Consider the following 141,729-nt stretch of genomic DNA (forward strand, 5'->3'; position numbering starts at 1 on the left):
CTGCTGTTCCCACCCAGAGCAGCGCCAAGAGGCAGGTGAGGCAGGAGGCCGCCTCCCCTTCCATAGTGTGAGACACAATGCCACCCACAGCAGTTCCTGCCCTCAGAGAGAGGCTGCCAGCTGTCACCTGGCCAGTGCTGTCCAAACAAACATCTTAAGCGACTGAAGAACAGAAGTTATTAAAGTCACCCAGACATTGTTATGTTATTGTGCCTGAAACAGAGATGTAGCCAATTGGCTCAAAATGTTGCCTGACCCCAAACCTGGAGACTGGAGTTCTGCAGGGTTCCCGTGACTCAACACATCCATTCACAGCTCCTAGTGCTTACTTGTTGCTTTGTGTGCAGTATGTCATGCAGAAGGCCAAACAAGCAGCCAAGCATGCACCAACCTGTGCATGCCCCTTCCCTGGAGTGCACAGCCACACTCAAGTATACACACTGTGCCATCACACTCTTGTGAAGTTTAGACTGGGCACAGCTTACTGGTGGGCACAGATACCCATTGAGGAGCTATGAGAGGATGTGCCGGAGTGATGTGAATGTATCTCATGAGCCAGGTCGTGTTTCACATTACAAAGTGATCATACTGAGCCTTACAAAGGATGCTATTTTTCTGTATATAAAATACAGTTCAACAGGCTTACTCTACTCCTCTCCCTGTCTTAGAAGTCACTAAGCAGATAATAGGATTAGACTGTCAAGATGTAGCTGAATAGACCCAAGAAAAAAGTCATCGAACTGGAAGATTGAGAGGAGAAAGTTGATGGTAAAGACTATCTTGATCTAAGTACAGTCAGCCCCCTCCAAGAACTTCCCACTCAAGGTTCCACTTCTATAAAACTAGGGTCCCAGTGTAGTAGCCCTGCTCTGTCTTGGCCTGCCCAGTTAGACCCTAGAAAGTATTCTGCTAAATCATCACCAACTTTATTACTATTATTGAATGGATCATTATTGGTTCAGGACCTTCAAGATCAAGTTCTCAGCACAAAAGAGATTTATTTGCCCCAGAGGGACTGAGGGTGGAAATAAGAGACAAAGACAGGAGACAGGATGGGAGAGAAGGGGAAGGGGGCAGGAGTGTTTGTCCTGGAAGGAGCAAAGGGCCGCCTCTGGATAGAGAGGAGACAGTGGTGGCCCATAGGAAAATGGCGGTTTGTGAGGGTACAAGGGGTAACCCCGTGTTAGGATGAGGTGTTTAATTTTAATTGTGCATGTTAATTAGGTGAGCCAAAGGGAGCTTTTGATTGTTGGACTTCAATATTTTGATAGCTGGACCTTGGTAGTCAGCCTCAGGAGGAGGAAGTGGCCAAATAAGGGAATGGACCTTGGAGGCTAGCTTTAGGAAATGTAATCTAATGGTTTTTAGTAAGGCAGAGGGGATGGGGGAAGGGCAAGGCCTGCCAGAGCCATGTTTGCCATGCTCGGGCCAGCCAGAGTCCCTTCAATTATTTATTTTATATACATGAGTATTTTGTTCGTGCCTGGTGCCCAAGGAGGCCAGAGGAGGGCATCAGGTCCCCTGGACTAGAGATACAGAGTTTTGTGAGCTGCTGTGTGGGTGCTGGGAATTGAACCTGGGTCCTCTGAAAGAGCAGCCAGTGCTCTTAACCACTGAGCCATTGTTCCAGGCCTCCAGCCCCAACTCTTGATATTGGATGCAATTCATCATCTCCCACTTTGATGGGTGAATCCTTGCCTCCCTTTAGTATAGCAAGTTTCCAGGGAAAAGATGAACACATTTTGTTATTTATTAGTGACAGAAGAGCATTTGCAAAGCAGTAAGATGGACTTGCTTGTTTGTGGAACATAATACAGTCTGAAGAAAAACTGATGTGATACTTACATGCTAAGGAATGATGGTAGAAAAAAGTTAAAGCCATTGTTTTCCATAATAAAAACCATCATGTTTCTCTAAGAGAGGAAAGCTTTGTGTGTGCAATAAAAACACCACAGCTCATAACACACGATAATCACAAATATGAACTGGAGGACCCGGATTCAATTTTCAGCACCCACATGGCAGCTCACAATTGTCCATAAATCTAATTCTAGGAAATCTGATGCCCTTTTCTGGCCTCCGTGGGCACCAGGCACAAACAAAAGACTCATACATATGAAACAATTAATTAATTTAAAAATGGTGATGATTTAGCATAATGCTTCCTGGGATTTGGCTGAGCAGGCCAAGGCAGAGTGGAGCCACACATGACAGCATGCACATGTAATCTGAACTGAGGTGTTTCCCCTAACAGTGCATGGTGTGACAGGGTGCACACGGAATGTGCGAGCCATGTGCGCAGTGACGCCGTGTGGCACGGCACTGACGCTGTGTGGCAGGGCACAGGCAGGTGCTGTTGGTAGCACTTCGGATTCCTTATTTACTTCGTATTGAATTCATATTTGTTTGTACCTTCAGAGAGCTTTCACATGAATTTTTCATGACCTCTACATTCAGTAATGTGACCCCACATAGGGTCATGGCCCACAGTTTGAGAAGCTCTGTGCTGGATTATGCAACTCAATGTGAGCAAGAGAGGACAAGAAGTATTTCAGCTCTCTCTTCTCCACCGTCCTTCCTCCAGACACCCATTAGCAATCTAACCACAAAGCGGCTGGCCAGGGAGCTTGGGTTGACACTTTTGTGGTTGGAGCCGGGAAGAGAAGGGTGGAGAATGTGGGAGCAGAGTCAATAGCGGAGTTTATGTACAATCGAGAGACCTCCTACTTGGCTTTAGATGGTGACTTGACTCCGCCCAGAGGGATTAGCTAGAGCAGATTGGCCTGTGGGCACGGCTGTGGGGCGTTTTCTTGATGCTAATTGATGTATAAGGGCCCGCCCACTGTGGGCGGAGCCACCCCGGACAGGTAGCCTCTGGGCTGTACAGGAGAGCTGTGAAGGCCAGCCAGCCAAAGGGACCAAGCCAGCCAGCTGCATCCTCCCTGGCGTCAGTTCCTGCTGAGCTGTAAGATGAAATAATCCTCTCCTCCCTCAAGTCGCTTTCACCATGGTTTTTATCACAGACACAGACACCAGACTAGGACAGGCTTTAAAATGGCGCAGGCACTAGGAGGACACGGGTGCTGAGGGGGAACGGGGAAGGTGGCTAGGGAGGGAGAGGAGGACAGATGACACCGGATGTTTGGAAAAGCCACAGGGAATCCTTGTATGTTTACTTAAAACGAACATGTAATAGGTGTTATACACACATATGAAATTATGCCATTTGGGAGGTAATGGTCCCCTCACCAAGCCCTCTGCCAAGCATGAAGACTTTCTTTTGAGTTGTTGGCCAGGGGAGTCCAAGAGACCCCAAACAAAACAGGATGTTTCCTTCTTGGCCCTTGGTACCCTCCATAAAATGAAGGTAACACCCAATTGCTGAAGATACCATACACTTCAGATGGGAAGCATAAAACAAACAAAAATCCCAAAAACAAACCCACAAAGGATAAAATGAAAAACATTCTTTGCAATCAGCAGGAGCATTGCTTAGTGATAATAAATTTAGCTGGAAATCGTGTGTGTGTGTGTGTGTGTGTGTGTGTGTGTGTGTGTGTGTAAACACCACTGAGGTTACAGGGAGATGATGATAAACACGATCATAATGGCTGCCTACAACATGTTGGATGCTCATTGATTATGAAAATCCATGTGTCCAAAGGTGCATCTGGAGAAATTTTGCTGTCTTAGATAGACATCTATAAGATGGAAATCTCTCTGAAAAACTAAGACACTAACCATTTCACTCATGTTAGAAACCAAATATTTCTTTACCTCTTAAACAAGGGGTTAGACAACAACATTTTTAAAGTGGAAAGAAAGAACCAATATGAACAGAACAAAATTGGCCATGATCATAAAGGGCCCAGGCAGAGAGGACCATTAGCAAAGTGATGTCAGGGTGGTGGTTGGAAGCCAGACAAGAAAACTGTGAAAAGAATGAAGAACTCAGCCTGCTGGGAGAGGTTAAGTCCAGGCCAGTAAGCCTAGAAGTCCAACCAGCACTTCAGGGGTTCAGGTCCCAATTCAGGTGACTAAAAACAGAGAGAGGACAATTAACACAGGCGTTCAGAACCACGGGAACCACTGTGTACAAAGTCAGGGGAAGACACCAGAAGGCTTCGCTGGGCTGTATGTGTCTCCCTGACCCACATTTTAAAAAGGGCTTCACGTGCGCTCATCTGTGACTTTGGTGGACCTTGTTTAGCCAGAGGGTCCTACAACCCCAAGAACTCCTATTCAAATTTAAAAGTGGAAAACAAAAACTATTTGAAAATGTTAATGTGGGGCTGGAGAGATTGCTCAGTGGAGAAGAACACTTGCTGGTTGGGTTCCCAGACTCTCATGAAGGCTCACAACCATCTGTAACCCCACCAAGGTGGAGAGAGGCAGGGGTCAGAGGTCAGCAACTGTGAGTGGTTGGCCTTGGGCAACGGAGGAAGATTATCTGACACTTTCCTCACGTTTCAGGCTTGCTCTCCTAGCTGTGTGTGGGTCTGCCCACTGGGTGCAGGAAAGATGGTGGAGTTGATGGCTCTGTGAGGCAGAGGAAGTGCTCAGTTTGGGACTCCATAGATGTGAGATGCCTGTGGGCACCCAAAGGAAGTCACATCTGCAAGGACAAGGGGAAGCCTGAGAGGGGTCCATGTGAATAGAACTGAAGTGGGGGAGGGGAGGTTCTCTAGGGACAGAACTAGGACCAAAGTACCCAAGTGTCAGGATGGAGCCTTGGAACATTCCCAGGAGGGGAATGTGGGCAGCTCACAGCCTCTGGAGGGTGTGGACACTCCCCCCCCCCCCCCATCACAGCAGGCCTGATGCTCTCCCTACACCTGCTCCAAAGCAATGCCTTGCTCAGCTTCTGGTCATTCATTGTCTCAGGTTGACACACAGTCACTGGTTTTATGACAGGGTCGTGTCATGAACCCTTGTTTTCACTCACTGCTTCCCAGCATCCTCCCCCCACCCCTCACCCCCCAGCTGACTTCCTTTCTTCCTCCTTCTAGTCCCCCACTTCTGCTCACTTTCTCTTTCTTTTTGAGACAAGGTTTCTCTGTGGAGCCCTGGCTATCCTGGAACTCACTCTGTAGACTAGGCTGGCCTGGAACTCAGAGATCTGCCTGCCTGTGCCTCCTGAGTGCTGGAATCAAAAGTGTCCACCACCACACCTGCCACTTCCTGCTTCCATATAACAAATATTCTATTAACCTACTTACCACTTCCCTTAGGGTCTCTTCCTCTCCTCTCCTGGTTCCCCTTCTAGCTTTGAGATTGACACACACATACATATACACATATAATTTTAAATCTAGGTTCTGATATGGAAGAATATATGCAATATTGGTCTTTCTGAGCCTGGCTTGTTTCAGTTAACATAATTTCTTGAAGATGACATAATTCCATTCTGTAGTACATTTACCATATTCCCTTTAACCATTTAGCTTTTGATGGACACCTAACCTGGTTCTGTTTCCTGGCTAGTGAGTGTGTAGCTAGGAGCATAGACATGGAAGTGTCTCTGTTGTGTTGACTGAGAATCCTTCAGACAGGCACCCAAGAGTGCCCTGGCTGAGTCACAGGGTTCTTCAATTGTTAAATTTTTGAGGTACCACCACACTGATTTCCATGGTAACTGGACAAATTTACATTCCCACCAATGGTGTAGTAGAATTCCTGTTTCCTCACTAGTGTGTGTTGTCATTTTTATTTTCTGATTGTTTTTAAGTTTTATCTTTGTGTGTGGCTGTGTGTCCCTGGAACTGGGGTTAGATCCAGTTGTGAGCCGCCGGATCTGGTGCTGAGAACTGAACTTGGGTCCTCTGCAAGAGCAGCAAGTGCTCTTCACTCAGGGTTCTATTTCTTAATAATAGTCCTTGTGACTGGGGTGAGATGGAATCAAGGCCTCCTTACTCTGCATTTTCTTGGTGGCTAAGGAAGTTCGACACTATTTCGAGTATTTATTGGCCATTTGCAATTCTTCTGAGTTCAAGTCCATCCTGACTTATACAGCAAGTTCTAGGCAGCCAGCATTACATAGAGCTCTTAGCTTAAAAAAAAAAAACAAAAACCAAAAAAACAAAAAACCTGAAGCCAGGCAGTGGTGGTGCATGCCTTTAATCCCAACACTGGGGAGGCAGAGGCAGACAGATCTCTGTGAGTTCAAAGCCAGCCTGGTCTACATAATGAGTTCCAGGACAGGCAGGGCTATGTAGAGACCTTGTCTCAACAAACAAGCAAAATAAAAATCAAAACAAACAAAAAAATCTTGTGTGAAGATGTTAAGATTTTAAACTGGATAGGGTGGCTCACACACAAATTCACATTCACACACATTTGTACATTTACTTAGTGTGAATTTCCTTAGTAGATATGGCTTCCATAGACTAGTATGTTTGAATGTGTGGCCCATAGGGAGTGACACTATTAGGAGGTGTGGCCTTGGGATGGGTGTGGCCTTGTTGGAGGAAGTGTGTCACTGTGGAGGTGGGCTTTGAGGTCTCATGCTCAGGCTACGTGCAGTAGTCAGTCTTGCTGGTTGCTTCTTGTGGATCAAGATGTAGGACTCTCAGCTCCTTCTCCAGCACCATGTCTGTCTACACACCACCATGTCCCGCCACGATGATGATGGACTAAACCTCTGAAACCGTAAGCCACCTGATTAAATGTTTTCTTTTATAACAGCTGCTGTGGTCATGGTGCCTCTTCACAGCGATAGAAATCCTAACTAAGACACTTGGCATATGCATATGTGATCACATTTTCATTGGAAACTAGTGGAAACAAGCCTCTTTCCAAGCTTACTGGCCATTTATATTTTTTAAATTGACTGTTGTATGTCATTTACTTTTCTATTTTAGATATTACTATTTTTCTACAGCTTAACATGACTTCACTCTATACTGTAGTGGGAGCTCTTTGCTATGACATTATTTTTTTAGATTTATTTATTTATTTATTTATTTATTTATTTTGTCTGGGGCATGGCAATTGCTCATGATGTAACATATATGTGGAGGGCAGAGGACAACTTGCAAGATTTGTTCTCTCCATCCACCATGTGGGTCCTGGGGATGGAATTCAGGTCGAGAGATGTAGCATCACCTTTACCCCGTGAGCCAGCTTCCCGACTCTCACATTCTTGCACTTCCAAGCACTGTCTTTCCCCAGCTGCCTCTCAGTTTTCCTGCCAATTTGATTGGCTTTATGTTCTTGCTTTGATCATATGCTGGAAGAGGTGGTTCCTCAATGATAAAAATGTTCTGTATTTTCTTAGTACGTTGCATTCTTCATTTATGTTTCAACCTTTAATCCATTTAAGAATCTATTTTTGGACACAATGAGTGCTAAGATCCTTTCCTAATGAGCCAGGAGTTTCAATGTTAGTCCTAGGATAGCACATCGTTCAGCTTCTCCTTTAGGACAGTCTGAACTCCACACCCATTAGTCTGCCATGGCTCAGTCTCTCTTTCTCTTCAGACAGTTTAATAGATTCCTGCATCCAATCCTGTCTAATCACTGTAGCTTTCTAACATGCCTTGATAGCAAGAAAACACCTGTATTATTTTGTGATCAGAACTTTGAAGGCTTGTGTGTGTGTGTGTGTGTGTGTGTGTGTGTGTGTGTGTGTGTGCGCGCGCGCGATTGTGTGTGCTTGTGCATGCTTTCAGAGGATGGGGAAGCACCTTTGAATGACTGGGCCAGTCTTTGAGCTACAGAGATGTTTGTTCGGTCTGAACCTGGAGCAGATCGTCCTGGGAAATCTGGGAAAATAAAAGAAGAGCTGAAGACACTTGGGTTCACAGAGGTTGATGCTCACAAGGCTTGCAGACTGAGGCAAGCAAAAAACAAAGTTGACCCAGTTATTTTTAGATGCATTGCAAGGTCCCTGGGCCCAAGAAGCTTTCACAGCTCCCAGCAACTCACTCAGATCTGGGTACAGTGCCAGCTGGGGTGAGTGGACTCCGGTCCTCCTGGATGCATAGGGACTTGAGGTTCTACCATAGGTGTTATGTTCCAGTGCCCCATAGTGTTCCAAGAAAATAAGTCTTATAATGTAGCCAAGCACTCCAGCCTGGTGCTGATCCTGCATCAGTCCCACAGTGGGGACCCAGTGCCACCCAACACTGCCTCTTGTGAACACACACACACACACACACACACACACACACACACACTCACCACAGGGCTGTGGCTTGGGCTCTCCTCTCTAGGCTCAGAGGTCTTAAAGCAGGGAACTCCTGTCTTAAGGCTCTCTTGTCTCACAGGGACTTCAACCCCACTTGCACAGGAGCAAACTGGTAGATCTTTAGGAGAAGGCAGGGAGGCCAAGGACCTTGCCCTTGGCTCTTCCTTCCGGACATACTGAGCAATAAGGAGAGATGGTCCAAGACCTCTGTCCCAGTTATCTTTGACTGTCACTTTGATATAACCTAGAGTCATTTGAGAAGAAAGCCTCAATCGAGGAATTGCTAAGGTCAGGTTGGCCTGTGGACATGTTTATTGGGGATTGTCTTGATGTAGGAGGGCCAGGCCACTGTGGGTGGCATCATTCCCTGGGCAGGTTGTCCTGGATTGTATATGAAAGCTAGCTGAGCATGAGCCTGAGAGACAGACAGTCAACAATGTTCCTTCATGATTTCTACTGCAAGATTCTGCTTGAGTTCCTGCCCTGGCTTCTCTCACTGATGGCCTGTGACCTGGAAGTACAAACCACATAAATCCTTTCCTCCCTTAAGTTGGTTTTGTGTTTTATCATGGCGACAGAAAGGGCAATAGACAACCTCCCACTCAGACAAACAAGGGGCCCTCGGGGGCACCCAGGGCTGCACCGGAAATGGACGCTGAGGTCCTTTGGATCTCTGCGGTCCCTGAGCTGCACCGTTCTGTCCTCTGTCCTATTTGACTTTTTCCAAGCTGTTCTTGTCCTGAGTGTTGGCTCAGTGACCCTCTGGATGGGGAAGAGCATCTCTCTGTCACCACTGAGGAAGTCCTTGGGTATCAACACCACCTATGAGCTACCATGTGAGAGGGTGTCTGCATCGATCTGTGCTCCCAATGTGTGCCCAGGTGACCCAGGAACCCATCTGCCTGCTCACTATTCTAGGTGCTCTGCTCTAATCCACAACCCCCCCCCCCATATGCAGAAAGATTGGACAGGGCTGCAAGAAATCACGTGTGCTCTCAGAATGGCTTGCCCTGCCCTACTTGGCCCTTGGTCCTATTTTTCCCTCCAAAAAGGTTTGACAGGAAAACTAGAAAACAGAGTTACCTTGTAGCAAGTATGGCGGCCCAAGAGGGACCTAGCACTAGAAGGCAGGAATAAGTAGAATACCAGCCTTGGCTACATAGGGAAGTCTTGTCTCAAAACAACATACAAAAACGCGGCTGTTGGTCAGTGGGAAGGGGCTTGGACCTGCCTAGGCTCAGTGTGCTGGGCTCTGCTGACTCCCCATGGGAGTTCTTGATTTGGGGGATGTGGGGTTACGGGGTGGCTTGGGAGAGAGGACTGGGGGGTGGGAGGAGGGAGGAAGGGGGACCTGTGGGTGGTATGTGGAGTGAGTAGAAATTTTCTTAATAACGAAAAATGGAAAAAAAAAAAAAAAAAAAAACGGGGCTGGAGAGACGATCATCAATTAAGAGCACTGGTTACTCTTCCAGAAGACCTGGGTTCAATCCTCAGCACCCACATGGTAGCTCACAACTGCCTGTGACTCCTGTTTGAGAGGATCTGAAATCCCATGAGTACCCGCACACATGGTACCCATAAACTCATGTAGGCACCCACACGAATAAGCATAATAAAAACCTCTTCTTTAAAAAGGTTATTTGTCTTGACAGTTGGAGGGCTGGCAAAGGGTACTTCACTCCCTCTCAGGGTCCCTTGGGACTGGGGGCAAGGTCACATCACCCCCTCTTCTGTCTTGGGCTCAGGGGACTGCCCAGAGAGTTAGAAGCTAAAGATGTGGAGAGGTATCTGGCTGGGTCCTGGGGGGACACTGTGATAATTAACACTGTCAGCTTAATAGCATCTAGCATCACCTAGGAGACAAACCGAGCATGTCTGAGACTGGTTTTCCAGACTGGGCTAACTGGTGTGGGAAGACCCACCCTGAATGAGGGTGGCACCAATGCCTTAGGCTGGGGTCCTGATCTAAATAAAAAGGGGGAAGTGAGCTGGGCACCAGCATTCATCTCTCTGGAATCTGACTGCAGATGCCATGTGACCAGCTGCCCAAGCTCCTGCCGACGCGCCTTCCCCGCGGTAATGGATGGTACCCTACAGCCCTGAGTCACCTTTTCTTCAAGTTGCTTGTCAGGTATTCTGTCTTAGCAACGCGGGTAGTAACTAATACAGGGGCTGGCAAGGATTGGTTGTCCCCCACGTGGCGCTGACCCCCTCCATCCTCTTCCAGGACAAGCTGGGGTGAAGTGAGAGGGAGGAGCCAGGGAAGGTGAAGAGGTCCTGGCCTCAGCGCAGAGGCGGTCCCCGCAGATTGCGCCACCCACGCCGCCTCGCCCCGCCTCCCGGACTCCCCGTAATTCCCGCACCCTGGAGGCGCCGCCGCCTTTCAGCGACCCGCAGCGAGCGAGCGCAGCGCGCAGGTAAGGTCTGGACCCGCGCGTAGGGGTGGGATGGAGCAGGCTGCGGACGGCAGGGAGCAGGGAGGGAAGGACTGGCCATCGCTTCCCGCAGAGGGCCACAGGCAAGGAGACAAACCCGGGGGCTAGGCACTGTCATCTGGCTGGGAGGGGACACCGCGTCATGGAGCACCCCAAGACCTGCAGATGCCGGGGACCAGCCAACTCCCGGGTCCCCACACTGATTCCCAGGACCTGACAGCTGTCTGCTGGTGTTCCGCTCCGGGAGCTGGAGACACCGCGCAGGTCTTTAAGGGGTGACTGCATGCTGGCAGTCACCAGCACACCCCAATGCGAACCGGCTTTGCTGGTGTGCTTTGAGGTACAGCCCAGCCCGAGTCTGGTGAATGTTCCTAGGAGGAGGGTTTGTGGTGCCCCTGTGCTGTTCACAGGTGGAGCGACCTACAGGAGAAAAGAAAAAGGAAAAAACACACACAGCTTCTTTGTGGTTTTATTTTCAAAATTGCTCTCTAGTTAAAGTTTTAGCATATCCACTCTTCCAGCTTTACATTTGGGGAGAGGATGACGCTGGGGTTGAGGGTCCAGTTTCCATTGGTCCCTGGAGCTCTGGGTTTGAGTGCACTGTTCCCAAAGAGGCTCGATTTAGAGGAGCTGCCGTGCGTTTGATATTAATGCCTGCAAGTTAGTTTTTGAACTTCCGAAGTCAGGAGCTGACCACACTCTTCTGTATTCTTTCCCCCTCAGCCGGGAGAGAAGATGTTTACCGTGATGACCCGCCAGCCTTGTGAACAAGCAGGTAAGTGTCGCTCACAGATGGCCAGCGTGACTTTGTCAGATCCCGGGAGAATCCCAGCTTTGATTCGCAGCTCTTCATCCATGCCTCCTGTGAATGGCTGTTAATCATTGTTCCTAGACGCCGTGGCTCACCTAGGTTTCACCCTTGGCATTCTTCAGATAAAGTCATGCTTTCCACAAAGCCACACGAAACAAGGGCTAACACAAATGTTGGCTTAAATGGTTTTTCCTGTTTGTATAATCCATTATTTTGGCTCTTGCGGTTTCCTTACCTAGCTGTGTAAGGTGTGTGCTATGTATTGTTGACTTGGGGATGAAAACTGATAGAGTTGCATCTGTTCTGGCACAGGGCTTGCTACACCCTCCATTCTTTGGGGTCAGTGTTATGATAGGCTGCACAGGAATCCCTCCCCCTCCCAGTCAGTCTGTCTGTCTGTCCCCCCTCCCCCTCCTTCCCCCTCCCACACACTCCCAAGCCTGCCCAGCCTGGCTCCTTGGCTCCCCAGTACCTCCTCTCCAGGCTCAGGTAGGCACCTGCAATTAACAATGTTTGCCCAGCCCTAACTACTGCACAGCTCTGGGCTGTGTTTCTTCATGAATGAGACCCAGCCTAGTCTGCTCACTTTGTAATAAGCTTTTTTGCTGGGTAAGTGTTCGCTGAAGGTAATCATAGCTTTTCACTTGGAAAGTGCTGAAGCCCCAAGGATTCTGGAGGCCAGCCCATGGTTGTGGTCAGGAGAATGCTTACATTCCACACACCCCTCCCCTGGAAGAGGTTCCCTTAGCTATGCCCTAAACTGCTGATTCTCGACTTCCAAAAGGGTATGACTTGAGGACATAAAGACTAATTTATATGAAATATTTTGGAAAGAGCAGTTGTGCTACAGGAGATGGTTTTTATTGCATCGAACATTTCTCCCCAAATACATTGGAATTTTAACACACATACTGTAACATTCCACATACAAGCTAATTGGTTACATTCTTTCCTACGGAAGATTAAACTTGGCAGATTAACTCTACTAGGTCTTGTTGGGAAAAAAAATCCCTTAAACCCCTGTTACTGACACGGATGAGGTTTGAAAGCAGGAGTGAGTTCATCTCTGTGGATTCACTGGTTTCTGACTGGCTAGGTTTTATCCAGAGCACAGAGGAGTGATTCGGGACCCCTTCTGATGCTCTGAGCTTCAACGCCGCAGAGCTAGGCTCTCCTCCAGATCCATGATGGGTGCCTCCACAATGAGTAACTTACCCATAAGTCATCTCACATTTGTGGATTAAGTGGGGTGGGTTTCCAGAAGTGCAGTTTGGTCAGGTGGTGGGCATGTTTGAGCTTCCATGGATACCATACGGGCTACACTCCCGACAAGGGAGAGGAGGAAGGGATTAGGTGGCCACCTTTGACATCAGGAAGTGTCTATGACTTGTCTATATTGACGAGCAGGAGCTCCCCACCCCCACCCCTGATCTCCAAGCCGCAAGCAAGGTAATGCAATTGGATACGGGCTGCAACTAATTTGATTAAGGTGGTGCATGCAGCCTTTGTTTTCTTCCAGGAAAACTCTAGAAATAAAGAGGAAGTAAATCATAGTCTGGGAACGTTCTGGAATAGGGCAGAATACACCCATGGCTGTTGAGGGGTGGGGTGGGGTGGTGGAATTGAATTGTAGCATCCTCATCCTGCACAGCAACCACGGGGCCACCTGAGGGACCAAACGCTTGAAATATGACTGAGGAATTATTTATTTTAATTAATTTGCACTTAAGCAGCCAATTTCAAGAGAAATATTGATATTGTCTCATCTTCATCTTCTATAATTATATCATATTTCAGCCATTGGGCACTATTTGTATTTATGCCTTAGTATTCTACCAAGACTTTTTTTTTTTTTGCCCTGCCTTGAACCAGGTTGACCTTGAACTCAGAGATTCACCTGCCTCTGCCTCCCAAGTACTAGGACTAAAGGTGTGCACCACCACTGCCCTATTATTTAGTCAAGGTTTGGTTTGTTTGTTTTCCTAAAATGCAGGGTCTCATGCAGCCCAGGCTGACTTTGAACTTTCTACATAGCTAAGGCTGGACTTGAACTACTGATTCTTCTGACTCTGAGCCCTCTGCTTTTGGAGTACTGTGATTGTAGGCCTGTAGTTTCAAGCCCAGCCAACTTCAACATTTTAATTAACTAGCTGTTATATTTTTTTAAACTACATATAGTTGGTATAGAGAGAAATGGTTAGATTTTCATTATACTCCCGAATTGGGTAGTCTCGCCTTCTGAATGCACATGTTTTAGGGTTGTGCATGCAATTCTTTCATCTTTGTTTGAGGCAGTACCTTCCTGTGTAGGCTGTCCTGGAACTCTCTATGTTGACCAAGCAGGCCTTGAACTCACAGAGATCTTGCCTCTGCCTATTGAATGCTGGGTGCTACCAGGCCTGGCATGTATGCAATTATTAAGAATTACAGAATTCTCTGGGAGGCAGTGGCACACGCCTTTCATCCCAGAACTCGGGAGGCAGAGCCAAGGGGATCTCTGTGAGGCCAGCCTGGTCTACAGGGCGAGATCCAGGAGAGGCACCAAAACTACATGGAGAAACCCTGTCTCAAAAAAACAAAACAAGCTGGGCGGTGGTGGTGTACGCCTTTAATCCCAGCACTCTGGAGGCAGAGCCAGGCGGATCTCTATGAGTTCAAGGCCAGCCTGGTCTCCAAAGTGAGTTCCAGGAAAGGCACAAAGCTACATAGAGAAACCCTGTCTCAAAACAAAACGAGAGAGAGAGAGAGAGAGAGAGAGAGAGAGAGAGAGAGAGAGAGAGAGAGAGAGAATAACAGAATTCAAAAGGTGAATTGTACAGAAGAAGCTAGTTGATTGATTTTCAAGTTTTCCCCCAAAGGATTTTGAAGGGCTTGGTGAGTTTTGACAAATACAGGCACCCCACACCCCATAGTCCTGTGCACATGGAGAGCAAGTCCACCCCTGCAGAAGTGCCCACGTTTCCCTCCCATGAGCCCCCTGCCCCAAACCTTCAGGAGACCACTCTTCCCTGTGTGTTCCTGGCTCGCTTTAAAGCTTTGTATAAATGAAATAATTTCCATTTGCTAAGATCCACAGTTCTAATTCCTTTCACTGAGATTAAGCAAAGGATCATATCATGTTTTAGTAGAAAATCCAGATTTTTTTTTTCTGAGACAGGGTTTCTCTGTGTAGCCCCGGGTGTCCTGGAACTAGCTCATTAGACAAGGCTGGTCTTGAACTCACAGAGATCCGCCTACCTCTGCCTCCTGAGTGCTGGGATTAAAGGCATGTGCCACCACTGCCCAACTGAAAACCCAGATTTTCAATCTGCATTTAAAATTTTCATTTTACATATACATATTTATTTACGTGTGTGTGTGTGTGTGTGTGTGTGTGTCCTGTATATAGAGATCAGAGAACAGCCTCTGGGTGTTGGAACTCAGGTCACCATGCTTGGCTTCCCACTGCAGGCTTCAGGGCCCTCTCCCGGACTCCAGCCATCATCACCTTGGTGGTCTTGCTTGTGAGCGTCGTGGTGCTGGTGACACTCACACTCATCCAGATCCATCACCCTCAGGTCCTCCCTCCGGGGCTGAAGGTAAGCCAGAGTGGGCCACAGCATCAACCAGGCAGAACGGGCCACAGCATCAGTCATCCTAAAACCATAACTTAAAGGGGAACTCTCTTTCCCTGCCTCCAGCTGGAGAAAGCAACATGAGACCCACGGAGAAGGTCTGAGGGTACTAGGCTTGTGATGTTCAGGGTGCAGACTGAGGAGTGACACTTTTTCCAGGGACTGGGTGGCCTTGCTTTGACTTCTACTATAGGATAAAAAGATAGAATGTGTACCCAAGAATTGCAGGTGTACAGTGCCTGCTCTTACCAGTCAATCAGTTTCTGGGAAGCATGCAGTCTGATCATGAGTGAACAGCAGGCTCCTGGTTTTAAGGGTGTTGAGAAATCTCTTTGAGCCGTATTTGTGCCATTTCTCTTAGGTCTAAGACATGTGTATGGCCCCTCCAGTCCCATCGGGACTGTATGTAGGTCCAGTGACCTCTCTGAGTTCATCCCCAAATGGCCTGGTGCTTGATTGCTGGCCTTCACTCTGGGGAGATGGATGGTAGGTGGGGGTGGGGGGGGTGGGCCTTGAAATGAAGAGTGATGAGGAGCGATGATTCAGGGAGCCCTGCAGTCATTTTGGGAATCCGTCAGCAAACATTTTATGTAATACCCCAAACAGTAATATTTTAGGCTCTGAAGGCCACTTAGTGTCTCTGCTGCATGCTGTTGTTAGGTTTGGGGATCATTAAAAATGTATGACGTCTTCTTAGCTGGAAAAGGCTCCATCAGGGAGCCAAGTCACTCAGCCGCGTTATCTGACTCTCCTTTAGTAGTTACACTTGCTCTCATTGTTTTCTCCATCATCTGCCACCAGCAACTGCTCGAAGGTTGTATTTGGAGCAGACAGATTCAGAACATAAGGAAGTAATATTACCTGGGGTTCCATGAGCAGCCTTGCCTGGTATTTGGGTGGGTTAGAGTAAGATCTTTTCCTTGTGGTGGTTTTTTGTTGGTTTGTTTGTTGAGACAGGGTCTCTTACATAGCCCTGGCTGTCCTGGAACTTACTATGCAGACCAGGCTGGCCTAGAACTCACAGACATCCACCTGTCTCTGCCTCCCTAGTGCTGGAATTAAAGGTGTGGAATATTTTACTTAAGAATCTCAGTGGTTGCCAGGTGGTGGTGACGCATACCTTTAATCCCAGCACTCGGGAGGCAAAGGCAGGCAAATATCTGTGGGTTCAAGGACAGCCTGGTCTACAAAGTGAGTTCCAGGACAGTCAGAGATGTTAACACAGAGAAACCATGTTTTGAAAAACAAAACAACAACAACAACAACAAAAATCTCGGTGGCTGAAGAGATAGTTCAGTGATAAAAAGGGCTTTGCTGCTCTTGCAGAGGACCTGAGCTCAGTTCCCAGAGCCCATGTTGAGCCACCTACAACCTCCTGTACCTTCAGGAGATCTGATGCCCTCTTCTGGCCTGCAGGGGTACCTGTACTTACACGCACATACCTACACACAGATATACACATATACATGTAATTAAAAATAAAATAAAATGTTTAAAGGAACTCTCAGTCCTTATGAAGAATGTAAAGGGGAAAAAATGTTTAACCTGAGATGAGAGAAAAGCAAATGGTCCTGCCCAAGGCATCAGCTGAGGCAAGAGAAGCTTTTTTTCCATGGTTCGGGCTCTGCCTTTTTCTACAAACTATGAAAAATCAGGACTGCAACAAAGATCATACCTTGTCTTCACACTTCTTATACTGCTGCTTGTTCGAGTGAGCACCACCTCACACAGGGCAATTTGTCTTTCTTAACCTCGTGCCGACCGCGGAGGTGGCAGTGCCAACACTGGCTGACCACCATTTTGCAAAGAGGCAGACATTTGTCTAGTGAGTCGCAAGACCGGAACAGAAATCAGCCCTCGCTTCCCACAGCTAGGCTCTCTTCCCTCCTCCTGCTTCCCCTGCCCTGAATGGAGTCCAGGAGGAGAATCTCTGTGGGAGCTGTCCTGGTTTGCTTTCTGTTGCCATGATAACGAAACCATAACCAAGAGCAGCGTGCGGGGAGGAGTGGTATTTCAGCTTACAGTCTATCCTAAAGGGAAATCAGGGAGGAGCTCAAGGCGGGACCCTGGAGGCAGGAACTGAAGCAGAAGCCGTGGAGGAGTGCTGCCTACTGACTGACTTGCTCCCCAGGGTTTGCTCAGTTTGTTTCCTTACGCCCCAGGACCATCTGCCTAGGCTTAGCACCTCCCACAGTGGGCTGGGCCCTCGGACATCAAGAAAACAACCAAGAATCAAGAAAACGCTCAACACACGTGCCCACAGACTAGTCGGTTCCTTCTTCTCAGATGGCGCCAGCTTGAGTCAAGTTGACAACCAAGCCAACCAGCACAGGAGCATGGGGAGGGGCGCCCTGATGCAGGAAGCCCTGTCCATATGGGGGATGTGGGGGATGGGAGGGAAGACCGGGACCACCTTAGAATGCTGTAACTGTAGCCACATACCTGGGCCCACATTTCAAAAGGACCAGCTCTAACTGGACTTCGTGTTAGGATCTCTCCACAGGACATGCCTACCCTGAGCCTGTGCTCCCTCTTCTAGAATGTGCTATGGTGACTGGATCCTTAAGTCAGGGTCTCTTAACTGCTGGTCTGGGAGGTGGCCTCTAGGTAGCTGCTTGTAGGAGTTAGAGCTAAAACTTCCTGTCAGCTAGTGACAGGGTGCTCTTGTGACATTGTCGGGTGGTTTGACAGAAAATGGCCCCCAGAGGGTGTGACACTATCAGGAGGTGTGGCCTTGTTGGAGGAAGTGTGTCACTGTGGAGGTGGGCTTTGAGGTCTTGTATATGCTCAAACCACGCCCAGTGAGACAGATCACTTCCTGTTGCTTGTAAGCCAAGATATAGGACCACATGCCACCATGTCACACTATGGTGATAATAGACTAAACCTCTGAAAATAGAAGCCACTCCAGTTATAGTTTCTCTGTAAGAGTTGTCGTGGTCATGGTGTCTCTACAGCGATAGAAACCCTAACTGAGACAGACGTCGTGGTACAGTGTTCATTACTGTACACATTACGCATGTGTTTGCGGTGATGCCGGTGCCAGGAAACCCACGGTGCTGCCAGCTGAGTAAAAGGACAGCGTGATGCATGCTGGCACCAACAGAGGTCTGTGGCTGGCTTGCGTAGTGTCACACTGTACTTTATATCCTTATGAAGCGTGTCATTACTATTTACTAAACAGCTGGTAAGATTGCATGTACCTATAATCCCAGCACGAGAGAGAGAAAGAGAGAGAGAGAGAGAGAGAGAGAGAGAGAGAGAGAGAGAGAGAGAGAGAGAGAGAGAGAGAGAGAGAGGAGAGAGAGAGAGAGAGAGCCAGCCTTTCAATTCTTTTGGAATAGCTGCTGGCCCTGGCCACAGTCGCAGGGCACAGGAAGTTGCCTGGTTTGGATGGTCCATTTTGCTTGAGTGGGCGGATGAAATGTGAGAAGAGACAGATGCTCTGGGCAGAAGCAGGGCAGGTGACTGACAGCTGGCAGAGAGAGTCCCACCTGCAGCTTTGCTTAGGTTTGCGAGACCTCTGTGTTTTCCGTGATATGGCAGGGTAGGGCAGAGCGCTGCAGGGGTGTAGCTGAATGACTGTGAGGGCGCTATGGCTTTGCTGGTGTTTTGCGTCTGTGCAGCTAGCTGTGGGCTATGAGGCCCAGCTTCGCCTGTGCCCCAAGTGTTTGCTGCCCCCAGGAAAGGGTATGAATGACACCTGCTCCTAAATGCAGCCTTGACTTGCCTGACCTTGACTGAGGCAAGTTTAAGAGCAGAAGCATTAAAGGAAAACTCAATCTAGGGTCAGAAATGTCCCCAGGTCCTTGTGTGGCTGGTCTGACCTGCTCGGCAAGCTTGAGGAGTAAACATGATGACCTCACTCTCATTTTTCACCCGGGCCCCCACCTGCCTTATCACCACAAAGTCCCAAATCTTCCCTTTGAGGGTTTTCTCACCCTCCCTCTCTCCCATCATGGCCATCCATGTTTGAGGTTTCTCTGTCTGTTCCCAATACCCCAGTGCCACTCTCTGGTTTTAGCCACTGGTTGTCACCGTCGAAGAGGGTCCTGAAGAGTCTTAAGGGTTCAGGGATTGACTTTCCCTCAGAGCTGCTCGGGCCACGGCCTCATTAGCCGAGGAGAAGATCACGGCTTCTTGGTTCTCATGCCCATGTTCTACTGATGTTCTCTGAAGTACAGTCACTGAGCAGGCTGGGTGAAAGTCTCCCCACTAGCCCTCAGGGAGCCTTGCTCAGTCCCCTAGATTTCTGGTACCTTGTGGCCCATGCTATTCTGGTTTTGAGGCAGCAGGAAGTGTCTAAATGGTTCCTCCAGACACACGCTGGTTTTCCTTGCCTGGAGCCAGCTTTGCTCCTGGGGTGTAGGCTGAAGGATCTTCTGTCCAACAAAGGCAGTATATTGATCACAGCACATTAGGCCTGTTGTTATTCCACAGTTGTCTCATCAAACTTGATTTCCTGGGACTCTGAAAGCCTGGGGACTCTGAGTACTGACGGGTCTGAGAGTTGCTGCGGCTTAATCCCCGGTCTGTTCTCATGTCAGAGAAGATGATTAATACTAGCCGTACGAAGGCAATAAGGCTTACTGATACACCAGTTAAAGTTAGTTCTCTGCTCAGAAGTCTGTTACTGTGCCCTCCTCTGAGAGTGCTAGTAACAAATCTAAGACGGCTGACCTCACGACCCGTGACCTATCACCTCTGCTTCTGCTTTCAGCAGAAGATCGCGCAGTATTCAAATGTTGACCTCGGGCTTTAGTGTGGAAGCCTGTTCCAGCTAGGCTGTGGTAGCCCATGCCTTTCATCCTAGCACTTAGCAGGCAGAGGCAGATCTCTGAGTTGAGACTAGCCTAGCCTGGTCTACAGAGCGAGTTACAGGTTGGCCAGGGCTACACAGAGAAACTGTCTTGAAAAAACAAAACAAAACAAACAAACAGAAAAACAAAACAAAAGAAGAAAAAGTAGAAGAAGACTGTTCTCTGTTCTTTGTTTGTATGTTTGTTTGTTTGTTTGTTTGTGAGATAGGGTTTCTCTGTGTAGTCTTGGCTGGTCTGGAACTCACTCTGTAGACCAGGCTGCCTCCAGACTCACAATGATTGGCCTGCCTCCTGTCTCCTGAGTGCTGGAGTGGAGGGCATATATTGCCATGCCTTGAGAAACACACTGGATGTGTCATCAGAACCACATTCAAGCCATGCTTCTCTTTTGACAGCACACTGCCCATAAATAACCCATCACCTCCTAGTTGAGTTGAGAAAATATTTCCCTCCCACCCCCTTATCATCAGAGCATCCACAGTGGGTCCAGTGATTTAAGCAAATAGTCTCTAAATATGAGTTAAAATATTTTTTCACTTTGCGGATGTGGGCACCTGGGGAGATGGCTGGGGGGGGGGGGCGTTGCTTGTACAAGAGTGAAGACGAGGTGCGGTGGCATCTGCCCCAGTTCTGGCCCTGGGAGGTGGAGATGGCCAGCTAGTCTTGGCAGTTGGTGAGTGTCAGGTACAATGAGAAACCTTAGCCCAAAAGACAAGGTGGAGCTGCTGGAGAGAGGGCTCAGCACTTCAGAGCACTGGCTGTTCTTCTTCCAAAGGGTTCTGTTCAGTCCCAGCACCCACATGGCAGCTCACAGCCATCTGTGACTCAGGGAATCTGATGCCCTCTTTTGACTTCCTGTGTGAACCATGTACCAGGCATGCACATGGTACACACAGACATACAGGCAAAACACCCATACACATAAAATAAAAATAAGTAGATCTTAAAAAAATGTATTAGAGTAGACCCCCAATGTCAGCCTCTGGCCACCACATATGTTCACCATCCACACATATGCACAGACACCACATATGCCAATGAGGTGTCGGTGTTAGACGTGGAGCTGGGTCCTGGTCCCCCACCAGCAGGTGCTGGGTGTCCAGGCACTGTTAGAAGCCCAGTACCAGTTGGAGTTACAAAGAGTGGATACTCTACCTTCCTTCCAATCTCATCCTAGGATCAGTCCTGAGGCGTCACACTCTGGGAATGCACGCTTCCTTTTCGAAGGTTTGAAAACGGACTTGGGGAATGGCAGATTCCTCTCAGTCTCTCCCTACTCCCCCCCCACCCCATGGGTTGGCACCAGGCATGGCAGGGGCAATGACAGGGGTGGTGATCAGTTCCTCTGTAGGGGGAGGGGGAGAAATCGGGCTGATCCTCCAGAGGCCTTGGCCTCTTCAGTGCCTGGCTTCAGTTTCTACCTGCCCTTTAATCTCACTGGGAGTCTCTGCCTGGGACAGATCTGAACAAAGCCTGCCTTGTTTGCCCCGGGAATGTCCTGTCAGGATCCCTATCAGATTCATCAGGCTGAAGGGCTGAGATTAAGGAGCTGTCCGAGAGCCAACAGCACTGATTTTCTAGTTCAGTAGAATAGAGAGGTGTGACCCAGGAGCTGGGGCAGTTGCTCATGATAGAAGAGAACTGGAACGCTCCTGCAGGCCTAGACCAGAGAGGTGCTCATGTCAATCATTCTGTAGTTCACAAAGACATGATGGAACTATTCAAAGTGGTTTACTGAAGGGAGGATTCCATGGAGACTTGTTAAGGAAGACCATTAAACACATAAATCCTGTGTACAAATGTACAGTATAATCCCATGCTGGTTTAGAAATGTAACTGGGCTGGAGAGATGGACTGGTTAAGAGCACTGGCTGCTCTTGCAGAGGACTTTGGTTCAGTTCCTAGCACCCACATGCTGGCTCACACTATCTGTAACTCACCTTCAGGGGACCTGACACCCTTTTCTGGTCTCCATGGGCACTAGGAGTGCATGTGGTACACATACATGCAGGCAAATACTCATATAGAAGATAAAAATAATCTTTACACACACACACACACACACACACACACACACACACACACACACACACATAAATAACTGTTGCTAGGTGGCACCCCCGTGCAGTCCTGGCACAGAGGAGGCTGAGGCAAGAGAGTTAAGAGCTTTTCTTTTTTTCTCTTTTGATTTTTCCAGACAGGGTTTCTCTGTGTTGCTTTGGAGCCTGTCCTGGAACTCACTCTGTAGCCTGGGCTGGGCTTGAACTCACAGAGATCCGCCTGCCTCTGCCTCCTGAGTTCTGGGATCAAAGGTGTGTGCCACCAGCTCCCGGGGATGTGCAACAATCTTATCTCAGCCTTCCAGATATTGAGATTACAAGCATTGGCCACTACACTTAGCTGAGAGTAATCTTTTTATTTTTTATGTGTTTATTCTTCAGACACAGGGTCTCATGTAGCCCAGACTGGCCTCATACTTGCTGTGTAGCCAAGGATAACCTTGAACTCCTGACCTTCCTGTCTCAGCTTTCCTAGCTGATGAGATTACCGACAATACTACCATACTCAGCAATTATGGCCTTTTAAAACAAGCAGCCACTTAACACTGGGCATATGGTTTCCTGTTTACCTCTGCAGTAAGTCACCTGAGATGAGGGAACCCCAGGAGGTTAACTACCTCCCAGCATTGTGAGACTGGAGAACCCGGTTAGAGCATCCTGTCTGGGATCCAGCTTCATCTTCTCCCATAGGTCAAGAAAAGCTAGACTAAAAGTCAAGGAATAGGAGGAAGGGTGCCCCCTGAAGCCCCCTGGGTGCCCCCAGCTGACTCTGGCCTTGGGCCAGCATCCCTAGTTCCACACCTAACATGCATTGATAGTCCAGTATGTCTGGGTTGAGTGGCTGGGCTTGCAGGTATAGCTCCCTGGTGCCAGCCCACTTGTTCACACCTGTGTTACCGCAGGGGGAGCAGCTGCCAACATGACATTGCTCTTTTGCCCTTAATCGTGCGTACTTCTCCTTCGGAGGGCTGATGGGAATCCTAACATGGCTCTTCCTTGTGTGAAGTTCCTATGGTGTCTTCCCACAATTTCTTTTGGTTGTTTATCTCCACAGTAAGCCTGGACATTCACTGAGACCCAGTGTTATCCCTGGGTCTGGATGGAGCCGGGATCTGGGTGCTCACTAACTGTTTACCAGCTCCTTCACAATCGCTTCTCAATCATCTACATATTAGAATTACCCGGGGAGGAGTTGCTGTGCCTATTCTTAGAAATTCAGACTTAATTGGTCTGGTGTGGAGCCTCAGCACTGGGCATTTTAAGCTCCCTCCCTCCCCAGGGGAGTCCCAAGCATGACCAAGACTGAGAGCCTACCTACCTCATCTCACCCCTTCCCCAGAGTCCAGGGAGCTGCAGCTGATTTGGAGACAAATAGTTCTCTCGTCTTGATCTGCCCCTACCTAAATGAAAATGTGCATTAATATGGCCAGGGTTCTCTGTAGGTGGAAGTTTCCTGTCCCAACCACCTGCTCCCCATCCTGGCAGCTGCTTCCCAAGTACTTGGCTCAGAGTCTTAATATTACTTATAAATGCTCGACCAGTAGCTCAGGCTTGTTACTATCTAGCTCTTATGCTTAAATTAACACATAATTCTTATGTATGTTTAGCCACGTGACTTGGTACCTTTTCTCAGTGCAACATTCTCATCTTGCTTCCTCTGTGTCTGGCTGGTGACTCCTGACTCCACCCTTCCTCTTCCCAGAATTCTCCTAGTCTGCTCATCCCACCTATACTTACTGCCTGGCTACTGGCCAATCAGCATTTTATTAAACCAATTCTAGTGACAAATCTTTACAGTGTACAGGAGAGTCATTCCACAGCAGCTCCCCTTTCTGTTATTTTGCTAAATGGACATAGTGTCAAGCTGCCTTCAACATACATCTGTGCTCATAGGTGAGCACAGCTCTCAGTCCTTCTCTGGGAAGCTTCTTTCGTGGTGGACAGCTATCAATACAGAGGTCCACAGCTGGTCAGAGTGCAGAGGATGAGTAACCACAGAGTACTCAGCCCTAAATGAGACATCTGTATCAAACCCCTTCCCAACATAGCTCGGGAAACATTGCAGAAGAGGGGGTGGAAGACTGTAAGAGCCAGAGCCGGACGGACTGCTGCAGAGAAATGGTGTCATCTGGGCACATCAGAGCATTGCACTCACGAGCTCACGGTGGCTGCGGCTGCCAGCACATGCCACGTACAAGCCAGTCAGCATCCAACATAGATGAAGGGAAGGTTCCAGGGCTCCACCCTAGCTGAGGAGCTATGGGCAGGTGACCACTGCCGGGAAGAGAGGGTCAGTTTTCTTAGGTGAGTGGCCCCTGGTAGGAAGCCTGTGGTGCAGTAGCTGGCCATACACCTACACACAAGGATGACACTGGACTCGGTGGGCTATGAAAAGACAGAATTACGGGGCAGGGGCATAATGGGAAAGAGCTGGAGAGGGAATTGGGAGTTGATATGACCAAAATAATTTCATGCGTGTATGAAATTCTCCAAGAATAAGTTAATTGACATCTGAGTGCTCATCTCAGTGGTCCACAGTGAGATGAGCACTCGGAAGGGTCCAGCCTGTTTCCAACTCTTTTCCTCTTCCCTTCAGTATGGAATTGTGCTGGATGCTGGATCTTCCAGAACCACTGTCTACGTGTATCAGTGGCCAGCAGAAAAGGAGAACAACACAGGAGTGGTCAGCCAAACCTTCAGATGCAATGTGAAAGGTAAAGGGGGCAGGGAGGCCTGGGCTGGGGTCAGGAGAGCCTGGAGTGCCGCGTGCTGCCCATCTGTGGAGCCAGCTTGGCTTAGTCCCTTCCATCCCCGCCCTCCACCTTGGGGGGATGTGAGGGGCAGTGAATGGGCTGAGATTTCCCCGCTGCAGCATTCTCCTAGGTGATGATGGGAATCATGAAACTTGTGTGTGAGAAATGAAGGGCCTGCTCCATGCAGTGAGAGCAGCAGGCAAGGGTTCAACATTTTCTTGTGCAAATTTCCCAGCTCCCAGTTTGCACGGGATGATGTGAGAAAGCCAGGTGGTACGTGCTTGTAGAGTAGGCAGTGCTGTAGGAGAGGAATACACACAGCACATACACCAAGACAGACAGACAACACACACACACACACACACACACACACACACACACACACACACACACACAAGAATGCTGGGAACCAGGCCATTCAGGGTGGCTTTCCCATAGCAGCCAGAGCTACAGACACTTAAGTGGAGACCACCAACAGAGGCAGGAGTTGATACCCACTGAGGCTGCCCGGAGGGTCTAGACCTCTGGGATGTGCTTGGGTTCACCATCCCTGTGGCTGGCCACCACTCTGAGAAAACAGAAACCCACATTAGTGCTGGAGAAGCCACGTGTCCTCGAGGGTGTGACAGCTACCAAACTTCTAGTATGTCATTTCAGCTGGAGTTTGCGGCCTCTGATCCCTCAAGAGTATATATGGATTCCTGAGGCAACGTCAATCAAAAGAAAGATGGTTCATTTCTGGGTGTTCTGAGGGTTCTGTGAATCCATCTTGGCCCTTAGTCACAGACAGCATCCAGACTGCCAAGAGCTCCTTCCACCAAGGGGCAGCTAGTGTGTGAGTGCAGAGGCGTGCACGTATACATGACTATGGTGGCTGGAGGACCCCCTTGGTTACCAGTCCTCAAGTACCATCCACCTAGGGTTTTTAATTTTTCTTTTTTCTTTTCTTCTCTTCCTCTATCTCTCCTTCCCTTCCTCCCTCTCTCCTTCCCTTCCTCCCTCCCTCCCTCCCTCTCTTTCCAGTCTTTCTTTCTTTTTTTTTTTTGAGGTAGGATCTCTTACGGAGTCCAGTGTCATCCTTGTATGTAGGTATAGGGCCATCTACTGCACCACAAGTATCCTGCCAGGGGCCACTCTCCTAAGTCCCCCCCCCCCCCATCCCCTTCCCCACGCTGGGATTACAAGCACATACCATCACACTCAGTTTTTTACTTGAGTTCTGGAGGACAGAACTCAGGTGCTTGTGTTTACATTGCAAGTACTTTATCACAAACCATCTCCCCATCCCCTGACTTTTTATTTAAAAGTCTTTTTTACTGTTGTTTGTTCTAAGGAAAGCTAGTGAGTTCTGACTGCTTGCTCTTCAGGATCTGGAATCTCCAGCTATGAGAAGAATCCCCAAGATGCCCCCAAGGCCTTTGAGGAATGCATGTTAAAGGTCAAGGAACAGGTCCCGGAGCACCTCCATGGATCCACCCGCATTTACCTGGGAGCCACAGCTGGGATGCGCTTGCTGAGGTAAGACCAAAGGCACAAAGCAGCCCATGTGACCAAAACAGCCAAGCATGTCACTCTGTTTCTGGGAGCAAGTCCAAGAGAAAAAAGCCCATATTCTGCTGTAAGTTTAGGCTTTGATGGCTGGGAAACTTTTAGCCATTATTTTCACAGCAAGAAAGAAACACTTCTAAAATTGGGTTCCTTCTCCGTGGGGATTTTACCAAGAAGTCTAGAAAAGGTCAGATTGGTATGACATCGGATCACTGGGTATCCTGTACTTCCTTGGAGAATAGTTATTGTTTTTGGCATGGGTAAACAGTCAGTTAAATTCTGTGGTAAGCTCAGCCCTTAGCCACGTAGGCTCTGCCTTGTGCAGAATGTTCCAGAGACCTTTGTAAGATAATGCAATGTCTACTCCTCACCCAGGGCAAAGCCTTTGGAGTTTTTATGGAACAAACATCTCATTCCATCCATTCTGTTCCTGTTGAGCCTGTAGAACATGACATTGATCCTAGGGACATATAATATTTGTGTGTGTGTGTGTGTGTGTGTGTGTGTGTGTGTGTGTGTGTGAATATATATAGTCTTTGTTTTGTTAAGATAGAGTTTCACACTGTTGTCCATGTTAGTCTGCAACTTACTATGTAGCCCAGGCTGTCCTTGAACTTACAGCCATCCTCCTGCCTCTGCAAATTATAGGTCACCATGCCAAGTTTAATGTCTTTTTTCTTTTTCTTTTTGTTTTGTTTTGTTTTCTTGTGGTGAGCATTGAACCCAGGACCTCCCACATGCTAGGCAAGTGCTCTACCAGTGAGCTACATCTCCAGCTGTCTCCATTTCTTCATTGTAGTAGTACTTTGACCTTGAAATAGAAATCGAATTTTTAAAATAACTCCAGAAAAAAAAAATTGAAATGTAATCTGTCCAGGGTACAAGCTGCTCAGGGTGTTGGAAGTAAGGTCCCCTGCTCATGATCCCAGCAGGAGAAAGGACCAGGCAAGCCTGGCACTTTAACACCAACTTGTAAAGAGCATCTGCTGCTGGGTAGGACCTTCTGGATGTTTCTTTATCCTTACCATTGCCTAAAGCAACCAGGCCTTTTCTTCCTTCCCTCACTGAGCAACCAAGCACCCAGCTTCCTTTCCCCACTAACAAAGGGAGAGTTGCCTCCATGTGAGCTTTCTCTAGAGCAGCGGTTTTCAACCTTCCTAAAGCTGCGATACAGTTCTTCATGTTGTGGTGACCCCAACCATAAAGTTATTTTCGTTGCTACTTCCTAACTGTAAGTTTCTACTGTTATGAATTGTAATGTAAATATCTGATATGTGACCCATGTGAAAGGGTTATTTGACCCCCACAGGGTCACGACCCACAGATTGAAAACCACTGCTCTGTAGGGTCACATGGCAGAAAGGAACTATGATGACATTGTGCCTGGGTAACCTGGTGGTACTCTGCTGTCAGGCCTCTGAGGGTCACATGCTGGTGTTTTTCTGTCCAGGGACATGAAAACACTCATGTCCCTTCCTGGTGAAACTCTTTCAAGGAATCCAAAGGCTGAGCCTTTCCCTTCCCCTTCCATCCTAAGCTCATGGTTTTTGTTTTGTTTTGTTTTGTTTTTTTGATAAATGAGGCTCCTTTCTATGATGCCCCCAGAGACTGTAGGTCACTGCTGTGTCCTCTCCGGTCTTACATCCTCCACTGACCTGAGCCAGAGCAAAACAGATAAGAAGTCTTTCTAGTTGCCTACCTCCTGGAGGAACCAGCTAGGGGCGGGGGAGGGCAATGACAAACGGGGCTTCCACCAGAAGCTATTCTCCTACCTGGCAGTCCTGCAGGTAACCAAGTGCACCCCACCTCCCAGCCGCCCTGGGAGAGCTATCTACCGAATGGGCTGGGAGTTGACGGGAAACCCACCCTGCCTCGGTGCTCAGTCTCTTGTGTTCTGTGCCTTGCATAGGTTGCAGAATGAGACAGCAGCTCATGAAGTCCTTGAGAGCATCCAAAGCTACTTCAAGTCCCAGCCTTTTGATTTTAGGGGTGCTCAAATCATTTCTGGGCAAGAGGAAGGGGTGTATGGATGGATTACAGCCAACTATATAATGGGAAATTTCCTGGAGGTGTGTGGAAAGAAATGCATGGTTTCTTATCTCACCATTTATCCCATCCCTGTGGGTGATAGCGGAGGTGGAGGTCCTTGTTCAGGGGCATTCCTTCCATGTAATGCAATGGGGAAGCACTCAGGGACAACCGCTCAGGAAGGCATTTACATACCCGACCAAATGCGTGGATGAGGCGAGAAGTCGCATCACTTTGCTGGTTCTTAAGAAATTTGGGAGGGATCTAAATTGAACCCTGGGCTTCGGATGTTTAGAAGGGTAGCTTGAGGATGACCCTTCTAGGAGCCTCATAATCACCTGGAGATTAGAGTCCTCAATCTTTGTCTAGAATCCCCAGGGAGGAGTCTTCATTGTGTCCCTGGCCTCCTTACTGTGCCCTCCCTGCAGAGGACATAGAGACCACATCCCAGACTAGACTTTTGATTCCCCCACAAGTATATTTTGAATTTTCAAATTAATTGGCAAGATTAATCTTTGGGAAATCTCATGAGACTCCACCCTGAAAGGCCATAGATGCAGTAACAGGGAACACATTTCCCTGCAGGTGTGTGGGGCAGCACACAACCAGGCCCTCCATGTGACACACAGCTCGTGAGCTGCATGCATTTGTGTTACCGATTTAGCTTATGATCCTCACATATGAGGAGAGCGCCCGCCCTGAGTGCTGCCACCCTTCCCAGCAGCAGGACTTGGAACTTGGGTGGAGAGCCCCGGCGAGCGGAGATGGTGTCTTCGCCTTTTCTTCTCACTTCTTTCCCACCATGCAGAGGAACCTGTGGCACATGTGGGTTCACCCACACGGAGTAGACACCACAGGAGCCTTGGATTTGGGAGGCGCCTCCACCCAGATATCCTTTGTGTCAGAAGAAAAGATGGAGCCAAATGCCAGTGACACGGTGCAGGTGTCCTTATATGGCTACACGTACACACTCTACACACACAGTTTCCAGTGTTATGGCCGGAACGAAGCAGAGAAGAAGTTCCTGGCGATTCTTCTGCAGGTACTGAGTGGGAGGGTCCGAGCCAGGGGAGGAGGTCTGCCTGGAGTGTCCATCCTCACTCCAGTCTGCAGAGTGGATAGAAATAACTTCATAGTCTCATGTGATCCTGGGTCTCTTCTCCCTCCCTCTCTTCCTGTCTCCCTTTCCTCCTCTGTTGGATTAACCACTTCCAGCAAATGTGAGTGAGAAAAACTAGGGAGGAGTGGACTTCAGTGATAGCTCGGTTGGGGAAATGCCTGGTGTGAAATCGTAAGGACAGGAGTTGGATTCCCTGGACAGGCATGGCCCGGTGTGCTGGTGCACATCTTTAATCCCAGCGCTTATGAAGTAGAGGCAGGAGAATCTCTGTGAGTTCAAGGCTAGTCCAGTCTACATAGTGAGCTCCAGGCCAGCCAAGGCTGCATAATGAGAAAAGGCCAGCATGGTGATGTGTACTGTAATGTGGGTGCTCTCGGGCGGAGGCAGGCAGATCCCTGGGCCTTGCTGCCCAGCCAGTCTGTCCTACTGGGCCAGTTCCAGACCCGTGAGAGAACCTGTTTCAAAAAGGAAGGTGTGGGGTGGAAAGGTGGCTCCACAGTTAGGAGGATCGGCTGCTCTGCCACAAGACAGGAGTTCAGCTCCTACCACCCACATGGTGGTCACAACAACCCACAGTTCCAGTTCCAAGGGGTCTGACACTCTTCTGGCTTCTGTGGGCACCCAGATGCTCACATGTGCATGTGTACATATGCATACAAACCCACACACACACAAAATAAATACTTAAAAAGGCTAGGTGGAGAGGCACATACTTTTGATCCGAGCATTCATGAGGCAGAGGCAGGTGGATCTCTGTGAATTTGAGGCCAGCCTGGTCTACAGAGTGATTCCAAGTAAATCAGGGTCACATAGTGAGATCCTTTCTCAAAATAATAAACAATAATAATAATAAACAACTTACTAAAAGAAATGAAAACCAAGTGGATGGCACTGGAGGAACAACACCTAACATTGACCTCTGGCCTCCACAGGTATGTGCACATATGCACCTGTGAGACTGCACACACACACACACACACACACACACACACACACACACACACACACACACACCAGGTCCTTATGCTTGAGCAGCAAACACTTTAGTGACTGAGCCATCCATCTCCCTGCCCTCCCAAACTGTTTTAAAATAAATCTTTATGATTTTTACTATCAGTCAATGTTTGATTCACCTGCCTGTGTTATACATGTATAGACCAGGTCATCTGAGAAGGTTCTTAGGATTCCCGCTCTCTGGCAGCAGTGTGCACTGTGCGATGGTGGCTCTCAGCCTCTCTTTTGGCATTGCAGGGTAGTGGTGGGGAGAATCTTCCAGAAGGAAACTGTTCCGTCTCACACTTCCCTGTCGTCCCTCCAGAGCTCACCCACTGGAACCAATATCAGCAACCCCTGCTATCCTCGGGGTTACAGCACCACCTTCGACTTGGGCCACGTGTTCGGCAGCCTGTGCACTGAGAAGCAGAGGCCCAAGAGCTACAGCCCCAGTGACACGGTCACCTTCACGGGAACTGGAGACCCACGGCTGTGCAGGGAGAGGGTGGCTTCTGTGTTCGACTTCAAAGCTTGCCAGGAGCAAGACGCTTGTTCCTTTGATGGCGTTTACCAGCCCAAGGTTCAAGGGCCATTTGTGGTGAGACCAAAGACCAGTTGGCAGGTGGGGGGCCTCTGCACCCCCGGGGAGTCCCCCTCCCTCCCCTTCCTTCCTCTGCCCTGCCGTCTTTATTCCCTCCCCGATAGCCCCCTAGCACACTCTGTCCTCTCCCAGGCGTTTGCGGGGTTCTACTACACGGCCAGCGCACTGAACCTCTCTGGAAGCTTCTCCCTTCCCTCCTTCAACAGCAGCAGCTGGGAGTTCTGCAGACGCACTTGGATGGAGGTCAGTGTTAGAAAAGAGAGTGAGTGAGCGTCAGGGCAGACAGTGCAGCAGACCGTGTGTGTGTGTGTGTGTGTGTGTGTGTGTGTGTGTGTGTGTGCGTGCAACCATGTGTGTGTGTGTAACCGTGTGTGTGTGTGAACATGTGTGTGTGCGTGTGTGTGTGTGTGTGTAACCATGTGTTTGTGTGTGTAACCATGTGTGTGTGTGCGTGTGTGTGTGTGTGTGAACATGTGTGTGTGTGTGTGTGTGCGTGTGTGTGTGTACATGTTTGGGTGCATATGTTTGTGGATGTGTTTCTTTATGTATATGCATCTGATTACCCCTCTAGAGGTGGTGGGACCTGAGAGAATGGAGCTGATTAATCAGGTGGACTAGCCAACTTTATTCAGAGCATCAGAATAATTTGTACTCCGAGGCTTAGGAAGAGTCACCTGAGTAAAGTGTACAATCACAAAGACAAGCCACGTGTGGCAAAAACATGTTTTTCCATAGAGGCATGTAAATAAATAACAACAGCCAGTTGTGATGAATAACATGAAGTAAACTCACTCCTATCCCCTACACCTGGGGGGGAGCATGAAAACACGTTCCAAGAACAATTCTGTGTTCTGAAGACACTGAGGCCATAAGACTCTTGTCTGGTTTTCTTGGAGTCTCCTTACGAGCACTCAGAATTCCCTCCACACGACTCCATTCTTGGACCGTGTTCTGAAATGCATCTATGAATGTATGTGTGATACATAGGTGAGCAAGTGTGTACATATGCGTGTATATGTGATACATAAGTGAACATGTGTGTACATATGCGTGTATGTGTATAGATGTGATACATAGGTGAGCATGTGTGTACATATACGTGTATGTGTGTAGATGTGTTACATAGGTGAGCATGTGTGTACATATGCGTGTATGTGTGTAGATGTGATACATAGGTGAGCATGTGTGTACATATGCATGTATGTGTGTAGATGTGTTACATAGGTGAGCATGTGTGTACATATGCGTGTATGTGTGTAGATGTGATACATAGGTGAGCATGTGTGTACATATGCGTGTATGTGTGTAGATGTGATACATAGGTGAGCATGTGTGTACATATGCGTGTATGTGTGTAGATGTGATACATAGGTGAGCATGTGTGTACATATGCGTGTATGTGTGTAGATGTGATACATAGGTGAGCATGTGTGTACATATGCGTGTATGTGTGTAGATGTGATACATAGGTGAGCATGTGTGTACATATGCGTGTATGTGTGTATATGTGCAAATGGAAGAGAACAGCGCGGTAGGTTGAGGCTGCACGTGGTGTAAATAATCTCCGTGACTTTGGATTATGGGCAACACTGGGTCCATATTTCGGTTCTTGTGCAATCCTGTTACTTGTCATTTCCATGGAATTCCCAGCGATGGGTTCCGAAACACTGCTGTCACCCCCCGGTGCTCCCACATGCACACTTTGGGATTCACCTGCCCGCTGCCCTCTCAGGTGTCTCTACCTCCTTTCCAGCTCCCGTCCCTGCTTCCCAGGTTTGACGAGGTGTACGCCCGGTCCTACTGCTTCTCAGCCCACTACATCTACCACCTGCTCGTGAACGGATACAAATTCACAGAGGAGACTTGGCCTCAGATACACTTTGAGAAGGAAGTAAGTCAAAGCACAAACCCTTTTCCCTTTCTCCTTGTCACAGAAAGGTTTATATGCATGGATGTAGAAGAGAGGTCAAAGGTTAAAGGATGACCTAATCTTGCTGGTCACCTGTGAACACCCCAGAAAAAGAAGTGAAAGAACTTAATATGTAGCCCTGGCTGGCCTGGAGCTCACTATGTAGCCCAGGCTGGCCTGGAGCTCACTATGTAGCCCTGGCTGGCCTGGAGCTTACTATGTAAGTACTAGGATTAAAGATGTGCATCTCCACTCCTGGCTTATAATTTGTTTTATAACAGAATAGTTAAGTGCTCTCTGTTATACAAAAGACAATGTAAAATACAGCATTGAGGGCATGAGGGGCTCACATTAGCGCCTTCTCATTAAATAAGAATTTTCTCTTTAAAGGAACCTGAGGTCACTATGTTTACAGACAAAACTTAGGTTTGGGGAGGGCCTTCTTGTCTCAGTAATAGAATGATGGTAATTGGCAGATGATGGATGATAGGTAGATTAGATGGATGATAGGTAGATTAGATGGATGACAGGTAGATTAGATGGATGATAGGTAGATTAGATGGATGATAGGTAGATTAGATGGATGATAGGTAGATTAGATGGATGATAGATTGGATGGTGGGTGGATAGTAAAATGGTAGGTGATAGATGATACAGATAGATGAAAGATAACGGGACAGAGGTGGACAAATACATTAGACACATGGATACATAGATGATAGCTAGATAGCTGGACAGATGTTGCCTAGTGACTAAGATGTTTAGGAAGTGGAAGGACAGCTGTTTCAGGCAGGACTTGCCGTGTGAATCTGTCTGGCCACAGCTGTGTTCCCAGTTCCGATAGGATGTTCTCAATTCAGTAACAGTTAGAGTAAAGCCTGCAGGATGTCTGGAGCCATTCTGTCCAGTTCCAGCTTTGGCAAAATTGGATTAATCCAATCAATATCCCGAATTAAGCCTGGGACTGTCTATTTTCATGTAAGTTAAATTGAGTCATCTAAAAAAAACAAAAAAGTACGAGGATGTCTGGAGGTATGGACTGTTGGTGGCCTGTGTGCTGAGTCCTTTCCCAGCAAGTGCAACCATCTGCCAAGCACATTCTAGAATGGAGATTTCTGCGCTGAGGAGACATTCTCGGTTTAAATTTCCTTCCGGGGACTGGCCAGATGGCTCAGTTGCTAAAGGCACTTCCCAGTGAGCTCTATGACCTGAGTCAGTCCCCCAAACACATATTGGGGAAAACAACTGACTCCTGCAGGTTATTGTCTGACCTTCACACAGGTGCTGTTTCATTGTTTCATGTATGTTCACACACACACACACACACACACACACACACACACACACTGTAAATTCTTAAAATTTTACTTTTCTTTAATAAAAAACTTCACTCCTGGCCAAGTGGTTATCTATTTACAGTTTAGTTTTTTGAGACAGGATCTCCCTATGTAACCTTGGCTAGCCTGGAACTCATATAGACCAGGCTGGCCTTGAACTCCTAGAGATCAGCCAGTCTCTGCCCCCTGAGTGCTGGGATGCTGCCACACAGGGCATGGTGTGTGTGTGTGTGTGTGTGTGTGTGTGTGTGTGTGTGTGTGTGTGTGTGTGTGTATGAGAGAGAGAGAGAGAGAGAGAGAGAGAGAGAGAGAGATGGGTGATAAGAATGTTACATATAAGAATGTAAACAGCCAGGTAGCGTGGCACATGCCTTTAATCCTAGCACTCAGGGAGGCAGAGGCAGATCTCTGTGAGTTCTACAAAGTGAGTTCCAGGACAGCTGTGACTACACAGAGAAATCCTGTCTTGATAAACTGAAAGAAAGAAAGGAAGGAAGGGAGGGAGGGAGGGAGGGAGGGAGGGAGGGAGGGAGGGAGGGAGGAAAGGAAGGAAGGAAGGAAGGAAGGAAGGAAGGAAGGAAGGAAGGAAGGAAGGAAGGAAGGAAGGAAGGAAGGAAGGAAGGAAGAACGAAAGAGGAACATGCCGGATTTTCTACACAGCACTGAATACATTTTAAAGACAACAGTCAAATAAGAATAGAAATAGACCCAAGAGATACTACAAAAATATAGAAAGCAAGAATGAACAATTTTTAGGAAAAAAAAGTAATACTCAAGAAAAAAGAAGAGCCAGGTATTAGTGCCTGTGAGCCTGTGATCCTGTGACCCTGTGACCCTGTGAAACTGTGAGCCTGTGAGTCTGTGACCCTGTGAGCCTGTGATCCTGTGACTCTGTGAGCCTGTGAGCCTGTGAAACTGTGACTCTGTGAGCCTGTGAGCCTGTGAAACTGTGATCCTGTGATCCTGTGACTCTGTGAGCCTGTGAGCCTGTGAAACTGTGACTCTGTGAGCCTGTGACTCTGTGAAACTGTGAGCCTGTGAGCCTGTGACTCTGTGAGCCTGTGACTCTGTGAAACTGTGAGCCTGTGACACTGTGATCCTGTGAAACTGTGAGCCTGTGATCCTGTGAAACTGTGAGCCTGTGAGCCTGTGAAACTGTGAGCCTGTGAGCCTGTGAAACTGTGAGCCTGTGAGCCTGTGATCCTGTGAAACTGTGAGCCTGTGAGCCTGTGAGCCTGTGAGCCTGTGAAACTGTGAGCCTGTGAGCCTGTGAGCCTGTAAGCCTGTGAAACTGTGAGCCTGTGAGCCTGTGAAACTGTGAGCCTGTGAGCCTGTGAGCCTGTGACTCTGTGAAACTGTGATCCTGTGAGCCTGTGATCCTGTGAGCCTGTGAAACTGTGAGCCTGTGACTCTGTGACCCTGTGAAACTGTGAGCCTGTGAGCCTGTGAGCCTGGCACTTGGAAAGTGGAGGAAGGAAGATCTAGAGTTCAAGGCCAGCCTGAACTACATGAGACGCTGTATCAGAAAAAAGATTTAGGAGATGGCTCAGTTTGTTAAGTGCTTGTCTCACACACACACACACACACACACACACACACACACACACACACACACACACACGAGGACCTGAATTTGATCCCCAGAATCCATGTTAGAAAAAGTCAGGCATGGCAGTGTGCCTGTGACCCCAGTTCTGGGGAAGCAGGGCCAGAAGGGTCCCTTGGCTTGCTGGCAGTCCAGCCCAATCCAGCCCATTGAGTCCCAGGGCCCAGTGAGAAACCTTGTCTTAAAAAGTAAGGTACACAACTCCTTAGGAACACCAGAGGTTGACCTCTGGCCTCTATACACACACACACAGCTGTGCACATGCATATCTGTCTCCCCAAAAATTAATTAAAAAAATAAGAAAAATCTATCCACCCAGCCCCAGGATAGGAACACACAACCTGATGGCAGCTGGGGACGGAGCTGGTAGGATACAGTATTTAGCACAGACAGGGGGTCTCATCTTGTCAATAAAACACAGACACGATGTTTAAAAGTGCGTGCGTGCGTGCGTGCGTGTGTGTGTGTGTGTGTGTGTGTGTGTGTGTGTGTGTGTTTACCTGAGTGCAGGTGCTGGAGCACTAAGTTATGGGCTGTTGGAGTCCCACGATGTGGGTCCTGGAACTGAACTTGCATCCCCTGCAATAGCAGTCTGCACTCTACCATTTACCCACTTCTCCACCTATATACCATCTGAGGCAAGAAAGGAGAAAAATGAATTCAGGGAAGTAGCACTAATGGAGATCGTTAAAGCAGGACATTAGAAGGCCAAATCATCAACATGTCACAAGGCCTAGCCTGGGGTATGGCTCAGTTGGTAGAATGTTATCTAACATACATTGTACCCTAGCTTCCTCCGTACCCCACAAAACCAGGCTTGGTTGTACACCCCTATAGCTCCAGCACGCGGGTGCCAGGAGATGAGAGGCGTTCAAGGTCATCCCAGCTACAAAGTGTGTTTGAGGTCAGCCTGGGAAGCTAAAATTACCAGTTCAGTTATGAAGACAAACATGGTCAGATATTTAAAACTCAGCAAGCCAGGCTGCTTCTCTGGCTATTGCTTGGGGTCACTGTAGCAAGAGCGAAGGGGGTGGTTTGGAAAGGGTTCTGACGTGTGCTGAAGGTCTGTAACATCCTGTGCTAGCCAGGCCTGGTGTCAAACACCTATAGCCCAGTACTGGGGAGGTGGGAGTTCAAGGTCATCTCTGCTACACAGTAAATTCAGGAGCAGCCTGTATCGCATGCTAGTATACAAATTAAACGTTTAAAAAATAGGGCTGGAGAGATGGCCCAGGGGTTAAGAGCACTGACTGCTCTTCCAGAGGGCCCAGGTTCAATTTCCCAGCACCCACATGGCAGCTCACAGCTGTCTGTAACTCCAAGATCTGACACCCTCACACAGACACACATGCAGGCAAAACACCAATGCACATAAAATAAAAATAAATAAAGTTGTTAAAAAATAATATACAAATTGAAAGTTTAAAAAAATTTTTAATATCAAGCAAAGGGCCAGTGAAATGGCTCGGTGGATAGAGGCACTTGCCTCCAGGCCTAACTAAGTTGATCCCATTCTAGGATACACATGGCAGGAAGAAAGAATCCATGATCTTTACATGCATGCTGTGGCATGCATATGTCCACATGATGACACACACACACAAAGTAAAAGTATAATATGAATAAATAACAAGCAAATACTACCCACAGAAGAAACCAGTGCTGTCATTTAATATCTAGCTAAACAATTTTGAAGAAGAGCATCATTTGAGATTAAGAGTACAGATGATAAATTTGGTTCACTATAAAGATTGCAAACTCAAAATATGGAGATGCCTAAAAACACAGCCTCAAAATGTTATAGTCAAAAAGCAGGTAGAAGACCAGATGTGGTGGTGTTTACCTTAATGCCAGCACTCGGGAGGCAGACAGGTGGGTCTCTGTGAGTTTGAGGCCAGCCTGGTCTACAGAGTGAGTTCCAGGCTGGGAGGAGTCACCTAATGAGACCCTGTTTTTAAAAAGAGGCAGAGGAAGCGGAGGGGAGGGGAGGGGAAGGAAGAGAAAATGTACCTACCAGAAGAAATGAACACAGTGGGCTTCTCAATTGGGGGACATGCTGTTCCTAGGAATCAATCTTGGGTTGAGTAAAGACCTTCTAACCCTTTCCATCCTTAACCACAAAAAGGCCTGTCTCCCTTCGGTACGGGGATGCTCTGGGCTTGTAGGGAACTCAGTTTTCTGATTGTCTGCAGTACTGAAGGGGGAACCTAAGTTCTTTGTGGCTGTGGTGCAGTATCAGAACATAGGCAAACCCTTGACCTTCTTAGACCATAGTTCTCTTCAGAGTGTCCCATGGGGCTGACAGTAGTGTGGGCTGGAACCAGCCTGAAGCTCTGCCTGAGAACTGAGCCATTGCTCTCCTCAACAGGTGGGGAACAGCAGCATTGCCTGGTCCCTAGGCTACATGCTCAGCTTGACCAACCAGATCCCAGCTGGAAGTACGCTGATCCGCCTACCCATACTGCCACCGGTTTTTATGGGAGTCCTGGCCTTCTTCACGGCCATCGCCTTGCTCTGCCTGGCATTTCTTTTGTATCTGTGTTCAGCATTCAGGACAAAGGGCCGCTCTGAGAATGCCTTCGACCAAGCAGTGGATTCTGATTGAGCCTTCCAAGCAGCAACTGGAGCCCGAGGCTGCCTATAGCCCACCAGAGTGACACCAGGCAGTGTAAGCAAAGTGGCTGCCACCTGGACCTGCTCCATGGTTAAATGCCAAGGTCATGTGCCTCTCAGCTACTGGTTCCTGCCAGAGCACTTCCTAGGAGCCCCTCAACTACTCAGTGAGAGTTGCCCTGGCAACCCCTCCCCACCTGACTGTTGGTCCACTGGGAATCAAGGAGACACAAGCAGTCAAGTTCAGGGTCCTCACTCCAGAGGAAGTTGAAAATATAATAACTTAATGTGGACGAACTGACCACAGGGCTCAGTTTCCAGTTTCTCTCCCTCACTATTCTTCCTAGCAAGGCACCCATGAAGGCTCTGACTGGGACATCTCACCCATGCTGTCCTATAGATCCTTTCTAAGACCTTCTTGTCTGTTAGTTTCGAGTCCAGACCCAGCTCAAGCCACTGATACTTTCTTTTAGCAATCCCATAAGCATTAAGTTCCCTAACTGGTAGGATGTATCATTTGGTGGGGAAGATGATAGTGTAGAGTCTCATGTAGCCCAGGCTAGCCTCCAACTCACTATGTAGCCAAGGATGACCTTGAACTTCTGATCTCCTCCTGAGTGCTGCAGTTATGGATATGAGTCACTACACTCAGTTTATGGGGCGCTGGGGCTAGAACCCAGGGCTCCATGCATGCTAGGCAACTGTTCCACTAACTGAGCTGGATCCCCAGCCTCAGAAGACTCTGGAACTCAGGACACATGGAAGTCCCTACCACAGTAGCTGCTCTCGTCGTGGAATTCCCACTTGGGACTCTGGTCATGAGACTGCTACTCGGTGTGCATCCTCCTCCTCATGTAATTGTCACACCGCTGTGCCCTCTTCTAAATCACACCCAGTCGACTGCACTGGGGCGGATCTCACTGACCGGGCAGGCCCTTGTCCAGGGCTGCCTGTCCACTATCATCATGGCGTGTGTTTCCCCACCACCCTCACATGTATACTCAATCCTGTCCTAAGACATCCCAGTCTGGAATTTCTGACCAATTACTTACCCCAGTTCCAGTTCTCCCTGAGCAGCCACTACACATCTTGATTTGGGGGGAAGGAAAAGGCAATCTTGGGAATACTCAACTCCAAAGTGGGATAAGAAAGGGCTTGAGCAAGTCCAGTTGCTACACGCTACAAATCAATGCTGTTTCGTATGGCTGGTTGTGGACACCATATGGAATAAACTCTTATTTTTATTTTGCAATGTGTATTTGTTAAATATAGATGCCCTTTCTCTAAGGAGATAGGGTGGTATTTTTAAAAAAGAAGAAAGAGTCTCACTGTGTAGCTCTGTCTCTGCCTCCTCGGTGCTGGGATTCTAGGTTTTATTTTTATTGACTAACTTGAGTTCTGGGTACTGAACACAGCTCTTCAAGCTTGCATGTTTTTTACTGACTGACTGGCCGTCTCCCCAGCCCTTGTTTAGGTTTTGAGACAGGGTCTTGATTCATAAATGAGAAATAAAAATAGGGTCTGGAGATAAGAGCACTGGCTGCTCTTCTAGTGGACCTGGGTTCAGTTCCCCACACCAATATGGCAGCTCACAACTGTCTGTGTCTCTAGTCCCACAGGGTCTGGTTCCCTCTTCTAGGCTCCTCTAGCACTGAATGCATGTGGCACACAGCCAGACATGCAAACCAAATGCCATATACACAGAAGTTAATAAATAAAAAAACTTTTTTTACAAGATTTATTTATTATGTAAATAGTGTTCTGCCTGTAGGCCAGAAGAGGGCACCAGATCCCATTATAGATGGTTGTGACCCATTATGTGGTTACTGGGAATTGAACTCAGGACCTCTGGAAGAACAGTCAGTGCTCTTAACCTCTGAGCCATCCCTCCAGCCCATTAAAAAAAAAAAAAACTTTTAAATAAAAGTAAAATAAATCTTAAAAAAGAAATGTCAGGCTGGAGAGATGTCTCAGAGGTTAAGAGCACTGGCTGTTCTTCCTGAGGTCCTGAGTTCAATTCCCAGCAACCATATGGCTGCTCACAACCATCTGTAATGGGATCTGGTGCCCTCTTCTGACATGTAGGCATACATGCAGGCAGAACACTATGCATAATAAATAAATCTTTTGATAAAAGAATGTCAAATATTTTGATTTTACTTGCCTATCTCTGACTTCTAGAAGCCTCCCAGCTTATTAATTTAAAAACAAACACGTGTCTAATAAAACCAGAACATTCTCTGTGCTTACTTCAAAAAGCACTGAGTGTTCAGGATCATGGTTAAATAGCAAGTTCTTAGTTGTGTAGGTAAGAAAGCCAGCTAAGTGTCTCTCCTCTTGCCAAAGACATGTCTCCTTTGATATGTCTGTTTCTTACACCTGTGAGTGAGCTCTTTCAGATAAACCTCACTCAGCTGTGTTCTGCTCGCATTATATACAGCACAGATATCTCAACCCTGCTGTGTCTACACACTGATAAAGCCACACCTGTCCCGTACCCATACACTGTCCCAGCTATCCCAACTCTCATGGCCCCTACATCTGTGCTCCTCATACAGATACAGACCCTATGCCATAGCCCCAAATGTCTACCACCCAGACACACACACACACACACACACACACACACACACACACACACACACACTACCACCATTGCTCACACTGAGGTGTAGATGTAACCAACCATCTTATTAAATAAGAAACACAGAACCAATGTAAAAGAGAAAGCCATGAGGTCAGAGCTCAGAGCTAAAATCTCACCCTTCCTCCTGTGGTGGTCCTAGCTCTCCGAAAGAGCTACTTCCTGTGTGTTTGTCTTTTCATAGTCTTTTTGTTCTGCCTTCTCATTGGTTGTAAACCCAAACATGTGACTGCCTCATCACTGCCTGTATGTATAGGCCTCCAGGTCTTAAAGGCGTGTGTCTCCAATACTGGCTGTATCCCTGAACACACTGAGATCTACCTAGCTCTTCTACCAAGTGCTGGGATTGAAGGCGTGTGCCACCACCGCCACACTCTTGCTATGGCTCTAATAGCTCTGACCCCTGGGCAACTTTATTTATTAATATACAATCAAAGTCACATTTCAGTACAATTAGAATACCACCACACTGAGGTACAGTTTTTCACACATTCACACCTGATCTCCAACTCAGACCTGTGCACATTAGTACAGGCCAGCCTGTTGCTCCCGCCTCAGCCTCTGGAGTAGCTGGGATTGCAAGTGTGCACCACCACACTCAGCGTGCAAACAGCTTTGAAACTTCACAGTGGAAAAGAGGTTAGAGGCTGATCTAGCCAACACCACACAGGATTTGAACTCAGGTCCTCATGCTCATGTGGCAAGCACATTCCCAACTAAGTCACCTCCCCAGCCCGGGTTTTGGTTTTGAGGAAGATGCCATGCAGCCCTGCTGGCACTTGCTGCACATCCCAGCCCAGTCTCAAACTCGTGGCACTTTCTACCCCAGCCTCCTGCACGCTGGGATGACAGCTGTGCACCCACTGCCACACACAGCTTATACACAATATTTTTGCTTTGTAAAAAGAGAACTTGAGACTTCACCTAAAGCTTTCTTCCAAAAATTTTATGCTCTAATAATAAAAATCAAGGAACTATAAAGGGCCACTTGTGGTTTTTTTTTTTAATATGAAGTCTTTTTCTTTTTTTTTTTTTTTTTTTTTTTTTTTTTTAAGATTTATTTAGCTGGGCGGTGGTGGCTCACGCCTTTAATCCCAGCACTCGGGAGGCAGAGACAGGCGGATCTCCGTGAGTTCGAGGCCAGCCTGGTCTCCAAAGAGAGTTCCAGGAAAGGCGCAAAGCTACACAGAGAAACCCTGTCTCAAAAAAAAAAAAAAAAGATTTATTTATTTATTATGTATACAGTGTTCTGCCTGCATGCATCCCTGCAGGCCAGAAGAGGGCACCAGATCTCATTACAGGTGGTTGTGAGCCACCATGTAGTTGCTGAGACTTGAGCTCAAGACCTTTGGAAGAGCAGTCGGTGCTCTTAACCACTGAGCCATCTCTCCAGCCCCATAAATAAATAAATCTTAAAAAAATAAATAAATAAATAAAAAAGAACAACACATGAGAGCCAGGTGGTGGTGGTGGTGGCGGCGGCGGCGGTGGCGCACGATTTTAATCCCAGGCAGATCTCTGTGAGTTCGAGGCCAGCCTGGTCTACAGAGCGAGATCCAGGACAGGCACCAAAACTACACAAAGAAACCCTGTCTGGAAAAACAAAACAGACAAACAAACAAACAAAAACACACACGCATGTTTTCTTATGGATCAACTGTGACTGGCTTTAAATGCATTTATTTTGGCAGTGTTTGAGGTTTGAACCCAGGTTCTCACGTATCTCTCTTACCACCGAGTCACATTCCTAATCTGCCTGCTGCTTGTTTCCAGCTTCATCCCTCAACCCTCCTGCAGGAAAGCTTCCCAGGACCCAGTTCTCCTAACAACCCAGGTTCCGTATGCTCTGTCTACACCAGACTACAGGGTCACAACAGCCACTGTGAGCAGACAACAGAACTCAAAACAGGCTTCTGAGGAACACTCATTGGAGCTAGCCCAGGCAAGCCCCGTCAGTCTTCCGGAGCACCTCTCTGACCCCCACCCTCTCCCTGCCCTCTGGGTATGACACACAGGCCAGGCCCAGGATGGAGAGGGCCTTGTGCATGCATTGCAGGGTGCTTGCGAGGATTCTCAGTCACTCTTGCCTGTACTATCCTTTCCCTCAGCTCTCTGCCCTGTCCTCACAGAAAGCTTTCCCTGGGATTTCTCACACAGTACCACTTCACTCTCCACTCTTGTTCTCAAGGTGAGGTTTCTTCAGAGGGGCTGGAGAGACGGCTCAGTGGTTACTAGTTCTTTCTGCTCTTATAGAGGACCTACATAGCAGCTCATAACCTTCTATAAAACTCCAGTTCCAAGGGGTGTGATGCCTCCTTCTGGCCTCTGAGGGTACTACGTTTGTTTGCACTTGGTGCTCAGAAATACATGCAAACAATCATATACATAAAATAAAACAACAATTAAGGAATCGTCTGAAACGGGGCTTGTTGGGGCTGCAGAGATGAAAGCTGAGTGCTTTCTTGATGCTCTTGCAGAGAATTAGCTCACTTTTCAGGTCCAACTACTTATACCTCTAGCCTTAGGGGATTGGATACTCCAAGGTGTATCTCGGGCCTCCAAGGTGACCTCCCCCACCCCCACATTAGTACAAAGTGGGTAAAGTACTTGATGTCCATAAAGGCCTGAATTTGAATCCCCATCACACACATGAAGAGTTACTATTGGTGGACTGAGTGGCCATGCTCATGCCAGGGAGGTGGAGATAAGTGCATTTCTGGGGCTCAGAGGCCAGCTAGCAGAACTGGCAAACTGGGTTCAGTGAGACACTGTCTCAGAAAATGGAGTGAAGAACGACTGAGGGAGGTACCCAGTGCACCGTTTTGGTTTTGACCACTTGACACAAGCTAGGGCCATCGGAAAACGGACCCTTGCTCTGTAAGAGCCAAGTCTGTGGAACATTTTCTTAATCGGTGTTAATTCGGGAGGGCCCAGCTCACTGGGACTGCTTCACCCCTGGACAGGTGGTCCTGGGGTGTGTGAGAAAGCCGACTGAGCAAGCCAAGACGATGTTGTGTTCCTCTACAACATCTGCTTCAGTTCCGGCCTCCAGGTTCCTGCCCTGCTTCCCTTCACGGTGGACTGTAAGGTGTCAGCCAAATAAACCCTTTCCTCCTCTAGCTGTGTTAATCCCACTGCCCGAGAAAAAGACCGCTACCACATTTTAAAGCCAAATCTGAAGCAAGCTTCAATTCAATACTGGGCAGGTTGGTGGAGTCTCTAGCCAGGTCCATCTCTGGCTTCCCAGAAAATGGCCACGAGTCATGCCTTGCAGAGGCTTAAAAAGGCCACTGTATTTCCCATCAGGTCCAGTCAGGGGCAAGCACACATCCTGACATATCTGCCTACGTACACATGTGATCAAGCACATCTGCGGTAGTTGAGTCAAACAAACCTGTTTAGGGGAGTGAAAACATGGTTTGTTATCTCCATAAACAACAGCCTCCAGCATTTCGGGAAGTGTCTGTCCTTGGACAAGGGACTTACAGGTTAGAGGCATTTTTCTGTATGGAGCTCTTAGGTACAGTAATTAAAACGTAAAATGTAACTTTGGCTCTTACAGTTGCTGTTGGTCACATGTTTTCTTCCCACACTGGAAAGCAAACTGGGGCAGTCTGCACTGGCCTCTACCTTCCGGTGCGCAGATGGGTGGGCACAGCTGTTCATAATAAGTACGTATCAGGGGCGGGCTAGCTTTGGGTTCACTTCTGGCACAGACTTTTTTTTCTCTTTGAAGCTTCAAATATTTCCTCCATCCCCGGCGAGTAGGAAAGCCGGGGTACACCCCCAGAGCAGCCGTTGGCAGAAGCTTTGGGCATCAGGCCTGTGATAAGCTGGGCAGGGTGCCTGCTGTCTTCTACCTGGACCTCTGCAACAAGCAAGGGATGGGGCCAGATAACAAGGACAGCTGCTGAGCTCTCCTGAGCGCTCCCAGGGCTTCCCTTGCAGTAGGTGGCAGCCCGCAGCCTCTCCCTCCCTCCCTCCCTCCCTCCCTCCCTCCCTCCTTCCCTTCCTTCCTTCCTTTTTTTTTTTTTTTAATTTTTATTTATGTATGTGTGGTTGGAGGCCAGAGGCGTCAGATCCTCTGGGGTTGGAGTTACAGGTGGTTGTGGGCTACCTGATGTGGATACTGGGAATAAAATTCCACTAAGCCATCTCTCCAGCCCTTCACCTGCCTTTTGATGGGCATTGGGCAGAGGTCCAAGGAACCAGAGCTTGGCAGCCACCATCTTGACCCCCGGTGTAAACCTCATATGCTCTTCCTTACAGTGACTGCGCATGCTCTGTCTGGCTAGCTGGTTCCAGAGGGCTAGCTGGTATCTTTTTTTTTTTTTTTTTTTTTTTTTTGTTTTTTGAGACAAGGTTTCTCTGTGTAGCTTTGCACCTTTCCTGGATCTTGCTCTGTAGATCAGGCTGGCCTCGAACTCACAAAGATCCGCCTGCCTCTGCCTCCCAAGTGCTGAGATTAAAGGCGTGTGCCACCACCGCCCGGCCGCTAGCTGGTATCTTGATTACTGTCTCACTGTACTGCAGCTGTTCAACCTGTAGGTCGTGGGGTCTGGGTTGAATATCAGATACCTTGCATATCAGATATTTACATTATGATTCATAAGGTTCTCAACCTTCTTAATGCTGTAGTTCCTCATGTTGTGGTGACTCCCAACCATAACATTATTTTTGTTGCTACTTCATAACTGTAATTTTGCTACTGTTCTGAACCGTAATGTAAATATCTGTGTTTTCCGATGGTGACCCTTGTGAAAGAGTCTTTCAATCCCAATGAGGTCCCGACCCACAGGTTCAGAACTGCTGCACTAGAGCAAAGGTGACACTTGCTGGGAAAAAGTTACCTTGTCAATGAAACAGCTGGGAAGAAACCTGAAGCAGCCTGATGCTTCTTGGCAAAGGTCTTGAGGCGTCCCACAAGGATGTGCTCTGGTCTTTCTGGAAGGAAAAAAAAAACAAATATTAAAATAGCGGAGGGTGTCCGGGTGAGATGATGGAGGGCCTTGGACTCCAGGCTCTGCTGTCCCTGCTGTAGGCCAGTGGGTAGAAGAGAACACTGAACGGATGGGAACAGAGTGACAAAACCCAACTGCATAGTCATGGAAAAGTCCTGTAAACCGAAGGATTTCCCCCGTATTTCCTAAAGTGCGTTCACTATACCACTGGATGTCAAACCATCTCGGCCCTCCCCTCCTGCGTATAATTCTCTGGTTACAGTAGGGCCAGGGAACGCTCACACTTGGAGAAGAAAGGGCACAGCTACCACGGGCAGATCTTTGTCTGCACAAAGCAAACCCTCCTGTGTCGCGCTGGCGGGATGAGGGGCAGCACGACCAGAAACTCAGACGCCTGCTACCTCCAGCAACCCTGGCCTGCACCTCCGAGAAACAAGGCTGATCCTAGTTTGTTTTGTTATTTTCCTCATGTGTCCCGCGTGTGTGCACCTGCGTGTTCAGTTGTGTGCGTGCGTGCGTGCGTGCATCGCTGTAAAAGCCAGCAGTTGCCGCCAGGCATCTTCCTCATTGCTTTCCACTTAGTTTTTGAGACAAGGTCTGTTGTGGGACTTGGATCTTAGGCTGGGTTCTTTGGCCAGTGGTCTCTGGGATCTGACTGCCTCAGCCTCCTGAGGGCTGGGATTATAGGGAAGCCACCGCACTCAGCGTACTTATGGGGTGTTAGATTCGAACTCCTGACCTGTGGTTATAGGCTTTACCCACGAGTCACCTCCCAGAGCCACAATCCATGCTTCTGACATTCAAGGTTTTGCCAGTTGTGAATTTTATGTAAAATAAAACAATACAGTATATATTTTTCATATGTTTACTTCACTTAGGGCTCTGTGTGAACTTCACCCTCATTGTTCCAAAGTCTCGGAGACTTTGTTGTTATAGGCTACCAAAAAGTTATCCATTCTCTTGTTGATAGGTTTCTATAGTTCCCAGTTTGCATGCACTATTAGAAAAATAAAAAGGGTCAGGCATGATGGCCCATGTCTTTAATCATAGCACTTGGGAGGCAGAGGCAGATAGATCTCTGAGAGTTCATGACCAGCCTGGTCTACCTAGTTCCAGGATAACCAGGGTTAAATAGAGAGACCTTGTCTCAAAAGAAACTAACAAAAATCTAAACAAAACAACAAAAGAAAAGAAAGAAAAAGTAGTGATATGGCCATTCTTGTCATGTCTTAGAAAATTATATATTCGGGCCAGTGATATGACCCAGTGGATAAAGAGGCTTGCTGCCAGGTCTGATAACCTGAGTTCAGTCCCAGGGACCTACATTTCGGAAGCAGACAAGCAATTCCCACAAGTACTGACCTCCCCGTACGTATGCCCAATGGCACTCGCACCCTCACACAAGCAAACGTAAATAAATGCAGAAGGAACACGAAAGGGTGGAGGGGGAAGATTTCTTCCCAAATGACCCAACCTAAGATTTGTGAAGGAATTATGTATGACACGCTAAGATCTGGGATTCTGGACCCAACCACCGCCTTCTTGTGTTCCCAGCGTCCGTATCTTTGTTTTTTAAAACAGGGTCTCATTATATAGCCCTGGTTGTCACAGAACTCAGTTTGCAGAGGAAACTGGCCTGGGATTCTTGTTTCTGCCTCTGCCTTCCGAGTGCTGGCATTAAGGGCGTGTGCCACCACACTCGGCTGATCTTACATAAGAAAAGTGGCCGGGCGGTGGTGGCGCACGCCTTTAATCCCAGAATCCCAGCACTCGGGAGGCAGAGCCAGGCGGATCTCTGTGAGTTCAAGGCCAGCCTGGGCTACAGAGTGAGATCCAGGACAGGCACCAAAGCTACATTGAGAAACTCTGTCTCGAAAAACCAAAAGAAAGAAAGAAAGAAAGAGAGAGAGAGAGAAAGGAAGAAAGGAAGGAAGAAAGGCGAAGTGGGGTGCGAACAGTCTGAACAGAAAGCACCGGCCCTATGTCCTCCCTGTCCCTCAAGTTCTCAGGGGTGACCGTCCTGTCATGCCAGCATTTGGGCCTGCCTAGACTATATAGAGTGGAAGGCCAACACTGAGAGACCTTGTCTCCGACAGAACCAGACACACAAAAAAGGAAAACTAGAATGCCAACTTCACTGCACGTGTCTGAGAAGATGCAAGCTGAACGGAGACACCACCGCCATGCTTTTACCCACCGAGCATGCGCAAGCGCACGCACGTCTCCCTCGACCAATCGGTGGCTACGTTGGACGTCGGGGCGGAGCTTCCGCCGACACATGCGCACGGCCGGGCGGGGCCTCTTCCTTCTCGCTGAACGCCGCCGACATGGTGAGTGTGTCTGCCGGGCGCTCCGAGCGCGGCTGTCCTGGCGCTCGTCCTCCGCTCCTGGCGGGCGAGCCGCGGCGTGGGGTGGCTCCGCGTGACCCAGGCCGCGCGCGGGGAGGCGGCGGGGCGTGGAATCCGACCCTGGGGAGCGCGGCTCGCGGTCGCGTGGAGGCCCCGCCGGGCGCCTGGGCCACGCGTGCGCAGTGGCGGGCAGTTGCCGGGCCCGAGGCGCGGCGGCGGCCTCGACCTTTTTAAAACTCAGGAAAAAGTGATCCGGAGGGCGGTCAAACTCGATCAACGAGTTTATCACACGGACATTAAAGGGGGCGTAGAAGGCGGGGGAGTTTCGAGGATGGGTAAGAGCAAATCCGGGGAACTGCTATGGTGGGAAGTGGCTACAGGGTATTTTAGGCCGAAAAGAAAGGCTGGATATTAAGTGCAGATCCGGCCTCCGGGTGGCTCTGAGTCTTAGGTTGCCGGTAAGCAGCGGACTTGGAATCTTTAAAACCAACCTCTTTTCTTCCTGTTTTAGGTGTTCAGGCGCTTCGTGGAGGTTGGCCGGGTGGCCTACGTCTCCTTTGGGCCCCATGCAGGAAAGCTGGTGGCGATTGTAGATGTTATTGACCAGAACAGGGTAAGCGTGAGAAAGTGTTTCTCGACCTTTTAGTTAACATGGCAGTAAGTTGGACGGCATGTTAGAGCGTCCTCGGGTGGGGTTCTTTAGGCTAAAGCTTTACCTTTGAGGAAACACTGGACTCAGAGGTCTGAAAGCACAGATTAGAGTTAGCTCATCTTAGATGACCCCTCACCAGATCACCTAGGAAGATGTTTTAGTCACGACCAAAGTGCAGGCGAGCTTAAATGAGGTAACTGTAAAAGGAGTTCAGAGGGGCCGGAGCTGAATCTCTGTAGGTAGAGTGCTTGCTTGAGACCCTGGAGTTGATTCCCAGCCCTGAAGTTGCTAGGTGTGGTGGCTTCTGTAGTCTTAGCCTCTGGAGGTGGAGGTAGGGGAACCAAGAGTTTGCCCCCAGCTTGGGCTGCCTGTCTGAACAAAACACAACCAAGGTGGGACATTGAGCTCACAGGAAGTGTGTTGGCTTTGTTTGAATAGCAGTGTACATTCAGTTCTGAAAAGACCCGGAAGTTTTATAGTTTGGGGCCAACTTGACTTTGAGGTGCCCACCTGAGATCCTTGGTTTTGTCTTCTAGGCTTTAGTGGATGGACCTTGCACTCGGGTGAGGAGGCAGGCCATGCCTTTCAAGTGCATGCAGCTCACTGACTTCATCCTCAAGTTCCCACACAGGTAACACCCTGCTCTGTCCCCCTTTCCCCTTGAGAATATACAGACAATGCAGAAGGTTCGCAAACAGACCTTAATTACTTAAAATCACCCAGTCATTTTACCATCATGGGAGTTGTCCATATTTGCTTTCTTTTCCTTTCCTCTGTTTTCACAAAGCTCAATAAGAATGCCTACTCTTGTTCCCAGAGTCACTTTGCTGTGTTATTACTGCTGTTGGCAGAAGGAATCGTACCCGTTGCTTCATTCATGCTGGGCAAGCACCACATCGGCCTGTGGTGTTGTTAATGTGTATGCTTTGGTGTTGAGGTAGTTTTCCTGCTGTGTAGCCCAGACTTGGCAGTCTTCCTGCCTTGGCCTCCCTTGGTGACGGAGGTAGTGTGTGCTACAATGCCCTGCCTGACAGTGCAGAAATCTTGCCAGTGATTTGATGGACTTGTGGTGTGCCGGTTACTAAGTATTTAACATAAATGAAGGCAACAGAATGGGGTTTTTGGGGAGGGGTGGAGGAATATAAATTAGAACCCTGTCCTGCCTTGCTGTGTGGTTGGTGCACGGAAGCATCCTCTGTAGTGTGCCACCACAGTAGATCAGTGTGGTTTGGGAGACAAGTGCAGTTCAGGGTGGGTAGTTAGAGTCACCATACACTGGAGTGGTTACAGGGGAGCTAAGGGGTAACAGCAGTGATAGAGTTTTGGTGGGTAAGAACTTGGCCAAGTTAATGTACACACTATAAACAGGTGTAAGGAGCAGCTTTTGTTCATTACAAAAGACATGGTTTTATGCACATGTACTACGTAAGTGGTAAATGTGTTCAGAGGTGATTTTCCCTATCTTTGAAATTCATTTTTTTGGACGTTGTCTAGTGTGCCTGTGTGTTATGAAGACAGCTACAGTTGGGTGTGACAGGAGGGTGGTGCTGTCCTTGGGAGTGTGGCTACAGAGCTGATTCATTCACTAATACGTACTGGTCTTGCTCTTCATAGTGCCCGCCAGAAGTATGTACGAAAGGCTTGGGAGAAGGCAGATATCAATACAAAATGGGCAGCCACAAGATGGGCCAAGAAGATTGATGCCAGAGAAAGGGTAATAGCATAAAGCTTTTGAGTTCTGGGGGGGGGGGTCCGGTGAATGCTGATGAATGACAGGAGAGATCATCTGTATTTATTTTTTAACAGAAAGCCAAGATGACAGATTTTGATCGTTTCAAAGTCATGAAGGCAAAGAAAATGGTGAGTTTTTAGATGTACATTTTGTATTCTATGTAGGGTGAAAGGAGACAGTGGCCAGTCTCTGATGGTGGTACAGTTGAATTTCATAGTTCTTGAAATTGTTAGTTGGGGCCAGTGAGAGAGCTCAGTGGGTAAAACTGCTCAGGTAAGGGCGCTGGCCTATGACCTGACTTTGAGTGTGGGGACATGGTGGAAGGAGAGAACTGATCCACAGAATTGTCCTTACATCATGCACACACAATAAAGACTGTAAAATAGTATCCTTATTTAAATTTAGTTGTGTGGAAGAAGCATTTTAATTCTTTTCTAAACAGTGGGCATAGAGCAAGTTGTGTTCATGCCTGCCCTGAATGCTCTCGTTTGTTCCCCCCCCCCCCCTCAGAGGAACAGAATAATCAAGACTGAAGTGAAGAAACTTCAAAGAGCTGCTCTCCTGAAAGCTTCTCCCAAAAAAGCACCTGTTGCTAAGGCTGCCATTGCTGCAGCTGCGGCGGCGGCGGCGGCGGCAGCTGCAGCTAAAGTTCCAGCCAAGAAGGCCACAGGACCAGGCAAGAAGGCTGCGGCCCAGAAGGCTGCCGGGCAGAAGGCTGCAGGCCAGAAGGCAGCTCCTCCTGCTAAAGGTCAGAAGGCTCAGAAGACCCCAGCCCAGAAAGCACCTGCTTCAAAGGCAGCTGGCAAGAAAGCATGAAACTGCAAAGGAATAAAGGTTCTTTTTGACATGTTGGCAGATCTCGTGTGGACTCAAAGCTTGTCGCTGAGTGGGTATTAGAAGACAGGTTGGGGTTGTAAATAGGATCAGTTAAACTCACTCCACCCAGGCCTTAAGAGCATATAGCCACAGTCACACTGAACCTGTATACACAGATACTATGACAGAACAATGTGGCTGTCCCTTGTACATATAAATTATTTCTCACCAACAGGTGGACTTCTATCACTTTGAGTCAGTCTAGTAAGATTCTCTAGAGCTAGTGGGGCTGGGTCATAGCTTAGTGGTAGAGTTTGTTCCTGCCTATTTGGGGGTGGGAGGGTTCTTCCCTTCTCATTGCAGGATTTTGATAATTTTGGACTGTAAAATAAGCTTGCATATTTCTAGGAAAGTTGCAAGGGAAGCTTGATCATTGTAAAAGCAGGACATGGAATCCAGAAAAGCATTCGCAGAAAGTCATTTGTAAGAGAAGTGGGTAGGTCATTTGTAGGATTATTTACAGCAGGCTGGGGATTTTTCAGTCTGTTCTCCAGTGTTGACACCTAGGCAGAGTGGGGTACTGGAATACAAGTCGTAAATGACTTGGGGTAAGAGGGTAGTTCTGCCATTTTAAGCAGCTTTTGATCTGGTTCCACTGCATGAGGTGGCAGATTCCCAGGGTGCACCTAGGAAATGGTGCAATTTGAAGCAGTTTGAGTAGCCTTTTAAGAAAGGGGTAGCCGGGCGGCGGCGCACGCCTTTAATCCCAGCACTTGGGAGGCAGAGCCAGGCGGATCTCTGTGAGTTCGAGGCCAGCCTGGGCTACCAAGTGAGTTCCAGGAAAGGTGCAAAGCTACATAGAGAAACCCTGTCTCGAGAAAAAAAAAAAATGGGGAATGAGCCTGGTGGTGGTGCACACCTTTAATTCCCAGTGCTCAGGCAGATCTCTTGGGTTTGAGGCCAGCCTGGTCTACAGAGTGAGTTTCAGGACAGTTGTTTGTTTTCAAGACAGGGTTTCTCTGTGGAGCCATGGATACTTGGCAAGGCTGGCCTCAACTCAGAGATCCACCTGCCTCTGCAGGGATTAAAGGTGTGCATCACCACTGCCCAGCTGAAACCCCATCTTGAAAAGGCAAAGGAAAGAAAAGAGTATAAGCTAGACAGAGGCAGGAAGCCCTCTCATGAGCCAGCCAGGGCTACACACTGAGACTTAGCATCCCAAAAAGGTGACAAGTGGAACTATGAGGTAGGCCATGTTATAGAAGTGGCAGTTGGGTTTAGCCAGCTCTGATTGGCTTTCAGATGGGAAAGATGGTGAAGATGCTCCTGTCTAGGCACTTTGGAGTGCACATTGGGGGCTAGCTGCTAATCAGGACGGTTGATGGCCTAGAGAAAAGACCAGCTCAATTCATTGGATCCTATTGGAGTGTATGTGTCTAGGGTTGAAGATTATGGGGAGAAAGGAGTTAGAACGTGGATAGAAAGTAGAATTGAGGTTAGTACTATGATTCTCCAGTCTCAGCCATCATGATTGCTCTGAGCACACCCCACGGAATTGAGTAGAAAAAACACAGATCTGGCTGAAATGGTACCCTCTTCAGAGCATTGCAGGCAGGGAAGTATAGTGAATAACTCCATGGAGTTGCCTTAATAAATCCCCACAGTAGGGAAGGGGCCCGCTGTGAAGGGTTGTGGGAAAGTGGACAACATGGAACCGGAATCTCCAGCCATGCCATTACAGGATTCCTGATTTACACACTGAGGGTGGGGCGCGGGGTGTGTATTGCTTTCAACTACCAGATGATTTGTTAGGAAGGAGCAGGTTGATTCCTGCACCAGAGCAGATACCTACAAATACTCAGGCTGGCTTCTCTGCCTGTTTGCAGGAGGGGCCAGTTCTTTACTGCACTGATCGTGGTGGCTAGGAATTAGCACCTCAGACTGGGTTTAGAATAACCTGAGGTCAAGGCAGGTGGGATGAGTGGTCATGGAAAAGAGGTGCCTGGGAGCAAGCAGTTTCAAAAGCAGGTCTTTAGTGATTTGTTGTCAGGGGCATGAAGACTGGGTTGAGTATTAAGGATTACTTAACCTTGGGACTGCAGGGGACCATCTAACTTTCAGAAAATGGGTTCACACTTTGCTTTTCTGGCTTCCAATTTGAGCTCTAGCAGACATCCTGCCTTAGTCTTCAGCATAGGCTCTCAACCACCACACCTGCTTTTTTCTTCTTGAACATAAAATGGTTTGCTTGAGGAAGGGTTTTGTGTAGCCTAGCCATGAACTCCTCATTCCTACCTAGGCCTTTGAAGTTCTGGCAATACAGCTGTATACCACCATGCCCAGTGAGAAATAAACTTTAATTTTCTGCCTTATAATTTCTACTGCTTTACCATTTTAAAGAAAGGTTTTTTGGAGCTGAGGATCGAACCCAGGGCCTTGTGCTTGCTAGACAAGCGCTCTACCACTGAGCCAAATTCCCAACCCCAGAAAGGTTTATTTTTTATGCATATGAATGGTGTGTGTGTGTGAGTGTGTGTACCTCATGCCTTTCTGGTGTCCCTGGAAGCCAGAAAAGGGCGTTGGGTTTCCTGGAACAGGAGTTACAGATGCTTGTGAGCCACCTTGTGGGTGCTGGAATTGAACGCTGGTCCTTTGCAGGAGCAGGTGCTACTAACTGCTGAGCCATTTCTCCAACCCCATCATTACTTAGGTGTCTGTGTGGGTGTGTGCTCATGAGTGCAGTGCCAGGCCGCCCAGAAGAGGGCGTCAGATTTGCGGGGACTGAATTGAGCCTTCTGGACTCAGGTGCTGGGATCCTTTCCTGCCACATCAACTAAGAAACTGCACTGATGGTCCAATTTTTATTTGTAGAAGTGTGGGTTGTTCCCCCCCCCCCCAATGTTGCTATTTAAAATTGGTGCCAGAGAAATAGCTTGAGCGAATTTGTGTAATTTATGTGCAGAGCCTCCGGCAAAGGTGTGCCACTTGCTGTCCCAGTGCGCATGCGCCCAGAGTCTCAACACCTACCCCTCAGACCTTCCCAGTGCACACGCTTCGGAGCCCAAGGGGTGTGTTAGCTCCTCTCAAGTGCGCACGCGCTCAGGCACACAGCAACCCGTCTACTCCGCCAGAACGTCCGGTGGTGGGGCCGCGGTACCACCGAGATGAGGCCTCCGGGCGGCCTAGAGGGGCCTGCGTGCGCTCGTGCTTCCGGGTTGGTGGTGTGGCGGGCTCTGGGGTGTAGAGGGTTCCGGCGAGTTGATCGTCAGTTTACTGCTGGAGGTTCCCGGTTACGCGGGACCTTCTGTGCTCCCAGCCCGCCACAAGCGGACCGTCTTAGTGAGTTCCCCCGGAGCGCGGGGCGCCATTCCAGCGTCCTTACAGCCTCCCTGTGCTCAGACCCACGTGCCCTGTGAGCGCACTGCAAACTGCAGAGTGGAGACCCGGTAGCCCTGCGTGGGCGACAGGAGGGCCCCTGGGTGGGGGTGTCACGGTGGGAATTACGGAGCCCGAGCATCACAGGCTTCAGTGAAACGGGGGAGGGTCCCTAGCACTCCTGCTGTTCTCTTGGCTTCTAAGGTCTCGCTTATCCAAAGCCGGAAGACAGAGCAAGAAGCCAGGGACACCAGGCATGCTTCAAACCGCTTGGCCTCAGGTGAGTTAGCTTCCTCCTCAGACTAGCTGTCAGTTATCCGAAAGCCTGAAGGGTTCCATTGACCGGGCTGTATGTAGCCTATGTAAATATGTGATGGAGGAAATACGTATCGGGAGTGATAAGGCTCACGTCGCAGATACTAGTGGAAGAAAGGATACCCACGTCTATACATCCCCGAGTGTGGAAGCTCAGATCGTGTCTGCAAACGAGTCACTTGCTGGAGTTGGAAGTTCTTCACTGAGCTGGTTGTGGTGTCCGTCGCCAGGAGGGTATGCTGAAGAGGCCGAGACAGGAATGTCAGGAGTTGGGAGCCAGCCTGGGTTGCACTTTGTGTTGGAGAGATGTATAAGAGTACTTGCTGCTCTTCAGAGGAACAAGTTTGGTTCCAAAATCCCTGCTGGGCATTTCAGTCACCTGTAACTCCAGCCTTTCCAGGCGAGCTGATGCCCTCTTCTGGTGTGTGGGAGTACTGCGCGTGTATGGCATCCCATCACACATCCATCCATAAAAACCACAAAACCTTATTGAAGAGTTTGCTTCATCCACTGTGGATGTGTGCTCAAGAGACCAATGTTCTCTGTGTGTGCGTTTTCTTTGACCCCCCACCCCATTTGTGTGTATACAGGTGTGTGTGCCACAGAGGGTGTGTGGAGGTCAGGCGACAACCTCCAGGAGTCAATTCTACCATGTGGGTTCAAGGGATCGAACCCAGGTGGTCAAGCTTGGCAGCAAGTACCTTTACCCACTGAGCCCTCTGGGGGAGGAGAGGGGCTCAGGAAGGTGGAATTGGCTGGGAGCGAGGTTTGCTGTGCCCTGTGGGTGCTCTCTACACTTTGAATGTTGAGTCTACTTTTTGGGTTTTTGTCATGCCGAGTGCACTCACCGTGTTCACAGCTGAGGCTGCAATGAAGTCATGCATTACAACGTGTGGGAAAACCTTGGGCTCGTTACGTGTTTGATTTAATATTAATGTTTTGGTCACCGAATTCAGGAAATGTTTGCTGTTGCTGTTTTGTGACTCAGATTTAGTTGTGTGACACCACTGGGGCCAGACCCACAGTTTTACAGCTGTTGTCCCAAGGAAGCAGAACACACACACTTTTTTGAAGAGAGCCGGTTTTCTCTCAAGGCCTGAAAATGCCGTTTGCAAAGCAGTGGCTTTTCTGATGTCATTTCGCTCCACAGTGGTGGGTCTGGGGAATCTGAAAAGAAGCTGGGGAGAAACAAGTGAGGCTGAGTTCCTAACGGTCGTGGGCGGAGTCAGGGTAGTGATAGCCAACTGTAATTAATCCTATAGAAGAACAGCGGCACCTTCGGTCACAAGGCATGAACAGATCAAGGTGGTACTGATCAGGAAGCTTACTTCCTGCTGGCTGGTTTCCTGGGTACCAGAAGGTACTATGCAGGATGCTTGGGGTAGGGGGTGTGGTCATCAACAGTCTTACCCAGTTGTGAGCTACAGTAATGATCAGCATGGCAAGATATGCCATGACTGCAACAGTCATGTGATGGTATGGGGGGCGGCGGCGGCGGTGGGGGGGGTGGGCGGGGGGCAACCAACTGCTTTCTGATTGGCTCTAAGGGTTGCTTCACAGGAGGAAACACATGCCTAGTACCACATACCTGGCCACAGACCCGGGGATGAGCCTCACCAGAGTGAAACTGCCCTCTAAATGTATATATCTCTGCCCACAGATTAGTGCAGCACTCGGACTGTATCTGAGGAAGTGCTTTGTAAGGCAGTGGCGGTGAGTGCAGGAGTTCACGACTGGTCCAAGCTCAGCTTTGGGACATCCAGCTCACATTCAGGATTCAGGGACCATCATGGAAGAGTGTGGAAAGATTGTAAGAACCAGAGGTCAGGGGGAACCAGGGTGAAACACTCTTTTGGACATGACAGGACCACTGTAGTGGTGAACCCGTGACAGCTTTAGTGACCCACATGAGACCTGCACAAGATCTGAAGCCAGTCAGCCATCTGGCATGGAGGAGGGAGACGCTCATGAGCTCCCCGACCCCTAGCTGAGGACCTGTGAACACATGGTGCTTTCTGGGGGAGGGAGTTTCTTCAAGGGCGTGGCCCCTGATAATCAACCACACCATGAACACATGAGCAATACAGAGTAGACTTGGAGGGAAATACACATACATGATAAGACATGGGTTGAGGTAGGGGTGAGGAGTGGGTCTAGGAGGTGTCAGGGGAGGACTGAGGAGTGAATATGATCAAAACACATGGTATGCATTGCTGGTGGCCATGTCAGGAGCAGCAGATGGCAGTTGGCTTCAGGGTGCCAGCCCACTAGGGGGTGAATCCCTGATGGGTGAATCTCAGATAGGCAAGGCCCCGAGACCACACGCTCCAGATGCCTTTTGCCTCTGCTGTGCCTTTTCTCTGGAATCTGGTATGGTGTGAATGGGTGTGGGGAGGTCCCCACTGCCTTTAATGGAATGTGTTTATCTCATGGAAACATCCCATTCTACTGGGACTTTTTACCTGTGGATTATTATGAAGATTATTTCTTCCTAAGCTATACTGCCTAATTAATAATAATGTTAGTTTAAGTAGAGTTTTGATAATTAAAAATAAAACAAGTCACACAGCTAGGACATAACACTTTCTACTGAGGAGCCATATAGACTGTGGCTTAGGTTAATGATTAAGAAAAACAGTTGAGTTCCAGTAGTCCAGCTAGTTTAAATTCTCTTAATCTTAATGTTGGGTGTTCACAGGTTTCAGAGTGCATCATAGCTGAAACAAAGTTTTGAAAATAACTTAAAGTTAAACTAAGATGTTTTTGTTAAATAACTGTGAGGTGAAAAACCCAAGAAGACAATCTAAAGTTTTAGAAAGGCGCGTAGTTGAGTGTAGGACTCTTTTTCCGAGACAGGATTTCTCTGTGTAGGTTTGGAGCCTGTCCTGGATCTTGCTCTGTAGACCAGGCTGGCCTTGAACTTACAAAGGTCCACCTGGCTCTGCCTCCCGAGTGCTGGGATTAAAGGTGTGTACCACCACCACCACCACCACCACCACCACCACCACCACCACCACCGCCGCCCTGCCAGTGAGGAACTCATTAAGATAAGGGAACAAGAACAAAGCAGCCCGATTATCATTATCTGATATGCCTTTCTTGCTAGGATTTGTTGGTGATCAAAGATGATTAATTCCTTATACCCATTTCTGCCCTCAATTTCCTGATATAAAAAACTATTGATGAGTGGTATGTACCCTAAAGATTTAAAGTAGAGCTGATTGATTGTTTTTCATGTATAAAAATGTAGATTTGTGATTCCTTTAATATTCCTTATAAGATTACCTTTCAAGACACATAATAAAGTGATTGGTCCTTTCTTTATAACCGCAAAACACAGTGTGCCAGTAAAAGAATATCTTGCTTGCTTACACACTGTTAATCTGTAACAAGTTGCTTGGGTATGAATGTACATGAGTTCTTGGGATAATTTGTTTTTCACCTGTAATGCATAAAATGTTTAATCATGTAAGGGATATGGAAAACATGATTTTTTTACTTGTATGCATTGTAATTTCTATATTGCCTGAAATATTTTGCTGAGGTGTATAAGGTGTCATAAAGATAGAGTTAGAAAGAGTTAAAGAAAAGCATCAATAACGAGAGAAGGAAAACATCAAGAATAAGAGACTAGCCGGGTGTTGGTGGTGCACGCCTTTAATCCCAGCACTCGAAGCAGAGGCAGGCGGATCACTGTGAGTTCAAGGCCAGCCTGGTCTACATTGTGAGTTCCAGGACAGGTACCAAAACTACACAGAGAAGCCCTGTCTCGAAAAACCAAAAGAAAAAAAAAAAGAATGAGAGAATAAGGAAGAATAAAGATAGAGTTAGAAGGAAAACATCAAGAATGAAAGAAGGAAATCACCAGGAAAATAAAGAATGGGGAGTGCAAAAGAAGAATAAAGGAAATGTCTGAAGGAAACCATCAAGAGAGTGTGAGTGTCTTTTTCCCTAACCCCCTCAGATAAAAAAGTCATAGTACATGCCTACTCTGGATTCCCTTTGAGCCCTGAGCTGCTGGAGGCCGGTTCTCTAGGCAACAAAAATGCATGTATGAAATTCTCGAAGTATTAACAAGAAATTTATTTTACATAAGAAACACCAGGTAGCTAGGCGGTGGTGGCGCACACTTTTAATCCCAGCACTCGGGAGGCAGAGCCAGGCGGATCTCTGTGAGTTCAAGGCCAGCCTGGTCTACAGAGCAAGATCCAGGACAGGTACCAAAACTACACAGAGAAACCCTGTCTCAAAACCAAAAAACAAACAAAAAAACCAAAACAAAACAAAAAGCCAAAAACAAAACAAACAAAAAAGCAAGCAAGCAAGAAAGAAGAAGCCCAGGTAACAGACAGGAGTACACAGGATGGCAGTTCCCTGGGGGTCCGTCTGTGAATCCAGAAATAGATTCCTTCTTGTTGCTGTGGTCACCAGGAAGAGAGCGCCCCCTGGGTATTAGACTGTGGGTTAATAGCAGTGAAGACCCCAGATTGTGTAGATGACGCAGTGCTGGGCTCCCCATTTGAAAGCGGGAAATTGCTGCATTGGCTCCTGGCTGAGGTGCTGGCTGCCCTTCCCTGAGGCCTCCTCAGAGCCCCCTTGTCCTCACTCCAGCTTGACCCGGAGTTTGCTGTTTCAGGAGTTGGTGACCTTTGAGGATGTGGCTGTGTACTTCACACAGAGTCAGTGGGACGGCCTGCAGCCCGCGCAGAGGGCCTTGTACAGGGATGTGATGCTGGAGAACTACGCCCACGTGGCTTCTCTGGGTAAGACCTTGTCAGAGCCCAGCTGCCTCCTCAGGGAGTCTGGGAAGTCTCGGGTCCTGAGGTTGGATGACTGTCGTAAGGACTTAGACCCCAACCTGGTGAGGTAGTTAGGTTGATGGGCATCTCTGGTAACCCTGGTTTTCTACCTGTACACCCTCTTACCCCAGGTGAGGGTGTGTCTCAGTTACTTGAGGGCTGGGAGCCTTCTTGACACCCCAAGGAGTCCTCTGTCTAGCTTTCCACCTGGGGTAGAGGGTTGGTATCCCCAACTGTGGAGGGGCTCTCCCAGGGAAGCAGCACCAGCATCCTTGCTGAGGGTGCTTCCTCTCTTGAGGCCCAGGCCCAGTTCATTGTCCCTTTCCGAGACAAGTCATATTCCTCTGACTGTGTTATAGAGCCCAGGTTAGACCCCCGTGTGCTGCTCTGTCATCTGGAATCACTTCTCTCCCGATCAAGCCCGAACCGAGGTGGGCTGATAGAGGTCTCGGGAACCCATTGAGACAGGCAGTCTGTCCTCAACCTATCTCTCCTCCTTTGCTTCTGTAGTTGAATGCCCACCTCCCAAACCCATTCTCGTCTCCCAGCTGGAGAGAGGAGAAGCACCCCAGGCCACAGATCCCTGGGCCTCAGAGTGCCTAAGAGGCTGCAGTCCTGGTAAGTCCTCGATGCTCTCTCTATGGAAAGGGTTTCGTTGCTCTAGTGAGGGGGGGGCCTGGCGAGCCAGGTCTGACCTGAGCATGGGGGAGCAGCCCTGGCTGTGCGGCTCCTGTAGCCGGTTCAAAGGTCCCTGGTGCAGGGTTCAAAGGTCCCGGTGCAGGGTTCAAAGGTCCCCAGTGCAGGGTTCAAAGGTCCCGGTGCAGGGTTCGAAGGCAGCCGTCTAGGAACTCCACGCAGTTTTGCTTTCATCTGCCACTTAGAGTTCCTTGTGCCTTCACAAAGCATGGCAAAGACACGGATTTCAGCAGTGTTAAGGAAGGTGTTACCTGGTGAGCCAAACCGAGTTTTGCCACCGGTGAGGGTTTCACATTTAAGCCGTCGGTGGAAAGAGGGGCTTTGTTTTTGAACTTCCGCTGGCTGTGCTCTTTTGCCTTGTATTCATCACAGATGGGGCAATAGCGGACAGGCTGGGGGTGTCCTCCCTCCATAACCGCCCAGTCCTCCTCCATAGCCGCCCAGTCCTCCTCCATAGCCGCCCAGTCCTCCTCCTTAGCCGCCCACACAGCACCTTACTTCCCGGCTCCCCTAGACCTCTCCCAGCCTGGATTTCCCTGCCTGAAGACTGGAGTTCCAGCTTTGCTCCTGGTGCATGCTGGGATTTTGTACGCCCAGCCCCCTTGTCAGGGATTCCACAGACTCACAGCTGGAGGGCCAGCTTGTGTTCAGCTGCCTTTCCAAGAGAAATCGCTTTTCTCCCAAAGCAGTATGCAGGCTTTTGAAGACAAGATTATTTGGTGTCACTTAGAATTTGGGGTGCTTTCCTTCATTTGGAGAGTATCTGGTCTGTTGGTGCTGGGAGTTGTATTTCTCCACCTGAGGCCTCTAGAACGATGACCTGCCCCTGCTTTTCCCAGTTTCTTATTTTTTCCTGCTCTTCTGTGCCTTGGTCTCCATCCAGCTTTTCTGTCTATTCAGGTGGTTTGTGTGCTTATGGTGACCCCTCTTCCGCCCCTCCCCCCTCCCCCGCCCCCCCCCCCCCCAATTGCCTACTTCCTTCCCATTTTCCTTGCCATAGTTCACTTTCCGTCCCTTCTTTGGGGGCAGATCCTGGCCACCCTGTCCTGGCTGCTTCTAGTGTTTTCTCCATTGTTTATCAGTAGGGTCTACTGTCTCTCATCCTCTCTTTCTCTTTTAATTTCTAAAAGTTTATTTTCATTTTGTTGTGTGTATGTGTGTGTGTGTGTGTGTTTTAAGCACATGCCACATGCTGGGTGATGGCAGAGTCCAGTTATGAGCTACCTGACGTGGGTGCTGGGAACTGAACTTGGGTTCTCTGGAGGAACCGCAGGTGCTTTTAACCGCGGATCCATCTCCCCAGCCCCTCTCACCCCTCTCATTCTCTCCTGTTGGATCTCGTAGCCATTTCAAAGGGGTGTCTCTCAAAATCACCCTGCCAGGGAGATTATTTACGCGTCCTGCTTTCCTCCTGGACACTGGCTAAGGACTGCCATTCTTGTGCTTGAATTGGTCAGATGTTGAGTCTTGGACCAAGGACGAAGAGCTCTCTTTGAAGCAGGAAGCCTCTGGAGAGAGAGCAGCCTGCAGGGTGCCCAGGGGGAGGGTGCTCAGAACGGATGCTCAGCACTGTGCCGGTGAGGACAGCAGGACAGTGAGGCAGATGTTCAGTTCCAAACCAAAGCTGGTCCATCGAGGAGGCATGAAGTGCTATGAATGCAAAGAATGTGGCAAGATCTTCAGGTTCAACTCCAAGCTGCTTCGCCACCAGCTGAGTCACACTGGGGAAAAGCCCTTCAGATGTAAAGAGTGTGGCAAAGCATTCAAGTTCAGCTACGAATGCGTCATCCACGAGAAGAATCACCTTGGCGAGGGGCCCTACGAATGCAAGCAGTGTGGCAAATGTCTGAGTTCCAACAGATCCTTAACCCAGCACCAGATGGTCCACAGCAGAGAGAAGCCCTACGTCTGCCAGGAGTGCGGCAGGGCCTTCGGGAGGAGCTCGTCCTTCCTCCAGCACCGGAGACTGCACACGGGGGAGAGCCTCTTCCAGTGCCAGGAGTGCTGCAAAGTGTTTGGCTACAGGTCCCAGTTACTCATCCACCGGCGAGTCCACACAGGCGAGAGGCCTTACCAGTGCCTGCAGTGTGGCAAGGCCTTCTCGCACAAAGTGGCTTCCCTTCAGCACCAGATAGTGCACACTGGGGAGAAGCCGTACGCGTGCAAGGCGTGTGGGAAGGCTTTCAAGTGGTACAGGAGTTTCGCTCAGCACCGGAAACTGCACTCCGTGGAGACGAAACCGACTCGGGGTGACCCAGCCTTAGCTCGGGCTCCTTCGCAGGAGCCAGGTGCTTCTTCTCCTGCAGCTGTGCCGCCCCTGGCCTTTCCTCCAGCTGTGCTGGTTCAGACCTCCAGCCCTTTGCTCATGCTGCTGCCCGCATCTGGAGGACCCTCCTCATCTGCCCAGATAACGCTCGTCTTCCAGGGCCTTCCTCCCGCAGTGAAGACTTCCCCGGGTTGAATTCCTTCTCGGCCCTCTGCAGCTTCATCTTAGCACTTTCCTGGGTCCTTCCACCAGCAGCTGGTGCCACATTAACTTCTTAATGAATCCACTTGAGGACTGCGTGGGTAGAGACCAGAGCACTGGCCCTGCGGACTCACAGCAATGGCTGGGTCTGCACTGTGGTCTGCTGCGCTTAGAGAGCCGGCAGGTTGATTTGGAACCCTGACTGGCCTGTTGTGATGAGAAGCAACCTGCCTGGGGGCCTGTGAGATGGCTTGTGACCAGGCCATACGGCCTGAGTTCCATTCCTTGGGATCCACACAGTAGAAGGAGAGAACGGACTCTCCCAAGTTTTCCTCTAAGCCTCCACATGGGCACCCTGGCACAAGTGCCACCTTACACACACACACACACACACACACACACACACACACACACACATAAGGAAGAAGCGTGCTAGGAGACATGTAACACATGCAGGAGTAGAGAATTGGAATGAGCTTCTGATAATGCATTTTAGAATTTAATACAGATTATTTTTTTCAGGTTTTCTCAGTTTTGTTTTTATGTGTGCACGTGCGTGCACACGCAGGTGTCCTCAGAGGCCAGAAGTAGGGGTCAAGCCCCCATTTACAGGTAGCTGTAAACAGCCTGATATGGGTGCTGGCGACTGAACTTGGGGGTCCAGGAAGAACAGCAGGTGCCTTTAACTGCTGGGCTGTCTCTCCAGCCTGACTGCAGTCTTCAGCGCTGCAGTGCCGATAATGTGGGGGTGTGGGCACCACTGGCCATGTGCTGCCTCTCAGAGGTTTTGAGGACCCCCTGCAGTGCAAATGCCAGTGAGAATTCAGGGGTGCACTAACGCCTGCGATACCATTGTGTGCAGTCCTGTCTTTACATAGAAAGGCTCTTCCTTTGGTTTTGTGCCTTATGTCTAGCTGTTTCTCTCCAGCTTTTGTTTTCATAAATAAATATGCAGAAATGTCTTAGTCTCTATTGTATCTGTTGTGTGAACTTTTCCTAGAGAAAAATTGGTTTGTAAAAATTACATAAGTGTTTGTGCATGTTCATATACATATACATGCACCTGTGTAGATGTGTGTGGATATGGTGCACGTGTGTTAGAGGCCAGAGAACTGCCAACCTCGAGTGCCCTTGCCCACCTCTTTGGAGCCAGGGTCTCTGGCCTGGTGCTCACCACTTGACTGGATGGCTATGAAGCCCCAGGTTCTTGCTTCTGCCTTCTCAGCCCTGGAATTACAAGCACAGGCTGCCACACCTGGCTCGCTTTGTTTGTTTATTATGTATTTATTTTGGCGGGCCCTGGGAATCAATCTCCCATTGATCCTCCTGTAAGGCAGGCACTTTACCAACAGAGCCGCCTCCCCACCCCCTGGTTTTGTTTTGAAAGCACCAGCTTCCACCGTGTGGCCCCTCCAGGGAGCGGAATTTGGTGGAGAACTGGGGAGCGCCCAGCAATACAAAGCCACGCTGGAGTAAATCCAGCTGCTTGTGTGGAATCTCAGTGCAGTGTGCCTTGAGTTCTGTGTGTTGGCCTTTAAGAGAAACCTGTACTACCGTGAACAGGGCCCAGGAAAGGGGACTGGTAAAGAATGGCTATGTGTTTACTCCCTTTCATGACCTTCCTGGACATTGGTGGACCTGCCCCTTTGTTCTTTATGGTCATTCATATCTAGACACTTGTCAGAAGCAGTGGGTAAAGAAACCTTTATATGCGTATTTAAACTTCCAAGTTTCTGGTGTGCTTGCAAAAAGGAGAAAAAAAGTAGTTTTCTGACTCAATTCCATAAATTCCTGGTTTAGGGTGTCTGATGCTCCCAGGTACCCGCTTGGTGAGATGTGCCTGTGGGCTCCTGGGAAGCCGTTTTGGTAAGGGACATGGGCATGACCACTTGTAGTTTCTAAGTCTGTCTTGGCTTGTGTCGCCTCCTGTGGAGCCTGTAGCGATCCCAGACCTGCTTGGAGCGCTTCAGACCTTTTCTGGGCATGCGCAGTGTGCATGCAGCCTTACTGGCCACCAGAAACCTCGGAGCTTTCTCTGGTGTCTGTTGTGCTCATCTTCCTGTACGTCCTTGGCTGGCCTCCTCTCTGCTGGTGCTGTAGCCCAGGGCAGCTCTGGGGTTGAAGTTTGTTACTGACTGTTTTGCCAACGCTCCCCTGCAAAACTAGATGGACAATGTCCCCAGAATGGGGATTTTCCGAGATGTAACACAAGCCCGCTAGGGCTATGGTGCCGGTGAGACGACTCAGTGGGTAAAGGAGCCTGCCGTCATTCTGCCGGACTAAGTTCATCCCGGGATCCCCGTGAGGAGAGAAAACCCCAGCTACACACACACACACACACACACACACACACACACACACACACACACACACACTGCACACTAAAATGGCTGGGATGTGGTGGCGCATCCCTTTAGTCTCAGTACTCATGAGGCAGAGGCAGATCTCTGATAATAAATAAATCTAAATAAATAAAATGTAATAAAACTTCTTTAAAGAATAGGGGAAATGAGGGCTGGAGAGATGGCTCAGAGGTTAAGAGCACTGACTGCTCTTCCAGAGGTCCTGAGTTCAATTCCCAGCAACCACATGGTGGCTCACAACCACCTAATGAGATCTGGTGCCCTCTTCTGGCCTGCAGGAATACATGCAGATAGAACACTGTATACATAATAAATCTTAAAAAAAAAAAAAAAAGAATAGGGGAATGACTGAAATTTAATAACAATAGCATTTTTTAAACGGATGCATGGAGATGCTCTGCGTGGAGTGGGAGTGAGCCAGCTTAGAGAAGGGCAGAATCTGGCGTCACTTACAGCTGTTTTACCTTTGCCCAGATCTTGAGGAAGTTACATTTCTAAGAAGAGTAAACGAAGCAGGGTGTCTTTCATTCTGAATTGACAGCTGTCCCGTGGAAACAAAGATGATGTGAGTCATGATTTGTTCGGCTGGACACACAGACTCCAGGACAGTTTGATGTTCCTTCTCTCTGCCCCAAACGCCAATGTGGGCTGAGCCAGGAAGATTTTCTTAATGCAGCTTCAATGCATCAGCTCAGGAGGTCCAACCTTGATCCACTGGCACTGTTTTTTGTTTGTTTGGTTTTTTTTTTTTTTTAGATTTATTTGTTTATTATGTATACAGTATGTATGACTGCAGACCAGAAGAGGGCACCAGATCTCATTACAGATGGTTGTGAGCCACCATGTGGTTGCTGGGAATTGAACTCAGGACCTCTGGAAGAGCAGTCAGTGCTCTTAACCTCTGAGCCATCTCTCTAGCCCCTTGGTTGGTTTTTTTTTTTTTTTTTTTTAACCTCTCCACAGGACAATGTAACCTGTGGTCTTTGACTTTTCCACTACTAATGTTATCGAACTTAGGTTTTCTTCTCATCATTGAATTGATGTTTTATATGTATATTGCAGAAGTGGTACATGTCCACTGTGGGTTATGTTTGGTTTGCCTGTGTCCCCAGAGCTTGTTTCCAGTGTGTGTTAGGTAGGGCCTCTGTTTTCTGGAGGGGTTACTGTGCAAGGAGAGAGTTCTTGTGAGAGTAAGTTCCTTTCTTTTCTGTGGCTTCCTGCCTGATGCCATTTGCCCTGTTCTGTGTGACCAAGGTGGCCTCCACCACAGGCCAGACCAGCGGCCTCCAGAACTATGAGTTAAATACTCCTTTTATTATAGCCCCAGAAACATTGATGGATACAGCATCTGTCTTATCTTAAGGCATATATTGTGGGTTTATTCCATCAGTGATGAGATGGATATGGACCATTTGGTTAATGTGTTCTTTAAGTTTCTCTGTCTCAATTATGTTTCGTTTTGTAATTAATACCTGTGTGTGTGTGTGTGTGTGTGTGTGTGTGTGTGTGTGTGACACACATATGCCATGGTGCATATGTGGAGGTCAGAGGACAGCTTTGGGGGGGTCAGTTCTCTCCTTCCTCCTTTTTTGACATGGGGTCTCTGGTGTCGTTTCTGCGCCTGCGCTGTTTACATGAGGTGCGTGGTTCTCCTGCCTCACGTCTCGCAGTAGGAGTGTAGGGTTCCAGATGTGCGTTGCTCTCTTGGCTTTTCACGTGGCTGCTGGGGACTGAATTCCAGTCGTTCAGCTTGAGTGCCTGGTGCTTTTCTACGCTGAGCCAGCGTGCTGGGGCCAACAAGTCATCTTACAGGAGATGGCCTGGTAATATCCTGTTCTTCACTAAGTTTTCTCCAGTTCTTCCCTGGAACCCCACCCTAATGTGTGAATAAAGATGATTCATAGCTATCTGTACGTTAGTTGAAGCATGAGATAGAAGCTGCGTCGAGTTTTATGGTTCTACTAAATTATTCTTGACAGCAAATAGCTGCAGAGTGCCAGCCAACTTCACACTATTTATCCGGTAGACGGACTGACAAGCCGCCAGGCGGACACTGCCCCATGTTTATAAGCTGAGCTACAAACAACACCAAGAAAGACAGTCTGGAGCCTGGCAAGTTCTTGGTCACCATGTCCTGCTGAGACTCCGGTGACCTTGGCTGCCGTTATCCTCCAGCTTTCCTCTATTCGCCTCAGGACCTGGAAACCCTCCCTTTCTCTGGTGAGTTGCTGAAAGCCCATTTTAAGTGAAAAGATTTTTTTATTGGTGTGTGTGCGTACACACTTGAGTGCGTGTATGCTCACGTGCATGCAGTGCCCACTGGAGACCAGAAGAGGATGTCAGATCCCCTGCAGCTGGAGTTACAGTAGTCATGAGCTGCTGTCTGGAACAGTCAGTGTTCTTAACCTCTGAGCCTTCTCTCCAGCCCCTGCCTAGGGAGCTTTTGAAGAGTTTTAACAGGAGAGGTTGCTATGACGATGAGGTGGGCATCATTTCCCTCAGCCCAGGCAGTTCGCACATGGCCGGCCCCTTGTAACAAGACCTAGGGAGGGCAATTCCCGCGCTCTTGTCCTTCCCTGTGAGGTGGGCAGTGGGCACTCTGCTAAAGAGTATCTCAAAAGGCTGGTTTGTTTGCTCTGAGCCTTCCTATCTCCCCTGGGACAGGGTCTCCTGTGGTTCAGACTGCCCTTGAACTAGCTCCGTGGCCTCCAATTCCTGATCCTCCTGCCTCCACCACCCACTGCTGAGATGACAGACATGTGCCACCACCCAGTTAACGTCGAGCTTCTTTGTCTGTCTGTCTGCTTGTTTCTTTTGAGACAGATCTTGCCACAAAGTCTCACATAGCCCAGGCTACCCTCAAACTCACCATGTAGCAGAAGATGAGCTTGAATTCCTGATCCTCCTGCCTCTACCTCAGGTGCTGGAGTTACAGGTGTGTTCCTGTGGTGCTAAGGATTGAACTCAGGGCTTCATAACTCCTAGGTGAGCTCTGTACTGACTGAGCCAATGTCCAGTCTGGTTTCCTTAGTCAGTTTTATAGATAATGTTCGTCCAAGGAACCATGTATGTTTTTATTGCTGTGTAGTAATCCTGGATGTTATTTTAATACAATTCTCAAAAAGTGTATAATTTCATTTATTAATATGTCTATAGGCCAGACATGGTGTTAAGCACACCTTTAATCTCAGCACTTGAGAGGCAGAAGTAGGATCTCTGTGAGTTTAAGGCCAGCCTAGTCTACATAGTGAGTTCCAGGACAGCCAGGGCTAGCTACATAGTGAAACCCTGTCCTAAATAAATAAATAGGTAACTCTAGGATAAGGAGTCTAAATAGATCCTTACATTAATGCTTGTGGCCATGTCAGAGGAGCAGCAGATGGCAATTGACTTCAGGGGCTCGGCCTCCAGGAAACAAAACCCTGATGGGTGAATCCCAGACAGGCAAGGCCCGCAGACCCCAGACTCCATAGTGTCTCTTGCTTCTGCTGGGCCTTCATTTCTTTGCCGCTGCTGTCTTCCTCCGGTATCTGGCATGATGTGAATGGTGTGGGGGGGACCCACTGCCCTTAATGCAATATGATCATCTCATGGAAACATCCTGCTCAACTGGACATTTTTTAAAATATTTATTTATTTATTATGCATACAATGTTCTGCCTGCATGTATGTCTGCAGGCCAGAAGAGGGCGTCAGATCTCATTACAGATGGTTGTGAGCCACTATGTGGTTGCTGGGAATTGAACTCAGGACCTCCGGAAGAGCAGTCAGTGCTCTTAACCTCTGAGCCATCTCTCCAGCCCCTCAACTGGACATTTTTACCTGTGGATTATTATGAAGATGATTTCCTCCTAAGCTGTACTGTTTAACTGAAACAATGACTTAGTGTTAGTTTAAATAGAATTTTGATGATTGAAGATTTTTAATAAATATAGTAAGGGATTATGGTAGAGGTTAATTTAATGGAAAATTAACATAGGTAAAGGTAGGTTAAAATGTTGCCCCTGCCTCTGATAATGTAGAGGCTGCAGAGGATTAAAAATAAAACAAGTGTCACACAGCTAGAACACGTGAGTTTCTATTGAGGAGCCATATAGACTGTGGCTTAGGTTAGTGATTAAGAAAAACAATTGAGACCCAATAGCCCAGCTAGCTTAAATTCTTTTATCTTAATGTTGGGAGATGTGTTTACAGGTGTCAGAGTGCATCATAGCTGAAACAAAGCTTTGAAAAGTTTAACTTAAAGTTAAACTAAGATGTTTTTGTTAAATAGCCCTGAGGTGAAAAACCCAAGAAGACAATCTAAAGTTTTAGAAAGGCACATAGTTGAGTGTGGGACTCATTAAGGTCAGGGAACAAGAATAAAGCAGCCCGATTATCATTAGCTGATGTATTTTCCTTGCAAGGATTGGTTGGTGATCAAAGATGATGATTAATTCCTTATACCCATTTCTGTCTTCAATCTGCTGATATAAAAAAAACTATTGATGAGTGGGTATGTATCCTAAAGATTTAAAGTAGAACTGATTGATTGTTTTCATGTATAAAAGTTTAGATTTGTGATTCCTTTAAGATTCCTTATAAGATTACCTTTCAAGATACGTAATAAAGTGATTGGTCCTTTCTTTATAACTGCAAAACACAGCCTGCCAGTAAAAAAAAAAAAAAATACCTTGCTTGCTTACACACTGTTAATCTGTAACAAGTTGCTGTGGGGTGGTCTGTATGTCAAATGTGTTGCTCTGATTGGTCAATAAATAAAACACTGATTGGCCAGTAGCCAGGCAGGAAGTATAGGCAGGACTAACAGAGAGGAGAATTGAGAGAACAGGAAGGCAGAAGGAGACACTGCAGCCGCCGCCACGACAAGCAGCATGTGAAGACGCCGGTAAGCCACGAGCCACATGGCAAGGTATAGATTTATGGAAATGGATTAATTTAAGATGTAAGAACTAGATAGCTAGAAGCCTGAGCCATTAGGCCAAACAGTTTAAATAATATAAGCGTCTGTGTGTTTATTTTATAAGTGGGCTGTTGGACTGCAGGGGCTTGGCAGGACCCGGAGAGAAAATTCTCCAGCTACAAGTTGCTTGGGTATGAATATATATGAGTTCTTAGGATATTTTATTTTTCACCTGTAATGCATAAAATGTTTAATCACGTAAGGGATATGGAAAACATGCTGGTTCTTTTTGCTGTTTGTCTTGTATTCATTGTAATCATTCACTTGAAAACCAGAATGTAACCACATTGTGATTTTTATATTGCCTGAAAGATTTTGCTGAGGTGTATAAGCTGTGAGGGAAAGAATAAAGATAGAGTTAAAATGAGTTAGAAGGAAAACATCAAGAATGAGAGACTAAGGAAGAATAACAACAGAGTTAGAAGACAACATCAGGAGAGACAGGAGGGACATTTCTGGATAGAGACAAGAAAAGAGACTATAGAATTATACTATAGTATACAGAATGAAGAACACAGAAGAATAAAGAAGGAAACCATCAAGAGCGTGTGTCTTTCCCCCTAACCCCCTCAGATCAAACAGTCACAGTATGTGGACTCGGTGGATTCCCTTTGAGCACTGTGCTGCTGGAGGCTGGTCCCCCAGCCAGTGAAACCTTGAACTGGTTATGGTGACACACACCTGTAATATCAGCACTCTGGAGACTGAGCCAGGGGGATCATAACTTTGAGGCAAAACGGGGCTGCAGAATGAGTTCCAGGCTGTTCTACGTTACCTAGTACCAACAAACCAAAATTAAGACAAAAACAAAAACCTACCATCCCCAAATCAAAACAACAAACAAAACCTTCCAGCACATGAGCCTTCATTATCACATACAGAACGGACCACTGCAGTCTGTTCTGAAGTCTGATGTGGTGGGGCAGAGGGCTGAAGCCCGGAGTGAATCAGGGTCATTGGAATTCGGGGTGCTAGGAGGGCAGCTGGGAAGCAGAGTTGCCAGAACCATGGAGGGCTGAACCACACAGCCCTCAGCCGGGGATTGATAAATGCATGTGGGATAGAGGACAGCATCTGGAACCACAGATGGAAAACCAGTGGCTTGCATCCCTCCTGGCATTTTGATTTGGGGACTCGTGTCTCTGAACTATATACCATAATAACTGTTTGTTCTCCTCAAGTGAATTTATTATGATTAAAGATTCGCCCAGCCATCTTTAAGACACACAGTATTGCTCAACTCCAAATAATTCGTTCTTTTTGTCTGGAAACAATTTTGTACAGACAGAGGCAAGGACTTTCTGAAAAGGACTCCATTAGCTCAGTAAACAATCACAAGGGTTGACAGATGAGAATTATGAAATCAAAAAGCTTCTGCATGAAACATGGCTGTCAGGCATGGTGGGATACGCCTTTATTCCCAGCACTTGGGAAGCAGAGGCAGTGGATCTCTGTGAGTTTGAGGCCAGCCTAGTCTACAAAGCAAGTTCTAGGATAGCTAGGGCTGTTATACAGAGAAATCCTGTCTTGAAGGAAAAAAAGCTACATGACCTAGGAAACAAAAAGAAGAAACAAGTCCAAATCTCTCTCATTAATATGCAAACTCCTTTCTCTTTAATAAGTGGTAAAATGTGTGTACACCACAGAATTGTTTTAAGATAAATTTATTTGTGATTTAAATTTATCATCTGCCAGTGTGTTATTTGTGTATCATTTTATAAGCCTATGTACCTGGTCATTAATGAGAAGTGTTGAAGAAGCCTGACCTGTGCCACTCCTGGAGGACTCTACATCAGGGTCACCCAGAGGTGCCTGCCTGCACAGCTGTGTTTACCACTGTGCTGTTCACAGTGCCCAGGATGTGGAATTAGTCTAGATGCCCATCAGTAGGATGGATGGTTACAATATGTGGTCAGTATACACAGTGTAATGATTCTTCTTCTTCTTCTTCTTCTTCTTCTTCTTCTTCTTCTTCTTCTTCTTCTTCTTCTTCTTCTTCTTCTTCTTCTTCTTTTTCTTTTTGTTTTTCGAGACAGGGTTTCTCTGTGTAGCTTTGTGCCTTTCCTGGAACTCACTCTGTAGCCCAGGCTGGCCTCGAACTCACAGATCTGTCTGCCTCTGCCTCCCAAGTGCTGGGATTAAAGGCGTGCACCACCATGCCCGGCGTGTAATGATTTTTAAATGTTTACTTATTTATTATGTGTTGTGTGTGTGTGTGTTGTGTGTGTGTGTGTGCACTAGATGTGGGCACCTGTGGTGTTCAGAGGACAGTGTGGGAGGCAGCTCTTATTTCCCGCCATGTGTAGACAGGACGGCTCTTGTTTTGGCTGCTGGGCCCTGTACTCTAAGTTAGCTGGTCCTTGAGCTTCCGGCTGACTCTCCTCGCTGGTCTCCATCTCACAATAGGAGTGCTGGCTTTTCAGATGCCACCAGGTCTCACTGTGTAGCCAGTGACGTCTCAAATGGGTTCTGAGGGCAGAGGCAGTCTTCAGGCTGGCATGGCAGGTGCTTTTTGCCCACTGAATATCTACCAGGCTGCACAATGGAACGCTATTGAGTCATAAAGATGAATGAAATCATTTGCAGGAAAGTGCACAGAATCGGAGTTCATCATGTTAAGTGCAACAAGCCAGACTCAGGGAGGTGGATACTCTGTGTTTACCAGCATACGAGGAACCTGGAATTAATATATGAGCCTGGGGAAATGGCTCAGTTGGTAAAATGCCTGCTGTACCAAACATGAGGACCTGAGTTCAGATACCCATCGTCCATGTTAAAAGCCAGTTGTAGTGGCTTTTTACCTCAGGACTATAACCCCAGTGCTGGGTCGGGGAAGGGCAGGGACAGGGCCTGGTCTCTGAAAACTTACTGCGCAGCTGAATGCATAACCTCCAGGGTCAATGAGAGAGCCTACCAAAAATGAAGCTGGAAGGTCTGGAGAGACGGCTCAGTGCTTAAGAGAAGAGCATTACTGCTCTTGAGAAGACCTAAGTTTGGTGTCTAGCACCTACATTGGGCAGCTGATAACTGCCTCTAAGTCTGGCCTCAGGGCATTTAATGCCTCTGATCTCCATGGGCATCTGCATTCACATGTGAATACCCACATGTGCAGACACAGAATTAAAAAACAATAAAAATGTGGAGGGGCTGGAGAGACAGCTCAGCATTTAAGAGCACTGGCCATTCTTCCAGAAGACCAGAGTTCAATTCCCAGCACCCACATGACAGCTCACAGTTGTCTGTAACTCCAGTTCCAGGGAACCCAACACCCTCATGCAGGCAAATCACCAATGCACATTAAAAATAAAATAAAATAAAGTGGAGAGACAGAGGAAGACACCCAAGGCTGACCTCTGGCTTCCACATGCACATGTGTCTATACACCACACACACGTACACACAACATATATACATACACTAAAAACAATTTACCCATATGTATAGAGGGAAACAAAAATATTTTTCCGTGTGTGTGTGTGTGTGTGTGTGTGTGTGTGTGTGTGTGTGTCTGGAAAGCAGAAGGAAGAGGTACTCTGTGGGGAGGAACACGAATGACAGGACTCAGCAGGGGGAAAGAGAGCTGGGGAGGACCAAATACCACACAAGTACCACAGTGGACACCCGCGAAGCTGTCATCATGAGCTCTGTTTTGGGCACTAAGATAAAACCTGAATCTTTCCTCACACACCTCTACCTTCCTGCTCTCGGAAGTTAATTCTCCCTAGAAGACAACCTTGTTCATTAAAAAACTTTCCCTTTTTAAATTTCCTTTCCAACAGTGTATAGACAGAACCCGGCAAGCAAATTGGCCGCAGCATGTTTCCTGGCTCTGTGTGTGTGTGTATATATGAGTGTCGGTGTGTGTGTGTGTGTGTGCACATGTGTGTGTGTGTGTGTATGTGTGTGCACATGTGTGTGTGTGTATATGAGTGTGTGTGTGTGTATGTGTGTGCACATGTGTGTGTGTGCGTGCGCGCATGCCCATGTGCGCTCCCCAGTGCCAGCCTCCATTTCTGCAGCCCACCTGCTATTAATCATCATCATCATCATTATAATCAGGAAAGCCTCATACTTTCAAGTTACATTTATTGGTTTATGTACTCGAGTGTGTCCCTGCACATATTCTACAGTGCGTATGCCGAGGTGAGAGGACAGCGTGTGGCCAGGGGACTGAACTCAGGCTGTCAGCTTAGGATGCAAGCCCCGTTTTCTGCTGAGTCATCTCTGTGGCCCACGCCTCAAAAGTTTCAAAGTCATCTTTGAGCAAAGTCTTCCTCTTAGGCCATCACCTTTGAATGATGTTCAGAAAGGGCTGTGAATCTCATTGCACAGTGTCACCCTGAATGTCCTGCATCCCTGACATTTCCCCTGTGCTATTGTGAGTGGCATCCTATCCCTGTCTCAACAGAAGTGAGAAACTTTAAATCAGAATTGTTCTGTCTGATGTCTGTACCAAATATTCCCCAAGCAAAGCAAAGGAACACAATCAAAACCTCAAGCAGTTAAGTCCTCTATGGGGGCTGGAGAGATGTCTGCGTGATTAAGAGCACTGGCTGCCCTTGCAGAAGACCCAGGTTTGATTTCTGACACCCACCCAGCTCAGGAACCACTTGTAACTCTAGTTCCAGGGGATTCAACACCCTCTTCTGACCTCTGTGGGTACTGCATGCATGTAGCATACAGAGCAAGGATGCTATATTTCTCTGGCTTCTTTAGCAGCCATCATGGACTCCTACAGATTTGATGAAAAACCCACCTTCTGGAGAGGACCACATGGCATGGAACTGGGTGGCCTTCGGCCTTCAGTCAACTACTAGAGAGAAACTGAATCCTAGCAACATCTCGGGGGTTTGGAAATGCTTCCTTCCCTAGCCAATCTTCAGTGAGCCCCTCACCTCATTCAGTGCCTGACGGAGATTGTTCTAATATTGTTTCTGTTTCAGTCATAAAGTGCCCTCTCAACAAGCAACTTAGGGGAGAAAGGGTTTCATTTCTGTTTACAATTCCAGATTACAGTCCATCATTGTGGAGAAGTCAAGGCAGGAACTTCAAACAGCTAGTCACAGAACATCCACATCCAAGAGCAGAGAGAAATGAACAGTCCAGGATCACCTGCCTAGGGAATGACGTCACCCACAGAGGGCTGGGTCTTTCCACATACTTAACTCAGCCACAACAATCCCCCACAGACATGCTCACAGACCAACCTACTTGGTCCCTGTTGATACCCTCCTCAAGTGGCTCTAGGTTGTGTCTCGTGACTAAAGCTGGCCACCACAGGGGTCTTCTGAGACATTCTGAAGCAGAGACTCCAGCTGGGCTGCACTCAGGCTCTGCCCTGGGAGAACTGTGAAACAGCTGGTGCTTAGCTTAGCTGTGCAGTGTGTGGTGATTGAACATGGTCCAGCATGGACACGGGGCACGGGATTTCATCCCTCTTGGATAAAGGTCTAAGGGGTTGATGGTGGGATGGCATGGTGAGTATACCTTTACCACGCTGCTCAGTGACTGGACATGTTCACACTCCCTTTGGGGGAGGAGAGGCTTGCCCCGCCTCACCGGCCTGTGTTCCTGGTCTTTTTTTTTTTTTTTTTCAATAGGATATCTTTTATTTATTCTTTAATAATTTTATACATGTAAACAATGTATCTTGACCATATACACCCCAACTTTCCTTTCCATTCCTCCACTCCCCCAGGTACCCCAACACTCTCCCTCCTCCCTCTCTCTTTCCACCTTCTCTCTCTGTCTCTCCGACCCCAGCCTACTGAGGCTAATTGGTGCTGCCCAGTGGAATGCTGACTGATCTTGTCGACTTGCTCTTATGCGGGTGACCACAGCCAGAGTGAGTCTGTGAGGACAGTGGCCATGTCAAGTCCAGAGGACAGCCCTCCTCCCCATCAGCCAGCTCTTACATTCCATTTTATTTTATCTCACTCACTTTCAATTTTATTTTATTTCGAGACAGGGTCTTACTGTATGGCCTGTCTGGCCCAGAAATTGCTATGTAGACCAGACTGGCCCGAGACAGAGATTTACCACACCTGACGGCTCCTCCGTTCTTCCTGCTTCCTCTTCCGGGGTTGCCGTAGGGCACCATTTAGGGCTGAGCACTCAGCGGCTGCTGTTCTCGGCACATTGACAGTTTGAGCCTCTGCGTTAACTGGTGACCACTGCACACAGAAGCTTCTCCCAGGTTGAGGGAAGCACAGATCCAGGTATAAAACATTTAGCAGGTAACCTGACAGGGTGTTTAGTAAAACAACCGCAGTCAGTTCCCCCCATAGCTCCTGACCTCGGAGTCACCGCTGTTGACCAGACTGCATACCAGGCCTGGCTTCCCTCCTGTGGAGGGAGCCTCAGATCCAACCAGAGAGTGGCCGGCTACGCTGCTCCCAGTCTTTCTGACTTTTCCTCTGACTGCTGGAAGTGCATCTCACTGTGGTTTTTAATTTGCATTCACTTGATGACTAATGAGGGATAAACCTGTTTGAACCAGTTGTACAACCTGTTCAGGTTTTTGTTTTGCTTCCAAGAGAATTACGTCTTTTTTGTTGGTTTAATTGTGTGTCCTTGTTACCCTTGTTATTTGAGAACTGTAGATGAAAAGGCAGGATTCTTGTCTTGAGGGAAATCCAGAGAGTGATCAACAACATGTCGACATAGAGTTACATGTGAAGTACAGAAGGGGTCGCGGACAGGGTGAATAGGGACCAATCGGTGCCTTCACTGTGGCTGTAAGATAGGCGTGCAGAGATTCCATTCTTTTAACATTTATTTATTAATTACGTGCGTGTGTATGCTCTCTGTGCATGGGTGTGCAGGTGCCAAGGGGGCCAGAAGAGGGCGTCAGATCTCCTGGAGCTGGAATTGCAGGTGGTTGTGAGCTGCCAGTCGCGGGTTCTGGGGACCGCTGAGCCGTCCAGACAGTTAGTAGTCACAGTGGTTTTGGCAATGCTGGACTAATAAACAGTCCGTGTTCTGATGACTTAAAGTAACAGGTGTTTATTTCTAGTTCATCTGCATGCGTGTTGTGAGTTGGTCAGAACTGTGTCCTGTGATGGAACACAGGGGAAGGCAGCACTCAGGGCAGCCTGTATCAGCCCTTGATGCCTCCCCCATGAGTGTCTTACTCCCCTCTGCTCGCTCTCATTGGTCGAGAGGATGACTCCAGTGGGTGAAATAAATCATGGGGCTGCATGGAGCCAAGGACAGCTGTGGACCCAAGAAAAACTGTAAACTTACTTAAAATGGAATTTTTCCTTCAACTGGATGGTGTGCTCCTTGCACATAGCATGAACTTTGTAGGTGATAGAGTCATGCGGCAGTGTCAAAAGGTTGGACACACCTTCATGGCATTTGGACTTAAGTCATACCTTTGGGTTGAGGGTGTGAGTGTGTGTGTGTGTGTGTGTGTAGGGACCTTCAGGGGCTCTGATCCCTGGGACTGGAGTGACAGGCAGCTGTTTCTGCTGCTGACTAGTATACTGTAAGTTAGCTGTCCTGTGAGCTTTGGGGAGATTTTCCTGCCTCTGCCTCTATCTCACCAGAGGAGGAGTGCTTGGATTAGAGATACCACACCTGGCTTTTTTTTTTTTTTTTTAATATGGGCCCTAAGATTGAACTTAGATGTTCAGACTCACACATCTGATACTTTAACCTGCTGGGCCATCTCTTGGCCCCAGATCTTTTGATTTTAATTCTAATGCTTTCTACACTGCCCCAGGTTATCCCAAACACATCCTTAAAATCACGTTGTTGTACGCTGTCTCCACCAGCGAGCGATTCCTTTCATGTGGAAGGCTGAAGGCCCCCTATTCATTTTTCATAAGCATAACTCAGGCATCTCATCTAAAGAACGTATTCATTCCACACGTCTGTTTACTTATACACAGATGTGTATTTTCAATTTCTTCCTTTCCGGTTCAGAAAGCTGCTGGTAATAAATTTTCATTAAAGTAGTACAAGATCGGAAAACGAAATGAGCCTCAACACATTTTCTTAAGTAATCAACCAAAACCCAAAGTGGGAGCCAATTATAGCCCACGGGTTCCACCCCAGCTCCTTCAAACGCAGTTATTCTGGGGGTGGGGAAGCTGGGGTGGGGGCTGTCCGCTTTCCTCAGTCTTTCCCACAGCCTCTTCTCCAGTTCCAACAGCCCCTCAACCCAAGACTTAAGACTTTGTGTCTTGTATTGATTTTGAAGATGCCAGTCAGAGGGAAATCAGACATAGGTGTGTGATGGAGTTGTTCTATGTGGCTCACACAGTATTCATAATTTTTGTTTATCTACTTATATTTTTAATTTAGGAAAATGTAGTGTGTGTGTGTGTGTGTGTGTGTGTGTGTGTGTGTGTGTGTGTGTATTGTATTACATTTATGGAGGCCAGAGGACAACTCTTGAGACTGAATTCTTTCCTTCCACTATATGGGTCCCAGGGTTTGAACTCAGATCATCAGGCTTGGCAGCAAGTGCCTTTACCTGCTGAGCCATCTTGTCTGCCCTGTTCACAATTTTGAAAGGTTGTTAGTCAATAATTGAAATTCTTGCATAGCCGTTTGTATTCACAGCTTCTCTGGCAGCTCTGGTCTGGTTCCCACGTGGCATAGCTTCGCTGAGCTGCAGCTGTCCCTCTAGGAGAGCACAGGGCGGGTTCTGGAGCTGGACTGCCAGGACAGTTCCCAGCCAGGGTCTTTTGTTGCACCTGAGTTTCCCATGGGGGCTCTGAGAAGCAGAGGGATTTCCCATCATCTTCCTCTCCCCACCCCCTGCCACTGAGCTCCAGCTGCCAGATTCTTTGAGCTGCAAGGCAGGGAGTGTCAGCTGCCAGTTTGCCTGAGAGTCAGGTGCCATGGCAGCAGGCAACAGTGCACTGGAGATGCGCAACCCATTTCTACCTCACAGGAGGGGGGCAGAGCGGAAGCAGGTCAGGCTGTGGGAGAAAACACAGGAGGGCATTTTCCTGACTCTAGGGGGGCACTTTCCTCAGCTTGTGTTTGAGTCAACGTGGAGTGGGCTTGACTGCCCACTGCATACAAGACCCTGTGCTGGACTCAAGAGTCAAGAGCACACAGACAGGCTACAGGGACCGCGGGGGAGGGTATGGGAGTCTGCTGGAGTCCAGCTCTGACCTGTCGGAAAGGTTCTTGTGGGGAGGAGAGAGGAATGAGGAAATGATAGATAGACAGAGATGATAAGAAAGACAGAGACACAGGATAGCTTCAGGAGGGCCCTGGATTTATTCCAAAGGGCTTTTTATACAACGCCAAGGGGCGAGGCAAAAGACCTCCCCCTATCAAGATCAAAGCACAATGTACAGCCAAATGTAGACCCTTCAAAACACCTGGTAACTATGCTCATGGCCAAATCATCCCATTATGCAGTCCTGCTGGGTAAAGCAAGCTCAGATTCTCTGACCTTGAGTAAGGTCTTACTATGCGCAATCCATTTCTACCTCACAGGAGGGGGGCAGAGTGGAAGCAGGTCAGGCTGTGGGAGCCTGAAATGGAGCCTCTGTGGGGCCCCACAAATTCCCCCTTCTTAAAAATATAAAGTTTCAAGTGCGGGTACAGAGCTTAACTCTATGCAGCTCTGAATCAGCTTTCCATTAAGAGCTTGCAAGTAGCTGGAATAATTATAGCAATACTCCAGCTCCTTAAGGCTGCTATACCTCCTAGTAAAGGAGTAGAGGGTGGTAACGATGGAATGGCATTTTTGAATGGGTCTAAGATGACTACAGCAGCTTTAGTGCACCAAGTCCTTTTTTAAATCAATAATCTCCTGAAGCAATTGCATCAAATAAAACAGTAAACTCCTGATGCAACCACATCAAATCTAAGGACTCCTTAGCAACACTATTAACATTAACAGATTAACATCATAATTCTAGCATGAATAGTACTATAATTACAATTCTCACAAACTTATATCCAAAAGCAAACTCTTAATAGAACTATTTACACTTCATAAACTTTAGCAAACATTCAAAAGCAATTTCTTAATAGAACTATTTACATTTTCTACTAACAAAACATAGGGGTTATTAATACAGGCTAATGTTATCCATACAAAGAACAAGAAAATGCTTTTTTTTTCCCCAAAAAAATTAGACTGAGGAATATTAACTCCCCCTTTTCTTTATAACTTTTTAATCTACATCTTCAGCCTGGGAAGAAAAACAAATTTCTCTATTTCTACACAAAGCAGTTTGTGAGTCACCTCAGTTAATAAAACATATATGCATACACAAAACAGTTTTATTTTTGAAGTTTGAAAAGTTCAAAAAATCAGTTCTAATACCAGTCTTAATGTTCCACTGAAAGCTCAAGATTAGGGCCTGGTGTAGCTAGAGTTTTCCTGCCTTGCCCACAGTCAGGACAAATCTCTGTCACCCGCCAGTCCCACAGCTGCTCAGACCCAACCAAGTAAACACAGAGACTTATTTTGCTTACAAACTATATGGCTGTGGCAGGCTTCTTGCTAACTGTTCTTATATCTTAAATTAATCCATTTCCACAAATCTATACCCTGCCACGCAGCTCGTGGCTTACCAGCATCTTTTCATGCTGCTTCTCAGGGTGGCGGCTGGCAGTGACTCCTTCTGCCTTCCTGTTCTTTTATTTCTCCTCTCTGTTAGTCCCGCCTATACTTCCTGCCTAGCCACGGACCAATCAGTGTTTTGTTTATTGACCAATCAGAGCAACTTGACATACAGACCATCCCCCAGCACAGCCAAGTGCAGACCATCTCAGACACCTGCACTCAGGCCCGTGGTCCTAATCATCCTCTATGCGGACCTGCTGGGTAAAGCCACGAGGAACCCGAGATCGGACTCCCACAGAACATCCCACAGCAGCCTGGCTTGTCAACTGCCCTGAAGTCTTTGTATAGCTGTCCAAATCCTAATGAATCCGAAGCAAAAGTTCCAAATACAAAAAGTCTCATTACCAAAACTTTGCAGTTCCCTTGGCTGCAGCAACCCAGTTCAAACAAGAGTCTCTGGAACTTTGCTCTTGGCTACAGAGGCACTTTACAGTAGCTTTCCCTTAGGAAATCTGCTCCAGGGTGAAGGTTGTGTCACCTTTACCAAAGCTGAGCCACTGCAGACCTCTTTGAAAGAGTTCTCCATGCAGCCAGCATGAACCAGGAAGCCATCTCTTAAAGGAGCCATGCGTTTATTCGCAGTCAGCAAACAGAAACTGTGGCTTTGGCTGCTAACTCTGACCCATTTCAGCTCTTACAGTCCTGGTCCATCTGTGCCTCCTGTCTCCGGCCTGCCAGTCTAGAGACCCCTGTATCCTGGGGACTGAGGGCTTTCTGTCGCCTCCACCACAGGGGTTCAAAAGAGGAAACCCAGCTGCTGGCACTGGCTCTCTGGGTGTCTACTGCCTGTGACTCAGTGATGTCCCACAGATCTCAGCCATGCTGATGCTAGGTCTCCTGCTGCTGCTGCTGCTGCTGCTGCTGCTGCTTGTGGTGGGGGCTTCTAAGCCACTGCTCACTCTGACTGCTAAGCCCACAGTGGCTGCTCGGTCCTGGATGCTGCCTTCTGTGTCTCAAGTCCCACGCCAGGGAAAACCTGATCTTACCCTAAGTTACTTTCTTCACCATATCCCTAGACCCAAAGCCTATATTTCCCAAACCTCACCAAAACTTTTATGACTTACTTATATACAACTTTAGACCTAACTTAGTAGGTAGATAGATATAGAGATACTTGCTGCAGCCTAACTTCTACTATTAACGCTGTTCTTTATTTACATACAGTTTTACACCCAAAGAAAAGAATATCACCGCACTCCAATTAACTCTGAGCATGCCCACTTAACCTGCAGTATTCCTTCTCTTTTATCCTTCGTACCCAAGTTCCACGTCTGGGTGCCATATGTGGGAGTCCAACTCCGACCTGTCGAAGGGTTCTTGTGGGGAGGAGAGAGGAATGAGGAAATGATAGATAGATAGATAGATAGATATATAGATAGATAGATAGATAGATAGAGACAGGATAGCTTCAGGAGGGCCCTGGGTCAATACTCACTCACCTCGAGGTTTATTCCAAAGGGCTTTTTATATACTACCAAGGGGAGAGGCAAGAGACCTCCCCCTATCAAGATCAAAGCACAATGTACAGCCAAGTGTAGACCCTTCAAAACACCTGGTAACCACACCTGTGGCTAAATCATCCCATCATGCAGCCCTGCTGGGTAAAGCAAGCTCAGATTCTCTGACCTTGAGTAAGGTCTCATTAGGGAGCCTCTGTGAGCCCCCTGGCCTCTGAGCAGGTCCAGTCCTCCTGGCTCTCCCCTGACCTCTGAGCAGGTCCAGTTCTCTGGGCTCTCCCCTGGCCTCTGAGCAGGACCAGTACTCCGGGCTCTCCCCTGGCTTCTGATCAGGTCCAGTCCTCCTGGCTCTCCCCTGACCTCTGAGCAGGTCCAGTTCTCTGGGCTCTCCCCTGACCTCTGAGCAGGTCCTGTTCTCCTGGTTCTCCCCTGGCCTCTGAGCAGGTCTAGTCCTCCTGGCTCTCCCCTGGCTTCTTGGTGAGAAGTGTCACGTGTTTGCTTAGCAAATCCACTACACCATGGTGCAGCATCAGGAATGGAGACTGTCATCCTGCTGTCGAAGGCAGGGGCAGGTGGGGTTCTCCGATGGTTTGCCCAAGCCCACCTCACTCTCAGGCAAAGCTAGAGTATTAGAACTCAAGTCTTTGGACACCCCTGCTCATTTTTTTCCCACTTTGCCTTTGGTGTATCATAGAGTCCTTCTAGCTTTAAAGAGGAACGGGAGAGATACCCCAGATCAGCCTGGCCAGGTTTACAGTTAGCAAGGTTGGTGCCTGAAGGATATGTAGATGCAGCCAAGGGACTGCTCAGGGAAGGTTCTACAGATCAGGTTGCAAAGGGTCGGGGGCACAGATGAGCTGGGTTTTTCCAGTGTCCATTTTATCCTAAAAGGGTGTGAAGGGCCTGTGTAGGTGGAGGCCATGACCAACAGCTGCCACTAGGTGGTGCTCAGATGCCGGCACAGGCAGGTAACAGGAGCGTTGGGCTTCACTCAGGAAAACTAGTGGAGTCCAGCGCCTCGCACACTTGCAGTCATGGCCAGGTGACACCTCTTTGGATTGGCCACCGGTCTTTACGGCCAACCAACCCTGAAGTAAAGTAGCCTTCCGTCTCTAGGTGCCCTGGGGACAATCCCAAAATCAAACTGTCACATGGGTGGGATCTCAAGTATGGCCCCGACACTGGGAATTATTTGTACGTGCCAAGCCATTAGCAGAGTGGCCAAATATTTGCTGAGTGCTTTCCAGGAGCACTGAGGACAGGAAGGTGGCCAGTGGTGAGTGAGTCGGAGAGGTGGGCGCTGGAGGAATGCAGGGGGCAGGGCATGGAGGACGTGAGGAGAGCTGTGTGGAGGAGGACTTGATGCACACGTCACACAACCACAGAGGAAGCACAGATGATGGGCGAGAACCCCATGCAAAGGCCTTGAGGTGGGAGGGAGCAGACTGGCCCAGGAGTCCTGAGGAGAGAAGAGGCTGGGAGATGAGTAGGCCCCTTACAGGGACTCAGCACGGAAAGGAACACTTGAAAAGCTTGACAAGCCTCAGACCAACAGCATTCGAGGCTCTCCACTCTCCAGAAGCAGGAGCTGAGAGCACAGAGCATGGCCTGGCTGCCAGGGCCCTGGAGGGTAGGTCCTTCACACTGACTTCACTGTCCTTCACGTGGCAGGGCCTTACCAGGCCCAGTCCTTCTAGGGGGTCACTGGACTCCAGTAACTTGTGTACCCAGGAGTCAGTCCTGGGGTGCAGATATGAACAGCCAGAGCAGGGGGAGGGATGCAGGCCTCCCGGGGGCCAGAGGAGGTCCAGATGGTCTCAGCTCTGCAAGTCTTTCAACTCTGGCCTAGCTGTTTAAGATGTGTGGATGAAGCCTGTCCCCAGAAGTACAGTGTGTGGGGAGGGGTTAATAGCCTCAGTCTAGGTGTGTACACAGACTGGGCAGCAGGGCTTTGAGATGGGGATCCGTGGACACAGGCCCTTGGAAGAGACAGTGATGTGTGGAGGAAGGCTGGATCGGCCAGCTTCATCCAGAGGGTGACCCTCAGCAGGCCTGTGCAATTTCTCTTCTGTAAAAGCGGTTGAGGTCTCACCCTCGCAAAGTTAGTGATCATACTGTGGGTCTTCTGAGATGCAGACCAGAGGCTCCAGGCATCTTCAGAGGCCCTGAGTGCATCTGCTGACGGGGCCTTCCCTTCCTTCTCCCTCGTGTCCCTGTGGAACTCGCCTGCAGGGAGGCCGTGGGATGTGGAGTCCCAGCCAGGTCTCTTTCCAGCCTGACTGCCTGGTTTCCCCTACAGTCTGGAATTGCAAAGTTCCCTTTTGTGCGGCAATGCATTCGGCTTGGGTCGATTTGTTTTCTAACGGGTGATGTTTGAGGTTCCTTTATGAAGGCTCTTCACATCTGGCATTCAAAGAAAATAATCAGTTTAGACTATCAGGCCAGATAGCAGCTTGGATGAAATTTGGGCCTACTTTCCAGTCAAACAGCGCCTCCCAGCTCCACAGGCTCCCGCCTGCTCCCTCCTTCTCTTCTTGTGACCTTTTATCTCTGCGGGAGCCCAGACTAGAAAGAGGGTTCTGGGAATGTGGTGTGTTTCTCATTAAGTTACTGCCGCATAAAAGTCATGTGACTCAAGGCTCCCTTCCCCCTCTTCTTCACCCCATGAATCTACAATAACTCCCAATGTTTAGATTTGATTTGATTTGAGATGACTGCAAACCCACAATCTTGTTGATCTGAAATTAGAAAAATCCAAAACCGAAAACCAGTTTCCAGTTGCTGGTGTGCTTTGGGTGGTGAAACGGGGGAAGCCCCACCCCACTGCTCACCTATGCCTGCACCCCCACTCCCCCACCCCACCCCCACCCCACCCCCACCCCACTCCCCCCCCCCACTCCGGCAAAAAAAAGTCAGCCATCTGCCAAAGCCCAAGCGGCCCCTTGCCCCCCTCTCCCCACATCTTTAAATATCTCTCTTTGAAAGGTGCAGCTGTGATTTGGGAGACTGTTGCTGGGTGGGCCCAGGCTTCTGAGGGACCCCAGGCCGGGAGGAGGGAGGCCCTAAGGAGGGGCCTCACCTGTAACAGCTGCTCCTATCCATTGCTTCTGGGAGAAGTGACACTGATCCCAGTGGCCTGTGGCAATGGATGGTGTGTGTGTGTGTGTGTGTGTGTGTGCACTCACGCGCGTGCATGGCCTGGGTCAAGGGTCCCAACAACTGTTAACTGTCTCCTTTCTCCTCTCCTGAGTCAGGCTGGAAGCTCCATCCTGTCTGTGAATGGAAAACCACCGCTTTGGGCATCAGAGGCCGGAAATAGACTGGGAGCTTCCCGCCTAAGGCCAAGGCCTGTGAGGACACCTGTGCAGGTGAGCTTGTAGCTGGTGCGGCTGGGTGGGAGGGTCTGCTCACCTGATGCCCTGGAGCGCCGCTGCTACTGGCTGCTTCTCCCTGGGCCTCTCGCTTGATCTTGAGCAGCTGAGGCCCCCCTGCTTTGCCTGAAAACAGCCAGGTCCTTAGAACTCGTGGGTGGGTCAGTCCGCAGAGTCTGGGCCTTGGGTGTAGGGTGGGTGGCTGTCTCAACGCCCGACTTTCCCCTGGTTTTTTCCTTCCCTACCATCCCGGGGTAGCATGTCGCTCTCCTTTTCCAGGCATTTATAGCAGTCTTTGGGATCCAACGTCCCCACCCCCATCCCCTTTGGGCTTCAGTTCTGGGCAGTGGAATAGAAGCTGGGAGCAGAGTGTGGTCTCTAGTTCCAGTTCCCATGAGACACTGGGCCAGTCCTTTCCATCGCGTGTGCTTGTTCCGGCCTGCGTGATTGCAAGTGGATCTGAGGTTTGCTGAACTCTTTTCTAGGGCCAGAAGACTCCTGGCTACCGAGGCTTTTTAAAAGGAAAAACATTAAATTTACTTATTTGTATTTTTATTATAGATGGGGATGTACATGCCACAGTGTGCCTGTAGAGTTCAAAGGTCAATTTACCGTGGTTGGTTCTCTCCTTCCACCATGTAGGTTCTGGGGGTCAAACTCAGGTCATCAGACTTGGCAGCAGGTGCCTTCACCTGCTGGGCCATCCTGCTGCCCCATTTGTTTGTTTTGAGGCAAGCCTCATGTTGCTCAGGCTGGCCTTGAACTTATTATATAGCTGAGGAGGACAATGAACTCCTGATCTTCCTGCCTCTGCCTCCTGAGTGCTGGGATTATAGGTATGCACCAGCGTGTGGTTGTATGTGGTGCAGGATTACAGGTGTGCACCATCATGTGGTTGTATGTGGTGCTGGAATTACAGATGTGCACCAGCATGTGGTCGTATGTGGTGCAGGATTACAGGTGTGTGCCAGCATGTGGTTGTATGCGGTGCTGGAATTACAGGTGTGCACCAGCATGTGGTTGTATGTGGTGCAGGATTACAGGTGTGCACCAGCATGTGGTTGTATGTGGTGCTGGAATTACAGATGTGCACCAGCGTGTGGTTGTATGTGGTGCTGGGATTACAGGTGTGCACCAGCATGTGGTTGTATGTGGTACAGGATTACAGGTGTGCACCATCATGTGGTTGTATGTGGTGCTGGAATTACAGGTGTGCACCAGCATGTGGTTGTATGTGGTGCAGGATTACAGGTGTGCACCAGCATGTGGTTGTATGTGGTGCTGGAATTACAGATGTGCACCAGCGTGTGGTTGTATGTGGTGCAGGATTACAGGTGTACGCCAGCATGTGGTTGTATGTGGTGCTGGAAAGTGAATTAGGGCTTTACTCACAGTAGGTGAGCTCTGTATCAACTGAGCCACACCCCTCCAAGTCCACGCTTGTTTTCCCAAACACAATCATGTTGGACCCCGGGCACACTCATTCTGTCACCTATTGTCACCTCAGTGGAGCGAGCAGTTGCAGCAGTGTGCACAGGGCCGACAGAGCTTACTGGTCCTCTCTGGCCCTTTGCAGGCCACTCTGCTACCTCGGGTCTGTGCTTCGTCGGAGTGGAGTGAGACAGAGTTTCCCCAGAGCTGCAGACATTCTGTTCACTGGAACAAGATCCTGGTGACTGGCTTTGAGAAGTGCAAAGGAGGTTGTTCCCGGACCCTGGCCTGTGAGCAGGCCTCTGTGTGGTCCGATGCAAGCCTGTGCTCAAGGGAAGCTCCTTCCTGCACCGTTCCAGAAGCTGGAACCTGTGAGCACAGACCTGTTCACCTCTTTCTGAACATCTTCTTTCAGTTTATAGATTAGCCACCATTTTCCTGTGTCTCTGTGGATGAGGAAAGAGAAACATAAGTTCTCAGTGTCTTTTCCTATAGGACACCAACACCCTCAGTCAGGGCCCCGCCCTTCTGACTTCATTTAGTTTTAATTACCTGCTGTAGACCTTGTCTCAATTGAGGACACCAGTGCGTGGAGTTTGGTGAGACATAGCTCAGTCCGTAATATCGTCCACATCCTCTTCTCAGAGGACTTTCCAGTTGTTCCCTGACACGGGCAATGATGACGTAGGGCGGCAGGAGGCAGGTGCCCACTCTGGGGCTTAGGCAGGTTCACCAGGAGCAAATGCTGAAAGGAGACACATCTCCCCCTTCCTGTGTGTGTGTGTGCGCGCGTATGATCAGAGGACAAAAACCCAAGAGTCTTTCCTTAGAATGGTCCACTGTGTTTATTTAAGACAGGGTCTCTCACTGGGACTCGGAGTTCATAGTTAGGCTAGCCTGGTGGGCCACGGAGCCCAGGACTTGCCGGTTTCACCTTCCCAGCACGGAGATTGCAAGCACCATCATGCCTAGCTTTTTTATAAATATGTATTCTGGGGATTACACTCATGAGTTAGCTGAGCTATCTCCCCAGCCTGTGGGAGACCTCTGTGTAAATGTGGGGTTGAGAGCTGCTCCCTAGAACATTGACATGGACATAGGGCAGGCCAGGGTGAGAGCTGGGCCACGGTTCTCCAGGCTTCACCCTGACTCTTCACGGGGGCCGGCAGTGCAGCGACCGCTTAAAGACTCTGGTACCACATCTAGCTAAGGGTGGTCTTGAGGGACATATCCCCAGTCTCCACAGGTGTGGGCGCTGCCGTAGGAGCCCAAGGGCTTTCCCCTAAAGGAGAAGCAGGTACAGAAGCCAGAGGCCAGGGGAGGTGGTGTAGCACCTGCCCACGGGCCTGGAAGAATTACCTCCTTTTCTAGTTGCTGTGACAAGAAGCAGCTGGTGGAGGGAGGGGACACAGCTCACCATGGTGGCAGGAGCAGAGGTGACCGTCACATCCAGGCCAGGGAGCAGGGAGACATGCTTGCTGGGGCTCAGCTCACTTTCCCTTTTGTATTCAGTGCAGGGCTTCATCCGGTCCACAGAATGTGGTGCTGGTATTTGGAGTGAGTCTCACTCTCTTGACTAGCCTAACCTGGAAAGCACAGGCACTCTCCGAGTCCTGTGGACTTGACAATGGTACTGTCACAGAGGTGTCTGGGCGAAGCCTTCAGTGTTAAAGTGTGAGCCAGTAGCAAAGTGTGCATCTGAGGCTCCCTAGGCTCAAGGCTCGGACAGAGTCAGGCACACATGCGAGAATAGTCTGCTCTTGGAGGTCATCTGAGGAAGGGATCTTTTGTTGTGTTTTGCCATGGTTGTGCTTTGATAATTTCATATGTGCATATAATTAAATATGGTCGTATGTACCCCTACTTTCCCCTGCCAACTCCCTCCAAATCCCCTCCCACATCTACCTCTCAGTTTTATTTCCTCCTCCTCCTCCTCTTCCTCCTCACTGTGTACAGTCAGTGCTGCCTGTGTGTGTGAGGACGAGGGACCATCTACTACAACATGGGGAATCTTCCAGTAGCCAACCTCTCAAAGACTGACTCTCCCTCCCTGGGTGCTGTCAGTCACCAACAGCCCCTCAGTGAGGGGTGGGTCCTTGTGAGTTCCCCCCATCCATGCCAGGATTTTGGTTGGCTTGCTCATGGGCAGGTAACCACAGCTGCAATGAGTTCTGAGTGCCAGTCATGTGATGTGCAAAGACAGCATTTCCGTTTTCCTCCCCATCCTCTGGCTTGCTTCCTCTCTGCTTCCTCTTCTGTGATGTTCCCTGAACCTTTGGATTTGGGCTGAGCACTCACAGTCACTTAGCTCAACCTTTGACCAGTTGGAAGCCTCTGCAGTGACCATTGCCCAATGTAAAGGAAGCTTCTCTGAGCACAGATGAGGGCAGGCCAGTAGCTTCTGTGTATTCTTCCATCCCTACACCAGCAGACAGTAGATGCTCAGAGTGGAGGGCTGCTTGGAGAGCAGGCCATGAGATGCCCAGATGGGGCCAGAGCAATAGGTAGAATCAGGTGTGGCTGGCCTCTGCTCTGGGCCTCTCCCAGATAGACACCCTGCAACTGCCAGGGGCGCAGTGAGCAGTCATTTCCCAGGGGTGCAGTGAGGAGGCATCTCCTGGGGTGCAGTGAGGAGGCATCTCCTGGGGTGCAGTGAGGAGGCATCTCCTGGGGTGCAGTGAGGAGGCATCTCCTGGGGTGCAGTGAGCAGTCATCTCCCAGGGGTGCAGTGAGCAGTCATCTCCCAAGGGTGCAGTGAGCAGTCATCTCCCAGGGGTGCAGTGAGCAGTCATCTCCCAGGGGTGCAGTGAGCAGTCATCTCCTCGGGGTGCAGTGAGCAGTCATCTCCCAGGGGTGCAGTGAGCAGTCATCTCCTGGGGTGCAGTGAGGAGGCATCTCCCAGGGGTGCAGTGAGCAGGCATCTCCTGGGGGTGCAGTGAGCAGTCATCTCCGTGGGGTGCAGTGAGGAGGCATCTCCCAGGGGTGCAGTGAGCAGTCATCTCCCAGGGGTGCAGTGAGGAGGCATCTCCCAGGGGTGCAGTGAGCAGTCATCTCCCAGGGGTGCAGTGAGCAGTCATCTCCCAGGGGTGCAGTGAGCAGTCATCTCCCAGGGGTGCAGTGAGCAGTCATCTCCTGGGGTGCAGTGAGGAGGCATCTCCCAGGGGTGCAGTGAGCAGGCATCTCCTGGGGGTGCAGTGAGCAGTCATCTCCGTGGGGTGCAGTGAGCAGTCGTCTCTGTGGGGGTGCAGTGAGCAGTCATCTCCTTGGGTGCAGTGAGCAGTCATCTCCCAGGGGTGCAGTGAGCAGTCATCTCCGTGGGGTGCAGTGAGCAGTCATCTCCTTGGGTGCGGTGAACAAGCAGGATGCTGAGATGCTGGTGTAGATGTACACCTCCCCCTCCCTTTGGGAAATTCAAACTGAAAAACTATTAGAAATAATGAGAGTTCAGTAAGGCAGCCAGCTACAAAATAAATGTGCAAAAATCAATACCTTTCCTATGTCCAACAGTAACCACTTAGAAAAAAATAATGGAAAAGAAAGCTCTCATTCGCAATAAAGATGGGAGATATTTATCACCACAAGCAAACGTCCAGGAGAAGATGTGTGTAACTGTCTCTCCCCATTTGTCCAGGCATCCTCCTGAGGGAAGAGTAGCTAGAAGATGCAGTGTGGATGCCTGCCTGGCCTCTAGGCTTCAGGCCTCTGCACAGTGGCACGTGGGTGTGTGGGTGCTGTCTGCATTTCCAAGGCTCATTTGGTGGGTTACTTTTGCCTTTTCTGAGGAGGTACAAGTTCTAGCCAGTTACCAGATTACTGGGCATACTGCTTCCTCATGTAGTTTCAGTGTGTGTGATTGTGTGTGTGTGTGTGTGTGTGTGTGTGTGCGCGCGCATGCACGTGTGAAGCCCAGAAGGGTCAATCTTAGGTGTTCCTCAGGTGTCATCATCATGTTTAAAAACTATTGTTTTTGAAACAGGGCGTCTCACTGGCCTGAACTCCCTTGTGAGGCCGGGCTGGCGGCCAGAGTGCCCAGGTACCTGCCTGTCTCCACCTGCCCAGCACTGGGATTACAAGTGTGCACCATCACACCTGGATTTTTCACGTGGGTTTTGCCTCAGTGTAGATTTAGTTTGCAATTCTATTGTTTGTGCACAACTTTTCAAGGAGAACTGCAAAATGATATCACAGTCTCTTACAAAGACTGTGACTTTTATTTCTTTAATAACCAGGCAGCAACAAATCAGTGTTTCTGTAAGGACTGAGTGTTTGGGATGGTTGTACATTCTCCAGGGAGTGTGGACCTCACTCGCTCTCTTTGCTGGGCTACACTGCCTGCCTCTCCCTGTCAGTGTTTGAATTTGCCATCCCAGTCCTTGTCTCGGAGGGAGGGAGAAGGCTTTCTGTGGCTCACAGTTTGAGAAGGCACAGCAGGAACATCATATGTCCACAGTTAGGAAACTCGGAGAGCTGGATACAGGCGCCCAGCTCGCTTTCTTCTTACTGTCCAGGATCTCAACCCATGGGGTGGTGCCGCTCATATTAAAGGTGAGTCTTTCCTCCCCAGTTAATTCAATTTGGAAATTTCTTCTTAGACATGCCCCAAACCTTGTCTCCAAGGTCATTCTGGATCCTGCCATACTGACAATCAACATTAACGATTGCAGTAGGTAGATCAGTTACCTATTGCTCTAAAACATGCTGCGTAACAATCACAGCACCAAGGATGCACGTGGGGGGCTGGCTGTGTGGTTCTGCCGATGCTCCCTGGGCATCACGGGTGCGTTCGGCTAGCTATCAACTAATCTAGACTGCTCTGGTTACATAGCCATGTGTACAGCATGAACTCATGGTCATAAAACATAGTGTGCATGGAGCAGCATGCTTTTTGTCTCGCGAGTCTTCACTGGATTTGGGTTTTGGTTGGGTCCTATGTTCCATTCTGACTTCCATATCCCATCACTCTCCCCACATCTCCTTCATCCCTGCTTGTCCCTCTTCTCACACATGCCCAGCATTTCAATCTCAGGTCCTTCTCAGGAGTATATCTGCTTCTACTGGGGTCTGTGGTGGACTCAAAGATAGAAATGTTCTCTGGTTCTCCATGAGGAATGTGATGGGGAACCAAAGTGAAAGTAGTAACTTTGGCTTTCAGAGAACACTGACTTCCCAGGAGAATTGGAATCCTGCTGCAGATGACTTTGGACCCAAATTATGACTGCCCAGGATCCAGACTGTGGGTCTACACTGCCTGAATTCGCAAGTCTCTACAACCTTGATCTCTTTCTATAGGTATACACACACACACACACACACACACACACGCGCACACGCACGCGCGCACACACACACACACACACACACACACACACACGCACACGCACACACACACACACACAGAGCCACCACTACAGGAAGGTGATTCAGCCCGTGATGACACATGGGATGGCAGACTACAGTGGAGCTGGAAGTTCTCATTGCTTACTGATATGATAGCTACTTTAATGTCATTGCATAGCCTGTCACATGCCTGTGGGGATGCTGACTTAAACAAACCTACTGCCAGTGGATAAAAATCCCACACATACAATTATAGACAATGTGTGATGCTGTGTCAGTTCCATGGAGATACCATAACAGCTCTGTGCATGATAATGTATAGATCCCATGTACAACACTGTAACTACTCTGTGAGTGATACTGTATCAAGTCCATTCAAGTCACTGTAATAATTCCATGCATGATACTATATCCATTCCATGCATGATACTCTAATAATTCCATACTTGATACTGTATTGATTCTGTACATGACATGGTATCAATTCCATGTATGACACACTGTATTCATTCTATGTGGGACACTGTAGTGATTTTGTGCCTGATGCTATAACAGTGGTAAGAGACCATGCCACTGGTTTTTGTGTTTTCTGTCCTGTATTGGTTACTTTTGTTTTAGAGTATTTTACTTATGAATACAAGTTTATTTGGGGCTGGAGAGATGGCTCAGCAGTTAAGAGCACTTGCTGCTCTTGCAGAGGATCCAGGTTTGGTTCCCGGTACCCACAACAGGCAGCTCACATCCAGCTCTCAGGAATCCAATCTTGTGGCCTTTGCAGGCACCTGCACTCCAGTGCACATATCCCCCTCCATACACATAATTAATAAAAGTAAAATAAACTTCAAAAGGAGGAGAGAAAACTAGCTTGGTGCTGAAGGCTTGTAATCTCAACACCTGGGAGGCTGAGGCAGGATGACCAAGAATTTGAAGCCAGCCTGGACCACACAAGACTCGGTTTCAAAACGTTTTTTGTTGTTGTTTTGTTTTTTAAACAATAATCCTTGTTATGAGGGCAACAGCCTCATCCATCTTGTGGTCACTATGTCTCTGGATTGAATCAAGAAATCTGAACTCTGACCCCACACCATCTTGTGCCCTGTGAGTACACTGTAGAACGACATCACCTTCTTGGGTCAAATCCTGTGAAGGCATTTGTGCTGGGCTCCATCTGTATCTGCAGACACATGGAGACTGTTTCCCGGAGGAAATGACTAACAGGGATGCTGGGTTCCTGGGCCTGTTGCTTGCTTTCTCCAAAATCGTCTTTGTTCCACAGCTTTGTCCTCACAGGAAGAGAATACCGGCACTGTCTCTGGTCTGTTCAAATTCTCTTTTTACATTCACTCCATGTCCTGTGTTGTCTCCAGAGACCCCTGTGTTAACTATCAGCCAAAAGTCTCGGTTCTAGACAAGCAATCTGTGAGGTGTGTGTGTGTGTGTGTGTGTGTGTGTGTGTGTGTGTGTGTGTGTGTGTGTGTGTGTGAGAGAGAGAGAGAGAGAGAGAGAGAGAGAGAGAGAGAGAGAGAGAGAGAGAGAGAGAGAGAGAGAGAGAGAGAGAGAGAAGGATTGGGGTAAGAAGTCTGTTTGCTTGCCACAAACAGAGGATTTTTGTGGTTGCGGCACCCCAAAGATTTAGACCATCCTGAGTACTATTTATCCCTGGGCTCAGGTTCAGAGCAAACCCAGCAAGGATAATGATAATGACTTAGGGTGTTTTAGGCCTTTTTCTGCCATTTAACCTACCAGGATGTATACTTGGATCTTTGGGATGAGGGGGGGGGCTCTGGGAAGTTGAGTGTTCTGCACAGGACGCTGCTGGTGTGCACTGACTCCTAGTGAGGACCCTGAGAGCTGACAGCGGCTGGGGGTGATGGGGGTGATGTCCCACTGTGGCATTAGCACTCTGTGCTGGTGCTCAGCAGTCGAGTCAGGAGGCTCTGTTGTCACACTGGTGATTCTACAGGTGCTCTGAGGGGCTGTCCTTCTGTCCACTCTGTGATCTGACAGTGTGTTCTTGTGTCATGGGAACCTGTGGCTGGGGGCTGAGTGCCTTTTGAAAGGTCTAAGGGCGGTGTGTGTGTAGTGCATGTGTGTGTAGTACATGTGTGTGCACTCATGTGCACATGCCCTTGGTTATGCACTATGGCAGTGGATGTCAGAGGCTGACTTTGAGTATCATCTATTACTCTACTGTGGTGATATATTGTTTCTCCCAATATATTGTGCACCCTACATTATTTTTGTTTTAAGATTTATTATTATTATTATTATTATTATTATTATTATTATTATTATTAGATTTTTCAAGACAGGGTTTCTCTGTGTAGCTTTGGATCCTGACCTGGAACTCGCTTTGTAGACCAGGCTGGCCTCGAACTCAGAGAGATCTGCCTGCTTCTGCCTCCCAAGTGCTGGGATTAAAGGTGTGTGTCACTAACACCCGGCTTATTTTTATTATTTTTTAAAATAAAGGGTATATGTGTTTGTCTGCATGTGAGTGAAGGTGTCTGTGGAGTCCAAGGAGGGCACTGGGTCCTGGAGCTGGATTTAGAGGCGATTGTGAGCCTCTTAGTGTGGGTACTGAACAGAATTCGGGTCCTCTGCAGTGGCGACAAGAGACGTCAACTGCTGAGCCATCCTGTAGCCCTCTACCTTATTTTTTTGAGACAGGATCTCTCATTTAGCCTGGAGCTCACCATTTCCGCTAGCCTGGTTGGCCAGTGACCCCCCAGGTGGAGAGGTGGAGAGAACCAGAAGAAAGTGCTGTACATGTGTCCCTTTAATTCTGGAATCAAGCCTGCAGGGAGGTAGGCTTTCTATTTAGAGAAGAGCTGGGCGTGTGACTTCAACCCAAACCGCTCAGTGTAAGTCCCTTTCTCAATAGGAAATAAAGAAGAAAAGAGAGGAGATTGCTGGGAAACCAGGGTGGCAATTACGACTCTCGTGGAGAAAGAACACAGCCTTTCCAGGTTATATCCAGCACCACAGATCCAGCAAGTCGATGCTCGGCTAATTAAAACCAGGATGATGAGGTCAGAGTCAGGGCCCAGAGTGGGCTCGAGGGGCTGATAAAAGGTGAGATCAGGAGTGCATGCTCCACTTTAGTCAGATTCTCAGAGCCTTCCAAATAACATGGCTTGGTGTCAGCTCTGACAGCTAAGGATAGCTAGGAACATGGCCCAGCCCAGTCATAAACCTACTTAAAGCATCATTAAGAGGTGCTTTTGTGATTTTTGTGGGAGGAGCTCAACTGCACAGCTCTTGAGTGGAAACTTTGTAGACGGCTGCCATGTAATGCCATCCAAAGACTGAACTGGTGCGTGTGGCTTCAGCCTTCCCAGAAATTGAGCTTTTCCCCCTCTCTACGTGCATGGTCTCACGTAGCCCAGGTTGGCTTCAACTTGCTGTGTAACTTAGAATCACCTTTAGTAGCTTTTCTTGTCTCTGTGAATGCTGGGTGTGACGGTAAGTTTAACTGTCTGCTTGATACAGTCCGTCTCCTGGGAAGAGCCTCAGTAAGACATCGTCTAGAGCAGGTTGGCTTGTGTACATATCTGTACGGGGTTGTCTTCATTTCGTTAACTGTGAGGGGAGATCCCCCCGAGAGTGGGGAGCCACCTTCCTCTCATTTGGGGGCCTGGACTGTATGAGAATTGAGAAAGCTGGCCGAGCCACACGCAGCAGGCATGGGCTTCTCTCTGCTCTCGACTGTGGCAGTGACCGGCTGCTTCCCACTCCTGCCACAGCAGCTTGGGCTGTACAAGTCACAGTCCGTCACTGTACACCACAGTGCAGTGATGGGCTGTACAAGTCACAGTCCATCCAGTGATGGGCTGTACAAGTCACAGTCCATCACTGTACACCACAGTGCAGTGACGGGCCGTACAAGTCACAGTCCGTCACTGTACACCACAGTGCAGTGATGGGCTGTACAAGTCACAGTCCATCCAGTGATGGGCTGTACAAGTCACAGTCCGTCACTGTACACCGCAGTGCAGCGATGGGCTGTACAAGTCACAGTCCATCCAGTGATGGGCTGTACAAGTCACAGTCCGTCACTGTACACCGCGGTGCAGTGATGGGCTGTGACCCGGGACTGTGGGCTAAATAAACCCATTCTCCCTTCAGTTTCCCTTTGTCGTCTGTTTTCTTACAGTAACAGAAATGACTCGCAGGTGTGTGCCACCTACCATGTCCTTTTGCTTCGTTGGTGTTGTGAACCCGTGGCGATCTGGTCTCTGCCCCCCCCCCCACTTCCAAGCTGCCCGCCCTCCCTCCCTCCCTCCTGCCCTCCCTCCCTGTCTCCTGTTTCTTGTCTTCTCTCCTCTCCTCTCCTCTCCTCTCCTCTCCTCTTCTCTCCTCTCCTCTCCTCTCCTCTCCTCTCCTCTCCTCTTCTCTCTCTCTCTCTCTCTTTCTCTCTCTCTCTCCCATTTTGTCTTGAAACTCACTATGTCTCCCAGATTGGCCTCAAACTCACAGCCATCCTGCTTCAACCTCCCAAGTGCTGGAACTATAGTCATGAGCCACCAAGTCCAGCTCGCAGACATCGCTGAAGGTCGTTTGCCCATGTATCTTCATTTCAAGAGCACACCTGTCCTTAGAAGCAGGCCCTGCCACCTCATCTTACAGACAAGGGAGGTGATTGGCTGATGCTATCTCATCTTACAGACAAGGGAGGTGATTGGCCGAGAACATGCTGCTGAGTCAGTGGTCATCACGAGGCAGCCTGTCCTGAAAGCTCCCCCGGAACCACTGTGCATCCCCAGCTCCTGACATCTGTGCCCGGGACTGGCTTGTGTGGAATGCTGTTGTGTTTCCATCAACATCAGGGAGGAAATAAGGACATTTTTGAAATGTCTGTCTGTACACACCCATAACCTAGCACTGTGTGGAGTGGAGACAGGAGGATCACTGGGGATCTCTGACCCCCAGCCCAGGTTCAGTGAGAATCCCTGACTCAAAGGAATGAGGTGTGACAGAGCAGGTATGCCCCTGGTTTTATGTCAATGTGACATAGGCTAGTGTCATTTTGCAAAGGGGAACCTCAGTGGAGAAAATGTCCCTACTAGATTAGCCTGTGGGACTTATATTCTTGACTGATGATTGATGTGGGAGACATCACCTGTCTTAGCTAGTGTTTCCATTGTTGTGAAGAGACACTATGACCATAGCAACTCTTATAAAGAAAACATTTATTTCAGGCTGGCTTACATTTTCAGGCATTTAGTCCATTATCTTCATGGCAGCAGGCAGGCAGACATGGTGCTGGAGAAGGAGCTGAGAGTTCTACATCTTGATCCACAGGTAGCAGAAGCAGCTGTGTCCCACACTGGCTATAGCTTGAGCATATGAGACCTCAAAGACTGCCTCCAATGACACACTTCCTCTAACAAAGCCATACCCATTCCAACAAGACCACACCCACTCCAACAAGGCCACACCCACTCCAACAAGGCCACACCTCCTGATAGTGCCACTCCCTATGGGTCAAGCATTCAAACACATGAGTCTATGGGGATCATTCCTATTCAAACCACCACAGGTATGTGGTGCCCTCCTGGGCATGTGGCCCTGGATGGTATAAGAAATCAAGCTGAGCAAGCAATGGGGAACAAGCCGGTAAGCAGCATTCCTCCGTGTTCTCTGCATCAGCTCCTGCCTCTAGGTTCCTGCTCTGCTTGAGTTCCTGCCCTGACTTCCTCAGTAATTGACTGTTACCTGGAAGTGTAAGATAAAATAAACCCTTTCCTCCCCAAGTTGTTTGGTCATGTTCCATCACAGCCATAAAAACCCTGAGACAGGAGAACACCTGCCATCTTCCTCTGACCATCAAATGTGCACAGGCACATGTGCATGTCACACACACACACACACACACACACACACACACACACACGTGCATGTCACACACACGCACACACACACACTGAGAGGCCATTCAGGGTTAGGTTTGGGCTGGTCATTCCTCATAGATAACATTATCTACTAAATTAACAAAAGCAAACAAGACATTCAACTTTCAAAACTGCTTTCGAATACAAAATTTCTTATTTCCTTGAGCATTTCATACATGCATACAACCATGTTTTCAATAATATAAAATTATAATATAAAGGTATGCTTTAAAAGCCACAAAACCAAAGATTCTCTCAGGTATCAACAGTGTTCTGAACTTTGCTTTTAAAATCTCATTTGCAGTCAGGTGGTGGTGGTGCATGCCTTTAATCCCGGCACTTGGGAGGCAGAGCCAGGCAGATCTCTGTGAGTTCGAGGCCTGCCCGGGCTACAGAGTGAGTTCCAGGAAAGATACAAAGCTACACAGAGAAACCCTGTCTCGAAAAACAAACAAATTCATTTGCATAAGTCACATTTCTTCTGTTTCTCTGACAGAAGCAGTTTAAGAAATGAAGGATTGCTGTGAGCTCACCTTTAATTCTTGTGCCCAGGACACAGAAGCAGGTGGATCTTTGTGAATTTGAGGCTAGCTTGGTCTACCTAGTGAGTTCCAGGCTAACTGAAGCTACAAAGTGAGACTCTGTCTCAAAAATAAAAATCAAAACAAAACAGAACCAGAAAAGGGAAGGATTTTTTTTTTGGGGGGGGGCTATAGTTTACGGGTACAGCCCATCATCCTGGGACAGGAGCACAGGGCAGTTGTCACAGGGTGTCCACCATCAGGAAGAGAGGGAAGTGCTCAGCTCCCTTTCCCCTTTTCAGTCAGTCCAGGACCTCAGCCCACAGGATGGTGCCCAGGGTGAGACTTTCCTTCTCAGTCAGTCCTCTGGAAGCATCCTCACAGACAGGCCAAGGGTGTGCTTCCAAGCTTATCCAAAATCCAATCAAGTTGACAATCAAGATTAAGCTAAACACCATTCAAAGGAAAAAAATTCAAGCCTTGGGGAGAAGCCAACAGGCAACCTCAGGGACAATGTGAACAAACGAGGGTGCTATGGCATGGTGTACAAGAAACCATGAATGGCTTAAGATCAATAATGATTTAAGATTGAAGAAACCTTATCCCGGGTATCGATGATTCTCATCTTGGTTGTCTCTCTGTTAACTCTGCTGATCATTTTGTCAGGACGGAAAAAATGCCCAGGATCACAGCAACCCCCAGACTGTTTGTGCATTTCTTTTCAACTGTGTGTTTAATGTGCGCTTTAAAAACAGAGGAACACACATTCTTGTTTGTTTGTTTTTAAAGGTCCGGGCTGGAGAGATGCTCAGCTGTTTAGAGCACTGGCTGCTCCCACAGAGGAGGCAGGTTTGCTTCCCAGAACCCCCATGGCAGCTCACAACTACCTGCAACTCCACTTCCAGGAGAGCTGATGCCCTCTTTTGAACTCCTTGGGCACCAGGCACAGCTGGTGTACACAGACATACATGTAGGAAATCACCCATACACATAACATAAATAAATCTTTAAACATTTCATTGTAAGAAAAGGCTCATAGAATGAGATGACTATTCCTTGATTCATCTCTGCTATCTGATCCCTGCTCTTTAATTCAAAAAGTTATTATTTTAATTATGTGTACATATGTGTCTCTATATAGATACGTTTGGGTGTAAATGCAATGCCTGAGGAGCCCAGAAGAGGGCATTGGATCCCCTGGAGCTGGGGTGAGCTGCCTGACGTGGTGCTGGGGACTGAACTCTGATCCTCCCTGAGCCCTGTGCTCACAGGGCCTGCAAAGGATGACAGGTCTAGGTGACCCCCAACCATAAAATTGCTTTGTTCCTACTTCATAACTGTAATTTTGCTACTTTATGAATTGTAATCTAAATATCTGATATGCAATTCCTGTGGAAAGGCGTTCAATTCCTGTGGCAGTTGGAATGGAAATGTCTCCCATAGGTTCACAGGGAGTGGCACTACTAAGAGGCGTTGCCTCATTGGGGTGGGTGTGTCCATGTTGGAGGAAGTGTGTCAATCGGGGCAGGCTTTGAGGTCTCAGATGCTCAAACCAGGCCCAGCATCTGGTTCTTCCCGCCGCCTGAGATCCAGATGTGGGACTCTCATCCCCTCTCCAGCACCCTGTCTGCCTGCATGGACTCCCACATGCTTCTCACCAGGACGATAACGGACTGAACCTCTGAACTGTGAGCCAGCCCCAATTAAATGCTTTCCTTTATAAGCCTTGCCATGCTCATGGTGTCTCTTCAAAGCAACAGAAACACTAACTAAGACAGCCCCCCCCGGGGGGGGGCATTGATGGTTTTTAGCGGTGCTCTTACCCTGCGAGGAAAAGTCACGAAACACAATAGAATCCACTAACAAGAGTTTTATTCAGACAAGGAGAAAGGGGTAGATGTGATCAGGGCCTGCTGGAAGGACTCATGTGAGAGAGGGGGCGGGAGGACGTGGGGCCTTCCTTTTTAAGGGCCAGCTTGCACCTGCGCACACAGGCCCACGTGGCTACTCCACGCATACGCATAGATCACGTGGTCATGCTGAGTGATTACGTGCCAGGCATGGGTTACTTAGGACATATGACCTGGAATGACTAGGCAGAAATGACTATGTGTCTCGCCAGAGCGTGTGACCCACACGTTGAGAACTGCTGATCTATCTATCTATCTATCTATCTATCTATCTATCTATCTATCTATCTATCTATCTTCTATTTATCCATCTACCTACCTATCCTCTATCTTTGTCTGTCCTCCATCTGTCCATCCATCCATCTGTCCATTCATCCATCCATCTGTCCATACGTATGTATGTCTGTCCATCCATCTACCCATCCATCCCTTAATTGGCATTGCCCTGTGATCTACCCAGGTTTCTGTTTTTGAGATATTCCCACCTTTTTCCTCTGTGTGAGCCTTGTCTCCCCTCCCGTGGGGGCTGCTGACTGTGCCCCACACTGTCCAGATCCCTCTGTATTTTAGCTGATATTTGGCCTGCTGTCCATTTGTATTTGATATTCCTGCTACTTACAAGCCTCTTGGTGGTTCTCTCCCACAGGGTGTGAGCACCCCTCAGCAGTCTTTCCATCCCTCTCTGTGGCCTTATTTCTTGTTCCACTTTGGTTGAAGTGTAACAGACTCAGTAGCACATGTCCACACTTAAGCACGTTTGGCAGTTTTTTGTTGGATCCCCATTTACCAGATAGATCACTGCGTTTCCTGTCAGGAGACTTCCCCCCTGATGTCCCTTCCAAAGAACTGATCCTCCTGATTGGCACCAGCCTCATCCCTACAGCTTCTTGGCTCTCCCACGGTTGCCCTGCACCCCACCCAAACTTGAGCTTGCAGCACCCCACCGCAGCCAGACAGTACAGGAAGGGTTAAACTTGGTCCAGCGGCAGCTCCCCGCACTTAATCCGGATTCCCAGCACTGATCCCCTGGCCTGTCATTTGCATTTCCCTCCTTTGTGCAGGCTTTTTCTTCCTGCCTTTCCCGGGGCCCAGGCGCCCGCATTAGCATACCGCGCGGGGCACGCCGGCTGCAGGCCCCCCGCTGCGCGCCAGCCTGTGCAATCTGCAGGCGCCATCAATTTTTCAGCACTTTCCTCATTTCTCATTACAGTCAGGCCCACGCGGCTCCCCACTCAACACAATCCTCAGTCGCCCGTCCTACCGGCGAGCCAGAGGCTGTCATGTCCCCTCCTGACTCTGCCGAGCGTGCGCCCGCTTGTAGAAGCGCCCACCATAATTAATCACAGAATTAATCCCGGCCAAGCTTGTCTTCCTGAGTAATTATGGCTGTGCGCTTGGGTGCCTGGGCCCAACAGCAATTTTACCAACCTTGAGAACTGGATAATATCCCTGCGGCTAGGAATGCCATGGGGGCCCTGGGCTGCTGGTATCTAACACACCCACATGCTTTCACACCATTCACACCTATGCCATACATGCATGTACACAGGCCTATCTGTAAACTAGAGCTTATCATGCACAGAACCACAGGCATCAGAGAGATGCAGAATGTTGGGGCTCACAGGGAAGGGTGTTTCTTTTCAAATACACACACGGGGCTTGACGGAGAAGTTATCTTTAGGTACCAAAGTGGGTGGTTGTCATAGCGATTTGTGCATTATTGAGAGTACTGTTCACCCCGAAGCTAATCTGATAATGAGGCTGGCTCATTATCGGGGGAGGCAAAGCTGGCATCTGCTTGGCTTTTTGCGGTGGGCTTGGGGTCCATCTCTGATGTAGTATAGTAACCTCACCCTCCTGGTCGCTGGCTCTTAGGAAACAACAGAAAAGGAGCACTGGGCTGGAGGGAGCTCCCGACTCTTGCTTAGTGGAGGTTCCCACAGTTGGGGGCTGTTGTGAGACATTTCAGAGCACACAGTGCGGTCAGAGAGTAGCCTGAAGAGGGAGACATGAAGATTAACATGTGAGAGAAGTCAGTTGGCAGAAGGCCAGAAACCCCTCCCCCAGGGCTGGATGTCGGGGACAGAGCACGTAGGAGAAAGTCTAGCAATCTCCAAATGTGGGAGGGAAGGTGGGCACAGAGAACCTGACCCAGGCAAGCTTTTGACCTTCTAACCTCCCCCAGCTCTCTGGCACACGTCCAGTCTCTCAATAGACTATGTCTATCTCTACCAATTCTTTGTTGTTGGATGCAGGAACCTGGAACTCTCAGCAGGCGTCCTCTGCACTCTGCTCCATGCCTGTGACATCAAGAGCATTAAAAACAAAATAGAACAACCCGACTTTTTATGTAGAGACACTCTCTCTGTTATCCACGTGGATCTTGATCTCTCATTGACCTAGGCAGGTCTTAAACTTGGAACCACCTTGCCTCGGCTGACTGGACCACCGCCGGCCTAGAGATGCAGATTTGGGCGTGTCCTGATAGGCTGCTCTTCGTCCACACATGTGGCACACGGGGCTCTTCACAAGTGTTTCTGTTTGCTCAATGCTGTTTCCTGTCTTTTCCTTTAACAAAAGCAGCTCCGGGTCACAGTCAAGCTGGTTGACTGGTGAACCGGGGAGGTGGTCCCGGATCTCCAGGCTCAGGAGCTCCTGTGGTCTTCAGGTCTGTGCGTATCTCTCCAGAAATGCGCTTGCCCATATACTCCCTCATGTGATGATAAATTCCTTTAAAGTCCGCAAATGCCAGGAGCCTCCTCCCTCTGTTGCTCACACTGTCCTAGCAGTACACTGAAAGCTTCCTCATCTTATGCAATGGCCAAACAGTATGCCGAGCACGTGCCGTAGTGTGGTCTAGGTGTGTGTGTGTTCACATGTGTGTACATGTGTGTTCACATGTGTGTGTGTGTTCACATGTGTGTAGGGGTGAGAGGACAGCATCTACAGTTCTGAGATGGCATCTCTTGCTTACTGGCCTTGGACTCACCAAGCAGGCTAGGCTGGCCGGCCAGTGAGCTGCATACATCTGTTTCTGTCTCTCCAGTGCTGGGATTTCAAGCCCATGTCACCACATCCGGCCTTATGTGGGCTCTAGGAGTCCATATTAATTTGTTTTCTATTGCTATGATAAAGCACGGACCCAAAACAACTTGTAGAGAAAGTGGTTTATTCTCTTACAGATTTCTGTCCAATGTCAGAGGAAGCCAAGGGAAGAACTCAGGGCAGGAGCTGATGCAGAGGCCATGGAGGGGTGCTGATAACTGCCTTGCTCCCCATGGCTTGATCAGTTTGCTTTCTTTTACAACCCAGGACCACCTTCCCAGGGACAACACTGCCCACGGTGGGCTATGCCCTCCCATATCAATCATTAATTAGGAAAATGTCCTACAGATTTGCCCTCAGACCAGTCTGATAGAGGAAATTCCTCAACCGTGGATCCTTCTTCCCAGATGACTCCATCTGTGTCAAGTTGATAAAAAAAAAAAAAAAAAAAAACTAAACCAACCAACCAAACAAACAAACAACCCTAACTAGTACATGATTGAACAGGTCTACACCCCACTGACGAGTCACTTCCTCAGCTCATGTTGTAGGTTTTTGAACAAGACTCAAAGCACAAGGCAAAGCTTCCCTGTGATGGTGCTAATATTTGACAATGGTGCCTTCCTTCAAACCCTCCCTGTCTGGAACTTCAACCTTCCCGATGTCTTTTTACCTCCTCAAACCACGCATTTCATGTCTTTCTGTGTCACGTGTCTCTGTCACAGAAACATGGATAAGAGCGGTGAGCAGTAGCGTGCCACAGCTCAAATGCTATGTTGTCTTTAAATTCCCTCTGTCAAAACAATTAAGTTGTTACTTTTTTTTTTTTTTGGTTTTTCGAGACAGGGTTTCTCTGTGTAGCTTTGTGCCTTTCCTGGAGCTCACTTGGTAGCCCAGGCTGGCCTCGAACTCACAGAGATCCGCCTGGCTCTGCCTCCCAAGTGCTGGGATTAAAGGCGTGTGCCACCAATGCCCGGCTTAAGTTGTTACTTTTAATTTCAGCCTCAAGCAAGTTCTCAGGACAAGGGCAGAATGCAGCCAAATTTGCTGTGGGGATGTAATGTGAATGGCCTCTAGCCTGGTGCCCGATACAGTCCTTGCTCTCCTTTGAACCCTCACAAACTGGGCCTCCACTGTCCATATTTTCTGGTCTTCCAAAGTCCTACCACAGTTGCTCATTAAGCTCATCTTATAGGATTTAAGGACTTTTAAAATCCAAAATTCCGAACTCTCGCACAGTCCTCCTGAAAACCAAAGGCCTAAAAACTGCATGGTTGGGATTGTCACACCAATGACCCCGCTCCTCTGGAATGTCACACCAATGACTCCACTCCTCTGGAATGTCACACCAATGACTCCACTCCTCTGGAATGTCACACCAATGACTCCACTCCTCTGGAATGTCACACCAATGACTCCACTCCTCCAGAATGTCACACCAATGACTCCACTCCTCTGGAATGTCACACCAATGACTCTGCTCCTCCGGAATGTCACACCAATGACTCTGCTCCTCTGGAATGTCACACCAATGACCCTGCTCCTCCAGAATGTCACACCAATGACCCCGCTCCTCTGGAATGTCACACCAATGACCCCGCTCCTCCAGAATGTCACACCAATGACCCCGCTCCTCCAGAATGTCACACCAATGACCCCGCTCCTCTGGAATGTCACACCAATGACTCCACTCCTCTGGAATGTCACACCAATGACCCCACTCCTCTGGAATGTCACACCAGTGACTCCGCTCCTCTGGAATGTCACACCAGTGACTCCGCTCCTCTGGAATGTCACACCAATGACTCTGCTCCTCTGGAATGTCACACCAATGACTCCGCTCCTCTGGAATGTCACACCAATCTCCGGAATGTCACACCAATGGCCCTGCTCCTCCAGAATGTCACGCGAATGGCCCTGCTCCTCCGGAATGTCACATCAATGGCCCTGCTCCTCCGGAATGTCACACCAATGGCCCTGCTCCTCCGGAATGTCACACCAATGGCCCTGCTCCTCCGGAATGTCACACCAATGGCTCTGCTCCTCTGGAATGTCACGCGAATGGCCCTGCTCCTCCGGAATGTCACACCAATGACTCCACTCCTCCAGAATGTCACACCAATGACCCCGCTCCTCCGGAATGTCACACCAATGACCCCGCTCCTCCGGAATGTCACACCAATGACCCCACTCCTCTGGAATGTCACACCAATGACCCCGCTCCTTTGAACCAACTTTCTGTCTTAGTTACTTTTCTTACTGCTATGGCAAAATACCCAACAAGAGTAAAATTAGGAAAAGGGGTTTCATTTTGGCTCATGGCAGGAGAGGCATTGGAAATTCTAGGCAGGAAATGCATGGCATTAGGAGTGTGAGGTAGCTGGTCATGGTGGGTCTACAGTGAAGAAGCAGGGAGAAATGGATGTGAAAGAGAGGCTACATGTGTTACCGATGGCAGAGCTGGAGAGGCAGGGCTGCCCAGGGCTGTTGGACATGGGTGGACATTATTCCCTCACAGGCCTGCATGCTGAACGTGGGGCTTCAGTCTTACTTTGCTTTGGTCTTTCTTAGCCAAGGTCCATTTTGTCCTTTTTGGAATGAAGCATTTATTATGTGCCATTTTGGATTGGAAATAATGTAACTTTAAATTTTTTTATTTAATAGACTCACAGCAAAGAAATTGCCTTGAGTCTCAGGAGAGACTTTGGATTTTTGTTCAGGGTTAGGATTCTCAATAACCTAATAACAACACACTGTGTTCTGTATTATATGGTGAGAATGAGACTTTATGGACCAGGGGTGGAAAGTTGTGACTTTATGTATTTGAGTGTGACTTGGTGAGGTGTGAACTTGTGATGGTTAATTTGGTCAACTTGACTGGATTTAGAATCAATACCCAAATACACTTCTGGGTGTGGCTGTGAGAGTGTTTCTAGAAAGTTCCAACTGAGGGAGGAAGATCACTGTGTGGGCAGCACCATTCTACAGTCTGGGGTTCAAGACTGAATAAAAAGAGAAAGCAAGCGGAGAACATCCATTGCTCTGTGCTTATTGACGATGGGTACAAAGTGACCATCTGTCTCATACTCTGCCCACCATGCCTTTCCTGCCTCGATGAACAACTGCACCCTCAAACTGTGAGCCAAAATAGACCCTTCCTTCCTTAAGGAATTTTGTCACAGCAACATGATGAGTGACTGATGACCTCTCCTTTCTGATAGCTGCATCCTCCTTAGCATGGCCCCTGGAATAAGTAACCTTGGAGCAAATATGAGCCCAGATTCAGTGTGTACCAAGGCAGGCCCAGCGTGGTCGGCTGTCTCCCAGCTGACCTGCAGATGCATGAATGACAATGGCTTATTATTAGGATTTGGGGTGTTTTGTCATAGAGCATTGTTGCAACACCAGTTAACTGATACATATGTTTTCATAGACCATACAGAGTGGTGACCTTGCAGACCAGTCATGGGCACAGAAAGTGCCCCAGTAGAGACACCACTGTCTTTTTGACTTTAAGGATGGAATCTGCGTGAAGGAGAAAGTATGTGACTCAATTAAGATGCAATTAAGATCCTCCTCTGTGGCATCCCTTTTATCGACTGTCCTCATTATTCCGGGCCCTTCTCTCGTACCATGGGGATCGCGCTGCTCTTGCATGCTGATGAGTGGGTCTGTGGCCCAGCTTCTGAGTTGGATTTCAGCTCCACCTGCCAGCCCCTGGTAGACCCAAGACTGTGGGCACTGGAGGAAAGCCCTCATTTCTCCTGACCGTCTTTTGGGTGCTTGGAGGTCAAGACTCATTCGGTACCCGCCTACCGAAAGTGACTTTTGAAGAATGTAGGAAGATGTCTCCCTGTTTCAAGTGACTTGGCTAACTCCCAGGAGTCCTTTGTCTTCCTACAGCTATGAAGATTTTTTTTAAGAATTTAATTTTGTTTTTGAATTTCATCTGTACAGTTTGTTCACAGGGCAGTTCTCCCCATGATAGGGTGAGAAATTGGTGGTGTGAGTCTTGGCTGAGGCCAAGTTCTGATCTTTAGAACTTGAGATGCATCTTTCTCTGCTCTTCTGGCTTTGGATTTTCTACCAAGTAATTGGCTGTTATTCTAACGGGCCTGCCTTCCTCTGTGACATGGCCCTTCCTCTGTGACATGACCCTTCCTCTGTGACATGACCCTTCCTCTGTGACATGACCTTCCTCTGTGACATGGACCTTCCTCTGTGACATGACCCTTCCTCTGTGACATGACCTTCCTCTGTGACATGACCCTTCCTCTGTGACATGACCCTTCCTCTGTGACATGGACCTTCTCTCTTGCAGCTCTCAATATCTTTTCTTTAGTGTTCTTACTATTTCGACTATGATATGTCATGGGGGTTTCTTTGCTTGTCTGTTATTCTGGGGCCCCTGTACCTATATGAGCATCCCTTTATCAAGATTTGGTAAATTCCCTTCCATGGTTTTTTTTGAAAATATCTTCTATGCCTTTGAGCAGGGATTCTTCTCTATCCTCTGTGCCCATAATTTATAGGTTTATCTTTTCTTTCTTTTTCATATGTTTGTTTGGTTGTTTTGTTTTTTGACAGGGTTTCTCTGTGTACCTCTGGCTGTCCTGGAACTCGCTCTATAGACTAGGCTAGTCTCAAACTTACAGAGATCTTCTTGCTTCTGCCTCTCCACTGCTGGGATTAAAGGCGTGCACCACCACCACCTGGCTTCTTTTCTTTCTTTCTTTCTTTCTTTCTTTCTTTCTTTCTTTCTTTCTTTCTTTCTTTCTTTCTTTCTTTCTTTCTTTCTTTCTTTCTTCCTTCCTTCCTTCCTTCCTTCCTTCCTTCCTTCCTTCCTTCCTTCCTTCCTTTCTTTTTTAAATTGGTTTTTCTACAGTGCCCCAAAGATTCTGCATGTTCATACATTTAAAAGAGTTACCGTTTTCTTGGAGTGAATGGTACGTTCCTCTGCCTCCTCTCCAAACCCTGATATTACCTCTTCCGTGTGGCCCTCTGTTGACAAGGGTTTATCAGTCAGCTTTCTCATTTCTAGCTTATTTCATATGGGGTTCTCTCCACTGCTCCTGTCGCTTCTCGGGCTGTTTTCACATCATGAACTGGCTTCCCTATTTCATTCATCAGTTTGTCTGTGTTTTCTTGAGCTCCATTCAGGCTATTCTGTCCTTTTTCAGCTCATTCAAGTGTTTCTCTGTACCTTCTTTGAATTCTTTGAACACTTTCAACTAGGTATAATTGTTCTTTTGAATTCTGCATCTTGCATTCCATCTAGGTTGTTTTCCTTAGCAGGCCATTATTGTGGGATTGTTGATTAGGATGGGGGCATATTGTCTCTTTGAGCATCTGGAGTTAGGCTGACAATTGTGTCTTTCACTATGTGTTCTCAGCCCATTGGGCAAGAGCCTGGGGTGAATGGTTGTGTGGCTTGGGAGAAACTGGAAGGGGTGGAGGGGGGTCAGGGTGGGAGGGGTTGCCTTGCCAGGTCTGCACTGGTCAAGCTAACTGTCAGCTGGAGATGGCTTCTGGGGCTGGAAACTGGTGAGAGGCAGTGTGGTGTAGTGGCTGCTTTACTGGGTCCACACCAGACTGGGCTGTATGTGGTGAGGTGGCTGGAGTGGTCTGGGGCAGGACTGCCCTGCGAATCTGTGTCAGGTCAGGCCTTGCTGTGGTGTCTTGGATACTTTGTTAAGCATCAGGAGATAATGGACAGAGCATTTGACTTCTGAGGGCGGTCACAATAAGCTCTCCTCTCCCTCTTTGACCTCTCCTTCTCTTGGATTATCTGCTCAGAAAGGTGTACAGAAATGAGAAAGATAAAAGCTCACAGCTAATGAGAATACTTAGAGTCCTAGAAAAGGCCCACGTGGGGATGTGTAGTCAGATGTTTCTCCGGTCCCACCAAGCCCCTGCAGTCCTGTGGCCCACTTATAAAAGAATCACTCAGAAGCTTATATTAATTATAACTGCTTAGCCATTAGCTCAGGCCTATTACTGACTAGCTCTTACACTTAAATTAACCCATAATTCTTATCTATGTCTCGCCATGTACCTTTTCTCAGTTCTGCCTTGTCATCTTGCTTCCTTTGTGTCTGGCTGGCGACTCCTGACTCAGCCCTTCCTCTTCCCAGAATTCTCATCTGCTTACCCCACCTATACTTCCTGCCTGGCTACTGGCCAATCAGTGTTTTATTTATCAACCAATCAGAGCATCACATATGCACAGCACACAGAACGACTCCCCACAGCAGGGGTGAACAGGGGCTTCTTGAAAACACCAAACATGTGAGCACTCCATCTTGAAAACAGATTCTCAGTCCCAGTCAAGCCTTCGGCTGATCATAGTCTGACGAGACCTTCACTGCCTTGAGTGACCTGGGCCAGAATTCTGCAGTGAAGTTGCTCCTGAATTTTACTCAAACAGTTAGATAATATTTATTGCTATTAGGAGCTGGAGAGATGGCTCAGAGGTTAAGAGCACTGGCTGCTCTTCCAGAGGTCCTGAGTTCAATTCCCAGCAACCACATGGTGGCTCACAGCCATCTATAATGAGGTCTGGTGCCCTCCTTTGGCATGCAGGCATACACGGAGGCAGAATTTTGTATACACAATAAATAAATAAATCTTCTTTAAAAATCTGCTGATATATGTTGTAGAATATTAGTTTAAGGTGTGTTATATTCACTTATGCTGTAGAACATTTGTTTAATGATGCAAAGATGTGTTGCATCCTTTTATGTTGCATTTGTTTGACTCTGTGAAGCTGTGTTACTTTGCCTGTCTAAAACACCTGATAGTCTAATAAAGAGCTGAATGGCCAGTAGTGAGGCAGAAGAAAGGATAGGTGGGGCTGGCAAACAGAGAGAACAAATGGGAGAAGAAATCTAGGAGGAGATCAGGGAGCAAGAAAAGGAGAAGGAGAGGAGGACATCAGGGGCCAGCCACCCAGCTACACAACCAGCAATGGAGTAAGAAAGAAAGGTATACAGAAATAGAGAAAGATAAAAGCCCAGAGACAAAAATAAACAGGATAATTTAAGTTAAGAAAAGATGGCTAGAAATAAGCCAAGCTAAGGCTGGGCTAATTGTAATAATTAGCCTCCATGTGTTATTATTTGGGAGCTGGGTGGTGGGTTCCCCAAAAGAGCCAAAGAGAAAAACAAACAAACAAACAAAACCCAAAAAACACACCACCACCAGCAGCAGCTATATTAAGATAAAACATTCTAGGTGTAAACTTAAGGAATAACAATCTACTGTGATGTAAAGCAAGAGACTGAACTTATTCTAACCAAATGCAGGAGCTGGGGAATCTGTACACCAACACCCATATGTCAGTGGAGAAAGGCTGTTTGCAGAGTATTCATTCCCCGGCCCTTCCGTGGAGGTGTCTAGTGCTCCCATGGCCAGGGGAAGCCTTCAGACAAAGAGATGCAGGGGCTCTGTGTACCAAAAAGGTCATCTGAGGGCTGAGGGGAGGGATACCCACAGGAACTGAGAACTCCGCCCCTCAGTTGAAATCACATTTACACCTCACACGCCACCCTTGCCCAGGCAATCTGGGAGCACCCTACCCCATCGTCAGGGTTCTTCCTCTAGGATGCTGTCCCTGGAAGAAGGAGGAGAGAGAGGACCTCTTGGGTGTCTGTAGTGAGAACTGGATCCTTGTTCATACTCTGTGGTGTGAGTTTGTGGGTTAAACTTCCTTACAGGGTCCATGTCTAGGTCCTTTGAAGGTCCCCGTGGGTGCTGACATCTTCCACCTCCATTCAGCCTTTTGAATTCTTTCCCACAACCCTTTTGCCCGGTGAGCAGCCTAGTGGGGTGACATTCAGGAGAGACGTGTCAAGTGTAACAACTTCTGGTTGTGTCCTCTTGACCTTCTTAGGACTCACATCACTGGTTTCTCCATCTGGTAGGTGAAGGGACTCTAGCCAGCCCGGGCCTGGCAAGCATGGCTCTGGCAGGCCTTGCCCTTCTCCCCCACTCCCTCTGCCTTACTAAAAACCATTAGATTACATTCCTAAAGCTAGCCACCAAGGTCTATTCCTTATTTGGCCACTTCCTCCTCCTGAGGCTGACTACCAAGGTCCAGCTATCGAAGAATGGAAGTCCAGCAATCAAAAGCCTCCTTTGATTCACCTAGTTAACATGCCCAATCAAAATATACCACCGCATCCTAGCTCATTCTAACACAGAGCTCCCCTTTCTCTCTTCTTAAAAATTACATCTGCAACGTCATTTGCTGCTGTTTTTCTGCCTGAGTCAGAAAGCAGCCACTTTAACTTTTGTTCCCCTATTAGTAAAGGATCTCTCTGTGAAGACAGGTGTTTGGGTGGTTTGTGCCTCATCCAGGCAGGGAGGAAACCCTTGCTGTGTGGCCGGCTCCTCGCTGGAAACACAGGCTGTGCTGAGCTCTCCTCTGGCAGGTGCTTCCTTGCTCGGCACAGTGCCTGCTCAGGACACAGGACATGCCCGTGGTGGGAAGCGTCTAGAACCCATGTTACATGTCTTATGGGAATCCCACAGTGTCTCACTATGTGGTTCCGGCAGGGCTTGAACTCACTGTCCTCTGGCCTCAGGCTCAGGTATGGGACCACAGGCGACACCACGGCACCTGGCTTGGAAACTCGGATCTTAACCACCGACTCTTGGGCCCTTCTCACTCAGCTTTGAGATGGGAAGAGCATTTGCTCCTGTTGGGAGAAGTCATCTCTCACATCCAGCACAGTCTTCCCACTGGTGCCTCAGTTTCCATTTTTGTAGCAGCAGGAAAAGTCCCACCCACTCAGCACCCTAAAATGCAAATAGACTCCTCCCACAGGGCTGGACTACAGCACAAACACACACTTCCTGGATGTCAACAGTTGGGGATGTGCCGAGGCAGCTGCCGGAAGACACAGTGTTTAATGCGAAACCAAGTCTGGGAGAGGGGAGGGAGGGGACTCATGCCTTCCTGGCTTCTGGGGCAGAGTCTAGAGCGCGTGCTGAGGGTTCCCTGAAAGGATGAGTGACTGAGCTCACATAGAACTGTTTCCAACTGAGAGCAAATGCATCTGGGCAGGGGGTCAACAGAGTCCCCCCCCCCCAGGGCTCTTGAGGGGGCCTTACTTGTTCATCATCCCTACAAGCCAGGGACCATATCTTACTATCTGGAATTCCTTTCTTGGGCACCAATTGGCTGTCACTTCATTTCTTCATTTTTCTGTGAAATGTGGCTCCACCCAAGACTTTTCCCACATACGCTCCCTTCCACAGGAGGGCTGCTCAGACTCCAACTGGCCTGCCTTCCTTCCTTCCTTCCTTCCTTCCTTCCTTCCTTCCTTCCTTCCTTCCTTTCTTCCTTCCTTCCTTCCCTCCTTCCTTCCTTCCCTCTTTCCTTCCCTCCTTCCCTCCCTCTTTCCTTCCTTCCTTCCCTTCCTCCCTCCTTCCCTCCCTCTTTCCTTCCTTCCTTCCTTCCCTCCCTCCCCTCCTTCCCTCCCTCCCTCCCCTCCTTCCTTCCTTTCCTCCTTCTGTCTTTCCTCCCCTCCTTTCCTCCTTTCTTGTCCTGTCCATGTATTTCTGCATCTACTACAAAGGTCATAAAGACAAATCAGTGAGAAGAAGGACCCAGGAGTTCTCAGACCTGATTCAGGGATGGAGGTAGGAAGGGGAAGCTGCTTGATAAAATGAAAGAGAATTTAAAAATCTCACGAACAAGGCCCAGCATGGGGGCCCCGATCAAAGGGAGCTTTGGTTGTGTGTGCACACAGGGATGGATGCTCCAGGCTGGGGGAGATGGGCTCTCAGGGTTTGGTCTCCCTCCTGCCTCCTTTCCATCACACATACAAATCTCTCTGTGTCTGTCTCTCCCTCCCTTCCTCCCCCAGCCTTTTCTCCTCAGCTCACTGCCTGACAGCTGATGTGCCCAAGAGGAGGGGCCGTCTGGAAGCTGAGGGGAGGTGTGGGCAGCCCACTGAGGTCCCCTCAGCGGTCCCATTTGCTAAGGTTATGATGTCCAAAGTCCCCGTCTGCACAAAAGGAGTGAAATGCCCTTTATGGGCCACAGAAGGGCGTTGGCAGTAATAGAGAAAAGGAGATGTTACAAATCCTGCTTGGCCTTTTCTGGACCCAAGTTGGAAAAAACAAAACAGCAAACAAAAGCCCTTCCATCTGCAAAGGGCGGAGCCAGCAGTTTCCGCCCTTGGCAGCTGCCCGGACCCTTCCTTTCCTGGCACCGACCCCCCCGGGGCACCCGGACCCCCCCAGCAGAGCACCTGGTGATACTGCTCTCCATCCCTCTGTCCTGTTCCAGGAGGGCCCAGGGGAAAGGCCACCGTGGCTGGCTGCCCAACTCAAACCCATCTATCCGTTATTCCTGCTTGCGCCTCTGAACCGATTTAACTCTAGTTTATGGATGGGAAAGCACAGGTGTTCCTGGGGCTGTAGCTCAGTGGGCGGCGGCCTCGCGTGCCCAAGGCCCCGGTTCTATCCCCAGCACTGCAGTGAGAAGCTCTCCACTCACACAAGCCTTCTGCAAACAGTCCGTGTCTCTGAGGCTTTCTCCTTTGCCCTTCACCGTCCTTCACACAGTGCAGCGTCTGAAGACCCGGAAGGTGTATGAGGAGGGGATTCATTTTCTGCTCTTCCCTCCCTTTCCCCTCCTCTTCCTCCTCCCTCCTCTTTCTCTCCTTTCCTTCATATCATCAGGATTGATTTTAGGTCCCCATGCTTGCTAGGTGAACACTTCACCACTGAGCCACACCTCCACGTTTTCACCACTGATCACACCTCCACGTTTTTACCACTGAGCCACACCTCCATGTTTTCATATCTTATCTTGAAGCAGTGTCTCATTAGTTGCCTTGTTGGCGTTGACTCAGTCTGTGGCCTGGGCTGGTCTTGAACTTGTGATCCTCTTGCCCCAGCTCCTGAGTAGCAGACCTACAGGCCTGTAGCTCCAAGCCTGACTGCTTCTTAGAAGTTAAGACCAGAAGGTAAGTTTTGGTCACCTTGTTTCATTGGGGGAGGGGTGTGAAGAAGGGACAGGCCTGGTCCAGGGAGGCGGGAACTCTACCAGGAGGTGACGGGGCTTTGCCCAGCTGCTCTTGGGTCTGAACATTACCATCTCTGCCACTGCCAGTTATCAGTGCCAGGTCTGCTGGGACAGAGTGCTTATTAGAACCTTCCAGAAGCCCACTTATCAAGCATACAAACTCCTGTCTGTCAGCCTAGGATGGAGTTAACCTTCTAAGGGACCCTGTGCAGCCTCCATGAGCCAAGTAAGCTTTGTTTTATCCTCTCCCCAAACTTGCAGCTGTCAGGTCCCAGAGCCCACAAGCAGCTTGGAAACCCCTCCCCATCCGCTGGCTCACCCAGGTCCCCTCGTGAAGGTGGAGTGAGAGGCACCAGCCCTTACTTGTTATTTAAAATACAGACCTGTCAAAAAGAGTGTGTTTTGACAGCCGCAAAGTCCATCTGGCAGTGAGCGCTGATGAGAAACGTCTTGGGGAAGAAGACAGACAAGGGTCTCTGGAGAAAGCAGATCACCACTCACTCCTTTGTGTAGGTTTAGGATCAGTGCCTGTTTGAGTTGACTTACTTTTGTGTTCAGTGTGTGTTCTCCGCTGGCCCTGCCCAGTCCTTCGGAGACGCATTTCAAGGGGAGTCCTTCGGTCCGTGTCCTGCTCTTTGGAATGAAGGAATGGACGACTAGAAAGGATGTGCGTGTGGACACCATTTCTCATCAGCTCAGTCCACTATCAATGGCTGGCTGCGCACCGGAGAGGCTGGGAACCTGGTAGCTTGCTTTGCTGGTGAGATGAGATACCTCAGAAGCCCCAGTCTGGTGCTGAGGGCTTGCTGAGCTTTTGCTGGGAGCTGCTGGTCTTCAGTCCCTGTTAGAAGGCAGAAGAAACTGTAGTCTGATGTTGTGAAGTGTCTGAAGTCCCAAGGTGGATGCACTGCCCAGCAAGGCGGGAAGCAAGCAGGCAAAACACCACTGCTTTTCCCCACACCGGTCTAAATCCGGGTCACCACAGGAAGGTGTCACTCACTCTGGAGGAGGGCCTTCCCCTCACAGACCCACCCACAGTCATGTCTCTTAGTGGCAGACTGAGGGTGGCACCTCCCCTGCAGTGCGGGTCACAGTGTCCTGGGGGATTGCTCTACCACTTGGCTTAAGGGAGCCGTCACAGGGCACGAGCTTGGCCGGGGATCTGAGCATGCTCCTAGGCTGATTCCAGGAGACCTGGCCCGGGAGGGTGATGCCCTCTTCCTGTTGGAGTTTCCAGCTGCCCCGCAGAACAGACCTTGGTGCTGTCTTTGCCCCGTGTAGGAAGGGCTGCAGGTAGTGGCGCTAACAGAAAAGTGACATTTCAAGGGGGAGCCTTTCCAGTTCAATAACCCATGCATTTCCTTTCTCCTCTTTCCTGTGTCTAAGCCAGTCGCCGGTGCTTCTGCCATCACCAGGGAAATAGCCCTGGGAAGTTGTTTCCACGGAAGTCATGTCTACGGAAGATCTGCGTGATTATGAGATGGTGCCGTGAGATAGTGCCAGGCTAGAAGAACCTCACTTTGTGGTGGGCCCCTTAACATCTCAGTGCCCACTGGTATCAGGCATGGTATCTCCATGGGGCAGATGGGACACTGTGGGTGGACGTGTTCAATCTCCTGGAGAAGGAGAAGAGTCTGGGAACACCCCAGAGGCTTGCATTCCACTATCCGCGGCTGACCCGGAGCCTCCATTAGAGGCCTTTGGTATAAGGTGTAGGAAAGCTGAGGTGAGTGCTGAGGGGGGACTTCTGAAGGGGGGGGGCAGACCTGTAAAGCTGGTGGTCAGTCGGAGGGATGAAAGGGAATGGCGTCTGCAGAGATGCAGCTGTCAGGAACAGTACAAATTAGCAAACCCAGGGATTGCTCAGCCACCCAGCACCCCCATATCTGGGAGAGAGAGGACTTCCATCTCCCGCACCCATTTTCCCACCCTGCTGTTTCCCTAGCTCTGTCTCCAGGGGGGAAGCCCTGACGGGAGGGTGTGGCTGTGAGGAGGGTTTCCGGCTGCCTCCCCACAGCCCGGCACAAGAGCCCTTAATGACATCAGGGCGGAAGTAGGTTAGACTGAAGGAAGAACTAAGCAGGACCCCTGTAAGAGCCCAAATCGGTTGCCAAGGCAACACACTGACTCTTTCCCTGGAGGAATTTTAAAATAGGTCACTTTTTCTTTTTATGGGAGATTGAGAGTCCTACCAGTGGTGACGGAGCGTGCACAGGCCTCAGCAAGGGAGGTCAGACAGAGCCAAGTTGGCGACTTCACAGACAGCCACCAGTAAAGGGACACTGCCCTCTCCCTGGCTGTGAGCTGCCATAGCTGGGAACACACGGGGTGGGCTGAGCTCTGCTGGAGGAGCCTTTGGGGTGTGGTTTCTTTTTAAAAGATTGCGTTACATTTTCATTTATTACACGTGTGCCTTCTCATGCCACAGAGAATGTGCAGAGGTCAGAGGGCATCTCGTAGAAGTTGATTCTCCTGCCATCTGGGGCTTGGGATGTCAGGATGGCCTCTACCCACTGGCCCTGGGGGTTCGGTTTCTCCCCCTATCTTCTCATCACCTGGGGACCCAGCTTCCTTCCCAGCAGGTGTGTATGTGGGGGTGAGGGGGGTTCAGAGAGGCTTCTCCCGTTGCTGGAGAGGCATCTCCCAAGCACCCCTTCTGTCTGGGTTTTCTTTTTCTGTGCTGGGAATTGAACCCAGGTCCTCACAATTGCTAGGCAAGCACTCTCCCACTGAATTACATTGCAGCTACAAGCTCCTCAGGACTCTGGGCCCAGGTTTGACGCCCCGATTTACTGCTTACTAACCACAAGATGTGAACAGACTCCTGAAAGTCTTGGGGCCTTGGTTTCTAATCTATAAAACCTGGGGAGCAAGAACTAGGGTGTGAGGTCCTGGGTTCAAGTCCCAGAACCCTCATAAAAAGCCAGGCATAGTGACACATAGTGACACATGCTTGTAAACCCAGCACTGAGCGGGCGGAGCCAGGCAGTTCCATGGTGCCTGCTGGCCAGTCAGGCTAGCAAATGTGTTAGCTCCAGGCCAGTGAGAGATCCTGTCTCAAATAATAACCAAGGCGGACAGTGTCTGAGTAATGATCCTTGAGGCTGACTTTTGATTGTCACATGTGCGTGCATGCACATGTGACAATCAGCTGCCATCACATGCATGTGTATCTTGCCCCATGTGAACCCCATACATATGAACACACACATATACAAAACAAGGAGAAAGAACCCAGCGACATGCCACTGCTCCCTGGAAGTGAACCAGGGGAGCTGCTGAGGGTGGGGAGGGCTGTTCCAGCCTTGCGGCCCACACAGAGCAGGCACGCAGCCATCACTTTCTGGTCTCCTATAGGGAATTTCCGAGTCTGGGGTATCCTACATTTTTGGGTATCTGGTCCTGTCTCAGGTGCCTCCTCAGTGGATGTCATCCCCGAAGCTCCACCCCATGCAGCTGTTGTCTCTTCCTCTCTCAACTGTTCACTGTGTCATTTGGTCAGCGTCCATCTCTGCAGTGAGAACAGGCGAGTCGGCTCTGAGGAGACGGCTCAGCCGGGAAAACGTTGGCGTTTGCATCCCCAGGACCAGCGCGAGTGCCAGAGGGGAACTGGAATGCACACCTGCAATCTCAGTGCACACGAGACAGGATCCCCAGAGAGAGCTGGCTAGTGAGAGTATTGAAGCCGATGAACTCTGGGTTCAGCCGAGAGACCCTGCCTCAATATATCGGGTAGAGACTAATTGGGGAAGACACCAGCATCAACCCGTGTTCTCTACACACATTTGCATACATGCACACACACTTGTGAACATGTATACACACACAAACACACACGAAGCAAAAAGAACAGGAGAGCAAAGGCCCCACCTGCCACGTTCCTGTGGTATCCTCGTGTCTGCCGCACAATCAGGGTTCAGTAAATGTTGAATGAACAAGTGAGTGAGCAGAGACATTGCTTGGTAGTTGCATCATCCTTGTTTAATAAGACACAGGGAAAAGGAAGCTATTGCTGTCCAATAAATTTAATTTTCCTGGGAGGAAAGAGTTCTTTGCAAGCAGGAGCCCATGTGATGCTTATCAATAATTGAACAGGCCTCAGTGCCGAAACGTGAAGCTTCCGCAGCCACCTCGCTGTGGTTGCACCTGCTGCTTCCACCCACAGATCCCACAGACTGTCACGCCTGTGCTGCTCAGGGTCTTGGCAGCATTTGGTCTACACCGGCAGGAAGACGGGCCAGCCGGCAAAGTGCCTGCCCTGAGAGCACGGGACAGAGTTGGATCCCTAGGACCTGTGTGAAAACCAACAAAACCAGGGCCCGTGAGATGGCTGCATGTGAAAGGCGCTTGCTGACAAGTCTGGAGACCTGAGTTCGATTCCTGGGACCTAAATGATGACAGAAGAGAAGCAGCCGCCCTAAGTTGACCTCTGACCTCCACCAGGTGACACACATGCACACAGGGGCACACGTGCACACACATACAATATACAAAATTCTGATAAAATTAAAACAACAACAATGACCCCAAACTGGTGCATACTTGTAATTCCTGGAGACAGGGAGATCCCAGAGGTTTGATGGGCAGCCAGTCTAGTCTAATTGGCAAGTCCCAGGTCCTGGTGAGTGACTCTCAAAAAAATAAAAACAATATAAATAAATAAATAAATAAATAAATAAATAAATAAATAAATAAATAAATAAATAAATAAATAAATGTGACTGATGTCTGAGGAATAATAGCTGAGGCTGACTTTTGACTTCTGACCTCTTCTCCCCCCTCCCCTCACACACACACCCATACCTGTCACCCTCTGGTCCCTATGGTGTGTTTCTTCCTTTCTACACAGCTGTGAGCATTTTTGTATAATCTGCTTGTTCCTTCTGGAGCCCTGGACACAGTGAAAGTCACATCTCAGCCTCGTTTATGCATGCGTGTGCACACAGGCATGCATGCACGTGTGTTAATGTACATGGGTGCAAGCCTATGTAAACGCAGAGCAGACAGGCTTAGGAGGATGAAATAGGTACTGAAGACGGAGTTGGTGAGTCCGGAACCAAACCCAAGCCTGGTCCCTGAAAGCCTCTCTATCCATTAACTAGATTTAACCAAAGCTCTTCAGCCATGGGCTGTGATTCCAGACAGGGTCTTTTATAGCAAAGGGGAGTCATAAAATATTTGGGCAACAGTAAAAGAATTTTGAAGGTGCAATATCTAAAAATTAAAAATCAAGTGTGTAGTGAGACTGAGGTGGCTCTGGGATCCCTCACCTACATGGCCTCGTACAACTTCACTGCAGCCTTGGTTGTGAGCATACGGCACCCACATTCTTCAGTGGGTGTGCCATCACATCACCCGGCATGAAGGAACACTGACTCAAACGCCTCTGCTCAGACCCCAGACTTCACTGTGTATATCACATGTATACATATATGCACACGTGTAGCACTGTACTCCTGCCTTTATAAAGACACCATGGCTTACCTGCAAAAGCAAGACTTTCGACAGCTGAGCTCGTCTTTGGATTGTGTTGTCGTAGACCAATAACCACATGCCAGCTTCTCTGGATTCAGTCTTCTGGCTCTGCCTCCATCTACGTAAGACAGCGGGGTTATAGATGCAGGCCGCTGTGTCCGGCGTTTCCACGGGCTCTGGGGATCCAAACCCACTTGTGTGACAAGCATCACCCCTGAACCAGCTTCCTAGCCCTGAAGATGTGGTCCTTAGTAAAGTTCACAGCAGGTGCACGTTGCACATGTTGAATTTGGGGGTGCGAGCCCCACATCTGGCCCCCTTCTCACCCAAGTTTCCCCAGTCACCCCAACAGGAGGCCCATGCCAGTCCTCCACTCTCAGCCATCCTGAGCGCTCGCCTGCCCACTCCAAGGGACCTTCTTCTCGCCCCACTTCCTGAGGACCTTGGTCTGCCGCCTCACTTTCCCTTCTCTCTTCAGACTCACTTCCCCACACAACACTTTCTGCCCTGACCCAGGACACAGACAGAATCCTAACCAGTCAGGAGAAGTCACATGACCTAGGCCAGGACTCCCTTTTATCTTAGGTGTTGCTGGAAAGTGAGAGAACAGAAAACTGCCCAGGTCAAGTTTATTTTGAGAAATCTGGGAATGGAGTTGGAGAGACGGTTTAGTAGCTAAGAGCATAGACTTCCCTTGCAGAGGACCTGAGCCTGGTTCCCAACACTTACTCAGGCAGCTAATAATCATCTGTAACTCCATCTCTAAGGATGAACACTCTTCTGGCCACCATGGACACTGCACATGCACACATAGCTGCATACACACACACGTGAATGCACACACACACAGAGACATGCATGCACATAGCTGCACACACACACACACACACATGAATGCACACACACACAGACACGCATGCACATAGCTGCATACACACACACATGAATGCACACACACACACAGAGACACACATGCACATAGCTGCATACAGATACACATGAATGCACACACAGAGACATGCATGCACATAGCTGTACACACACACATCAATGCACACACACAGAGACATGCATGCACATAGCTATATACAGACACACATGAATGCACATAGACACACAGACACACATAGACACACATGTGTGCACATTTGGATCCTGTGGTTTGTGCCTTCCTGTGTGACCTTGAACGTCTGCTCACTCAGAGAGGCTCACAGTCAGCCATCATGGCCACCCTTGGTGGGGTTCTCTTGGATATCAGACCTGTGGCTTGTTGGCTCAGGTCTCCATGATCACGGACCCTTCAGATTGGCCTGAGTAGCTGTGTCTGCTCCAATCCTCTGTGAGTAAAGGTAAAAATTATATTGTCTGCTGAGAACCTGAGTTCATCAGTTCCTGCAGGTTGGAGTAAAAACAATAATATGTGTGGAGGACTTCTTCAAAGCCAAGGGCACATCCATTCCGTGGTTAAAGAGTGTTGGGGGGCAGGGATGGGAGGCATCAGCGTTCATCCCCGTGACCCCTGATAGGTCTGTCATGTGGGTCCCACAGGATACAGCCTGGCCATGCAATATCTGTTGATGCCTTTTGTTGGGAAGGCGTTTATTTATTACATGTTGGAGACAACTGACAACTTGATGTGATCTCATTCAGATTTTAATTAGAATATTAATCAGCTACATGCTGCACAATTTTGGCTAAAAATTCAGAATGCAATATACTAAAATTCCAAGGAACAGAGCCAATTTAATTTGTTTTAGATATTTTGCCCCAGGTTAACATTAGGAACTTATTATTGCATGTCCTATGGAGAAATTATTATTATAAATGTACATATTGTGCAAATTAAAATCATATTTCATTCACGGAAAAGCTTCCCAGTCTGCTTGAGTTTTACTGACCATGTCTCTGGTCCCAAGGGGCATGAGTAGTTTCAGCATCTCTCAGAATAGAGCTGGCAAGGAGCAGTTCTAGGACACTGAGGCACTCGGCACTTCCAGAAGGTCGTAGCTGACTCACCTCTTCAATGACCGACTGGCTCAAGGACACAGAGGACAGCTGGGTGGCGCCTGCGCTGTGACCTTGTTCAAAGGTCTGGCACTCACAAGAATGCATAACAAATATTAGAATAGGAAGGGTCCTGGTATACGCTTGGTAGGAGTTCCGAGTCTTGGCTAGCTGTCTGGAAAGGCTGCCTGGAGGACAAGATATGTGAGCCAAGGTCTGGTGATGGAGTAGATGGATGAGGGAAGACAGAATGGGGGAATGAAAAGGTCACTGTGGCTGCATTGTAAAAGGTGGGGTGGGAATTGGCCAGAGCAGGCCTGGAGTGCTGGGGTGGAGCTGCCTGTTGGGAGTTGAGCACCACGGTAACTAACTGATCTAACACCATGGTAAGAAATTTGAACTTCATCATGAGGGGCAATGGAGACATGCTGGAGCGTAGAGAATGATCTGATGTTTTTACGTTTGAGTAGGAGGTGGCTGGCTGAGAACGCGGGCTGGAAGGAAGCGGGGATGTTAGTTAGCCTGGCGAAATGTGGGCAAGAGGAGATGGTGCCACAGTACAAGCAAGGTCCTTGAGCTGTGGGTTCTGTCAACTATCCCAGGAGAACATGTCATGAGAGGTTCCAGGCCAGAGTCCTGAGCGACAGACAGCTGGCGTGTGGGGACAGAAAATGAGAAGGAACGACCAGAGTGGCTCTGGAGGAAAAGCACACAGTTTAAGCCAGCTCAGCACAAGGACATGCAGAATGGCAATGGCAGGCATGGCCACCAGTCTCCAAGGCTGTGGATGCTGCAAGAAGATGGATCACTTCTTGAAGTTGGCCTCAGTTGCCTCTCCCTGCCTATGACCCCAGTGTCTGGCAGTCCAAGGTTTTAGCAACTTGGTGCTACACTTTTCATCTTTCATTTAAACTCAGAAGATACCTTCATATTTAAAAGAATTATACATAGTATCATTTTGTGCTCCAGAGAGGGCTGGGCTTATTTTATTTTAAGAAATGTTCTTTTCTTTTCAATTCTGTGTGTACCTGTGCACCTCTGTCTGATTGTGTGTATATGCACACTAGAGCAATGCCTGCCCTCGGAGGCCAGACCAGAATTGTGATGCTCTAGTGCTGGAATTATAAGTGGTTGTGAGCTGCCCATCAGGGTTGGTGGGAATTGAACTCAGGTCCTCTATAAGAGCAGTACATGTTCTTAACTGAGTCATGCCTCTAGCCCTGAACTTATCCTTATTCAGGATAAGGGTCAAAGGTAATTGAGGAGAGGATCAGATCATCTTTTCAGCAAATAGTTTTAGAAAAATTAGATAGCCACAGGTAATCAATGACAGTACCAAACCAAAGCAGAAACCTCAACCTTTACCTTGCTTACAGATGGAGGACAGCATAGATGGCCTGGGCCCTTGGGATGGCTAAGGGCTCTTGCCACCACACCTGATCATCTGAGTTAGACCCCAGGACCTGCATTGTGAGAGGAGAGAACCAAGTCTTGAAGTTTGCTCTGCGTCTTTCACTTGAGTGCCATGGCATGCATGCACATGTGTACATACAGACACACATGCAGACACACACACACACACACACACACACACACACACACAAATACACACATGCACACACACAGGTAGCAATAAGTAAAATGTAATAAAAATTTAAAAGATAGTCCCTGCCTGTTACTTGGGACCTATGATCTCATCAAATGTTCTTATTGATGAGATATAAAGCATGCTCATAAAAGAAAAAAAAAACCCAATAAATTGGGCATCATCAAAATGTAAACTTCTGAGAAAGATTGTGTCAAAAGGATGAAAGGCAGCTCTACACTTGGAGAAAATGTTTTCAGGCTACATATATGACAAAAGACTTTTGTAAAAAAACTTTAAGAATGCAACTGTAGCCGGGCGTGGTGGCGCACGCCTTTAATCCCAGCACTCGGGAGGCAGAGCCAGGCGGATCTTTGTGAGTTCGAGGCCAGCCTGGGCTACCAAGTGAGCTCCAGGAAAGGCGCAAAGCTACACAGAGAAACCCTGTCTCGAAAAAACCAAAAAAAAAAAAAAAAAAAAAAAAAAAAAAAAAGAATGCAATTGTAAAATAATGCAGGCAAAACACTCATATACATAAAACAAAATAAATACATACTTGAATGAAAATAAGTAACCAGAATAGTTCCCAATAAGTGGCTGACAAAATTGGATTGTGTCTAAACCACAGAATATTACCCATCAATAAAAACACCAGGAACAAAGGAGGCTGCACCACCTGCCATCTCAGCACTCGGAGGTGGAGGCAGGAGGGTCAACGGTTCAAGGACATCCTCAGCTAGGAAGCAAGTGTGAGACTAGTCAGGGCTCATGTGAGACTGGTCAGGGCTCATGTGAGACTAGTCAGGGCTCATGTGAGACTAGTCAGGGCTCATGTGAGACTAGTCAGGGCTCATGTGAGACTGGTCAGGGCTCATGTGAGACTGGTCAGGGCTCATGTGAGACTAGTCAGGGCTCATGTGAGACTGGTCAGGGCTCATACATGAAACCCTGTTTCTCAAGCAACCCCTCCACACACACAGTTGGGATGGATTTCAAGGGCACTGGATTGAGTGGACAAAAAGGCCAGTCTCAAAAGGCCACATAGCAAGTCCGTTTATATGACGTGCTTGACCGAATTACGGAGATGGAGACGAGGTTAGTGCTGGCCAGGGCTTAGGCATGGTGGGCTGTCGAGTGCTGTGGATCATGAGGGTTATCAGGAGGGAGGGCCTCTGTGGAGAGGGGATGGTTCTGTGCTCTGATTTAGATGGTGGCTGCAAAAGTTCACACTTGTGACTAAATGACACAGAATTGTACACACAGTGTGGCCAGAGTCCTGACTTCAATGTTACTAAAAAAACACAGAGAGTAAACATTAGCTGAAAACGTGGGAAACCTTTATGGGGGGCTCTCTGTATGATCTGGGTGAGTTTGGGTGGATATTTTAGAATTAAAAAAAAAAGAAAAAAGGTAAAATACTTTTCTGTAAGTTTACAATGATACTGTCAATTTAAATTTAGGATTACAGATGAAATTTCACTGAGCTTATGCCCATCTACATCCCCTCCACTGAACACTGAGAAGATTTTCAGTGACCTCATCATAAGTCTTCTCTTCTCCTCTCCCCTGCCCTCCTCCACCACCTCCTCTTCCTCCTCTCTCTCCATCCAACAGACTCAGAGCAATAATATCAATACTGCCATCAGTAATCAATAACATCAATACTGCCATAAGTAGTATGATTCCTGAAAAACAACTGTAGAACAATTTCACAGTTCTCTCTATCTTTAGGGAGTATCTGGCTTGAGAGTAATGTAGAGTTGTAGCAGGAATCTTCAAAGTTCTTATTAATAAAATCAAACCCGAGGCCAGTTATTGGGGTGAATACTGGAAGATCAGAGAGACAGAACAAGCCACAGCTATCTCACCTCACCAGTTCCTCAGCTGGTCCTGTTTCCTCAGACTGGAAGCCTCTGAGTCCTCATCCAGAATGAATCCCAGCTGAACTGTGCTGCTTCAAAGACTGAAAGCTTAACCAGCTGAATGCTTAACCAGCTACATGCTTAACCAACCAAATGCTTCTAGTTTCTGGTCCTTATGCCTTATATACCTTTCTGCTTTCTACCACCACTCCCTAGCATTAAAGGTTTGCTTTCTGGGATTAAAGGCGTGAGTCACCATGCCTGGCTGTTTCCAATGTGGCCTCGAACTCACAGAGATCCCTGATGGATTTCTGCCTCTGGAATGCTAGGATTAAAGGCATGTGCTATCATTGCCTAACTAGTGGCTTTTCTGTTCTCTGACCCCAGATAAGTTTATTAAGGTACACAATATTTTGGGAAACACAATACCACCACATAGAGTCACTTTGGTTCTGGAATTACAGAATCATGAGCCACCATGTAGGTGCTGGGAACCAAACCCAAATCCTACCGAAGATCAGCCAGTGCTCTTAACCTCACCCCACCCTGTCTCTCCAATCTCTGTTTCTACTGATGTAACACCAGCAGTAAATAGCTATTTACACACATCTTTTTACTAGCATACTTTTAGGATAGAGTCCTCGAGGTGGGTCAGACAACAGGTTTTTTAGATACTTGTTGAGAAGTTTTGTAGAACTTGATGAGAAGCTGGTCATGAATTAAACCCTTTGGTTCAGGGCAGTGGAGTCCCCCTGTGGTGAGGACTACAAGGAAGGTTGCCATGGAGATTTGGAAGCTGAGACTTCTGTTGACCTTGCTGGATGTAGGACGTTCTCTGGGCAACAAGCTGAAAGAGAAATGCAGGTGAATATGTCTCACTGACAAGCAAGACACCACATCACCTCTGGGGCCTTCTCTTCTCTCCAGTATTTCTGGAGACTCCCAATATTCTCCCCTTCTCTCTGTCTCTGCCTCTCTCTGTCTCTCTGTCTCTGTCTCTGTCTCTGTCTCTGTCTCTCTCTCTCTCTCTCAACAGTCTCATGTATCCCTGACTGGCCTGAGACTTACTGTGTAGCTGAGGTTGGCCTTGGGTTCCTAATCTTCCTGCCTGTACTTCTGAGTACTGGGATCACCATGGCCAGTTTTATTATGCGTCCCTGGGGCTAAAACCTGGGACTCTGTGCAAGCCAGGCAGCACTCTACCAACAACTGAGCCACCCCACCCACCCCGGTCTGGTTCTGAATCAGTCACACACCCTAGGGAGTCAGGGCTGCTAAGGAAGTTAGTAACAGATTTAGAAACATTGAGCTGCTATCCCCCAATGCCATGATTAAAACTGACAGAGATAGACCTAATGTTGGTCTGTAGAACACTCTGGAAAGTGACATAATAAAGATATTTTTCCTTTCAAAAATGACTCCAAGTTAACAGTGAGACCAGGACAAAAGAAATTAGGAAGTATCTGGAGCTCTGAAACAAGATGGATGGAGTGGGTAGAAGGGGTTTGGAGCTCTGCTGAGAAAATGAAGCTTGAAACCAAGGGGGTGGTAAGGTGTGTGTGTGTGTGTGTGTGTGTGTGTGTGTGTGTGTGTGTGCATGTGTGTGTTTATGTATATACATGCATGTGTCTATGTGTGTTTATTATATGCGTATGTGAATGTGTATCTTTGTGTGTGTGTGTGTGTGTGTGTGTGTGCATGTGTGTGTTTATGTATATACATGCATGTGTCTATGTGTGTTTATTATATGCGTATGTGAATGTGTATCTTTGTGTGTGTGTGTGTGTGTGTGTGTGTGTGTGTGTGTGTGTGTGTGTGTGTGCAGATTTTTCTGGCCTCATCTATGTCATGCAGAATACAAGAAAGGCCCAGCACTGTGAACTCCAGCAGCTCCAGAGGCTGGCAAGGTGGAACACTGAAGAAGATGGTGAGATGGGGTGGTAGGTAAGAGAGCTCTGGTGGACGCTGCTGAGACTTCGTGGCAAGTGAGTTTATTCTCAGCTCTTTTTGGTTTGTTTGAAATTTTCAGGAATGACAAAATAAAACTGCCAACTTTGCTATTAATGATGGAAGAACAGTTTACACTTGGTTCTTTTCTCTTTCCCTGATACTGGGAATTGAACCTAGGACCTTGTGCGAGTGTGTCAAGTGCTGTGCCACTATGCTCCATTTCCCAGCGGTACGACAATGTCTTGATGCACACATTACCAAGGGTGCTCTCTCAGGTATGGGGGCTCCTGGTGTCCCGGACACAGCCTGGAGAAGTCGGGGATCACTGTTCAGCCTCTGTGGGCTTTGATCTTTGTCTGTGATGTGAGTTCTGTATTGTTAGGATACAGCAGAGCTGGAGTTGTATATAGGAGTGGAGAGGGACAAGGGATGCGCCTAGAACATTCCGTGGGAAAGCAAAGGCTGACTGGCCCTGATTTTCTCCTCCAGTGCTTGGATTTCTCTGCAGCCAATTTGGAAGGCGACACACACACTCCAGGGAAGATTATATCCCAGCAGGAGCAGCAGTTGACTTACTGGAGCCACTTTGCAGGGACCCAGTCCCCACCACTGGTGACAGTGACTAATGAAGGAGCCTGGCGGACCTCGTGTGGATGCAAGCGGGGATGGTGCTGATCCACATCCACCCAGAGTAAAATCGAAGGCTCCAATTTGGCCTGCTGAACAAACATATTTATGGAGGCTTATTGAACACAAAATTAATTTAGGAGGCATTAATCTGCAGAGGACTGGACTGGCAGCTGCAGTGGGGCGCTTAATGGATGGCAGGAACAAAATGAGCCGGCTGCCACAACCCTTTCTTTAAATGAGAAAATATGAGCTCCTCCGGGGCTCTGTGGACTCCGAGCTTTTCTCTAGAATAATGCAGCCTCCGGATAGATCCAGGGGACAAAAGAGAGTCCTGAAGAATGTGGAACCTCAGAGACCAACATCCTCATGTCAGTGTTGGTTTCAAGATGATGGACAGCTGCCATGGGACGTCTCCTTCCCCACTCTGGCTTCTTTGCTGTGCACTTGGCTTGGGGTTTATTTGCCTTACTCTGTGTCCACGTTTGTAGACCAACCCTAGGAGCTCCCAGGAGCGTGTTAGAAATACAGAGTCCCAGGTTCTGCTCCAGATGGGCTGAAGCAGTGAATGTATTTTGACGAGGTTCCCAGTTGATGCCTGTGTGTGCATGCACACAGGTATTTGTGTAGGTGCACATGTGTGTGTATCTGTGTGGAAGCCATTCCTCAGGCATTGTCCACACTGGCTTTTGAGACAAGGTCTTTCACTGGGACCTGAGGTCAATGATTAGGCTACACTGGCTGACAGTGAGTCCTAGGGATCCCTGTCCCTTTCTCCACAGTGATGAGATCACAAGCACACCCCACCCCACTCAGGCTTCTAAAGTAAGTGCTGGGAACTGAACTTGGGTCCTCTGCGGGAGCATTTTGAGCTCTTAGCCATCTCTCCAGCCCCCATCTAGTCATTTATCTATCTATCTATCTATCTATCTATCTATCTATCTATCTATCTATCTATCTATCTATCTATCTATCATCTATCTATTATCTTTCTTTCTTTGAGACAGAGTTTCTCTGTGTAACTCTGGCTGTCCCGGAATATGCTCTGTAGACCAGGTTAGCCTTGAACTCAGAGAGATCCACCTGCCTCTGCCTCGCGAGGGATTAAAGGCGTGCACCACCACTACCCGGTATTATTTATTTCTTTTTAAAATGTGTTTGTTAGTACAGTGTGTGCTCCAGTGGCTCTGTGGAGGACAGAGGACAAGTTGTGAAAGTCGGCTCTCTCCTTCCACGGGGTTCTGATGATCAGACTCGGGTCGTCGTCAGGCTTGTGGCAGCACCTTCATATGCCAGCCCTCTCCTTTTGCTTTTCTGTCTCATTTCCCTGAGCCCACCTGCAGCAGCTTTCTTAGAGAAGGCAGGGATCTAGGGAACTAGGTTCCTTGTATTTGGGGAACACCTCTATTCTGTATCCCGTGTGACAGTTTGCTTGTGCCAGAATCCCAGGTGGGGAGTAATTCCTCCCCAGGTGTTGGCAGCATGCTCTGCTTCTATGCGACTTTCTGTGCCGTTGTCTACGGAGTCCCTGGAAGCTGTGGGGTCCTGGCTTCTGCCTCCAGTTCTTCTGTAATGCCCCTTGTATGGAACCTTCATCACTGTGCTAGGTTTCTGGTGGCTTATGTTTTAGAACTTACTTCTCTGAAAAGTTTTCCTGGTTCCCCCACTAATGCAGCCTGAGAAGCCAGCTTCCAGAACTGCTCCAGGGTTATGAACAGAAGACCTCAGAGTAGTGGGACTTTAGGAAAATTTTTTATCTGAGGGCCTTCAGAAATAAGACTCTATCTGTCTGACAGGTAAATAAGGAAACACACTTTCTGATGGTAACTTTCTCTTTTATTTATCTTAAAAAAAGTCCTCTCTCTGAAAAAAATCTGTCTCCACAGAGTTACATTCCACATTGTCACATTCTCCACACAGCCAAGTTACATTCCACACTGTTACATTCTCCATACAGTCTCCACACAGCCACACACCTCTTTTGCAGTTACATCTCTTTTCTATGCAGCTTCATTTCCCTCGTCTCCACAGTTACAGTTCTCCACGCAGCCACAGCTGTTTCATTACATAGCTCTCTCACCACACAACCACATCTCTTCCTGCACTTAGATTTCTCCTACATACACGTTTCTCTTCTATACAACATCTTCTATATCTCTACCCACTCAGCTACATCTCTCTTCGCACGCACGCACACACGCACACACACACACACACACACACACACGCACACATGCACGCACACGTGCACGCACATACGCACGCACACACGCACACACGCACACACACACACACTCACTGCACAACTCTTTATACAGTTTCTACACAGCCAAACTCTGCACACAGGAGTTACATTTTCAGGGTCACAAAGCATTTCTTGAGTAAACAGTCAGAGACAGAGCCAAACTGATACACGTAAGGAATCACAGGACAGGGTTCTTCTCTGACTAGGAAGGTCACATTGAGCAGCCAATAAATAATGCTTGGCCAAGCACATAGCCTGAGTGGTTAGCATTCCCAGACAGAGAATGACATTGAAATTCAGGACCTAACACTAACAGTAGTTGGCTGAACCTTGAGTGGTTGGGGTACGTGCAGAAAGAGAATTACTGCAGGGGTTATGTCTGCCAAAGTTGCTTCAGTTCTGACCTTGATTCAGCAATAAACACCTGGAACTTATGTTTGTGTATTCTCTGCAGGGGCAGCTAGTCTATTTTGAATTTGTTCTGAAATCTAAAATTAGCTGTCTTTGTGACTAAGAGTACTGTTACTTTCCTGTGTCAGTTATGAAAAACATTCTAGTATTATTATATAGCTTAAACAGAAATCATCTTCCTGACCATCCACAACTATAAGTGTGCCCAACAGAGGGAATATTTTCACAAGATAAACACAAGCCCCGGGGAGAATACTCATAGCTGTTTTCAGGAAAGAAATGCAGTGGCGCATGAGAGAAATTACAGACAGAAGCAACTGGTCATTTACAGTCAGTAACCCAAGGACTTTGCCAAGTGGTACTCCCCGCCTGGTGGGTCGACCTGTTAAATATTGGTTCTCACCTGCTGTCCACTCCCACGGCCCCTGGCATCTCTCCTTTCTGTTTTTGTGTTTTTGAGACAGAATCTCTCTGTGTTGCCCAAACTGTCCTTGAATTTGCTATGTAGACCAGGCTGGCGTTGAACTCACAGAGATCCACCTGCCTCTGCCTTCTAGTGCTGGGACTAAAGGTGTGAGTTTTTAATACCTGGCTGTTTTTTTTTTCTTGCTATGACTCCTATTATCAAATATTGCATTTTTGTTCAATTTTCTCTCTCTCTCTTCCCCCTCATCCTCTTCCTTTTTTTTATTTTTTTTTATTTTTTTTAATTTTTATTTTTTGAAGACAGTGTCTGATATAGCCAAGGATGGATTCAAATTTGCTACATTAACAAGGCTGACCTGGAAGCCCCGATCTTCCTGCTTCCCCATCCCAAGCACCGAGATTGCAGGCATGCCCCACCATACCCTGCTTTTAGTTTACATCTGTGTTTTAATGTTTTATCCACTCCCACAGACTGCTTCCTCTGTGCACCTGTTTTCTGCTTTTGTCCTTTTTCATGTGGTGAGGCTTCTTTAGAAAGTTTGGTGTCCTTGGGGGTGGACTCACGTTAGGAACCAGGAGCAGACAAGCTTAAGGGTTGGTTAAATATCCTGGTGCAGGGATGGGGTTTGTTGACAGCTGGCTTTACTTAAGATAAAGGAGGACCTTGTGTGTCAGCTTCTAGAGTTTTTCCTTTATCCCCCTCTCCTAAGCAGTCAGTGGTCTACAGCTCAACACTGTCATGGGGAAGGGCGTGTGTGCACATCATACTGACAGCCAGTGAGAATGAATCCACATGGTTATAACTTGACTTTAGAACTTTGTCATGCTTTAGGCTAACATGTGAGCACTGGTGAGCTCCCTGCCAATTTATGGCTTGTAACTATGGTTGAAATGTGGCTCTGTGGCTTTCAAAGCAGAGTCCAAACCTCTCTGACATTCCTCATCTAGACACTTGCCTTGTACCCTGTGTCCTTCCTTGGCTTCCTGGGGACCTTCAAAGCCTCCCTGGGCACTCATTGACCTGCATTATTGGTTTTACTCAGTTGCCTCATTAATTTTGGAGAGTGTATCCTGAGTACAAGACTGGTTCCTAGTTGACTTTTATTCCCATTTTAGTGTCTGATACATTAGAGGAGGCCATTATTGATGGTTGAACTCAGAGCAATGAAACTAATATAGCTCTTTCCTCTCCATTTTGAACTGTAGCATGAAAATTAAACTTTCTGAATGTGGAGGTTGAAATGCCTCATCCAGGAAGCATGGCAGACAGAGTTCTAGGTTCATAGCCCTTGTAAGTGATGTGTGACTCTGAGGGCTTACTCACCACTGCAATTATATGACACTGAGGTTAGATGCGAAACATATTATTTATTATAGTATTTTAAATTGCTCCAAAGGGAGGGAGTTGAACTGGTGAGATGTCACAGTCAGTAAAGTGTTGTGGAAATTAGTTTAACTGTGCAAAGGTGGGTTACATTTGTTTGTGCTGCATTTGTTTAATTATGTAAAGATGTGTTGCTGTTTCCACTTGCCTGCCTAAGGCACCTGATTGGTCTAATAAAAAGCTGAATGACCAAGCTAGGCAGAGAGAGGGGGATAGGCAGGGCTGGCAGGCAGACAGAATAAGTAGGAGGAGAAACCTAGGCTTGAGAGAAGAGAAGAATGAGGGAGAAAGAGAGGGAGATGCCCAGGGCCAGAAGCCAGGCAGCCGCCAGCCACAAGAAGCAGTGAAAGTGAGACAGACAGAAGGAAAGAAAGGTAAGACGCCCCGAGGAAAACATAGATGAAGGGAAACAGGCTAAGTTCTAAGAGCTAGCAAGAAACGAGCATAAGATAAGGCAGAGCATTCATAACTGAAAATAAGTCTCTGCATCGTGATTTGGGAGCTGGTTGGTGGCCAGAAAGAAAGCTTGCTAGTGTAAGGGCTTGAGGACCTGAGTTCAAGCCCCTAACCCGTGTGAAAAGCCAGGCGCAGTGGCGCATGTTCGTAATCCCTGCGGTGGGGAGGTGGAGGCAGGTGGGTTGCTGGGGTCCCTGGCTGGAGCCCAGTCCAATCGGCAAGCTCCATGTCAGTGAGAGACCCTGACTCAAAGAAACCAGCAACTAAGGACTGACAGTCAAGGCTGTCCTCGTTTCTACACGAGTGTGCATGTGCACCTGCACACACATGGACATATTCAGGGACACATATGTACATGCACACATACATGAAGGGGGGGGGTTGAACTGTCCCCATTCTCTGGTATACGTGGCATTTTCTTTTTTTGTCTGTGGAGTCTTTTCTTGAACCATGGCCCCCTCCATTTGAGTTTTTGCTCTTCCCAAGATGAGATCTTTGTTCAGCTGAGCAAAGTCACCTGGAACACCAACTCCTGTCTCCCTCTCCAAGGTCATCTGTAGGGCATCCCAGCCTCTGAAATGCTAAGCAATGGAGAAAATTTAATAAACAACCATTAACTTGCTAATAGAAGTGTCAGGACTCATCTATCTCATGAGTTCTGATAATTAATGAAGATTAGCTGCAAATACGAAGCCACCCAGTGTTCCAGTCTGATCCAGAATTGGCCCCGCAGCATCCTTCTGTTACCAGGTGGCTGTAAAGCAGGCAGGGGATCCTGGGGTCCTCTGCTCACTGCCCTCGGAGGGCAGCAGTGGAAACACAAGTAGGGTCGTGAGGATACTTTGGGGAGGGTCTCAGCCGAGCCTCCCCTCTCCTAAGGTCTCCCTGCTTGGAGGTTAGGAAACCTAAGAGGACTTCTCCGGGGTTCCAGAGATGGTGGTGGATCTCTCTTTTTAAATCTTTGTATGGGGGCTGGAGAGATGGTTCAGTGGTTAAGAGCTACTCTTCCAAAGGACCCAGTTCCTAAGTGGTGGCTCACACCCACGTGTAACTCCAGTTCCTGGGAATCCGACACCCTCTTCTGGCCTCTGTGGGCACCAAGCTCAGAAGAGGCACACAGACATTCATGCAGGCCAAGACCCATCTGCATAAAGCCAGAATTTAAAAACTTCACATATGTGCGTACGAGGTTCATGTGTCTGTTTGTGTGTATGAGTACCAGCATGCGTGAGACACAGCCTCTTCCATTCGCACAGCTTACCCACTGAGCCGGCTCCCCGGCCTGGCTGACCTCTTTTAAGCTTGGTGCCTTTCCCTCTGAGAGAGGCGAAGGAAGCCAGGGTAGGGAAAGGACGTTCTTGGCTCTGCTGTCTGGGCTTTGGGGAGAGGGAGTGGTGTGGGAGAACTTGCTTCACTCGGAGGCCCTGGCAGCCTGTGGAAAGCCTCCCCAAGGAGGACCAGTTAAAACAAGGGATCAACCAAGCCTTATGAGGCTATTTTAAGGCAAAAGGGAAATAACTTGGATGAGAAAAGAGGTGAGTGGAAATTCAAACGCCCTCCCAAGAGCCTCAGTTTGCAGCCTTCATGCCCCACCCCCACTGTTGGGTGCCCTGGAGCTGGCCTCCACTGTGGTGTTCGCCAGATGAACCTCTCCGTCTGTGTCTTGCCTTGGGAAGGGCCTCTTGAGAATAGAGTGGTGTTTGTGTCCGCTTCGTGTTGAACTTGGCAGGTGCGAGGCCTACTCATTCCAAGGCAAACTACTACCTTTTAGAAGAGAGGGCAGGGCCGGCATCCATGCTGGGATGGGCCATGTGCACAGCTGCCCAGGACTGCTCCTAGTGAATAGCTTCCTTCTTTACCATCCTACCAGGCCTCCTGCTGGCCAGCACCAGGTCAGGAGGTAACCAGAGGAGGTTGGGTGCAGGCGGGCTGTGGGAGCCAGGAGCTTCACAGCCAGGAAAGGAGGGGGGATCCCAAGCATCCTCAGCACAGCCAACTGCTGATTTGGACAAAGGAGAGGCTGTTGGCCAAGCCAGTGTCCTAAGGTGCACGCCCAAGTGTGTGGAACTTGCTCGAGAATAGAATTAACCCTCCTTCAAGAAAGATCTGGAAAGACAGAGGGCATTCTTCAGTTTCCCATCTCTCCCTCCCAGCAGACATAGAATCTGTTATTCCCAGACAGTTTGCCTCCCAAGGACCAGAGAATCATAGATGAGAGAGGTGGAGGGACCTTCAACCTCAGTTTCTCTCTCGAAAACTGTTGCCAGAGAGTGAAGTCCCCTGGGATCACCAGTGTAAATGACTCCATTAGGGTTTGCACGTGTGCCCCGCTGCACACTGGCTGGGTGAGGAGAGTTGATTTAGCCTCCCCCGCCGCCGGCCCAGCACAGATGGCAGGAGGGGACTGTCACATAAAGGTTGTGAAGGCTGGGGGCAGGGTATGGACATGTGGAAAAGCGCTTATTTGGCTGATGGCTTAAGCATCCGCCCTCAGGTGTCACGGCTTCTGCACTCATAGCTGGTTTCAGCTTCATGATGGTCCTAATGGGGACGGACGAGGGAGCAGTGCTGTGGACGCAACTACCTTTACTCTGATGTTTGGGAGGGGTTGCTAATGAGCACGACCGAGTTCTGGTCTAATGAGTCTATTTGGGGTGTGTTTTCTCAGGGCCTGGTATAAAATAGAGTCCCAACAAATGGATACGGTTGCACATTTTCATGACCCTGTGGGTGTGTTCAGTTGGCTCTCTGAGAGCCCTGTGCACTGCAGGATAGCTATGAGTTTGTCCCAACACAACATTGTAGACTTAAACATGAATTAAATTTCATTTTTTTTTTTTACCATTTATTTATTTATTGCTTGTGTATGTGGTGGGGCAGGGTGTAGTGGGAGGCTGCATATGCCACAGAGCTTGTCTGGAGGTCAGAGGGAAGCTAGAGGAATCCACACGTAGCGAGGTGTCTTCTGGTCACCTTTGCCAGCATCCTCCGCATGAGCACACACACCGTCACGGGGCCACGTGTGTTCAGGGTCCACTGTCACTCCCTGCATCCTCGTTATACTCAGAAATGAAAGTTCTCTCCTGTCTTCTGGGGTGGTTCATTATTGCCTGTGTTTGGGGTTCAGGACTTTGGTCATCCATCATCACCCCTTCTTAGTAGCTGCATCCTGGCCTGGTTCTGGGTGGCCCACTTTCCCCTGAAGGTTTGTTTTGATTTCCACATATATTTTGGGTGGTCCGTTCCACCTCCAGTCTCTCCTGGCCTCTCTTTTTCTTTCTTCTGCTGTGCTGTTACTGCCTAAATCATGTGATTGAGGTGGAGCTTTGGCCTCCTTTGAAGAGAAGTCTGACGCTGACCTGAGGTGGGAGGAACCATATTTTGGGTGCCTTTCTTTTCTCTTGAGTAGGGCCAGAGAAGGTCCTGAGGGAGCAGAAGGATTCTTGGCAAAATGCAAGCATGTTCTTCCCTCTGGCCTCGAATTGTAGAAACAGAGTATTCCAGCACTTTGAAATGTTCTTTTTCATGAATGTCTCATGAAGAATACATTTACTGGAGGGAATCTAGAATGTTCTTATCTAAACTTGCCTGGTCTTCTAGAAGATGGGTGGTTGTGGGTAGAGGAGCTGAGCCCCACTCCCAGGCTGAAGGCTATCTGGACAGTTATTACTGCCTACCAGTGTCTCTAGATTCGCCCTCATCAGCTTCATCCTAAGACATCCTAAGGCTGTTCTATAAGTTAGGAAGTAACTCATCTTCTACCCACAGTTAGCCTTGCCTGCACCCACTACCTCCCATTGGAGGCTCGTGTGTGAGTCACCAGGAAGCTCAGTCTCCTCCACAGTGGGGGCCATGTGGACCCACAACCAGGAGCACAGGCCCATAGCAGGTCCTCTGTGTACCCACACCCCTAGATTCGGTGCAAGGACAGGATGACTTACCCAGGTGATGACCTAGTTTCTCTGGACTGTTTGGTATCCTTGCTATTTAGAAACCCAGGAACCCAAGGAAGGACAGGGACCTAGACAAGGAAGGAGGCCAGCCCCAGAGATTTTTTCAGCTTAAACACACACACATCCAAGGAGCCTGGGAGGCAGACCCTGCCTGTGTTGCACATGGGTCTGCAGAATGTGGGCAGCGGGGCCCCACTGGGCTGCCCAGCCAGGAGAGCATTCAGAAGTTCCCAACCGCAGAGCAGACCTGGTTGCTGGTTCCTAAGCCACATGGAACTTCACAAGTGACCTGAAACCAATGATGACGAGTTTGCCCTGGATTTCTTGCCCAGAGCCTCTGCAATATTTTCTAGCTCTCTATGCCCTGCACCGTGAGACCTTTGAATAAGCCATTTTCCAAGTGACTCATAGTCACTCTTGTGGTCCTCCAAACCTTAACTGAGCAGATAGTGTTTGATCCAGTGCTCAGCTTGTTGCCCACCTCCCCACCCCCACCCCCCACTTTTTTAAGCTGTTTACCTGTTGTTAAGGACCCTGAGCACTTGATTTGGAGTTTCCTGGTTTCTGGCTCAGCTGCTTGCCCCTGCTGCTTAGCTTGTTCCTCTGTCCTTCTAAATGGCACTGGGTGGGGGACAGGATATTTGAGGTGCTCACTGTTACTGAGTTGTTATTAGTTCCAGATCTTTCCAAAGGACAGTAAGAAATAAGTAATTTTCAGAAAAAAAAGCAAATCTGCCCAGCATGGTAGTGCACACCTTTAACCTCAGCACTTGGGAAACTTACTTTGTGAGTTTGAGGCCAACCTGGTCTACATAGCGAGTTCTAGACCAGCCAGGGATACACAGGGAGACCCTGCCTCAAAAAAAAAAAAAAAAAAAAAAAAAAAAAAAAAAAAAAAAGACAAAGAAAAAGAACTAAATAATAAATCCACTCTAAAATTTCCATTTAAATACAGCATGACGTGGTTTTCCTGTTCACAATGATTTATTTGCCTTTCTTAGGTTGAAAATCTTTCCTCCTAGCAAGATTCTCTCTCCCTCCTCCCTCCCTCCCTCCCTTTCTTTCTTCCACCTTTTCTCACTTCCCGAATAGCTGATTTATATCATTTCAATCTTGGCTGAAGCTTCATGGCCCTGGAACAGACACTCACCATGGCCCAGCTCTGTCTGCACACCTGTGAAGCCGGTGTGAGAGTGCAAGCCCAGTGTGGCAGGTTCACACTGGCAGTGATGCTGGAGGCTGTAGAGAAGGCCGTGAAACGTTAGGGATGGAAAGCAGTTACCAGGGGCATGTGAGAAACCCTGCACGCACACGCCGTGGCAGGTTTTAAAGAACCAGCTTCAGCCAGGTTTCTCTTGTGATGACAGTTACTTCCAAAGCTGAGGTAGAGGAATGCAAAGATCAAACCTGCCTGGGCCTTAGGGTGAGTTTAGGGTCTGCCCTTGATTTGACAAGATGCCATCTCAAACTAAATAGTAAAACAAGGGCTGGGGGTGTAGGGCACTGGCTTAGCATATGTGCGACCCTGGGTTCAACTCTCAGCATCACAAATAAAGTAAAACCCCAAGTAATTCCTAGGTCCTTAATTTCCACACAGCTATTTTTAGGGTTTGATTTGCCCAAGAAAACATTTCAGTTTGCAATGTTTGTTCTCCCACGCAATTACAAAGAAATGAAAATGTACTTCCCTGTCCTGATGGCTAAAGTCCAGGTCCACAAGATGTAAAAGCCTGAGGGAGAGGGAGAAAGAAAAATCTTCATTGCTTAAGGAAGAGTGCACCAATGCCAGGGCTCTCACATTCCTCATCCTTACGGACTATATTGGGGAGAAGCTGATGGAAGAAACTGTTTCCATGAGCCTCAGGATGCCCCTGCAGGGTGACCTGAATGGTGACAGCCAAGACTTTTTCCTTCCTGGAGAGTTAATGGAAGCAGGCAAGAAGAAGATTAGTCAGACATGGTGCAGGAGAAAGACAGGGCGCACTGTGGCCTCAGCAGGTGTGTGCTGCATAAGCACAGAATGCATCCGAGGCCAGGCCCTAAACTTGAAGAAAAAGCCCGGATGCTCTAAGTTAGTGGCACTGACTTATGTAAGTTTAATGTCAAGGTTTGTCAATATGGTTGCAATTCTTCAGATACATCAGGTAAAACTCACAGATAAAAATTGCAGTTGAATGAGTGTCTTAGGGTTTCTATTGCTGTGCAGAGACACCATGACCACAGCAACTCTTACAAAGTAAAACAATTAATTGAGGCGGCAGCTTACAGTTTCAGAGGTTTAGTCCATTATCATCATGGTGGGACATGATGGCATGGAGGCAGACATGGTGCTGGAGAAGGAGCTGAGAGTTTTACATCTTGATATGCAGGCAACAGGAAGTGAACTGAAACACTGGTCATGGCTTGAGCATATATGAACCCTCAAAGCTCGAGCCTCCACAGTGACACCTCCTCCAACAAGACCACACCCACTCCAACAAAGCCACTCCTATGATGCCACTTCCTATGAGCTGATGAAGGCTAATTACATTCAAACTACCACATACTACTCCCTGGCCCTCATAAACTTGTAACAATATCTTACTGCAAAATGTATTTAGTCCATCTTCAAAAGTCTATCACAGTCTCAACAATGTTTTAAAGTCCAAAGTTCAAAGTCTCTTCTGAGATTCATGCAATCTCTTAACTGTAATCCCTTGTAAAATCAAAATCAAAAAGCAGATCACATGCTTCCAACATATAATGGCACAGGATCTACATTATCATTCCAAAACACAGGGAAGGGAGCACAGTGAGGAAATACTGGACCAAAGCAAGACCGAAAACCAGCTGGGCAAACTCCAAACTCTGCATCCCCAAGCCTGATGTTGAAATTCTCTTCAGATCTCCAACCCTCTCAGCGTTGTTGACCGCAGCACACTTCTCTCTCTTGGGCTGGTCCCACTCCCGTTAGCAGCTCTCCTCAGCAGGCATCCCACAGCTCTGGCACCTCCAGTATCTTGGGGTCTCCAAAGCAATACAAGCTTCCACTTCACAGCTTCATGCAATGGCCTCTCTTGGCCTCTGTTCAGGGACACCCCTGATACATGCCTGGCCCCAGCACTTTTCCTTAGTCTTGGGGGCAAATTACATAGCCCCTTTCTTCTGTCCTTAACTTTAAAACCAGAACAATGTGGCCGTGGCCGAAGCTGGCAAGTTTTGCTGCTTGCTGGGGCTGGACCATGACCTCCTTGTTCAATTACATCTTCACCAGTTTTCTGTTTTCAATGGTTACCTTCACTGACTAAGCTTGGCTGTCCTTTGAACTTGCTCTGTACAGCAGGCTGGCCTCAAACTCAGAAATCTGCCAGCCTGTGCCTGGGATTAAAGGCATGCACCACCACACAAGGCTCTAAGTTTTTCTTTAATTCCCTTTCACAAGCTGAAAATTTAGCTGGATGGGACCTTGCCCTGAGGTCACCACTCCCTTTAATCCATTTCTTCATCTGTTTATCTCCTTGAACACAGGACTCAGCTCCACTCCCCTCCTGGTGCTCCTTTTCATTATAAATCCTTATGAGCACAAACACTAGTATGTTGTTGGTTGTTTTCTTTACTCTTTTGCTCTTTAGCACTTTGGGGGGCCCACCACCCAGCTCCCAAGTAAACACACATGGAGGCTTATTACTTATGAATGCCCAGCCTTAGCTTGGCCTGTTTCTAGCCAGCTTTTCATAACTTTAGTTATCCTGTCTACCTTCTTTCTCTGGGCTTTTACCTTTCTCTATTTCTGTATACCTTTCTTTCCTTCTTACTCTGTGGCTGCTGTGTGGCTGGCGACTGTGTGGCTGTGTGGCTTTGTGGCTGGCTGGCTGGCTCCTGATGTTCATCTCCTTGTTTTCTTGCTCCTTCTTCTTTTCCTCCCAGATTGCTCCTTCTATTTATTCTCTCTGCCTGCCAGCCCCGCCCATCCTTTCTTCTGCCTCAATATTGGCCATTCAGCTCTTTATTAGACCAACCAGGTGTTTTAGACAGGCCAAGTAACACAGTTTCACAGAGTTAAGCAAATGCAACATAAAAGGATGCAACACATCTTTGCATCATTAAACAAATGTTCCACAGCATAAACTAATGTCACACATCTTAAAACACTAGTAACCACATGACAGAGTCTATACTAGGCTGTTTTGAGATTTCC

The 141,729-nt window shown here is 48.5% G+C and overlaps 3 protein-coding genes and 4 long non-coding RNA genes across 15 annotated transcripts; 6 read left to right on the forward strand and 1 right to left on the reverse strand.

Moving 5' to 3' along the window:
- Positions 1-10,433: 10,433 nt before the first annotated feature.
- On the forward strand, positions 10,434-39,680 carry Entpd3 (ectonucleoside triphosphate diphosphohydrolase 3). Its single transcript, XM_006992026.4, has 11 exons — positions 10,434-10,605; positions 11,347-11,398; positions 14,885-15,012; positions 24,525-24,642; positions 26,049-26,199; positions 28,139-28,298; positions 29,066-29,299; positions 30,696-30,968; positions 31,104-31,214; positions 32,725-32,862; positions 38,192-39,680. Exons 2-11 carry the CDS (start codon positions 11,359-11,361, stop codon positions 38,426-38,428), a joined length of 1,590 nt encoding a protein of 529 aa, XP_006992088.1. The 5' UTR covers positions 10,434-10,605; positions 11,347-11,358; the 3' UTR covers positions 38,429-39,680.
- On the forward strand, positions 32,873-34,709 carry LOC143274374 (uncharacterized). The gene is made up of 2 exons (XR_013053008.1): positions 32,873-33,370; positions 33,471-34,709. It is a non-coding gene; the product is annotated as an uncharacterized LOC143274374 (long non-coding RNA).
- A 4,561-nt stretch (positions 39,681-44,241) lies between the features above and the next one.
- On the reverse strand, positions 44,242-48,720 carry LOC121831025 (uncharacterized). The gene is made up of 2 exons (XR_013053007.1): positions 45,931-48,720; positions 44,242-44,948 (listed from the first exon to the last, which is right to left on the reverse strand). It is a non-coding gene; the product is annotated as an uncharacterized LOC121831025 (long non-coding RNA).
- Positions 48,197-51,628, forward strand: Rpl14 (ribosomal protein L14). Its single transcript, XM_042282002.2, has 6 exons — positions 48,197-48,371; positions 48,901-49,002; positions 49,578-49,672; positions 50,656-50,755; positions 50,848-50,901; positions 51,284-51,628. Exons 1-6 carry the CDS (start codon positions 48,225-48,227, stop codon positions 51,587-51,589), a joined length of 804 nt encoding a protein of 267 aa, XP_042137936.2. The 5' UTR covers positions 48,197-48,224; the 3' UTR covers positions 51,590-51,628.
- Positions 51,629-51,764: 136 nt separating this feature from the next.
- Positions 51,765-64,206, forward strand: LOC102913344 (uncharacterized). Of its 7 annotated transcripts, none has more exons than XM_076577382.1 (6): positions 54,786-54,803; positions 55,169-55,244; positions 56,940-57,089; positions 59,916-60,042; positions 60,589-60,696; positions 62,232-64,206. In XM_076577382.1, the coding sequence occupies exons 3-6, from the start codon at positions 57,069-57,071 to the stop codon at positions 63,233-63,235; spliced, it is 1,260 nt and encodes a 419-aa protein (XP_076433497.1). In that variant the 5' UTR covers positions 54,786-54,803; positions 55,169-55,244; positions 56,940-57,068; the 3' UTR covers positions 63,236-64,206. The 7 variants fall into 7 exon arrangements, with proteins under 7 accessions (XP_076433492.1, XP_076433497.1, XP_015841122.3 ...); XM_076577379.1 differs by lacking the exon at positions 54,786-54,803 and adding an exon at positions 54,823-54,928; XM_076577381.1 differs by lacking the exon at positions 54,786-54,803 and adding an exon at positions 54,990-55,001.
- Positions 64,207-83,636: 19,430 nt separating this feature from the next.
- LOC107399372 (uncharacterized) lies at positions 83,637-105,126 on the forward strand. 3 transcript variants are annotated; one of them, XR_013053010.1, is made up of 3 exons: positions 83,637-84,257; positions 85,882-85,995; positions 104,274-105,126. It is a non-coding gene; the product is annotated as an uncharacterized LOC107399372 (long non-coding RNA). The 3 variants fall into 3 exon arrangements; XR_013053009.1 differs by lacking the exon at positions 104,274-105,126 and adding an exon at positions 95,651-96,516; XR_013053011.1 differs by lacking the exon at positions 104,274-105,126 and adding an exon at positions 87,575-88,219.
- LOC143274375 (uncharacterized) lies at positions 97,186-100,294 on the forward strand. Its single transcript, XR_013053012.1, has 2 exons — positions 97,186-97,750; positions 99,971-100,294. It is a non-coding gene; the product is annotated as an uncharacterized LOC143274375 (long non-coding RNA).
- Positions 105,127-141,729: the final 36,603 nt, after the last annotated feature.

The sequence above is a fragment of the Peromyscus maniculatus genome, chromosome 7 (genome assembly GCF_049852395.1).
Source record: "Peromyscus maniculatus bairdii isolate BWxNUB_F1_BW_parent chromosome 7, HU_Pman_BW_mat_3.1, whole genome shotgun sequence".
Lineage (NCBI taxonomy): Eukaryota > Metazoa > Chordata > Mammalia > Rodentia > Cricetidae > Peromyscus > Peromyscus maniculatus.

Bases quoted from the DNA above. Each gene is read 5' to 3' on its own strand.
- LOC102913344 (XM_076577377.1), top strand. From the start codon at position 54,754: ATGAGGCCTCCGGGCGGCCTAGAGGGGCCTGCGTGCGCTCGTGCTTCC. The intron at 55,245-59,915 runs GTGAGTTAGCTT...TTGCTGTTTCAG, and splicing joins TTCAAACCGCTTGGCCTCAG to GAGTTGGTGACCTTTGAGGA. The intron at 60,697-62,231 runs GTAAGTCCTCGA...TGAATTGGTCAG, and splicing joins CCTAAGAGGCTGCAGTCCTG to ATGTTGAGTCTTGGACCAAG.
- Rpl14 (XM_042282002.2), top strand. From the start codon at position 48,225: ATGCTTTTACCCACCGAGCATGCGCAAGCGCACGCACGTCTCCCTCGA. The intron at 48,372-48,900 runs GTGAGTGTGTCT...TTCCTGTTTTAG, and splicing joins CGCTGAACGCCGCCGACATG to GTGTTCAGGCGCTTCGTGGA. The intron at 50,756-50,847 runs GTAATAGCATAA...ATTTTTTAACAG, and splicing joins AGATTGATGCCAGAGAAAGG to AAAGCCAAGATGACAGATTT.
- Entpd3 (XM_006992026.4), top strand. From the start codon at position 11,359: ATGTTTACCGTGATGACCCGCCAGCCTTGTGAACAAGCAG. The intron at 15,013-24,524 runs GTAAGCCAGAGT...TCTTCCCTTCAG, and splicing joins TCCTCCCTCCGGGGCTGAAG to TATGGAATTGTGCTGGATGC. The intron at 24,643-26,048 runs GTAAAGGGGGCA...CTTGCTCTTCAG, and splicing joins CTTCAGATGCAATGTGAAAG to GATCTGGAATCTCCAGCTAT.